At 37.2% G+C, this 144,179-nt stretch overlaps 1 protein-coding gene and 1 non-coding gene across 7 annotated transcripts; both read left to right on the top strand.

Moving 5' to 3' along the window:
• The first annotated feature begins 49,022 nt into the window (after positions 1 to 49,022).
• On the top strand, positions 49,023 to 129,178 carry Lrch2 (leucine rich repeats and calponin homology domain containing 2). Of its 6 annotated transcripts, XM_034486317.2 has the most exons (22): positions 49,025 to 49,415; positions 77,413 to 77,557; positions 80,228 to 80,354; positions 84,107 to 84,212; positions 84,297 to 84,433; positions 93,269 to 93,402; positions 95,999 to 96,086; positions 96,389 to 96,500; positions 96,693 to 96,790; positions 96,892 to 96,950; positions 99,288 to 99,395; positions 104,383 to 104,460; positions 106,161 to 106,226; positions 110,860 to 110,908; positions 110,990 to 111,106; positions 114,722 to 114,766; positions 118,054 to 118,104; positions 120,608 to 120,665; positions 121,409 to 121,521; positions 121,685 to 121,822; positions 121,980 to 122,057; positions 126,490 to 129,178. In XM_034486317.2, the coding sequence occupies exons 1-22, from the start codon at positions 49,040 to 49,042 to the stop codon at positions 126,607 to 126,609; spliced, it is 2,403 nt and encodes an 800-aa protein (XP_034342208.1). In that variant the 5' UTR covers positions 49,025 to 49,039; the 3' UTR covers positions 126,610 to 129,178. The 6 variants fall into 6 exon arrangements, with proteins under 6 accessions (XP_076775195.1, XP_076775198.1, XP_034342208.1 ...); XM_076919080.1 differs by lacking the exon at positions 118,054 to 118,104 and having other exon boundaries at positions 49,023 to 49,415; XM_034486318.2 differs by lacking the exon at positions 104,383 to 104,460.
• Positions 118,456 to 118,584, top strand: LOC117695657 (small nucleolar RNA SNORA35). Its single transcript, XR_004604691.1, has one exon. It is a non-coding gene; the product is annotated as a small nucleolar RNA SNORA35 (small nucleolar RNA).
• Positions 129,179 to 144,179: the final 15,001 nt, after the last annotated feature.

The following is a 144,179-nucleotide window of genomic DNA, read 5'->3' as shown; positions in this document are numbered from 1 at the left end:
GGCAGAGAGGCAGAGAGGCAGAGAGGCAGAGAGGCAGAGAGAGAGGCAGAGGCAGGCAGATTTCTGAGTTCGAGGCCAGCCTGGTCTACAGAGTGAGTTCCAGGACAGCCAGGACTACACAGAGAAACCCTGTCTCGAGGAAAAGAAAAAGAAAAAAAGAAAAAAAGAAAAAGTCTCAAACAACAGCCCAAACTTGCCTAAAGTGGTGAAATTCCCTGAGTCCTGGGAGCACAGATATGTGCTCATTTGAAGCCTGTGGAAAAATTTCTGAATCTTAGGGATCAGATCCAATCTCGAAACAATAATAGCAAACATATTGTAAGGCAGATGGCTTTTAATTAACACTAGCACCGTGCAATACAAGAACTATTAGATTATATACAATAAATATGGAAAATAAGTTATGTTAGCACCCTAATCCAAAATCAACAAACATTTCATATCAATACATTTTTAAAAATCTATGTTTATTTTTATCTGAGTCAATGTGTTTTGTGTATTCATGTTTGGTTCACAGAGGCCAGAAAAGGACTTCTGAAATCAAGGAGCTAAAGGTACAGGCATGTAGGGGTGATATTTAGAAAATGGCACCTGGTTTGGCTTGTTCCCGGGCAGCCACCATGTTTCCACTGCTCCTCAGTTCTGACCAAGGCTCTGGCTAGCTAGATGTGCAGGCCCTGGCACCCACGAGATGCCAGCATGGGGAATGGCTCTACCAATCCCCCATGCTACATCCACAAAGCTCGGCTGTACCCCAATCAATATCTGCCATCCTCACAGTACCAGGTAGAAATGAGACTTTAAAGCTTAATGATTATCTAAAGGATGTTTATATTTAGAAATGCTCAATCAAAAAGATGCCCACACAGAGTTGATACCCAATATCTAACCTTTTGATAGAAGTTGTTACCCAGGACAGCTTTCGACCCATCTGTGGTTCTCCAGGGCTGCTCCTTATCTCCTCCCCTTCCTATCTTTCTCCCCTCCCCTTCATCTTTTTCTCCCCTTCCCTTCCTCTCTTCTCTCAGCTCTACCTCCTCTTCTACTGCCTAATCATGGAGATCCACTGCAAATACAATGTAGCAGAATAAGTATCCTGCTACACAGGCAAATATGAACAGCCTTATATGGTTGCTTGGAATTGAACTGAAGTCCTCTTGAATAGCAACAAGAACTCTTGATCATTCAGCCACCTCTCTAGTCCCAGAGTACCTAAGGCAATGGCTGTGTAGATACAGAAATGTAGAGAATATATGTAGAACTTTGTCTTAGTTAGGATTTCCATGGCTGTGAAGAGACACCATGACCAAGACAACTCTTATAAATGCTAACATTTAATTGGGCCTGGCTAACAGTTTCAGAGGTTTAGTCTCTTATCATCATGGTGGGAAGTATGGCAGCTTTGGGGCAGACATGGTGCTTGAGGAGCTGAGAGTTCTACATAGTGATCAAAGGCATTCAGGAGGTGCCTAAAATTCCACACTGGGTGGAGCTTATGCATAGTGACCTCAAAGCCCACCCTTCTGGTGATACATTTTCTCTAAGAAGGCCACACTTACTCAAACAAGGCCACAACTTGTAGTATTGCCAGTCCCCCTGTGGGCCAAGCAATTAAAGATATGATTCTATGGGAGCCAAACTATTCAAACTACCAGAAACTTCCAAAAGAAAATCAGTTTTTAAAATCTTGAATAATTAGAAGCAGTTGAAGATGTTGAAAATATTTCTCAGCCAAGTAAACAACATCACTAATGTAATCTGCAATATTCTAGTAATTCTGTGTTAACATATTTCTAAAAGTATCTGAAGAGATCACAGATTACAGTGTGGAATAACTTTCATATTCTATATTGTGAATCCTAATCAATTAGAGGAATAACTAAAATAACACTCGCCTAGGTTGCATGGCCCAAGTTTGTAATCCCAAGTAGAAAGATCAAGAGCTTGAAGCTAACCTGGTCAATAATAACTTCAAGATAAGTTTGAAAAACTCAAAGGCCATAATTTATTATTGTAATTTATGATTATGTGGTCATATTAGTTAACTGAAGAACCTAGAGAAGTAAAAAAATGTTTCCATTGCCAGGGTGGGAGGGTAGAAAATCTAAGAGAGAAGACTACCAGGATAATCTAAGAAAGGAAATTGAAAAGGGACCTCTAATTACTGGGAAGCAAGTAGAATAAATACCAAAAAAGAAGGGTAAAGTAACAGTAAGGATGCTTGTGAAATGGATGAGAAACCACTAATAACTATCTACATAAAAAACACAACACACACAATACTTTGTATACATGTTGTAATTTAAACAACAACTTTCCCATCTAAAAAATCTTTATGTAAGAACCAAAGGCAATCTAACAAATGGACCAACATCTACTAAGAAATCATTTTTGAGTTCTTTGTCAGGGTTGTTCAGGAGACTCCTAACACATTACAAGCCATTTTTATTGCACCTGGCTGCCACTTGGAGTGAAAGGTAAGTCCATATTGGTAAAGAGATCATGCACATCAGATGCTGGGCCCAGAGACCTCTGAGCTGGAACTGACCTAGAAGCCTATTCCCTGAGGCCTAACACTCATGGTACCATAAGGACATGCAAGTTTCCAATAGATGGAAGCAACCAACAGTCCTACCCACTTATGATACCTAAAATGCACACCAATCAGCATCTCATAGTAACCCTGAGGGTATAGTTTTAGCACCTATACCATGAGAATAACAGACAATTCTCTAATAGGACTTAAGACCCACTCAACAAGTGGGAAATTATGGTTGGTACTTTAATCCTAGCCAACTACCCAGGTGTAACGAAGCCATGGATTGTGAAGAAGAACCCACAAATTACTTACCAAAATTAATCCCTAATTTCATTTTAAATGTTTCTTTTTATATCCTCAGATAAAAGAAGACTCAAGTTCTCATCTAGAAAACTCCTTGTTAGACATGGAGACAATTAAAAACATCACAACCAATCAAAATGTATATTATTTAATCTGTGCTGGCTACTTTTACATAAAGTTGACACAAGCTATAGTTATCTGAAAGAAGGAACCTCATCTGAAAAAAAATAATTCCTCAGATCCAGTTTCAAGGCATTTTCTTAGTTATTTATAGAGGAGGGTCCAGTGCATTGTTGGTAGTGCACTCCCTGGTCTGATGGTCCTGGCTTTTTATAAGAAATTAGACTGACCAAGCCATAGGAAACAATCCAGTAAGCAGTGCCCCTCCATAGCCTCTGCATCAGCTCCTGCCTCCAAATTTCTGTCCTGTCCAAGTTTCCATCCTGACTTCCTTCAATGATGACCAGTGATATAAAAGTGTAAGGCAAATAAACACTTTTCTCTCCAATTTGCTATTAATCATGATATATTGTCACAACAATAGAAACTTTAACTAAGACAAACTAATACCAGGAGTTGGGTATTGCTGTGGCAGACCTGGCCAAGTTTTTGAGAGGATTCTGGAAAGACTTAGGGATTTGGGGCTAGAAAAGCCAGTGAGTATTGGGAGCTTAATGAGATGTTCTCTGGGAGGTTAGAAGATAAGAGGGTTTCAAGCAATGAAGAAGATATAGGCCTAGCTTGTGAAGTTTTAGAGGGAAGTTTAAAGACTCTACCAGTCTGGTTGTGTGAAGAAACTGTAGTCCTGGGTAGCTGGGGTTGAAGAATCAGTTGTGCTGCTAAAGTAAATCCTTGCTTAGCTAGGACATTGATGCTGGTCAATTGAATCTGAGAAATTAATGCTGAGTAAAGAGAGACCAGCACTGTTGAGAGCAAATCTACTGGTGTTTCCTGAGAGTTATCACACAGATGATTTGCTGTAGAAGTGGCCAAGATTGTGCCTCATTCTGGCAGCTAAAGTTGGTAGTGTAAGTGGCACCCAAGTGGTACTGGTATTGAAGGCATGAAAGGGTTATGGAGAACAGCTGAAGCTTGGTATAGGGAGAGGCCATGGAAGGCTATTGGTGAAGGTGAAGCCTCAGTAGGAGTTGACTCAAGATTGAAGGGGTCATACAAAGAAGCTGAGGCTTGGCACCATGAAGAAATCTTATGGCACGCTATTGATAAATGGGCAGGCCAGATGCAGCAAGGGACCCTAGCAGTTTTGGAGGTGCCAGTATTATTGGGTGACCACCAAGAACAGCAGCAGCAGTAGCATTGTAGTGGAGCCAGCAGGAGCCTAGAGGACAGGCTGTTTGTACTGCAGAGGGTGAAGTCAGAGCCATGACCCAAACACTTTAAGGAACCAGAGGATTGTGAGTGGACTCCAGACGTTGGATATTCCATTATTCATACTGTTGGGAGCTTGGTTTTGCTTTGTTCAGATTGTGACTGTGCCCTGGTTCTTCCCTCCTGAAATTAGAGAGTATTTAGTTTGCTTTTGAATTACTGGAGTCCACAGTTGAGTGACTTGAAATTTAAAAAAAAAAAAAAAAACTTTGAATTTTAAAAGAGATTGGCTATTTGAAAGGCCCTGAAGTTTAAATGTGTTTGAGTTTGTAAAGATTCTTTGTCTCTGAAAGTTATTTGTGTTTTTAATGTGAGATATTTGGGACAAATAAGAAGTGGTAAGGATTAATAGTGATGTATTTGTGTGTCAAGTTGACAAGGGGTCAGTTGTATTGGCTAGTCTTATGTCAACTTGACGCAAGCTAGACTTATCTGAAAGAAGGAAACTTCAATTGAGAAAATGCCTGTATAAGATCCAGCTTAAAGACAATTTCTTAATTAGTGCTTGATGGGGAGGGCCCAGCCCATTGTGAGAGGTGCCATCCCTGGGCTGGTGGTCACACATTCTATAAAATGTAGACTGTGTACACTGCTTCATCCAGGTTCCTGCCCTGACTTCCTTAGATGATGACAGCAATATGGATGTATAAGGCAAATAAACTCTTTCCTCCAAAATTTGTTTTTGGTCATGGTGTTTTGCTGTAGTAATAGAAACCCTAACTAAGACAGGATCTCAGTCCCAATGAATAATACATCAAGTAACCAACTCCCACATCTAAATTTCAGGGAACATTAGGGAAGAAGGGTATAAAAGATTTTAAGAACCAGAGGAATGGAGAATTTGTTGTGAGATTGTGTTTCCCTGTAATTTTAGAAGCTAAACCCATAAAGTTTCACCAACCTGATTGCTTATAAGAGATGTGAACAAAGAAGTCAACAATGGACATGCTTATGTAGACAGTGAACACTTAAGTGGCCTCAACTCTTCCCAGAGAATAACAGTCAACAGAAGAAAACTGAGAGAGGGCAAAATTCTCTTCCCCAGGGAAGAGCACACCATTTGTTTATGACAAAGCAAATGGTCACCCCTGAAAATGTATACCAAGAAGTAGCAATACACAGACAGATCAGATTCTATTCATATTTTTATATCTATAAAGCCTCACTAACCTGAGTGGCTAAAGGAATTCTGAACAAGGAAGTAGGTGTATGTGTGTGTGTGTGTCTGCATTCGTGTGTTTGTGCATGTGAGAGGGTAAGAGGGTAGGGAGTGAAATACATATATGTACATGTACATATATGTACGCAAAAACATACATGGATATTACAACTTTCCAGGGGAAAGAGCACAATATTTCTGAAAAGAAGGAGTAGAGGTGTGGGTAAAAAATGGTTGGGGAACCTCAGGGTTCCTCACGCCAGGCTGTGTGTAGTTGGCTGGGAATGCTCTGGGTTCCTCCAGCTGGAAGTTAGGCCCAGCTGCTCACTAAAGGCCTCTCCATGTCTCCTCATGGCACGGCCCCAACACATGAGAAAGTCCTTGGGTTTCTAAAACCCAAGGCATGATGGATGGTGGATGGATCTGGATGCACTCCCCATAAAACCCAGGGGGGACCTGAGTTAAATAGGGAGGGGAAGAAGGGGGAGGGGCTGGGGAGGAATGCTTAATTGGCTCCACCCTCTGGCCTTCAGGTACCTTATTAGTATGTAAATCTCTCTAGGGCCTGGGGCCTGTTTATCACACCCACCTGTGTAAGTGACTGAAGGGTTCAGGTTGAATGGAGATCAGACCTCATGCCCACAGCCCTACATAGAGGTATATGTCAGGTTTTGGATAAAGAAAAAGGAAAGGAGAAATGATATGATTATTTTATAACTTCAAAAGTTAAAACAACAGACTTGGAAGAATTACAAATCCAAAACAAATTTTAAAAGTAAATTTATGAGTGAATCTGACTTCATGGTTTATCTGTACAATTTCAGCACTCAGAAATGTAAGACAGGTGGGCTGCCCTTTGAGGCAGGTATGGGCTGAGACCTAATGTGTCTCAGGTGAGTCTCATTTACACAATGTAAGACATGGCCTAGGTATTCTGTAATTTTTCGGCTAAAATCCACTTATCAGTGAGTACACACCATGCATGTCCTTTTGGGTCTGAGTTACCTCGATCAGGATGATATTTTCTAGTTCCATCCATTTGCCTGAAAAATCCATGATGTCCGTGTTCTTAATAGCTGAATAGCATTTCATTGTGTAAATGAACCACATTTTCTGTACCCATTCTTCTGTTGTGGGACATCTGGATTGTTTCCAGCTTCTGGCTAGAATATGCATTTTTAAAATATCTGATGTGCTTATAGATGGTAGCCTAACAAGGCTGTCCTCTGAGAGGCCCTACCAGCAGCTGACTGAGACAGAGGCAGATACTTACACCCAACCATTGGACTCAAGTCAGCGACCCCCTAAGGTTGAATTAGGGGGTGGGTTGAAGAAGATGAAAGATAGAGCGACCTCATAGGAAGGCCAGCAGACTCAACCAACCCAGACCTCAGGGAGCTCCCAGAGACTGAGCCACAAACCAGGAGCATACAGGAGCTGCTCTGATGCCCCTGGCACATATGTAGCAGAGGACTGCTTGGTTTGGCCACAGTGGAAGAAGATGTGCCTAATGCTCTTGAGGCCCCAGGGAAGGGGGAGACCTGGTGGGGGGAGAGAGCATTCTCTGGGAGGCAAGGGCAAGGAGGAATGAAATGAGGAACTGTGGGGGGGGGACCGAGGTGGGGCAGGGACTGGAATGTAAATAAATAAAATAACATGAAAAGAGAGAAAGAAAAGAGACATTTCCAAAAGACCAAAGAAAAATAAAATAAATGAATAAATAACCCCCTGAATGTTAAAATTAATAAAGGAATTCTATACTCTCAAATTAGAAATATACCATGAAACTAAAGGAAAAATATCAAATTTATTCCTTGACAATATCAACCATATTAACCGTGATGTTTCTGTAATTTTAAAATGCTTCCTCAAGTCTCTGTATGACAAGGAACATTATAACATACAATACTATAACTCTTTGAATATTAGAAATTTGAAGGACAATATTTCTGTTTGTTAGACACTCTGTTAGGACTGCTGGAGAAACATCTTATTAGGTGAAGCACTTACCAGGCAAGCTTTAGGGTCTGGACTGGATGCCCAGAATCTAAGCAACAATCTCTTATGCGAGGAACAGTCGGATGGATCATTGGATAAATGTACTTGTCCAGCCACCTAAGCTGGATCTCCAGCACATCCATCCTGAAAGGAGAGGACCAACTACTCCATGTTGTTCTCTGATTTCTACATGTGCACTATACCAGGTCACACAATCCCTGAACTCACACAAAGTAAATAAATAGTAAATAAAAAATGATCATGCATAGGGGTATATACATGGAAATCCATTGATGAAAATGGGGGGAAAAAGACAGGAGAGTCCCTGAGACTCACTGAACAGCCAACCTAGACTAATAGGTAAAACCCAGGTGCCAGGGAGAGACTTCCTTCAAAAAACATGTAGATTCTCCTGAGGAATAACACACAAGGTTGTATGTGTACAAACATGTACAAGAATGCCTACATGTATAAATGCTATTGTGTATAGATAAACATGCTCACCCACCTTTACAGACAGACCTGTACACATACTTATATACCCAAATTCTGTTAGGAAAAAGCAAAGGGAAAATTCTCAGTTACACAGTGAGTATTTGATTAATAAATTAAATGGAATTTGTATGTTGTAACTTTAATTTTTTAATCTTATTTTTAATGATGGTTCTTAAATGCTTTAACCTCCCTTTTAGCCCACCACCCACCAGAGGTAGTAGAGAAGAAAGGATATGGGGGAAGTGGAGCTGTTTAGAAATGGTTCTTTGGAGCAACTCCCATCTGTGTTGTCTGGAAATCGGCAGTTCAGTTCACAGGTTAGCGGTGGCAACTCGATCCACTCACAAACACTTCATGGATATACCAACAGTCCTGTTTGGTAGAGTCTCATTAGCAACAGTGGTGACATGACCTACCAGGAACAGCCAGGCCTCAGCCTTGAGTCAGAAGGAGTGACCCAGAGGGACACCAGAGTTCTAGGCTGTGTCTCTCTCAGGGAAGTGTAGATCAGTGAAGACAGGAGACCCACAAGCATTGCACAGCTAGCTCTATAAACAAGCCTAGCTCAGCCTCAGTCACTCTGTGGAGTCCTATTTATATGCTCCAAACACCACATGTCCTCCATGTGCCTTGCCTCAGCACAGGCCTTGCTGAAGTACATGCATCCATTTAGCCCAAGTCCTTGAAAATGGCAACAAACTGCAGCACACCACCAGAAGTCTTTTGGTGCACCTCTCTCTATGGAGACCCAACAAGTGCAGCTCAACTATGCAATGTAAGGCAGAACAATATATGTGTGTTCTTAGCAAAGAATGCTCATCATGTGTACTTTCACATGCTTGCTTTAGCAGAGCATCCTCTCTCCTGTCTGCTTCAGTGAAATGTTCCTTCACAAGTCGGCCTTAGCCTAGCTCATCTGTGTCCAGTTTAACAAAATGGTCCTTCATGTGTTTGCCCCAGCAAAACGTCATCCAACCAACTTTCCAAAAACCGCTTAAGTTTTTACTTCAGTATGCAATAATTTTTCACAGTAATAGGCTTTCTCAAGTGTCTCCATGTATCCTGTCAAAACTACTAGATATTATTTGTGCCCCAGGAACAGCACACAACCCATTTCATAGCAGAAAAAACACCAACCAATCCTGCCTGGTTTGGTGGCGTCCTGTAATAAATTCCGACACTAGAGGGCAGCAAAGACAATAGGAAAATAAGGAACAGCCTGTGCTACACAGCCAGATCCTGTCTGTCTAAACACAGAACAGTCAAAGACCTGTATTTGTAAACTGTACTTGTTCAGAAGTGGGGAGCAGCTTAGTTGGCAGAGTGCTTGACCAGCATGCACAAAGTACCAAGTTTGATCCTCAGAACAGCAGCAGCAGGCCACCAGGAAAGGCAGCACCCTGCTTGTATCCCAGTCATCTTGGCCACATCACCCAAAGGAGAACAGATTTGGGTTGGCAAGATGCTGCTTCACAAACCATACCATGGTCATTAAACTTTATTCTTTGCACGTCACTGAGACCAGGTATCACTTTGCAGCTCAGATTTCACTCAAAATCATAAAAACCTGCTTTATCTGCCCCACTCCTCTGGCTACAGGGTGAGCCACCATGTCCAGTCTTCCATGAAGAGCCTGGAAAAAGTCTGTCTGTGAAACTGGTGTATCAAACCGAGGGTCATATGAATGCAAAATTCAGGTATACACCTACTATGCTCCATTATTGGAGGGAGGGGATGATAGGCATGTACCACTGAATTGAATGCAGGGCTTTATCTGTGTTAGGCATGTAAAGTACCAACTGAACTACATTTCCAGGTCTGTTCTCTCCATTGTTAGATGGTAATGATCCCATACAAAATTTATTAAAATCCCAAGCATGGAAACCATAGACTGAGGAATCTGATTTACATATAAATACTGTTAACATTTTTGTCTTAAAGCATTAATTTTGTGAATAAAGCATTATTTTATAATTACAAAACCTTAAAACAGACAAGTTTTCTACACACTGAATCACAGCTGAGAAAGTATTTCATATAGTGGACACTCCAAAGAATGTGACAAAGGAGATGGGGGGATAATTCATGAGTCTCTGTTCCTATGTGTGGGAGACCCTGGGTGCCATCACCTGCAGTGGGGGGAGGGAGGTTAAGTGATAGGTTCTTTTCACTTTCTGAGAGACTGAAGCTATAAACACTTCCAGAAGCCATAAAACAATGGGGATTGTACATATTTGCTTCTTAGGTAGATTATTGGATATTTAAGAAGAAATCATTGCTTATATATTAGAGTCCCAAGTGTTGAATTCATAGTGTATACTCCACAACCTTTTGTGTGACTGTGGTTGAGCGTATTTGTCAGGCCTTTTAGAAAAGTCAATGGTGTTAAGTAAGGTTTCTGTTACTGGGATGAATCACCATGACCAAAATACATCGGAAGGGAAGGGTTTTATCTGGCTTGCATTCCATATTACTGTTCACCACTGAAGGAAGCCAGGGAAGGAACTCAGAGTCAGAACCTGGAGGCTGGAGCCGATTCAAAAGCCAGGAAAGAGTGCTGCTTATTTAGCTTGCTTATCCTGGCCTGCCCAACTTGTTTTCTTATTGAACCCAGGTCCACCAGCCAAGGTGGCACCACCTACCATGGTCTGGGCCCTTCCCCATCAATCACTAATTAAGAAAATGCCCTACACCAGAGCTCTCAGGGTCTAAACCACCAGCCTGGGAGCACATAGGGAGGGACCCATGGCTCCAGCTGTATATGTAGGGGAGGATGGTCCTGTCAGGCATAGGTGGGAGAGGAGATCCTTGGTCCCATGAAGGCTGGACTCAGAGTGTGGGGGAATTCGAGGATGGGGAGGTGGGAGTGGAGTGGGTGGGGGCATATCCTCATAGAAGCAGGAGGAAGGGGGAATAGGATAGGGGTTCCTGGGGGTGGGGTGGGGAAAAGGGATAACCTGAAATGTAAATAAAATATCCAATTTTAAAGAAATTCTAAAAAAAAAAAAAAGAAAAGAAAAGAAAATGTCCTACGAATGGATCTTAGGGAGGTGTCTTCTCAACTGGAGATTCCTCCTGTCTGATGAGGGATCCCCAATTTTGAGGCAAATTGACATAAAGATTAGCCAATACCACTCATTCCCATAATCCTGAGCCTACAGCTGCTTCTTTAGGCCCCCTACAGTGCCAAACCTCAGCTGCTCTCCATGATTTCTTTATGCCTTCAAAACCAATATCACCTGAATTACTTACATATCATCAAGCTGGGCTGGCAGCATAAGATGCGATTTTATATCAAGTTGACTAGGGGTGGACTTGTGACAGCTATTCTTCATTGCTAAGTTCATCTGGAATCAAGTAAAATCCCCAAATGGAGGACACAGTTGTAATGGATTTTTGCTTAATTTAATATAGGTAGATTTACTTCTAACTGGGATCTTTTAGATAGGAAGACACCTTAAAGATTAAGATGCATTTAATCCAGATCTTGAAGGGAGAAGACACACCATTAATCTGGGCCACACCTTCTGCTGGAAACTTATATAAGAACATAGAAGAAGGAAGCTCTTGTCCTTTGGCTGCTTGACTTTGGCTTGCTGGTTAGTCTACTCCCTTGCTGACATTAGAGTCTATTTCTTTGGGATTCTAGCATAAACTGAAGACCACATGAGACATCCAGGCTTGTGGAGTGGACAGATCCTAGATTTTGACAGGTCACAGCCAGTAAGTCATTCTAACAAATCTCCAAATAGAGAGCTAGAGCTAGAGACAGAGAGAGAGACAGAGACAGAGACAGAGACAGAGACAGAGATATGCATTCTATAGCTCTGTTACTCTAGAGGAGGAATTTTCTACCTGTGGCTTGAAATACCTTTGGGAGTTGAATGACCTTTTCCCAGGGTCCCGTATCAGATATTCTGAATATTAGGTATTTACATGACTATTCCTAACAGTATCAAAATTATAGTTATGAGGTAACAATGAAAATAATTTTATAATTAGGGGTTACCACAACATGATGAAGGGTCACTACATTAGTAAGGGTGAGAACCACTGCCCTAGAGAACCCTGACCAATACAGCAACACAATGCAATACAGCTTTTAATTGCTATGCTTTCATTTAATTCTCCTACAGATACATATGATGAATAGAGAAGTACAGTATCAAGTTCTTTTTGTAGGTTATTCCAAATGTGATACATCTAATACCATTTATCTCTAATAAAATTTGTAATACATTTGGTGTATTGTTTTTAAGAACAAGAACAAAATAATTTTGTATAGCTTTTAAAATAAAATTTTATTTTTATTTACATATGTGTGTTTGTGTGTGTCCATGTATCTGCATGTGCCCCTGGAGGCCAGAAAGGGGTCTTGGTTTCCACGAACCAGTTCTTCTTAGATCTCTTGCCCTAGGTTCCCAGTTCCCAGAAAGAAATGGGAATCTGGGATGGTTCATCATTTAAGTTAAAATAGATAAAACATGAAAATGATGGGACATTCTTTAAGGGGATATTTTGGATCTGTTAGATTATGATACCAAAGCATCAAGAACAAAAAAGAAAAATCAGTAAACTAAATTATCATAATTCAAAGCTTCTTTGATTCCCTGGGAAGCCACACATCAAGATGACCAGTGAAGCAACATGCAACTCCAGCAGTCATTCACTGAGAATAAGGCAGCCAAGGCTGCCAGAGAAGCAAACAGGTCAGCAAAGCAGTGACCACACCTGGCAGTATCCCCAAAAAATTCCCTACCAGGAACCACATAGCCATCACACCCTCCTAAGGACCAAAAAGCAACAGAAATCAAAACCCAAAACACACACCCAACCTGATATCACAGTGCCTATAATCACAACAGGCCAAGCTCAAATGCCCAGATGGTCAGTGTAAAAGCAGTCACTACCAGCCAGCACAGAATGTCTTTATTAGAGCCCAGTAACCCTACCACAGCAGGCACAGAGAAATACAACATAACGAAAGCATAAGAGAAGAGCCTTATAATAGACTGTGAAGGGGGACAGCATTTGAAATGGAAATAAATAAAATAACCAAGAAAAAATTCTATGAAACACAAACATTGGAAGGAAATGGATAAAACCATCTAAGACATGAAAGTAGAAAGAGAATCAATTATAAAATAAAACAGGTTCATATCCAGGTCTTCTTTTCTGCTGGACTCTGTATCTGTTGATTCTTTCTCCATATGTTTCTCCTGGCCTATGTTCTTTTTGTAATTTCTGCTGCTTTTTTCTCTTTGTTACCCTTACTCATCTTAGTGACTACATTATGTGGAAGCAGCTTCTAAGCTGACATTTCACCCTGAAACCCTTAGAGACCATACTTACTTTTTAACTCTGCATTCTGCTAATCACAACTTCCCACTGCCCTGGTCTTTTTGCCTCACCTTAGGTTTAAGCAATGGGGATTCAGCTCATGATAGGGATGACATCGCTGAAACAATGAAGCAAAGCAATGCTTTCTTCTCTCTCTCCCTCCCTTAGTCTTCCTCCCTCTCCTTCCCTCCCTCTCCCTCCCTCCCTCCGTGCTTCCTCCCTCTTCCTCCCTCCTTCCTTCTTCCTTTCTCTCTCTCTCTCCCTTTCTCTCTCTCTCTCTCTCTCTCTCTCTCTCTCTCTCTCTCTCTCACACACACACACTTCTGTGTGCACATGTTCAAGGATGTGAAAAATTAAGTATGTGCATGTGGAGGTCAAAGGTCAACTTTAATTGTTATATCTTGGGCTCCATCTACTTTTCAGAAATGAAAAAATATGCACGTGGTGATTTTTTCTTTTAAATCTTGTGACTTATAGACAATTGTCAGTTACCGCCCTTGTTGAATACAATGAAAAATGACCTTGGTTGAAATGGTACTTCACTTAAAGGAAGAGCCAGGTTATATTGCTTTTACCAGACACTTCATGAGATAATCTAATTGCTGTTTTACACTGCTTTTCATTATGGGTTTTGGGAATGGAGGGGCCATGTATATGCTAAGGGAATCATTATGTGGCCTCTCCAGCTCTGGTATTTGTTGGTTGGTTGGTAATTAACTAGTTCCTGATTAACTAAACATATGTAAGCTCTGTGTCTTCCTTGTAAACAGATCCTGCCTTGTAACCATCAACTTAGATTGTTAGTTTCATTCACATTTTATAGAAAACCTAAAAATACAAATAAAGAATTAAAGAGAAAAGAAAACTGATGGAAGATTATTGTAAGCATGTTGTGTGTTTCCTTCTGGACTTACTTTTCACATTTTATTACATGATAATCTTGTGTTTAGTTGATATCCTGGGAGTCCTTCTTTTAGGGAGATAAGAGATGGGGTGGGTCTGGGGAAGAGAGGAGGAGTGGGGAGACTGAGAGAACAGGAGAAAGGGAAAGCTGTGGTCTGGATGTATTGTATGAGAGAAGAATAAATAAAAAACCCTGCATGTTACATTTGCAAGTAAACCTGTTTGGGCAAAAGGGTATACTATGTGACACATCATGAATAACCACAACTTCTAGGGAGAGATTTAATTTTTTAAAATTTATTTTTTAATTTTTTTTGTTTTCTTTTGGGGGAGGCATTTGCAAAATTGGAGGGCAGATATGAAAAGATTGGGAGAAAAGACTGGGTGCATGTTGTGAAAATCACAAAGAATTAATAAAAAATGTAAAAGCTATGCAGTATACATAATTTCATTGTTTATACATATGCAGTTTTTTACTTTGTTTTCTGCCTAACATTTATAAATATTTGGCAGTACAGCTAAAAATATCTTTAATGCACAATTTTAAATAGCTGCCTAATCTTGTTGATACCTTATCCAAGAATTCTATCCTTAATTTCACAATTAAAACTACAGCCCTACCTGTTGATATTGTTTTTATGATAATTTTATGTACATATAAAAACAGTTTCAATGTATACACTGAACTCTACATAACATTTCTATTTACATGTATAAAGCATTTTGATCATTTTCAAATCCCTATCACCTTCCTGTACCCCCTTCTTCCTTCTTTTCATTTGCTTTCTGTTCCCAAACAGTGCTCTGTCTACTTTCTAGATTGTGTATATGTGAGAAAACATGCTAAATACATCTAGTTTCAATATGAGACTCCCATTTGTTTAGTGAAATTTCAAAATAATACTATATGACACAAGTCTTTCCAGAAAGCTTAAACTAAGCTAATGTTGGGGCTAGGGAGGCAGCTAAATTGGTAGATAGAGTGCTTGCCTGGCCTCCAGAGAACCCTACATTTGGTATCCACTAATGTATAATACTGACTGAGGTGACAGGCTCTTGTAATCCTAGAGCCCAGGAGTTTGATGTAGGAGGACTGAGAGGTTAAGGTCATCATTTGGCTACAAAGGATGAAGGACTAGCTGGGGATACACTGCTTCCATAAATGAACATATAAACAAGAATTTTCAGGTGGCTTCTTTTTTATTGGTTAGTTTACTTATTTACACTTCAAATGTTATCCTCCTTCTGGTTTCCACTCCACAAGCCCCCTATCCTATCCCAGCTCTCCCCACTGCTCCCCGCCACCCCAGCTTCTATGAGGGAGGTGACTTCTTTATTGAGGCAAGATCTCCTTAGCCCAGGCTGAACTCTAACTTGTTGTGGAGCTGAAGATGAGTTGGAATTTCTGATTCTCCTGCCTCTTCCTACCATTTGTCAAGTATACAGACTTACTTGCATTACCATCTCCGGCTTATACAGTGCTGGGACCAAAAGCAGGGCATTGTGCCTGCTAGGAAGGCATTCTACCAAGTGAACTTTACCTTCAGCTATAAAGGGATTTGTGAGATAAATTTCTTCTTTGTAGCTCTCTGCCTGGCTTCAAACTTGCAGCAATCTTCCTTCTATAGTCATTCCAAGTTTTGGGATTACAGGCTGCTAAACCATTATGGCCATCACAAAGTTGTGTGTGTGTGTGTGTGTGTGTGTGTGTGTGTAGAGGTGGTGGCTAGAGATGAACATCTGTGTATTTCTCATTTGCTCTGCACTTTAGGGTTTTGAGACAGGGTCTTTTCCCTGGACCTTGAAATTATGGATTCAGCTGCACTGGCTATTCAGCAAGCCCCGCCCCCATCCTCCCTGCCTTTTCAATGGGAGGATTATAATGTCATTGACCCTGGCAATGGATCAAACTCAAGTCCTCAAGCTGGCACAGCAAACACTTTACAGGCTGATCTATCTGCCAGCTCCCCCCTTCCGCCCAAAGTGACATTTATAATGGATCATAATGATAGTGAAAATATTTCCATTTTAACATTAAATACCAAAGGCTCAATAAGAAATAGTCTAGTTTAACTATGTACAATTATTTCTGAGTATCCAAATTTTCTTTGAAATGAATGTATCAAGTGGCCATATGTGCTTGAACCTCAGAGTTATGCATCTATTTTTTGGCTGTTATTTTATCACTCAACCTTTTCGCTTAATATATTATTATTTATTGTAGTTCTAGTACTTGACCCCAAAACCTCTTGAGCACTAAGAACAGATTTCTCCACTGTGTTAGGTCTATAGCTTCCTTCTTCTGGTTTAATTCCTCACATAGAAGGTATAATTAAAAAATACATTTAGAAACTAAATAGGGCCTATGAAATATCGCTCAGTGGATCAAGCTTATCACTCACATGTGAAGACCAGAGTGTGGATTCCCTCTACATCAGGATATGCACACTAGCCCATCTATTATCCCAAGTTTTTGGAGTGAAAGATTAGAGGGCAAGCCAGCTAGCTGTATTAGCCCAATCAGAGAGGTCTGCATTCAAGGAGAAGCTCTGCTAATTAATAGGGAATAATCTAGAAACATCTAATGGCAATCACTAGCCTCAATAGATGATGCACATGGATCAAGGATCAACAGAGATTTGAAAATGCTTATACACATCAAACACATAGACATGTGTCTTAGGGTTTTACTGCTGTGAACAGACACCATAACCAAGCTCTTATAAGGACAACATTTCATTGGGGCTGGCTTACAGGTTCAGAGTTTCAGTCCATTATCATCAAAGTGGGAGCATGGCAGCATCTAGGCAGGCATGATGCAGGGGGAGCTGAGAGTTCTACATCTTCATCTGAAGGCTGCTACCAGAATACTGACTTCCAGGCAGGTAGGATGAAGGTCTTAAAGCCCATGCCCACAGTGACACACCTATTCCAACAAGGCCACACCTACTTCAACAAGGCCACACCTTTTAATAGTGCTACTCCCTGGGCTGAGCATTTACAAACCATAACAACATGCAAAAACTAAAAGAAAACATATTTGTCAGTATGATAAAAAGTTCTCCCATTTGCAGGGGTGATCTGGAATGGATAAGGAATTCAATAGAACTAGCTGGATTTTACTGCTAGCCCAGTCTACTTGTAAGGTCTTGGCACATTATTTGCCTCTGATTTTCAATTTCCTCATCAATAACTGGCATTAATAGCTATCCTAAGGAATTGTTAGGATTAAAGTTAATGCATATAGAAAACTTAGCAACTACAGGTTTTCATTAAAAAAAGAACTGTTATTGTTATTGCTATTTTATTACTAACAACATCTTCATTATCCCCTTTATGAACAATCTTATTATTTTCATGACTTTGGCAGTACAAAATTATTCCTTGTGACCTTTTAAAATATAGCTTCAACAACTTGAATAATTTTCCTTGTAGATCTAGCAAATATCTCAAAATCAATTCCAGTCTTCATGATATGAGACTTTTTCCTTGTCCCAATGTATCTTGTTTTGTCCTGTTTGGCTGTCATCTCTTGGAGGCCTGCTCTTTTCTGAAGAAGAACTGAAGGGTGTGTGGATGTGGGGAAGAGGGGAGGTAGGGGTGGAGCTGGGAGGAGTTGGGGGAGGCTGAACTGTGGTTGGGGTGCATTATATGATAGAGGAATCTATTTTTTAAAAATTACATATATCCAGGAATCAGATAATCCCATTGCCATCTTCTGTAACAGGAACCATTCAAAAAGTCTTCTATGCCTCTGATTCTAGATTGTTCCCACTCTAAACCTTCGTTTACATTCCTTTCACAGTTACACTTTCAAAGTTTGTATTGAGTCACATGAAGCCACCAACTTTTAAAGTAAAAATTTACTATCAGGAATTCAATGTTGATCAACACAGGCATATATAAGTACACAAGTTATACTACTACAATTATGTGAACCTTCTGATTTGGGTATGGTGACACATTCCTGAGATCTCAGCATGCAGCTGGTGTAAGGCAGAGGCATTAGATGTTCAAAGTGTCAAAGACTTCAGCAGGTGGATTGTGAAATGCAACACAGAGAGTTCAGGATGTGGAATGTGAAACGTAACACAGGGGCCTCAAGAAAAATGTGGACAGACTTTTCTGGGTTTGCCTCCTTGGTCTATAACCTCTGTGTGATAGCATTTTCTCCCGTTGCACTTACTCTACTGTCCTTTCTTCATTTAGTCTAAATGTAAAGACTTTTTGTAGTAGCTTTGTTTCCTTCTTTCTTGACCTTTCTGTCCTTAAACCTGTCTAATTAGAGGAGTGTGGTGCTTGTGATTGAGAGGGGAGGGATTACAACTTTCTTCTTCTGTTTAACTGAGTCCTTGGCCATTTGCTGGGCCAGGCATGGCTATGCTTCCTGTCACAGGTCTCACAACTAGCATAATTGTACCTTCTTTGTCTACCTCCAGTCGAATCTGGGAATGATGGTTTCTAGAAATTTTGACAGTCTGAAATGTTAGAAGGATAAAAGTCTTTCGGAAGGTTTTAGAGAAAATGAAAACTATGTAACAAATGTCACATTCCAAATAGTTACTACTTAACAAGTTCACATATTCTCAGGCTTGTTTTTACTATAAATACACTCGTACATACACCTAAATGTCCACTTTTTATGGTTAAATATGAACTTATGTTTGGGTTTGACATAGTTGTAAAAATAGATTTTTTTTGTTGAAAATAATATATAGCATCAGGAAGATGAATGGCCGTCTTTTGAATCTGTCCCTGTGTTTTTATCTGTCTGGTCTGAATCTGTGTCTGTGTCTGTATCTGTGTCTGTGTCTCTGTGTCTGTTTCTCTTCCTGGCAAATGGCTTTGCTCTGTTTTTATTGAGCAACACAGAATGCATCACGTGGGGAAAGAATGAGGGACACTTTACAGAAACCTTTAACAGAGTTTAAAAAGGGATTAAATCACTAACTCAAATTGACCCCAACTGACCCAGATAACATATGGTATTACAAACAAAATTTATTAAGCAATATCTAAATGTTGTGTTCAACATGGATATGTTGGGTATTGTTTTCAACCTCTGTGTTTGCTTTTCTAAACAAATGATATGCATGTATAGCTCAGAGTCAGATGCATGAAAGGGTACACAACTTAAGATTACAATAATGCCTTAGCTTAAGTTGTAAAATTTGATTATGCGGGAAATCAAAGGCAAAGAAGATTAGCTGTTATAATGCTCTCTTAAAAGCAGGTTAAATAAACAGCCTGAATCCATGGTATGATATCTGTCTCAAGTCTTAAGCAACTCCAAGGCAGTACCATTAACGTTTTGAAGTACAACACAATTTCCAATCTCTTAGAGTGTAAAAAATATCATTTTTATTATTGAAACATACACACTGACACACAGACATACAGTCACACACACACATACACACACACACACATGAAATTCATTAGTAGTGAAGACAATGTTGTATCTATTGTTGAAATCAAGTGTTACATTATTTCTTTTATCTAGCTATTCCTTCCTTGCCCTGCCCCTTCCCTTTCCCTCTCCCTCTCCCCTTTTCCTTTCCTTTTTCCTTTCCTTTCCTTTCCTTTCCTTTCCTTTCCTTTCCTTTCCTTTCCTTTCCTTTCCTTTCCTTTCCTTTCCTTCTTCCTTCCTTCCTTCCTTCCTTCCTTCCTTCCTTCCTTCCTTCCTTCCTTCCTTTTTTCTTTCAACAGGGTACCATGTAGCCCAGAGAGGCCTCACATTTGTTACACAAGCAAATCTAGCTTTAAATTCCTGGCCTTCCTGCCTCTAGCTTCCAAATGCTGGCAGTAGAAATGTGAGCTACTTTATCTTGTTTATTTGGTGCTGAGGACAGAACCCAGGCTTTCAGGCATGCAATGTAGACACTCTACCAACTGAGATATACCCCTAGCCTGGCAATGAAGAACCAGCTTCTAAAATGAAGACGTTAGACAAAGGAGTGCACATCTGCAAACCCAGGATGCAGGATGCTAAGGCAGGAGGATCAGTAGCTTGAAGGTCAGTTTGGGTTATATAGCAAGTTCCAGGCCATATTCATCCCCATACTGTCACAAACAAACAAAGAAACAAACAAAACTTGAAAGAAACAAAGCTAAACTATAAACAAGCACAGCAATAAAGTTGGATAATTTAAAACCTCAACTCGGCTTTAGATATCATCACGGATTTAAGCTTCATAATTATAATACATACAACTCTAGGTCTGCGAGACATTGGAAATGGCCTTGTGCTAGAGAGTCTAAGCAGGAATTGTACCAAATAAGGCTACAAATAAACATTCAGTTTGTCTTCAATGCCTTTGACTGTGCTTCTCTTTGGATGCTAGGGAGCTTAAGGTCCCCTGACTACAAAATGCTTTACCCAAAGTAACATCTCCACTTCCCAAGTATATTGGGATGGTAGTTTATACTTTTAAAAGAAATGGTCATTTAGGAAAATATTTTAATTTAAATCTCTTCCAAATGGAATTGTACTGAAAGTTGTTTTTAATGACATTACAAAAATGATATAATTACACACTACAATGTGAATCTTAAGAAACCATATCTTTTAATTTATGTGCATTTGGGTAATTCAAGCCTACAAATTTATATTGTTCACTAAAAATAATTTTGTTTTCTAAAGCTCTCTTTTGTTCAATTCTTTATTGTTCTATGTGAAATAAGCCTTACTCACAAATAAAAATAAGTATAAAATAAAGCTTCAAAACTTCATCATAGAAAAAAAAGCCCAAACACTGTTCAATTCAAGTTTTCCATTTCAGGAATATGAAACATGGCTTCAAATCTAAATTGGAATCTTTCTTGCCTGAGGCCTATCTACATATTGGTAGAAAGGTCAGGAGGGCACCTGGGTCTGTGCAGGCACATTGCTCAGAGAAGGCTTAGCTATTGAATTAAAAAAAAACCATAACTGATACAGTTTTGTTTTTTCCTTGAGCAGAATACATTCATTTCAGGCAAAAATTAACTACAATCCAAGAAATGTCTAAGAATGAAATATAGCTATTTTACCATAGTGATTACCCTTAAGTGGCAGGGAAGAGGATGTGTAAAGAGAATGTAACGGGAAAGAGACACACAGGTGCCTTCAAATGTGTTGATAACATCACATTTCGTTGGTTTTGATTTGTTTTTTCTTCCCACCACCAGCTTTTTGGTTTTTGGGGGGGGGGGGGGATCTCTCCTTCTTCTGCTCCCCTTCCTATTACTTTCTGGATAGAGTTCTGTTCCCCCAAATAGGATAGATTCGAAATTAGTATGTGGATTTAGAAATCAAATAAAAGGAGGACACGGACATTCTTAGAGTTTGGAGAAGATTTTGTTCTTTTAAGTTGTAGATACAAGGGAGAAATCAGGTCAGTGAGAAGAGTCCAGGCTGAATGTGGCTGGCTGACTAAACCAGACCGTGAGAAGAGAGACATGGAGGCAGAGCGAGAGAGGAGCCAAGGACAAAGGCCACCTGGGCCAAGAGGTCAAGAGACTAGCATAGCCAAAATGACTGAATTATATAGGGATCAGGCTAGGGAAAGGGAAGCAGAAGCATGGCCCCTGGGAAAGAGAAGTTTAGGGTAGGGGGCTGGGTGAGAAGCGCTGGGAGGAACCACAGGTACTCAGTGCTGCTGGAGAACTGGCCTGCTTCCACCTTGGTATGTTAATAGGCACTACAAGATCAGGTCTCAAACCCAGGTGCCTATTTAACAGATCAAAGTGGACCAGGGGCCAGGTTCTGCCAGCATCCCCCTCAGCCCTTCCTGTTACAGCCATACCCTATATCTAAACTTCTTCAGTCCAGAGACTGCTCTGCCCTTCCCCAAGAGCTCTTCCATATATAATTCAACCATTTTGGTTAGCTGGCCTTTTCCTCTACCCATTACCTTCTGGTCTCTTAGTCTGGCCCCCTACCCCCGCCTGTCTTTCACATGGTTCAGGGTACCTGCCCACTCTGGACTCTCCCAGATGTCTCAGTCTCTGGCTATGTTCTCACTTTTATCTACAATAAGCTTTCTCTTCCACCATATCTCGGAGCAGTCATGTCCTTTTCTTTTTTTTATTTCTGTTTTTGTTCATTCACACAGCCATTTCTCCTGGGTTTCTGAGACCTAACATTAAGTAACTCAGGCTGGCCTCGAAGTTATTATGATTTTTCTGTTTGGACATAGCCAGTGCCGTGATTACAAGCATATGCCATCATTCCCAGTTTACTCTTTTTCTCTAACATGGTGTTAGGGTGCCTGATACAATACAAAATAAATGTTCATTTTTTTCTCTTTTAAAAAAGTGAGAAAAAGAAAAAATCAAAGAAATGGTTCCAAAGAAGACAGCTGTTTGCTCTGTAGCATTCGACTAGGAATGGTTTGAACAAGACAAAAGAACTGATTTCCTGAGTTACATTCAATTGCCTTTCAAGAAATCCTCTGGGAGATAGCTGATAGGATTGACTATTTTAACTTTTTAATGCAATTAACTTTATAAAGCATATTGTGAGCATTTTAAATTTTATAAAATATCTAAGGGATTTTACTTTCTGGTAAAATATTTTGTATGATTTTGGACTAAGTACTTTCAAATAAATTAGAGTACTCATAAATAGTTAATAGGGCAAACAACCACTTATGCTCATTTTTTATATTTCTCTCATGTTGATTCTGAACATTAAAATATGCATATCTAAGATTTGGTCTAAGCCTGTCGTGAGCAACATGCTTTACATGTTCTCATCTGTTCCAGTGATTGTCTTTGAGTCTCTGCTGTTTCCACTACATTGGACATAGGACTTTGATCCTTCAGTGTCTCTGACCCCAGGCTTTTTCTTTTACTTTTTTTCTCATTAGGGTTGCCAGGTTAATGGGTTCCATTACCTAAGCTTATACAGAGAGAAGAGATGTAATTGAGGTCTTTCCTAAAGAGTGGTCCTTCATCCTTTTCATGAAACGAGGAAGAACAGTGTGTGGCAGAATCCCACTGTGTTCATATCCTCTGATATGCTGCCGGTGAATTGTTTAGCCCTCTGCTTGTAGCCTGGTCCTGCATCAACAACCAGACCTCAGGTCTACCATCCTGGTGCTATCTGTGAGTCACACAGCTTGGTGAGGAGAGTGAGAAGATTGCTAAACATACTTTAATGGGACAGAGCCTCGTTCCTTTTTAGAAATTCCTTACTAGATTACTTTCTTATTTGAAGGAAATATTACAGCTTAATTATTCACCTAACTCCAGCTGTTGTTCTGTTAATCAATTAATGAATTCAATTAATCCACTTGGAAGAGAATGTAAACTATCACAGGAAATTTATTTTTGAACTTTTTAAAAGCTTGTTGACAGTTGACAACACTATGAAACACCCACATATCCTCTCATTGTCTCCACATATGCTACTAGAGGGCAATAGCTTGTTGAACATGATAATACAAAATGCCCTACATATTCAAATGTCAAGAAAGCTTAAGTATTGTCACACATATTAATCTAAGAAAGCAAAATAATGGTTTTAGAATATTTTTACTTAATACAACTTGAACAAAATTAATTTATCGCAGACTAAATCTCATCAGAAAATCATTTAGGTTAAGAGATCTTATTCCCTGAGTATTTTGCAATATATTATTTATCCCCAAAGTCCCATTAAACACGGTATCTAAATAACTTCATTTCTATTCATTTGAAGAAACATTTTTATAATAGTAAGATAATGGTTCCATCATATTTGTCTATTGTGATATCAAACATCCTGTGTTTAGTGGGTTAACAATAAGCACACATTCAGCCTCCAACTGAATGAGTCCTGTGACCTCTCCATTATCTGGGCTGAATCTTGTTCATTGCTGTCTTATAGACAAATATTCAGGTAAATTCTCTACTTTTCCTCAATGGGGCCTTAACATCTGTATATTTAGGTATATTTAGCAACTGATATTTTCTTAAGAATATATGAGTTCTAACCATGTTAGGACCCTTCTGCAAAAATTCAAGAGTGAACACTTTGTGGTTTCCCTGCTATTATATAAAGTAGCACATGATACGAATACCAATTATCTTCCTCCCTTAATTAAACATCCCACTGAAACGCCATTCATGCATAAGTGCTTTTGTTAAGTAACAATCACCATTTGTTCTGATATTTGGGTTTTGCCATAATTACAGTCTTATACTGAGCTGATATATTCAAATAGTTGCAGCATCTGGCGATTTTAGTATTTCAGACAAACAGAAAGAGGTAAAAATAAGAGAACAAAACTAGTTTAAAATATAGCAAAGACATCTCTTTTTTGTTTGTTTGTTTGTTTGTTTTTGTTTTTGAGACAGGGTTTCTCTGTATCGCCCTGGCTGTCCTGGAACTCACTCTGTAGACCAGGCTGGCCTCGAACTCAGAAATCCACCTTCCTCTGCCTCCCAAGTGCTAAAGGCATGAGCCACCACTGTCCTGAAAAGACATGTCTTTACCTTTAGCTTTTGAATGTAATTTTCAGGTCCTTTGGTTTTATTCTTTCCTTTTGAATCAACTGGTGCTTGCTCTCCCTATCCCCCATAATATCATGTCTTCAGGTTTCTGAGTCAATAGTGTTAGTTGTTTTAAGAAGTCCGACCGCAGCTCAGAACAGACCACTCCAGACCACGCGGTTCCAAGGGGGAGGAGGTTTATTCAGGGGATAGGCCAAAGGTGGGGAGAGGAAGGTGGAAGAGATAAGAGAGAAGAGAGTGGGGGAGGGGGTAGCTAGGGTAAGAGGGGGGGTAAGAGAGTAAGAGGGTAAGAGTAAGAGAGGAAGACTAAGAGGAAGAGTAAGAGGATAAGAGTAAGAGAGTGAGGAGGGGGCAAGCAGCCCCTTTTATAGTGGATCAGGCCTACCTGGCGGTTGCCAGGTAACTGTGGGGAGGAGCATACCTGGCTGTTGCCAGGTAACTGGGGAGGTGGAGTTTAGACAAAATACTAACAAATAGCACTGCAGTAGCATGGTTATTGCTTTCTGCATATGGACTTTAGTAATGTTACTTGGATACAGAAAACTAACTCCCTTTCCCTGGAAATTTTCATGCAAGCTTCCCTTCCCCATAAAAACTGATAAAGTGTTTATATAGCTATCTCAGTTGACTTTGTGCTGAATATGGAGGTATTTTTAACTCTTTATGAGTTTGACCTCTCTATGAATCATATACTCAATTTCAAATTGAGTGTTCCTTTTGTGTTCAAATAAAAAAAATCCCTGCTGTGTATACACACACACAAGCTCTATATGTATCAATTCTTTTAGTGAAAAAAAGTCAGTGATAGAACTGTATACCCCATGAAAATAAGTTGGGCTTTGCATTGGTTAGATTTTTATAACAATGCTAAAATACCCAATGTCAAAACCTTCAGAGGATTGAATCCATGAACCCCTAGTCCATGAGCTTTGAAAAAAAAATCATGTTGTTGGAAATATGTAGTGGAGGATCTTCATTGATTTATGAGAAAACACCTGTTCTATGGAGCTTTTCCTTTCCTTCCTTTCCCAGATCTAGGTACCTTGTTTATGAGATGGTACTACCCACATTCATGGTAAGAACTCCACTTTGGTTGATCTCCCTTAGAAACACCCTCATAGACACAACCAGAAATACGCATCATTAGCCTCCTAACCACTTCTCAAAATAGTCACGTTGACAGTTAAGATTAAACATCAGATGCTCCCAGATTTCATATTTTCTCAAATTCCTGGAGACAACAGAGGGAGATTCTCAGGTTGTGGGTGCTTAGGGACAAGAAAGTAGTATTCTCCTGAAGGTTCAGGTGCAAGTGTATAATTATACAGTTTATTTAATCTTTTATTACAATATAAGGGTAAAATGTGAAAGTATTAGGAGATTAAAATGCACACTTCTGGTTGTGTCTATGGTGCTGTTTATAAGGGACATCAACCAAGGGGAAGGTCTCACCATATTGACATAGATAAAACATGCAGATTTCCACCAGGAGCAAATGCATGAACTGTTGTGCTCAAATTGTTGCAAATGTTTGGCTCATTTTTAGGGTTATGTTTAAGAACAATGCTTGATGCATCTCACCAGCAGGATGCATTCTCAATATGTGGGAAGCTCTGGGTTCAACCCATAGCATCAATGTGGTGGAAAAATGTAATGTAGAGTGGTAAAGAGAAAGAATAATCTAGACAATGTTAGCTTTATAATATGTAGTAAATCATTTAACCACAAATACACATATGCATGTGTGTACAGACAACCCAGCACACACACATATGGAAAAGAGGAGAGGAAGGGAGGGAAGAAGGAAAGAAGGGAGGGAGGGAGGGAGGGAGGGAGACGGGGGGGGGGAGAATATTATGTTTCCAGCCAGAAGCATCATCCCACACACCTCATTCATTCAGCCATATCCAGTCATGTTCTAGGTCATTTGGATACTACAATGAATAAAAAGCAAAAAAAATTTCTCCTGGACTGCTGCAAGCTCCTTTAATAAACTCCAACAGTGTCCCATTGGTCCTAAGAAAGCATTTTATTGTAGGTAGAGGAGACAAATTAGAAATAAAATACATAGTATATTAATAATGAATACTGTGTAGAAAATGACAATGAATGGGGAAAGGAAGACGTCTGTGGTGTAGAGAGGTTGTAGTCTTAAACTTAGAGAGGATGCTCAGAGAAGAACTTGATGAGTATATTTGCTACATGCTGAAGGAGGTAAGGGTATCAGCTGTAAAGAAATTTGGTAGAAGAGTATCACCAAGAGAACATCTAGTGATTCAGGAAGAGAATTAAAAAAGAGGGTCAAAGTAAGAATACCAGCAAAGTCCAGTATAGCAATACAATGAATTATACTGGGGCTATTTCAGGAGAGTTGGTGAAAGTTATTATCAGGAGCGCAACGGATTCCAAGACAGCTGCACTGCCCAAAAGCCTTCTCAGCATGGGTGATGGCTTACTGCATGGCATTTAGGTGACTCAACAGGGTTGGGAGTTGTAGCAGGACAGGGCCACCTGTATGTAAATACTGAGGGCTGCAAAGCCACAAAAGCATCTCCTGCAGGAAGACTTAATTGAGGACTGCCTGAGAGACCAAGGATTGCTGGTGTAGACAATGCTAGCCAATCGGGAACTGCTATTTAGAAGAGATGCTTTCTTGGGACCAATGGGACACTGTTGGAGTTTATTAAAGGAACTTGCAGCAGTGTTCGGACTTGCCTCTTGCTGCACCATTTCTCATGTGCTCTTGGAGGTTGTATAGTTGACTCCGTGCCACCTCACCTCAACCTTGAGTAGTCCAGGGCACAGGCATCAGGGAGTGCTTCTATCAAGGAGCTTAGCTAGCTGATTTGGGAGTCTTTTGGGTAACAAAGCTTATCAGATAGTATCTATGAACAGTCATTAGAGCTTATATATACTTGGGAAGTGAGGGGCCTAGTGAATCTGCTCAGTTTCAGGATCCCCATGAGTCTTTTGAATTGTTCCTTCCTGAGATTAAGATCTTCCCTGCAGGATGTAATGTCGTACCTCCCTTTAGAATACTGTATGTCTTAATAAGCATTCCTAATTGTTGTAATTTTTTATTTTAGAGGAAACTGCTATATAACAACCACATGTAATCCTTGAGGTTGGAAGAAGAAAGAAACCAGAGTCAAGTGGGAGATACAGAGAGGGGTATGAGGTCAGAGTTTTAAGTGGAAAAAATATATAGGGACTATTAAAAGGTTTTAAAAATGTTAAAAACTATTTATTTATTTAGTGTAGGGAATGAGAGTCATAGCATGCCCGTGAGGGTGAAAGGGTAACCCGTAGGAATCAGTTTTTCATTTCCAATGTGAAAGTTTTGGTGATCAAACTCAAATTGTCAATCGTGGTGGCAACACCATTATGTGCTGAATGATCATGCTAGCCCCATGCAGGTGTACAAACTGAAGAGTGACATGATTTAATTTCTTTTATTTTGTTCCTATTTTTTTTTTTTTACACAGAATCTCACTATGTCACCCAGGCTGGCAGGGACTGCTGAGCTCAAACTATGTGTAACTGGTAATAGAGATGAGTGGCACCACACTTGGCTTGGACTTGCATTTTATTTTATTATTTAACTTTATCACGCTGAGTGTAGAATCTAGGCTTTTGTGTTTACTATAAAGGCCCTCTATCACTTACCTATATACCCAGCCTTATGTTTTAAGTGAATTATCTTGACTGAAGTTTTAGATAAAAGTGAAGCAGGCAAGAGTGGACATGCATCATAGGTCACTTATATACCATTTCAATAATGCAGGCAAGAGATGAGAGTAACTTGTAAATAGTGAGGGATGGTTCTAATTGGAATAATTTGATGAAGCACAATTGGTTATAGAACTTCACCAAAAAAATCCCCACAAAAGATGATCAAATGTGATATATATATATTATATGTATAGCATATATATGATATATATATATATATATATGTTGTGTGATTACAGGTGCCTTAGGAGGTCAGAAGAAGGCATCAGATTCCTTGGAGCTGGAGGTACAGGGGACTGTAATTTGCCCAGTGAGTGGGATCTGGAAGCCAAAGTTACGTCTTTTGCAAGGACAATGCATATTCTTAACTGCTGAACCCTCTATCCAATTCAGGGGGCTTTAATTTTAAGGTTATTCTTTAAGAATTAGAAGCTTTTTAAAAAAATTACTCTTAATTGGTTTGCACTTAAAAGTTACCAAAACAATTTGTTATTTAAGAGAAACACACAGTGAACCTACCCTTACAAAGGTTTCAAAATAAGCTACCTACTTTTAAGATTTATTTATTTAATCTTTATATATGAGTGTGTTGTTGCTATATTCAGACATGCCTGAAGCCAGCATCAGATCCCATTAGAGATAGTTGTGAACCACCATGTGATTGCTGGGAATTGAACCCAGGACCTCTGGAACAGCAGCCAGTGCTCATAACCACTGAGCCATCTCTCCAGCCTCAAGCTACTGACTTTTTAATTCCTGTATTCTCTGTGTTATTTCAAAAGCAGAATATGTCTGCCTTTACATAAAATTCTTTTTATTTCTTCAATAACTTTTATAAAGCAGAAACTCTTTATTGAGAGAGACTCTCACTGTTGTTAGCTGTCTGAGATTGGCCTTGAATTCATGATCCTCCTGTTTCAGGCTCTAGAGTAGTTGGGATTATAGGTGCCAAGGTAGGAGCATTGTTGAGAATTGAATTGTAGAAGCCTATATTTGGAGGTAGTGCGGCACTTAAAATATACTTCTATTTTATATGAAATGGCATCCAAAGAGCTTGGCTGGCTGTTTATGTTGCAACTTATAGGCAGTTAGTCACAAAACATACAGGGTGTAGTTATCAGAGATTTTCATATCAATGCTCACAGTGAAAAATATCATTGACAGGAAAAGAACACTCCCTGAATATAGAGACAGGACAGTGTACTACATGATCTTAATGGGCTGGTACAATCCAACTATAATTAGATGCATCCACTGCCTCTGTTGGAGCTGCCAGGAACAGAATCCTCTCTTTTGTATGTCACTGGAGAAAATGGATATATTGTTACTGTCAGTCCCTTTAAAACATCTCATAGTCATCAAAACTATTTTTCAGTTCAATTCTCCATAATTTATGATTATAGACCATTGTTCTAGTTAAAATTGATATTTTTTAAGACAATGCTTCTGACCCAAGGAATCCATAGTTCAGTGACAGCATACTTGGAAATCATACTTTACATTGGCTACTTTCCTGGTAATATTTGGCCAGATGATTATTGTCTTTTCTTTTTTTTTTTAAACCACAGAGCCTCATGTATCACAGTCTAGCCTTCAACTTGCTTTGAAGCTAGTTGAGGATGACCATGAATTTCAGATCCTCCTGCCTTCTACCTTCCAGTGCAGGATTCATGCATGCGAGGCAAGTAGTCTACCAACAAAGCTATCACACCCTCCCAGCTCTCCATTTTTGTATAGGACTTTTCATTTTCCAGTTCAGCAGACTGTGATATGTCCTGACCTCATCTAAACGTTCTGAAGATCTGTCTGTCTGTCTGTCTGTCAGGCTATCTATCTATCTATCTATCTATCTATCTATCTATCTATCTATCTAGTTCTTTTGATTGAGTACAGCCATCTACTCTTTCATGATCTGTGTAAAATTCATTTGAAACCACTGAAAGATTAAGACTTTCACATTCTCAATTTGAGTTAAATGCATCCTGAATTTCTGTCAGGTCTCACACTCATAGGAAGTTATAGTCAGAGGCTTTTCATCTGGGATTAGTTTCATCTCACTGACTTTACTTACTGATTAACAAATGCATAAGGACCAGTGGCTTTCAGGCAACCAATCAGGTCTTTCCATATATTTAACCCATTTCTCAAATTAATCTTAAATCTGCCGAAGAAGGATCATTAACAGGAACCAATATAGATTTCCATGGTTTCAATCTACAAAATTAAATCTTGTCCTACCTCAGTCTAGCCATTTTCTTAATGCTGAAAGAATAAGCAAAAATGTATTTTAAAAATATAGTGATACTGTTACTTGAAAATATCAGTAATGCTAACCTTTTTTTCTTTATTTGTATTTTTGTTATAGTAGGAGATATACCATTTTGCAAATGCTCCTATATTCTTCCTATTATGCTATAATTACTTTGTAGTGCCGGAATAATTACAACCCCATAGATTACCTTATCCTGGCTAGTTTATATGTATAAAAGTTCTCTAACAATATGCTGCTAAAGAATAAATTGGTTTAAACTTGTTTGGCAGTTCAGAAACCTAGCATTGCCTAAGTACTGTGGCTGGTCCCCCATTATATTTTAACGTGCAAGCCTTTTAATGACAAATCTCCTAACCACTCTATGGGAGTTACCATGGACACTAAGAGGCACTCTACATCCAAATCAGGTGGAGAGAAAACCTAGTTCTTTTCATATATTTCAGGTATCTGCAGACTTTCAGAACTGGCTCTACCACTGAATAAAAGGCATTTAGCCTTAATTTATCAGAGATTTTTCTGACAGCATTCCAGCTACAGGTTTTTGTTTTGTTCTTTTCTGTTCTCAGTCACTGTCTGCATTTCATCTCTGTGAAAAGACCTTATAGTGCAGACACATGATAATTTCCTAGATGTTAGTTAGGTCTGGTTGTAAAGCCTGTATTGGACTGATTTAACTGGCAGATAAGGAGAGATTTGCTTAGAGTATCTTCCCTCTCAGCAAGATCCATTAAGTCTAGAGGAGAAAGATTTATTTCTGTCTGCATCCTTTCATTTGGTAAGTATAATCTTGCTTGTGTTTTTCTTGCATTTTGTGGTTGTTGCTAAACATACTTAAATCCAGTTCTTGGAACTATCCTCTTTTGTAGGGATTTATTATACTCCTGTTGATGGACTTTTGAGAGCTATTTTTCTATGAGAGGTTTAATGTACTGGGGCGGGGGCATGATTATGTGTTTACTATAACACATATTTTATCCTCTAAAACCTTTTAATTAAGGGGTATTGTGGGTTCAGGTTTACGGCAAGGGCAAGATTAGGGAGAGCACTTTATAATTCTATAATAATCTCATGCTTTTTAAAATTTCTCAAACATCTAAGTAAATGTATCTTCTTCATGTGTTACAAATTTGCATATTTGACAGACTTCTACAGTTACTCTGTGGCATTGACCAACTAGGATATTGTAAAAATGGAAAAAAAAACCCATGAAAACAGATCTTCTCCTAATTCTAGTTATATATTCTTACCTTTGAGCAAATTTTAAAAACATCAATAGAAGACCTATACAAATTTAATTCCCCCTCACACAACCTTCTCTATGTCTTTTTACATATTGTCATTAAATATACATAACCAGAAACATGCTGCATGATATTATCTTTGTTTTACTGTATTAATTACTTTTCGTCAAGCCTGTTGTTGAGGCCACTTGTTTATCATTCCATTTACATTAGTAAGACTGTTATTCATTTTCATCTGTAGAGCAAATGTTCAACAGATACATTAGGAAAATAAGTAGACAGGTGGTAAACAGACTGAGTGTCTGCCTCAGGGCTTGAAAAGGAGTTCCTTGAATCCATCTTTCCCTCCTTTATTTCCTACCATCCAAATCTGCAAATCTTCTGTCTTTGCTTTGGAAGGGTTTGAATGTCTCAATTGTTGAAGATGAAGCCAAATTTGCTCTTCACCAGCTTTTGAATTAGTTAACAGGATTTCTTTTACTGAGTCACGTAGCAGGAGTTATTTTTAAATTGTCAAATTGGAAAAACTGTAACTAGCCATAGTGTCAAGTTTATGGAGTACAATGTAATGATATTTTCATATATGTATATATTTTGGTGTGTCTGAACCAGGTCAAATAATATATATGTGACCTCATATTCCTACAATATTTTTGTGGTGAGATCTCTTTAAGAACACTAAGATTTGATTGCCTGCCTTTTTAAAAAATTTAATGACATCATTTTTAAAGACCACTGTGTTTGCTAGCATACTGAATTATTATTTTTAACACTTAATTTCAGTGGAAGCTTGGAATTTTGGCAATGACCATTCTGGATATTTCTCCTTTGAATCACCTCCTATTTGGGGGTGTTCATCCTCACTTTTCCATAATAAATGTATATTTATTCTGTTCAAATTGCATTTCTATTAATGCTATTATTGGTTTGGGATAAAATACAATAGTCCCAGAAACACAAGCTGTGTTCAAACTTTTTCCAAACATTGAGCAAGGGACAATTTCTTTATGCAAAGGAGAAAGCCAGAGTCAGCAGTTTTCATGCAGACTATAAGCTAGAAAGGTATTCATATTGGAAGATAAGGTGACACTCTTGAACCAAAAAATATAATGCATTATGATGACTAATATGGCTGCTATTTGTGGGCCCTCGTTGTGGTCAAAGCACTATCTAAAGGGAGTAAACAGGAGTCTAAGGCACTGCTGTAAGTTGAAGCAATTGACTGTTCTGTACACCAAGGAAATTATCAGAAAGCAACCACTTATGGTTTCTTAACCTGGGATCCTCGGCTGCATAAGGCTCTGTTCAAATTAATCTTGAAAGCCAATTTTGATTCTGACCTTTCATTGCCTGGCCTGCTACATGTTATTTTTTATTTTTTTTACTAAGTCGTATTGATGGTAGTTTTTCAATATTTTCATATAATTCATTTATTTCAATATTTAATACCCTTCCATGCATAATTTTTTACAATTTGGAAATTTAATCGTAACAATTTTTTTATAAAACTCTGTGAAAGCCAGGCATGGTTGGGCATACATGCAATCAATACCAGTACTTGGGAGTAATTGGGAAAAAGATCAGAAGTTTAAGACTGGCCTTTTTACACAGTGATTTGGAGGTCAACCTGGGGTAAACGAGACCCTGTCTGATAAAAATTTAAAAAAAAATTCAAAGACATTTGGTAGAACCAAATGTGGTGATATACACGTGTAATACCAAGTCTTGGGAGATTTAGGCAGGAAGGTAGTTCCAGAGCAGGGTGGTATAAATAACCTCTGCCTCTGTCTCTGTCTTTGTCTATCTCTTTCTTTCTGTCTCACACACAAATAAATAATTAAATGGATAAACCACAACCCATCAGTGGGTGGACATTTCCCTTGATATCAAATCCAAAGTGTTTATTTTGGTTGCTGTGGCTAAGGGAGATTATTTTTCATACTTTTTACTGTTTTGAGCTCATTTCATATCTCCCAGGTCTTTTGTTCTGGCTATTGTGAGTTTCTTTTGTTTATCTGAATGAGTGTGCTTGTCTAGAGCCTTTACTCAAGTGCCTCATTCTTTTTGTCTTGCTAGCACCTGCTCATTCTTTAGTTCTCAGTGTAGATAATTCCATTCTCAAGAGAGCTTTCTCTGATTCTAGTTAGATCTGCTTGTTGCTGTATTCCCTTATTTTCCCTCAACAATTCCTAGCATTCTGCACTTCTCCTTAGCCCATTCTCCCGACAATATAAATTCGATGACAGAAACACTGTTGTTGTGATAATTGTTTCTCACTCAAATTTTACAGAGTGCAGCACACTGTAGTTGCTTACAAATGTACGGTAATTAAAGGAAAGATCAAAGAAAGAATTATTAGGCTTTGTAAATTATAGAGTGAGTTATCAATGTGAAGTTCAGGAGATAAATTCTTCAAATATTAATGTTAGAAGGAATTCAAGAAGCCAGTTGGATTTACCTCCTGCATCATGTTAGAATCCCTACTGCATCCCTTCTCATGAAGCTCTCTATGTTCTCTTTATGAAAAATTTTAGGGCACATTCTTTTAGACCTTTTTATGTGATATTTCAACATACTAATTTGTTTATTGTGCTGTGGTTAAATACTGGGCTTTATGATAGTTAAATCTGTGTTCAACAAGTGGGGTGTATCTCAACCTTATATATATTATATATATAATATATTTGATATATATATTTGTGTATGTATATATGTATGTATATGCATACATATGTCAGTCATATTTTCTTTTTTTCTTTTTTTAATTGGATATTATATTTACATTTCAGATTTTATCCCCTAACCCCCCTTACCTCCACCACCCAGGAGCCTCCTATTCCATCTCCCCTCCTCATGCTTCTATGAGGATGTGCCCCCACCTACCCCCCGACTCCCACCTCCCCACCCTCGAATCCCCCCCCCCCACTTGGTGTTCATCCTTCATGGGACCAAGAATCTCCTCTCCCACTAATGCCCGACAAAGCCATCCTCCCCTTCATGTACAGATGGAGTCATGGGTCTCTCCCTATGTGCTCCCAGGCTGGTGGTTTAGACTTTGGGGAGCTCTGGTTGGTTGGTATTGTTGCTTTCCTCCTGGGGTCACAAACACTTTCTGCTTCTTCAGTCTTCTCTCTAACTTCTCCATTGGGAAATCCTTGATCAGATCAGTGGTTAGCTGTGAGCATCGGCCTCTGAATGTGTCAGCCTCTGGCAGACCTCTAAGGAGATAGCTATATCAGGCTCCTGTCCGCATGCACTTCCTGCCATCCACATCAGTGTCTACCTTTGGTGACTGTACCTGGGATGGAGACCCAGGTGGAATGGTCTCCAGATTGCTCCTCCTTCAGTTTCTGTCCCACACTTTGTTTCGATATTTTCTCCCTTGAGTATTTTTGTTACTCCTTCTCAGTAGGACTGAGGCATCCACACTTGGTCCTTCTTCATGAGCTTCATGTGGTCTGTGTGTTGAGTCTTGGCTATTCTAAGCTTTTGGGATAACATCTGCTTATCAGTGAGTAAATACCATGTGTGTTCTTTTGTGATTGGGTTAACTCACTCAGGATGATAATTTCTAGTTCCATCCATTTACCTAAGAATTTCTCGAATTCATTATTTTTAATAGCTGAGTAATACTCCATTGTGTAAATGTACCACATTTTTTGTATCCATTCCTCTGTTGAAGGACATCTGGGTTCTTTCTAGCTTCTGGTTATTATAAATAAGCCTGTTATGAACATTGAGGAGCATATGTCCTTGTTATATGTTGGAGCATCTTTTGATTATATGCCCAGGAGTGGTATAGCTGGATCTTCAGGTAATGGTATGTCCAATTTTCGAAGGAACCGCCAGACTGACTTCCAGAGTGGTTGTACCAGCTTGCAATCCCACCAACAATGGAGGAATGTTCCTCTTTCTCCACATCCTCGCCAGCATCTACTATCACCTGAGTTTTTGATCTTAGCCATTCTGACTGGTGTGAGGTGGTATCTCAGTGTTGTTTTGATTTGTATTTCCCTGATGACTAAGGATGTTGAGCATTTCTTAAGATGCTTCTTGGCCATTTGGCTTTCCTCAGTTGAGAATTTTTTGTTTAGCTCTGTACCCCATTTTTAATAGGGTTATTTGGCTGTCTGGAGTATAATTTCTTGAGTTCCTTGTATATATTGGATATTAGCCCTCTATCAGATGTAGGATTGGTAAAGATCGTTTCCCAAACTGTTGGTTGCCGGTTTTTTTTTATTGACAATGTCCTTTGCCTTACAGAAGCTTTGCAATTTTATGAGGTCCCATTTGTCAATTCTTGATCTTAGAGCAAAAGCCATTAGTGTTCTGTTCAGGAACTTTTCCCTTGTGCGTAAGTATTTGAGGGTCTTCCCCACCTTCTCTTCTATTAGTTTCAGTGTATCTGGTTTTAAGTGAAGGTCTTTTATCCACTTGGACTTGAGCTTTGTACAGGGAGATAAGAATGGATTGATTTGCATCCTTCTACATGCTGACCTCCAGTTGAACCAGCACCATTTGCTGAAAATGCTGTCCTTTTTCCACTGGGTGGTTTTAGCTCCTTTGTATAAAGTGAGCCTATGTTATGTCATTTTGACTTCTTACATTTCATTGACATTTTGCACAATTATTTCTCCAGTTTTTAGGAGACATCAAACATTATTGACTCTCTCTCTCTCTCTCTCTCTCTCTCTCTCTCTCTCTCTCTCTCTCTCTCTGTGTGTGTGTGTGTGTGTGTGTTGACATTCAGGATTTAATCCAATATTCAAACAGCTGCAACCTCTGCAGTTGTGATTGTGTTGTTAAGTAAAACCTGGTAGAACAAGAATGTATGCTTTGAAAGGCATCACCCTGAGCTTACAGATAAGCAAGTAAGAATAAATGGGATGAAATAACACTTCCTGAAGGCATATCCTCAAAAGGAACAGTGATGTGTCCCAGGCCTACCACACATCCTTTTCAATATCTCACTTTTATTCATTTGTGAGAACTGCTGGTTACTGTCACCTATTGATGATGTCTCGGAAGTAGAAAAATAAGTCACTTCATCACTTATTAGGAATGTGGTCGACTTGTTGCCTTGTCCCTTAATCCACAATAAGAACCAGTGTTCCTGGGTTAGAGAGATGGCTCAGTGGTTAGGAGCCCTGGGTACTCTTTCTAAAGGACTTGGGTTCAGTTCCTGACACAGACATGACAGCTCACAATTGTTTTTAAGTACCGGTTCTAGGGGACTTGACACCCTCACATAGACTTAAATGCAGACAAAACACTAATGCACATAAAATAAATAAAAAAGAACCAAAATTCTGTAATCAGCCTTTCCCTACTTCAGCTGCTGTCAGGAGTTAGGACCTTAGCATTCTTTGAAAATGCTTTTGTTCTTTAACAGATGATCGAGGATAATCTCAAAGTCTGAAAATTGTTACTGGTACAATTCTTCCACATGCATATAATTTGAATAGGTCTGGCAAGATGCATTTAAGCTCATAAAAGTGTCACTGAATGTTATGAATTGGCTTTACATGCTTCAGTACAGCCAGTGTACAGATTAGCACTTTCTATTATAACACCCGGACTCTGTCCTTGACTACAAACAGCAGGAAAAATTTATGAGCCAGAAAACCTTTCTTGGATTTTGCCTTGGGGAAGGAAAGAATGAAATTAATTTGTTCATAGGATGGGCGTATGAATCTCTGAGGAATTGGGGGTAGAGGATAGGGCAGTCGCACTGAGTGAAAATACTGTTGATGAATTTAGTTCTTAGAATCTTTACATGGAATTACCAGTCTTGAGAAGAGAGTCAAGGTTGCAAATAAAACTTTGAAACATATCACCTTTATATTCAATTACAGGAAGGCAGGGTAGTCTCAGCTATGACATGGACAGGAGTGAGGTTAGAATGTGGTGATATTATAGAATTAACTGAGTACAGTTCTTACATACATACATGACTCAAACATGGTCTGTAGGAACAAAATATAGAATAAAGCAACTCTGGAGCTTTGACAGTACCTTTTCATTTCTATTTAAGAAAACTATATTTTCAGTATCACATATATACCAGAACATAGAAATAAATTTGATGCTGTCTCTTCCTTCTATGGTTCCCATTCAAGGGAGAACACACAAGACAAAAGGAAGGTGAAAATGGCAGGGTATGGTGGCACTCATTTGAAAACTTAGCACTTGGGAGGCAGAAGCAAGGGAATCACAAATTTATGCACAGCTGTGCTACACAGGGCAACCATGTCTCAACAAAACAAAAAAGATAATGATAGAATCTGGTAGAGATAAACACAGGGTATTTTTAAAGAACACACTGATTTTGAGGGGAGCCAACTGATGAGAATTTCATGAAAGGCTTTTTGGAGGTAATGGCACATCTCTTAAATCCTGAAAGATCCTGCAGAATGAGGAATTCCATAATGGAAAGACTCTGTGGAGGTCATTTGGAAGAACAGTAGGATGTGTAATTAATGTGGTATGTATGATGCTACCTGGCAGAGGGAACAAGGCAGATGTATGGTAGATGAGAATGGATAAAACGGGCCTCAGCAACATCATGAAAGGCCTATGTGCCATGCTAATGTAGCCATACTCTCTAAGCAGTAGGAGAAAAGAAGCCACCATTTGTGGTAAGTCAGTTGGCAGCAGCATGATATCCGGTACTGCCAGAAGAAGGGAGACTAGTTAAAAGCTCCTTAATAACGAGACACATACAAACACACACACACACAGACACACAGACACACAGACACACAGACACACAGACACAGACACAGAGAGAGAGAGAGAGGGAGAGAGAGAGAGAGAGAGAGAGAGAGAGAGAGAGAGAGTTAAAAGTTCTTAGCAAAGGTAATAAAAGGATTGTAACAGTGGATGAATTTGAGAATTCTAAGAAACATTGTTCTTTTTGTCATTATTTTGTTTTACCTTAACCCAAATTTTAACCAGTATCTCTAAATGTTTGATAAGACAGCATCTGAAATTGTGGAATGGAAAAAGCTTGAAATGGTTGTGAGTGTCCCTAATCTCAGCTCTTGGGAGGCTAAAGAAGAAAATTTACCATAATTCTCCCTCCCTCCCTCCCTCCCTCCCTCCCTCCCTCCCTCCCTCCCTCCCTCCCTCCCTCCCTCCCTTCTTTCTTTCTTTCTTTCTTTCTTTCTTTCTTTCTTTCTTTCTTTCTTTCTTTCTTTTCCAATGTGAAGTAAGCTTTATTAAATACTTACCAAGATGGACTTGGATGAGGATGAGACATGTTTTGCAGGTGCTTATAAGAATAAACCCACAAGACACCCTACTTTCCTGTGTGGCTTTATTTTTTCCTCCTCCTCTTCCTCCCTTCTCCTCCTCCTTCTTAATTATTTTTATTTACATCCTAAATGTTACTCCTTTTCTGGTCACCCCTTGCAGTGTTCTACCCCTCATGCCACCTCCCCATTGCCTCTGAGAGGATGTCTCCTCCCTGCCCATATCTCCCTCCTGGGGACATCAAGTTTCTACAGGATTAGGTGCATCCTCTCCTACTGAGGTCAGACAAAGCAATCCTCTGCTACATGTGTATGGGGATGCCTAGATCCAGTCCCTGTATGTCCCTTGGTTTGTATTCTCTGAGAGCCCCCAAGGGTCCAGGTTAGTTGACTTTGTTGGTTTTCCTGTGGAGTTCCTATCCCCTTCAGGGTCTCAATCCATCTCCTAGCTCTTCCATAAGAGTCCCCAAGCTCCATCCACTGCTTGTCTGTGGGTATCTGCGTCTGTCTCAGTCATCTGCTGGTAGAGACTCTCAGAGAACAGCCATGCTAGACTGCTGTCTGCAAGCACAACATAGCATCAGTAATAATTTACCATAATTCTGAAGCTAATTTGGGCTACATAGAGAATATGAAGCAAGACAGAGCTACATTGTGAGATTTTTTCTTTAAAAAAGAAAGCATACACACTGGAATTCTATCCAGTCATAAGAAACAATGAAATTTGAATGCAATAGATGGATCTAGGAATTATAATCTAACATAAGGTTATATTATAGAGTTAGAAGATTAAACTAAGTTAGAAGGATTAAACTGTATATTCTCATTGATATGCAGATCCTAATGTGTATGTGTGTGTTTGTGTGTGTGTATATATGTCTGTGTGAGAGATGAGGGGGAGAAGGAGAGAGAAGATACGCATGAATTTGTACTAGATATTATTTCAGATATTGTTCTTATATTCACTAATTTGGATATTCTCAATACTCTTCCTAGAAGTAGTATTGATTATTTATTTATCCATGTATATGAATGTGTATGTGAGGAGTGTCTGTGAGTGCAGAGAATAGAGGAGGTCATGGAGGATCTTCCTCTGTCACATATTAATTAACCATTTGAAGCCAAATCTCTCACTGATCCCGGGGTTCCTGTTTTGTTTTCTTTGTTATATTAGAAGCCAGCAATGTTCCCTTGTGTGGTGGTTTGACTACGTCTGGCTCCCATAGATTCGTGTGTTTGCATGCTTGGCCATAGGGAATGTCACTATTAGGAGGTGTGGCTTTATTGGAGGAAGTGTGCCCTTGTTAGATTAAGTGTGCCATTGTGGAGACTGGGGTTTGATGTCTTAAATGCTTAAGCTATGCCCAATGTGAAACACTTCCAGTCCTCTTCTATTGTCTTTGGATCAGGAGATAGAATTCTTGGCTCCTCCAACACCATGCTTTCTGCACAGTGTCATGTTTCTCTCCATGATAATAGTGGAATTAACCTCTGAGACTGTAAGCCAGATCAAATTAAATGTTCAATTAAATTTTGTTGTTTACAACAATTATTTGTTGGTCATGGTGTCTCTTCACAGCAATGGAAACCCCACTAAGACAGAAGTTGGGGTATTGCTGTGATAGGTCTGGCCATGCTTTTGTTTGGGTGAATGTGAGTTTTGGTTAGCATGTGAGTTAGAATGTGAGTTTTGGTTAGAATGTGATGTTGTTAGCAAAGCAGTAGAATGCTTTATGTGGGGCTTAATGGGCCAAACTAGCAGAAGTATAGAAGACAGTGGTGCTGAGTATGATTTGTACTGTGGGGGTCTGACTCAAGAGGTTTCAGAGGAGAAAAATATTAGTATGTGGCCTAGGGATCATTCTTGTGATATTTTGGTGAAGACTGTGACTGCTTTTTGCCCTTGAATGAGGATTCTGCCTGAGGCTAAGGTGAAGATATTTAGATTAAGTCTATTGGCAAAGGAAGTCTCAATACTGCCTAGTATAGTCTCTCCTGTAGTTCACTTTTATGAAGAACATTTTGAGCAAACATAGCAAACTGAGAAGGAAAAATGTAAAATGTATGGTTATAGGATTAAAGGCACCGGGAAGTAGAATGGAGTGAAATCCTGTGTTCAAGGAAATAAACAGATTAGAGGTACTAAATGGAGTTAAGGGGCAGTATAAAGATTAAAGATTTAAGATATTAAATAGATCTTGGGGCAAGATCCCACCCCTCTAAGCTTCCATATTTTGAAAAGAATGGTCCCCAAGGGACATTGCCACCTATTCTAAATTTACAATGTATTTGTGGTTGTACAAGGCATAGTTATATCATGTTCGATGTTATTATGACCTGGTTATTGTTTTCATTTATACATAAGGAAAGCTGATTGTGTAGATTTTAAGCTGATTGTGTAGATTCAAGTTGATGTAGATTTTAGTGGTCAATTGGAGTTTCAACATTTATTTTATATACTAATTTTGTTTCAAATCTTTTTTAATCTTGTTTTACTTAATAAAATATAGATTTCATACCCTTCTGGAACAAGTATTTCTCCTATGATTTTTATGTAGCTTGATATTATAATTCCTTTAATATACTTTACTGAAATTTGACTAATGTCTCTTTTCAGTTTCACAGATACAACTTGCTTAGAGGTAACATATAGTTTTCATGGTCATCATAGAAAATTTTGGTTTAAAAAGCCTTTCCCCCTCAATCAGTCTCATAATATAAAAGAGGAAAAAAATATAAAATAAGCTTATCCTAAAGGCATAGTATAAAGATAAAACATTCTAAAAGAATCATAAAGAACACTAGAAATCTTCCTTAGTCTTCATTACCTGATCCAACCATGCAGGTTTAAAATGTGTGTGTGTTTCCCCACAATGTCTTACTTAGGTTTGTTTGTTTGTTTTAGCAAGGCTAAATTGACAAAGTCAGTGTGAGCAATGTGGGTATTGCCCAGCATATTCAAAGCCATGGCCTAGATCCCCACCACTTGTTATACACAGTACAATAAAGTAAACTTCCAGCAGTTGCTATATCTTCCCCTTTTCATTCTTTTGACATGGTGTCATATATTTCAGGTTGACCTCAAAGTCACCGTTGACTACCAGATTACCTTGATTTCCTGACCCTTCAGCCTCTCCTTCCAGAGAACTAGGGTTACAGGCAAGTATTCGTGTGCCCAGTTTAGTAATAAGCATGTTTTACTTACTACTTTGCTAAGAAATTTCTTCAGAATCTGTAACAGCCCCATGTTACTCACAGAAAAACCAGACATATCAGATATAGACTATTAAGTATTTTGCATGTCATTCTCTATATAGTTATGTAGACACACTTGTGTGTGAGAGATGTACTGGAAATCATACCTAGGGTTTAGAGCAAGTACTAGAAATGTGCTCTAGCACTCAACTGCATCTATAGCCCTCCTAAATATATGCATACATTCATATCTATAGCTGTAGTTTTCAAGTTTCTGATGTGTTATGACTGGGTTGAATGTAATAGTCTTTTGTTCTAAATAAAGAACTCATAACTATTTTTTAAATAAGTGCTTATGGAACTATTTTAAAACATGGACCTAGAGTCCAACTAACATGTATCTATGCTGATTTTCTTAAAGGTGAATTTGAAACAGAGTTTTAAAAACCGTTTCTTGATATCAGATATCAGATTGACATACTAGAAAGTTGACAGATCAACATTTGGCACTGCACTGGAGGCAGAGGCCAGATATCTGAAATAAAAAGACATGGGCTGTGACAACAAATTTGTGAAGTTTGAGAGCAGCATGGAGACAGGTGCCATGAGTACTGCGGACATAATATTCCAAAAGAATGTAAGGTTTATTGGCCACACAGGTGATTCCGCTGTCTCAGCTCAGTGTTCTGTTTGGCAAAGTGAACCTAGTACAAATGAGACAAATAATTTTAACAAATTAAACATGTAGTTTCATTTCATTATCCTGGTTGCCATGCTATGCAGTATCTATGAATATTATGGTCTCCAATTTATAGGTGAGGAGTGTAACATTTTTTTTGAGAGTTTAAAAAAAATTCATGGAAGTTCTTACCTTTGGTAAGTGGCACAATACAGATGTTATCCCTGATAGAATGAGATTGTGCTGACAGATAGCCACAATAAAGATGAGGCATGTAAAAGCTTCCTTCTGGTGATCACTATTGATTTATTTCTCCAAATCTCATTTGAGTCCATCAATGTTTACTTCAGAATTAATGACTTGTTCAAAGCAGGGTAAAGGGATTTTTGCAAAGACAGAGCCAAAGGAGTGAAGGACAATCATGGAATAAGAAATATGTGTATAAGAAATATACTGTCAATAAATTAAATCTATTAAAACAGACCTGGGACAAGATCTCTCTGTCTCTCTCTCTCCTCCTCCTGCTCCCCCTCCTCCTCCTCTTTTTTCTCTCTTCCTCCCTCCCTCTTGCTCTCCTTCCCTCTGTCTCTCTCCCTCCCTTCTCTGTCTCTCTGTCTCTCTCTGTCTCTCTTTCTCTTTCTCTCATCTTTGCTTCTTCCCCTCCTCCTCCTCCCTCCTTCTTGTGTTTTTGAGGCAGGGTTTCTTTCTGTAGCCTTGACTGTTGGAACTCACTATGTAGACAAGTCTGACTAAACTTAAAGTGCTGCTTGCCTCTGCCTTCTGAGTGGTGGGATTAAAGGTGTGTGCTACCACCATCCAGCACCTTTTAAGTTTTCATTTGTAAATATTTTGCTTTGCATATGTATTAGCCTAAAGAATGTGGAAGGGCCGGAAATAAACTACAGCAATAGAGTGGCTGCTTAACATTATGTAAGGCCCAGTTTTCAAGCCCTAGCCCTGCAAGAAATAACAATCCCAGCTTCAAATTCACCCTTTACATCAGCCTGATGACTCATGTCTATAGTCCTTGAAGGCAGAAGGCAGAAGCAGGAACACCATCCCAAGTTTACAGTCAATTCCTGGTACATAGTGAGATCCTACCTCAAAACCAAGCAGCACACACATGCATGCCTGCGTGTGCACATGCACACTCTCCATCCCCCCAAATCTATAGAATCTGCAGCGACAATAATAAGCTAGAGCTGGTTGTCCATGACTGTAATCTTAGTATTTTGGAAAGTGAAGCAGTTGGATTATGAATTTGAGACTAACTCTTCCTCAGCTGGCCCTTTTTCCCCAAACTAAAGGAAACCAAGGGCTGGCAAGATGACACAGGGAATAAGGCTCTTGCAATGCAAGCATGATAAGTTGTGTTCAATCCCTGGAGCTCAAGTGACAGTGAAAGACTTCACAAAGTTGTCCCTTGACCTCCACATACATGCCATGTAGCACACATGTCTATGTACACCATCTGTTCTCTCACATGCTCAAGGATTTAACTAAACCAGAGAGAACAAGAATGACAAAGAGTGAAACAACAAAAATAAAACCAAATCACCCCTCAAAACATGTAGTCCTATTATTAACACATGAAAAATTAACAATATTCAATCCAATGTTCATAGTTTCTTAATTGTCTTAATTTCTGGACCTGATCAAATCCCATGAGTTAAAATATCTAGGACAGAAGCTTTAAATATTATATTTCATACTGTTATGTTAAAGTACACTACTATCAATGTATACTCTCAGACCCTTCCATTGACATCGTTAGTTAACACTTTTAAAGTATTCTATAACTTCTTGGTCATTTCTTTAGGGAAGGGGCTCCTTGGAGGAGACTGATATTCAGGTTACCATATGTAAGTCAACCATCGGAGTTTCTTCCTTCCCCCAAGTCTCTAATCATTAGGCACGCAGTTAGACATATGTCTAATTCTGGCTTGGTGCTGAGACTAGAATGATCACAAGTGTTCATAATGCTTTAGTTGCAGGTGCAAAATATTTCAGTATAGGTTAATTAATATGTTCTTTTAGGTTCCTGATACACATCCTAATGAGACTCAACAATTTATTGGCTTAAACCCAGGGTCTCATACATGTCAGGCAAGTGTTCTCCCACTGACCCACATCCCTAGCTTTTTCCTCTGAGTTTCAAATTTGAGCTGACCCTTTTGAGAAATGAAATAGCAAGTCCTTTCCAGAAATCTAATTAGTGTTTTTTAAAATATTCATATTACGTTTTGAACTTTTATTTAATTGCTTTGTTCTAGATTCTAAATCAAAACTTACCTTATGTTATTTACCCATTAAGAAGAACATTCTGTATTTTGGCTCACTTATCTTAATCTTTAACAGATATTTAATAGAAAAATTTGTGGCTGTGGAAGAAAAACTGTTCTTTCTCTACTTGGTATTATTTATAACTGTTGTGTAACGACTAATTAGGAAGAGGGGTGACGATAAAGCAGACTAGTATTTCAAATGTGTTTTGAACAGAAATTGCATTTGTATCATTCCAGTGCTTAAAGAGTATATGTTTTGTTTAAAATTCCTCTCATTGTCTTCCTTGTATAATCTTTAAAACTAGCCATTTAGTCTTAGTGTTTTATTAGCATTCATTTCATAAGTCTGGCTTGAATTATTTCGCATATTGGTCTTAATTATCCAGTTATCAGTGTGTCATTTCAGGGATAAAAATTAAAATGTTAAACATTATACTATATCCTGTTCCAGACTTGAAAGAAAAGATTGCAATGTGTAGACATTTCTTTACTCATGATTATTTATGAGTAAGCTAACATTACACTTAGATTCCTGCATTTTTATATTGTTGGTTATTTACTCTCTTTTGACAATCCAGGTTGTAGTAAAGACAGTAACTTTTGGTATACATAGTATATATGGAGAATAGTTTTCACAAAGAATAATTGCTCAATATGCACTTATTGCATGAATGAGTGAATGCTTGCTCTTGTTCTTGTACCTTTTACATATGCAACCTTATTTATTCTGATAACAAAAGAAAGCAAAGCATGAACTATTTTCTGTAACCTGTAAAATATGTGTTATATTACTGGATTGCGGGATTGATAGGAAGATCAAATGATAGCTTCAACAGTTCCTGGCTTTTGTCTGAGGTTTTCCCTTGGAAGAATGTAAACCATGTAAACCAGCATCTTCTCTTAGAGATGGCACCAATGACAATCCAAAGTAAGATTTCTATCCAAGTATCTCTTGGTGAACGAAGAAGTTTATTGGACTTCCTCACACGGCATGAGTGCAGTTACTTGCAGGGGTGTGGGGTGTACCCCCAAATAGCCACATTGCTGAATGTTTCACCACAGCACATTTGATACTGTTGTCAAACTGTGCTGCTGCTGTTCTTCACTTCAGTTAACCTTCAACTTTCTTTACATAGTTGGCTAGTCCCTCCCTGAGACCATGTGCAGTTTGGGAGACAATTACAAATAACTAGGACTGGGACACAAGAAAGAACAGTAGGAAGCTCAGGTGAGGATCTGATGACTCTTCCTATTCCTTCCTTATATGAGGGAGTATAACAGACTGGGGTCTTGTGGGTAACTATAGATACTCTCATTAAGATGGAAATGGTCCGTATGTCAGTATTTCACAACTGTAGCAATGCTATTGAATTATCATTATTGAGTACTATTATCATCTAATGTTATATAGGGACACTGAAGCATACAGATTTCTTTTTTTCCAAGTATTATACAGGAAGTTAACGAATTGGAGCAATTTTCTGAACCTTATAGCCTCTGTTCTAAATCTAACCTACTTTTGAACTTGCCATTCTTGTCAGAAAGTTTTACGGGCATTGGTGTGTGTGTATACACAGCCCATTTATGTTCCATATGTTTTTTACGTAGACTGTCTTCTAATTCTTTGGAAGATTATTTTCTTTCTTGAATTTGTTTGCACATTTACTTTTACACTTAAGAATTTTTATCTTCAGGCTGTCTTTATACTGGAGCATAAACACTGTTTTCTTTTTCTTTTTGTTTTGTTTTGTTTTGTTTTGTTTTGTTTTGTTTTTCAAGACAGGGTTTCTCTGTGTAGTCCTGGCTGTCCTGGAACTCACTCTGTAGACCAGGCTGGCCTCGAACTCAGAAATCCAATTGCCTCTGCCTCCCAAGTGCTGGGATTAAAGGCCACTGTTTTGTAAAATAAATTCAAATTTTCTTATTTTGTGTCAGTTATGCACTTATGTTATAGTGATAGAAATGAAACCTGGGCTCTCCCATATACCAGAGAAGCACTCTACCACTGAACCAGCCCCTGGGTAATCCTTAAAATATTTCCTTTCCTAATTTTTTCTTACTAATGAGTTAAGTTTCATTCTTCATCCTTCTTAATTATGCAATGTCTCAATTAGTACACTGTTTGGCTTGAAATATAAGGGATGGGAAGTATAAGATACAATATTTCTTTATGATAGGAGTGGTATTTAGTTACTTATTCGAGTGAAAATAGGCTTACTGAGTACTGAATGGCAGTCTGTGTAGTGACAAGATACAATCCAATTTTAAAAGATGGCCACGTTGTTTGATTTTTTTTTTTGTGCAGTACTTGTGAGCAAATTGAGGGCCTTGCCCTGTATTTAAGTACACTAGCAGTATACTTAATAAATCATTTCACTTGCTAATTACTGGTATAATGTTCAGTTTAAGTCCTATTCTTTCTGTGATTCTTGTCCAAGGTGAGTGCAATTTTCTCTTATCATATTCATTTAAATTAACCATCTATGGCCACAAAGCCATTCAGCCAAATTGCTTTTCTTTCCTATATTGTTTTTCAAAGTAAATAGCTTATGGCAGATCAATTTTCTTGGTGCAGTCTTCTCTTAGACTGTGGCAAGTGGTTCAAATTCACAAAGATATGAGTAATGTGCACAAGTTTTTGGAATTAACGATAAAGGGACGTGCTGAAGCATTCTGAAGGTTTTCCCCAATAACTTCAGTGAGTCTTAGGGAATGGAGTTGAAGACTCATTGGGAGAGGAATAGATAGAAATCAGAGCAGCGGTTGAGAGGGCTCACTACCTATCTGCCTACAAAGATTGTGGTCAGATTATGGAGGCGCCATGATGTCTTATAAACTACTTTCAACTTTGTTTGGCCTCTACATTAACATCTCTTTAAGTGGCAAGAGAACTCCTAAATCCCAAGATTGATTGGCTTCAAATTCCCAGCGTCAAATCGTCAGAATTCCATTTAAACCAAAACCTGAATCTCAAAAATACTTTCTAAGGTTGTTTGATGATCAAAGCGATTTTATCATCCAATGCTGACGTGATGAGAAGAAACTGGAGATATTTTGGAGTTCTTGGAACAACTTCAAAGAGTAATAGAACTGAATGTGGAGACCTCTTTTTCCAAGTTTGGAAGGCAGCAGTTTGGCTGAGACTCACTGTAAGGACATGCTTCCTTGAAAACATCTTAGGTCTTTTCCTACTTTGGGCTTCTAAAGGCTAGCAGAATGCAAGTTATGCCTCATTCTCAATACGGTTCTCATTTGCCTCCCCAACACTTCTTTTAGTATATTTGCACTGAAAAAAGATGATTCTTGACGTATTTGTAGGAAGTATCTCAATCAGTTGCCTCCTAATCCTCCCAAGAGCTGTTTCTATACATTTTGAAAGGAGTCCTTTTATCCTCACGTCACACTTTTTTGTTTTGTTTTTGTTTTGCAGAACGAAAAGGTGAAACACTCTGAGAGACTTGGGGGCAGGGGAAGGAGGCACAGAGCCCAAGCGACCTCCAATCAACCTGGTACCTCTTCGCTAAGACTTTGGTACCCAAAGCAGTGGACTCTGGATTTAGCATCCTTCCTTGGATCCTAGGTTTTCTTTTAACAAACGTTGAGCACGTTCCAACGTCCTCTGTGTGCGCGACACCTCCTAGCCACTGGCCCGGGGTTCCTTCCCACCCTCTCCTTCGCCCCCCCCCCACCCCCAGCCTGCGCATGCGTCCTAAGAACCCCCTCCACTCGCGGCCCAGGCACCGAGTATTGTCGGGGGCTATTCTCTCTCCCAGGAACATGGCGGCGAGTCAGGGAGTCGGTGGGAACAGTGGGGGCGGCGGCTGCGGTGGAGGTGGAAGTGGCGGTGGCGGTGGCGCGGCTGGAGGAGGAGGAGGTGGTGGTGGAGGAGGAGGAGGTGGCGGGGCCGGGGCGGGAGGAGGTGGCAACTGTGGCGGGACCGTGGCTGTGCCCATCCCGGTACCGACTCTTTTCGGTCAGCCGTTCCCCAATGGGCCGCAGTGGCACCCGGGGAGCTTGCAGCCTCAGCACACGGTGAGGAGCCTGGACCGGGCCCTGGAGGAGGCGGGGAACTCTGGCATCCTGAGCCTCAGTGGCAGGAAACTCCGAGAGTTCCCGGGCAGCGGTTACGACCTGACGGACACCACCCAAGCAGGTGACAGGCTGGGGGGAGGGGAAACGGGGCCTGGGAGGAGAATGGGGAGTGGGTGGCTGCGTGGCTGCCTTGTTGGAGTCTGCTGGGCCGGCGCACAGAGGCGGCGGGAGTCCCGGAATCCTAGCAGCCTCCTGTGACTGCAAAGGGGCAATGCAGGCAGCGGGGAAAGAGGGGCGCCAGTAGCCCAGGGATGAAGGAGAAGCTGGCTGCGATGTTAGGGGCATTATTGTTAAAGAGAGTTGCATGTATACAGGCAGAGCGGATTTATTGACACCTTCCTTAATGCACTTCTTTCAACTCTTGGTCTTACCTTTCCCCACCTCAACGGTGAGTAGGTGGGAGGCTGTGAGGGGAGTTGAGAACAGACAATGCAGAATATCATAATCTCTAAATATTCCTTGAAGGCATCCATGCCCGAATGAATGGCACACTCCTTTTCAGAGTAACGCTTGCTGTTTGTCTGTGGTCTTATGGTGGATTTGTTTAATCATCTTAGGATATTTTTGGCTTCTTTCTTCTCACGTATGCCTTATAGCCTGGGTTCTATTTTCTCTTAATTTTATTTTATTTTTTTCATTTCCCTGCTGTTGAGAGGTGATGTGGTTAGATTGATATTTGTTGTACTAGCAAAATAAATCATCAATCACTTAAGTGTTTGGTTATTGGGTGAAAGGTGGTCTAGATTTGAATGATATTATTTTTAATTTTTATAGCAGAAAGCAAAAAAAATGGGCATTTTTGAGAAAAAAAATTATCCCATTTCTTATGGAGTTGATGGTTAATGCATTACTCTGAGTTAGTCTTTGTTGTGGCTGGTATTTTTGCTGTTGTTATGAATTTGCTCTCCTTCTAAACCCATGCAGCTTATCATTTTAGCTTTGTTTAGGTTTGCTGAAGTTGTTTTTCTTCTTCTCACAATCTTTAATCCTTTATGTATCCCATATATTCTGCCGAAGCAAATTATGCACCAAAATATTTGAACTGATGTAGTGATTTTGAAGCAACATAGCGAGTAAACTCATGCAGAGTGGGAAATAGTAAACAACCTTATTTACAAACCAGACAATTTGGGTGCATTCAGTTTCTAGACATCAAATCAAGATGCCTGCACTGGCAGAGGATGGAAGAGGAAGAAAATTTCAAATTGAAGCTTCCTATTCCATAATCCTCTTAGGCATTAGCCTAAGGAATGCACAATCAAGACCTGATTTTGTATTTTGGAAAGCAGGTTTGGATGTTTGCACCGTTACCAAGAACAGATTGCCCAAACAACTCTGTTCACACACTTATGGCTAGGTATTGGCAATATATGCTCTTGGTGTGGTTTTTACAAAAGCTTCAAGAAAAATGTCTCCACGATACGTTATTGTAGGGATCATTTTCCTTACTTCTTTATAACCTGTAAAGCTTCCTTCTGCATGTAGGACAAAGTTTAAGCATCTTAGCGGTCACTGGGTCACTGTCTGGCCCCAGGTTAATTATTGCAACCTTATCTCCACAAATGTTCCTGCCTTCTGTTCCAACTAGGTCAGCTTCCTGCCGCTCAAATGTATTTGTGTGATTTTGCCTCATCTTCACTCAAGGTTCTTGGAATGCATGAGGTTTTCCAAGAAGCTGGTTCCATAATCCATAGCAGGCTCCTGTTTCTTTGAATTCCTGGATACTTATTGTAGTTGCTACTTATTTGACAGTGCTGGCTTTGTTTTCTCTTTATGTTTGTGCCTTGTTCTCCCTGAGGATATGAAGAGCCACTTTAAAGGTATATACACCTTTCGGGTTCCCATTCTATATTGCTTCTTCTTTCTCCTCTTCCTCCTCTTCTTCCTCCTCCTCCTCCACTTCTTCTTTGTATAGTGATGCTTCTCAGAATCATGAGCATCATTTTATTCAGTTACAACCATTTGCTTTTAAACCTTTGGTTGGTTTTCTGGGGCAAACTTCAGCAGAACCCAGAACCATAATTGTTCTTGGTAAACAGTTACCTCCCCACCGCCCCCATATCTTTTTGTTGGTGCTGGTGCTGAAGACTCAGGATTTTGCACAAGCTATTCAAGCACTCTGAATACCCAGATTCCTCCCATCTTAATTTTTACTAGTGTCTATACGCTATACTTTTTGGCGTGTGTACTTGTGTGTGCCAGTAGAAACATGTGTTAGGGTGCATATGAAAATGTGGGCATGAGCATGAAGGCCAGAGGTCAAACTAAGGTGCAGTGCATTTTATTTTCTTTGAGAGGATGCTCTCTCTGCTCTGAAGTTGTCAAGTAGGCTAGGCTGTCTGGTTTGAGAACACCAAGGACTCATCTGTCTTCCCTTCTCCAGCTCTGGGGTTTCAAATAAAAAGAAAAGTGATCAGCATTTTGTCTTTTTAATGTAGATTCTGGAGATTCAATTTAGATACTCATGCTTGCCTGACAAACACTTTACCTGCTGAGTAAGGTGTTTTCATTTGTGTGTTTTCTTCCTTTTCTTTTTCACTCTCTTCCTGCTTCCTCCTGTGTGTGTGATACTCTTGTGTGTAAACATTCAGTTATGGATTAAGGTACATGGGTGCCATGGCCAGCATTCGGTCATCAAAGGAGTTCCTTGTGTATCTGTTCTTACCTTCTACCTAAAGATAGGATTCTCCTGGACTCTTGAGTATTCTAGGCTAGCTGACCCATGATCTCCAAGGGGTTCTGCTGCCTTTCCTCATCTCTTCCTAAAGGGGTGCTGGGATTCCAAATAGCTGAGCTACTGTGCCAGTCCTTTAAATGGGTTCTGGGGATTTGGCTCCAATTGTCAATCTGTTGACAGGACTTTACCCATTTTTATTTCCCCAGCCCCCTTAAAACCCACCCTTTTGAGACACAGTCTGTATTTCCAGCTAGTACTGAATTCACTTTGTATCCTAGGTTGGCCTTGAACCTGACATAATCTGCCTGACTCAGTCTAACTACAGGCATGAGCAACTATCTAATAGGTCTTTTCAAAATAACTCAACTTTATCATAAGCTATGATGCCTATGTGAGGGAGAATACGCAGAATTTCTCTTTCTGACTTTGGGCTATCTTTGCTTAATATTATACTTTCTAAACTCACCCATTTGCCTGCTAATTTCATTTTTATGAACAGCTGAATAACATTCTGTTTTGTATGTGTACTACATTTTCATTATCTACTCATTTGGAATTGGATACCTATGTTCATTCCATTTCATTGTTATTGTAAATGCAGGAGCAATAAATACCGATGGATGTGTAGTTCTACCTGGTGTGGGGTCCTTTGAGGAGTCTAGCTGGATCATATGGTTGGGATTCTTTTGTTGTATTTTTTGAGGAAGTTCCAAACTAATATCCCTACCTCCTGTATTAGTTTGAATTCTACCAGCAGTGAGTAAGGATTACTTCCCCCATCCTCCCCTCCCCCAACCCTGTTTTTTCCAACATTTGCTGTTAGATTTCTTGATGATAGCCATTCTGACCAGGGAACAGTGAAGTCTCAAAGTAGCTTTAATGTGCATTTATCCGATGACTGCTGATGTTAAGCACTTTAAAAAATGCATGCCATTTGTGTTTCTCCTTTTGAAAAGTGTCTGTAGATTTAATTAGCCCATTTGTTGATTAGTAGATTTATTTCCTAGCCTATAATGTCTATGTATATATGTATAAACTGCTGTTAATGTGGGTGTATTTCTGACATTTAAAAGGCACCAGAGAGGATACTATTAAGTGATAAGAAAGGATGGGATATAAGTAAAAGGACATGTAAATCATCAACAGGACATAAAAATACTTTTCTTCTCTCATAGTTTTGTAAATTTTTTTGTGGTAGACATGTGAAGAAAAATGTAATTGAAAGTAAAAGCACAAAACCCTAAGCGAAGCTCTGTCTCTTCAGAATGACCATTCTGACTGTATTACAAAGAGTTCACTGAGATGGACAGTTTGGGACTGGGCAAGTGTTTGTACCTGCTGTGTATATAAAAAATGTAAATGTTTTTATTTGTGAGTTAATTAGAAGAAAGTGATTTTATTTAAAAATCAATAATGTGATTTTTATTTTTTAAAAAATCAATAGAACAACAAATTAAAAGAAAAGAAATGCCAGACATTTAATTTTTTTGCGTGTCTTTCAAATGTATGGTCTTTGTGAGACCATATCAAAATCGGGTAGAGTAAAATAGATCTTGTGGTATTCTCTTTTTAATTTAAATGAGATATCAGTATGTGAATCACTTGTCATCTGTTTTGACAAAATTTATCCATGCAGTATTTAGGAGCAATATTTGTGAATACAGATATCATGTTCATTTTGTGTAAATCAAAGTAGGTACCTCAGAATTGAAGACAAATTGAGCATATGTGAGATATACATGTACAAGAACACAAACATACATACAGATACATATTGTCTTTTTAAAGATGATACTGTTTGATGACATTTTTACAGTGTATTTACAATGACTATTAGTTGGTTAATGTTTCAGAACAAAACTGATTATTTAGACAAACATGAGGTGGTTTATTGGATGGAGAAAGGACTGGAAGAAATGAAAGTAGCCAAGATACGATTCTGCTAATTAAACAGTGGTTGGAAAACGAGTTAAAAATAGCAGAGATGCTATTCTAATTAAGTGGTCGTTGGAAAATGAGCTAAAGCAATATTGACTTAAGGGAAAATCAACAAATTTCCAAAGAAGAAGGAAGGGAAGGCTTTCTGTGTTCTTTTACTCTGCCTCATACATGCATAAGGTGGACTATACCAGTGTTTCCTGCTTTGGCTAGACATTAAAATCACAAGGGATATTTTTTAATGTCAAGGCCTTACTCCTAGACCAATTAAATTAGGGTCTCAATGGCCAAGATACTTAAACAAAATCTTCCCAGGTGAATTCGGTGTAGAGTCAAGGTTGTATAAACGTAAACACTTTCAGTCTGAGTGAATGAAAATCCAGACAGAAGTTTAGTGGTTAACCTAAGGTTACTACTTGTCCAGAGGTTCAAAACCGAAACTAGGAAGTGTTCAAGTTCTAGTGCAGTGTTATTTGTATCTATATACTCTAAATGAGCTTACTAGGCACCTTTCTTTTTGTTTTGTTTTGTTTTGTTTTTTTTTTCTTGGCTATCCCTGCCTTATAGCTCATCCTGTTTGCAAACTTTACAGTGTCCTCAAATGATGTAGCCATGAAGCCTTGTTGCCTCTAAAACCTTGGTAAGATGGAACATGGTGAGAAGACAGCTGTTGGCAGAGCATATCTTTGGTGTCTTTTTCAACTTTTTTTCTGCATTTATGGTGTCTGCTATTCATGTATCCCAGCCAGCTCTTTTGTCCCTCCTGTCAGTTCTCATTTCTACTTAAGGCTCACTTTTCTCCTTTACTAGGATGGAGCTCAAAGCTACATGATTATGACAGCCTCTTGAGAAGATTAATATTTAAGAGGAGTTTGCACCTTTACTAGAGAAATCAATTGATGGTTTGTCCTCATGACCCTTTTGAGTATATCCACTTTCTCAACTCTCCTTAACACTAATATTAACACTAACATGAACACTAATACTAACACTAACACTAACACTAACACTGATACTAATAAACCATCTCACCTCAAAAAAGGACATAAAAAGAAGGACCCAAAAGTCATTTTTTTTTTTATTTTGGGAAATCCACTTATTTTCTTTGTAATCTCTTCTTTCATGTGGCCTGCTTATAGACTTGATATGAACTTTCTGGATGTCGTGATAATTTGTTGCCTTAAAATGAATTTATTGCACTGGGCAGAGGTGGTACATACCTTCAATCTCAGCCTTTGGAAAGCAGAGGCATGCATATATCAGAGTTTGAGGTTAGCTTGGTCTACAGAGTGAGTTCTTGGACAGCCAGGGCTACACAGAGAAACCCTGTCTTGAAAAACCAAAAGCCAAAAACCAAAAACCAACCAACCAAACAAACAAAAACAACAAAAAGCAAGAAGAATTTGTTGGTTACCCAAATATATTGATCATTTTCAGAATTTTCTCTTCCCCGGCTTGATACACTAAGTGAATGTGTTTGAGCCTACTTGCAGCTACTCCCTCTGATGCATTTTACAGTAACTTTTCTGTTGGTGAGCAGTATGTCTGTAAAACAGATTTAGGAATTCTTTTGCCAGATTGTGCTGTGTCCTGGATAATCACATGTTTTCCTGTAAACCAGGAATTGACTCTAGGATTTCCTACATGTGTTGGCTCACCTCTTCAACTGTAGGATATGGTACATTGTATTCAATTGTAAAATGGAGCCAGATAAAAAACAACATCTGACTTGGTCTCATAGTTGAAGTTTTTGCTAGTGCATTCACTGGAACAAATTTGTGATTTAATTTTTTGACCTGAATTAAGTATCTGCCTTTCTTTATGGAGTGTCTTCCTAAAGATGGAATGTGAAACACATTTTTCAGAGTTGACTCATATTTTAATAGCTGTAGATTATATCTGAGTTGCTAAACCTTGAACAGATTTACTCTGGAACGAATCCTATAGCAATCCCTTAATTTCTTTTACTTTTTTTTCAAGTTTGCAAAGTAAAATAACATTTTAGCTTGAATTGAAAGGTATAGTTATTATTAAATTAATTTTATCTGTACCTTTTCAAATTTAATTCATATATTCTATTTTATTCTATTAAATAATGCTTTGATATTGGTAGAATTCATAGTGCATCTTTTGTCTGAGGGAGTTTCTGTGATTGCTGGGGAGTATATAGCAGAATATTGGTTTGTAATAGTGCAGAACTGTATCCACTGGAAATATTTTCTCCTTATTATAGAATTGTTAATGTAATATATAGAAGTTACTTCTTGTGAAGTTACATACGTATTCAAGTTCATGGCTATCATCATTTTGCATGTTATGCCATGTTTTATTTACTTGCATAGCCCTTCATACCTTTATGTTTGAAAACTTTAGAATAAAATAATTATTTTTAGAAGTCTAACTTTGGAAACATGTTCAATAGCCTAGAAAGAAAGGAACCTAGAATGTAAGTAGATATACATCTGTAATACCAGTCATCTGAATGCTAAGAGAGTAATATCTTCTTTCTTCTTTTTGGGGGGTTATAATATAATTACATCTCTTCCTTCCGTATCCTCCCTCCAAATCCTGTGTATGACTCCCTGCTGTCCTTTAAATTCATGGCTTTCTTTTTTTCCACTGTTACTATTGTATGAATGAATGTGTATATATATGCATATATATGATATGTATGCATACATATATATACATATATATATGTATGTATACCTAAGTATATGTGCACACACACGTGTGTGTATAAGCTGTTTAGTCCATGTAATAATGTTGCATGTTTGTGTGGGTGTCTGTTTGTGGGTATGTGAATGTGTGAGTGAAGGTGTACTAATGTCCATAAGAAGATGATGGACTCCCTCAGGCTGGAGGTATAGACAGTTGTGAAGTACCAAAATCATGTTCTGGGAAACAGAACCTTTGTCTTTTTCTAAAAGGGCAGTCATCATTCTTAACTATGTATCCATCTTTCTGGCCCCTAGGCAGTAATGTTTTGAGCTTAAGGCTAACTAAAAGTACATTAAAAAGTTTTAAACCAAAAAAAGGCTCCAGAGAGATATGTAGCTCAGTATTAGAATCCTTGCCTAGCACACATGAAGGAAGCCCTGTGTTTGATTCTGTTGCAAGAAAACAAAGGTAGGCTACATATTGAAGCACTGCATAAATATACACAGAAATGTATAGTTGAGATACCCTATATTTGGATGGAATGTGTTGCTTTAAGGTTTAAATTTTTAGGTTTTAATTTAAATTAGTTATAGTTAGTTAGGGTTCTCTAGAGGAATAGAACTTATGGGATAAATAGTTATATCTTCATGGATTATATATAATATATAGATATTATAACTATGTAATTATAATTATAACTATATTTATTTCTCTGTGTATATGTGTATGTATATGATGTATGTGTATGTATATGTGTATGTATATGTATATTGCAGGCTGTGTATGGTCCAGCTAGTCCAACAATGGCTGCCTACCAACAGAAAGTCCAAGAATCCAGTAGTTTTTTTTAGTCCATGAGGCTGGATATCTCAGCTGATATTCAGTATATGCCAGAATCCCAAAGAATTGGGTTCTAATGCCAGTAAAGGAAAGAACTTGCAAATGAAAGTGAGGGCGAGAAGGCAAAGAGCAAGCACTTTCTTTTTCTATGTCCTTCACATAGACTGCCACCAGAAGGTGTGGCCCAGATTTAATGTGAATCTCCCCTCCTCAAAAGATCCAGATGTAGCTTGGGTTTGTTTCCCACATAAACTAATTCAGTCGAGAAAACTTTCTCACACATATGCCTAGCCACTCAGGCTTTAGTCCATACCAGATGTAGTCAGGTGAATAAACATCACACTTGGGATAATTTATATGGCATTAGAAATAGATGACCAAGACCAGTGACAACAAAAATAATGTTAAGGATACTTTTCACAAGTACCAAGTATTGAAAATTATACTGACTTTCTGGGGCATAGTATTCAAACTCTAGTGAATTCAGTGAAAATGGACATTTTTCCCACTCAAACCAGTAGCTCACTCTGAATGATGCTTAAACTGAGTGATGACTAACCTTGTGCCTTGAAGATTCATTATCAGCATGGCACAGCAGATGAAATCCTGGGCTTGGGATGTAAGTCAGTTGATACAGTGGCTGCTTAGCACTCCTAAAGCCCTAGGTTCATTTCTCAGCACCACAAAAACCAGTTACTGTAGCGCATGCTTGTAACCCCATCATTCAGAGAGGAAACGGGAGGGTCTGAATTTCAAACTTCGTAACTGGCTAGATAGGGAATTGGAGGCCAGCCTCTGTTACATGAGAGCCAGTTTCAAAATGGAAACAAGCAAGCAAAACGAAACAAGCAGTGCCACGAAGAGAGTCAAATTGGACCGCTTTCTCTTTTTTCCCCACGCTTGGGTATGTTCAGATAATTAATGAAGCAATGTAATATTCTTGTCTCTGAAAATTTTAAAGATTTCTCTACATCTCCTTTCTAGGACAAAAATCCATGCCTTACGCTCTAGAGTACCATTTACTGTTTTGAAAGAAAATGGTATGGTGTAATTTTATAATGATTCAACTTTAAGTGTCACTTTTAGCTCATGCACTCAATCTAGTAAAGGTTAAGTTTTAACTGCTTTTGGTTTGGTGTACTATGGATTGAACTCGGGGTTTGTACCATTGTCTTTTACTCCCAATCCCAAACATTAAGTCTTTGTTTAACCTGTTTCAATGAGATTTAAATTTATAGAATTTCACTTACATCAAACTAGTGTATGGACTATAATAGATAAAAGTTCCATGTTTTCTAATGTTATTTGAGATTATGTGAAAGGGAAGTTTTCATATGGGAATTTAAAAATAATTCTTTTTCCTAAACAAGAGTTACAGACTGAGAGGTTATATTTAGGTGTGTGTGTGAATGCATACTTGTGTGTGTGTGTGTGTGTGTGTGTGTGTGTGTGTACTAAAAACAAAAACCCAGATGAATCTCAGAAACTTAATATTGAGCAAGAAAATATAAAAGTTACTACAGTTAAAGAAAACATAGTGTAATGTTGGGTTTCATTTTTAAAGCTTTGAGACAAAAAATAAGAGAATGGGACTCTGAAATGTTTTGTTAAGATAGCTCACTGGTTTGAATGTGTTTCAGCAACCACTGACAATCATAGTTACACAATGCAAAGCATAGTCGAACAAGGACTGGCAACACTTTTGATTGTAACAGTTTGGGGGCGGTGCTGACAATGACATTTAGTAATCAGAGATGAGGGATGCTGCCAAGTATCTTTCAGTGAAAAGAACAATCCCCACAATGAAGAAAACGATTTTTTTTCTTTTCCAAAACATTAATGGTAACCATCCTTTTAGAACCTTAACTTCGAAGAAGGTTAAGTGTTGTAAGTAAAAACAGTGTCTGTTGCCTGATTAGAGGTTGGGATGACATTTGATTGGACTATAGGAACATCCCAGGGAGCTTTAGAAAGAATAGTTTGGCTTAGAAGGAGGATCACATAGAACCTTACTGAATAAGGACATCCCAAGATTTTCTCAAACTCAGCTCATCAGATAATGAGCTCTTGTCTCTGACTCTTGGCTATCTTGTCACTCAGATCAGGAATGTGGGGCTTGGTCCAACTTCTTTTCTTTCTTTTAACTTCTGTATCAGTTTGAAATTAGTGCCTGTTCACCAGAGATTTCTGAATAACTTTCCTTCCTGTGTGTCCTCACTGCCACTGTTATTCTGGTTCCTCTCCTCCTTGCCTTAAACTGGACCTGTCATCAGTGTCTTATGGTTTCTGATCTGTCTACCTCATGTTTGCTTCAATGTCAATTTTTTTTCTCCACACTTCTTTGACTATGCTTTGCATTGTGCATTTGTGATTGTCAGTGGTTGCTACGACATATTCGAGCCAGTTAGCTGTGTCTTAACAAAACATTTCAGAGTCCCATTCTCTTTATTTCAAAGCTTAAAAGAATAAACCCTAATATTACACTATGTTTTCGTTAACTAGTAACTTTTATATTTTCTTTAATTACGTTTCTAAGATTCATCTTTTTTGGTTTATCTTTTGGTGAGAAGTGTAATTCATTGTTTTGGGTTGCTAAACTATCATTTACTTTCTCTCTGACTTTTTATGCTACCCCCCCTTCTCTCCTGCAGACAATTGACCTGTAAACATTTTATATGTGGCACCCATATATATATATATATATACTTTGAAATGGAATATCAAATGGTATATCAGTCTTCAAATTGGTCTACAGTTTATATTTTCATGGAAATCTTGTGTGTGTGTGTGTGTGTGGTGCTTCCTCTACACAGACTAGACTTAGGCTTGGATTACGTGTCATGCTGGATGAGATGTCCCCTGATGCTCCTCCATAACATTTTTGAGAGTGTTTACGAACACCAGTCCCTATATTTTTAATATTTTCTAATTTAAAACAGTATTTTTTGAAGTCTTTTTGAAAAAAAAGTTTTGTAAATTTCACATCATGTACCCAATCCCACCCATTGCCCCATCCATTCATATCCACCCTTGCAACCTTCCCCTCAAAAGAAAACAAAACAAACAAAAATCCCACATGGACGCTGCAGTGTGTCAGTGTCACGGCATACCACACACTAAACCCTTTTGCTCAGATAATTTACTTGCAAATGCTCACGGAAATGAGTCATTGGTCTGGTTCAAGGCCTCTGGCTTCTGCTATGCTATCAATACAGGATCCTCACCAGGACTCCTCTCGAATATCCGGCTTTTGCCCTGTGTCTTGGAGATTCTGCAACTTTGGATCTCTGGGACCAGCCCCTTCATGCACTGTAGCAGTTCATAGATGGGGTAGATGTTGGGCTGGACCACGTTGGGCATGGGTGGTAGCCCACCAGCTCTCCTGCACCCACGCCACCAGGGTCAGCTTTTCAGCAAGGCCTCATTAGCTTACCCAAGGGGCGGGGCCAGCTCTCCTGCTCTCCAGCTCTTGGGCTGGCTCACCCTACCCCCTAACACCAGGGTAAGCTCTATTGTGCTGCCTTAGTGGTGCAGGGTCCTCTAACTTGAATGCCATAGCCAGCGGGGTTGTGGGTCTTGCTCTCATGACCTTGGGGCCAGCTCTCTCATCTGCTACCGGTGACTAGGGTGACAGGTTGAGGGAGGACATTTCTCCTGAGCCCAGACCACCTCATGGCAGAAGAGGGCTCATGTTCTCAGGGCAGCTCACACCCCCACACCTCATCCCTCAACCCCGCACCCTCTCCCATCGCCAGCTCTACTGTGCTGCCTAGGTGAAGTGTGTGTGGGGGCAGGGCATTCTCCAGAGTACTGCAGCTGGTGAAGGGCGGGGCCATCTCTCCCCAGTGCCACTACCAGTGAGGGGCAGGGCCAACTTTGTATTGTCCTTGGATATCAACATGGTCCCAGGCAGCAGCCCGCACAAGGGACATCAGCATGATGCTTGCTGGTAACATGGGATCATGGATACACAGACCTTTGCTGCTGCATTTCCACCAGCCTAGTCATGACCTCTAGTGGCAGGATGGGCTGGGATTTCACCGTCGCTTCAGGTAGCAGTGCTGGGCTGCTAACATCAGGCTGTTCCTCACAACTTTGAGTTTCCGGTTCCACCTCTCTTCATTGTGCTCAAACCATTCTGCTTGTCTTTCTCTCTCATCTCTCCACCACATGCTTGCACATTTAGTAGAGCTCACAGCAAGCAGGCCAAGCAGTACACAGTGTTACACTGTTTGAGAACATCATAAATGCATAGAATGTGTTTTGATCAAATCCATATCCCTCATTCCTTCCCACTGAAATCATCTTTTATCTCCTCCTACCACCTTTATCTCCCAACTTCATGCACTTCGTTTGTTTTAGTCCAGAATCCATTTAGTGCTGTCTGGATATACTTGGGTGTAGGACCATCTACTGGAGCATGGGTGCCCTCTCAGAGTCCGAATCCCTAAAGAAACTCACTCTTATGTTTGAATTCTGATGCCTTTCATTTCTGTTTCTTACATAGTTGTCGTGAATATAAATTATGGCACAATATTTACTAGATATAGTGAGAAAGGGCCTTTCTTGTCTGTGTTTCGGAGCGTAACACTTTCAGTATTTTCCCAATAGATATGTTAATTTTGGTATTTGAGCATAGCATTTATTACTTATTTTACTTAAAGTTTCCATTGCTGTGAAGAGACACCAAGATCAAGGCAACTCTTATAAAAGAAATCATTTAATTGAGGCTGGCTTACAGTTTTAGAGGTTCAATCCATTGTAGCATAATGGCATCAAGGATGGTGGCTTGCAGGCACATGTGGTGCTGGAGAAGCTGAGAGTTCTACATCTAGATCTGCAGGCAGCAGGAAGAGAGAAATATACTGGACCAGGCTTGGGCTCTTGAAATCTCAAAGGCCACTCTCAGTGACACACTTCCTCCAACAAGACTGCACTTATTCCACAAAGGCCATTTGTCTTCTTTCTTCTAAGTAGTTCCATTCCTTGATAACGTAAGCATTCTCACACACGAGCCTATGGGGGCCATTCTTATTCAAACCCCCACATCAGGTTGAAGAAATTTCTTTTTATAACTAGTTTTATAATATTTTAATTACTAAAAGGCATTGGAGTTTGTAAAATGCTTTTTCAATGCATTGAGATAATTGTATTTTTGCTCTTCATTGCATTCATGTGGGATATTACACAGATCTTGTTTTACTGAACTCCCATTCTTTTATTTAGACTCAGAGTACCAAACTATGGTTTGCTTTTCAAAAGTGTCCAACCGAACATCTTTGTGTGTTTCTTGTTCTGTAGTCGCCCCCTGCTCATTCTTCTGTCAGCCACCCTGCCTTTTGGTGATCCTCCTTTCATTTCGGCCTTCACTTGCAGCAGTGATTATGATTATTTCAGACCCCCTTTAGAGTGGCTGTGATATTTTGTTGCAATTGGTAGCTTTCCTCCATTGCACCATTTAATAACTGTGTTATCTTTCGAGGCAGGGTCTTTTTTATATAACTCAGCCTGATCTAGTACGCACTGTGCTGTCCAAGTTGGCATTAACCTTCCAAGGATTCTGCTTTGTGAGTGCTAGAATTACAAGGGTGTGCTACCACACTGAGCTATATATAATTTGTTCTTTTTATTTAATCTCTCATACAATACATCCTGGGCTTTGTCTCTCCTCCCTCCACAATTCCCAGAGTCCCCCAATTCCTGTAGATCTATTGCTCCCTTTACTTGCCTTCAGAAAAGAGCAGGCCTCCCAGTGATATCAACCTAACATGACCTAACAAGATGCAATAAGAGTAGGCACAAACCCTCATGTCAAGGCTGGATGTGGCAGCCCAGTTGGAAGAAAAGTGTCCTGAAGCATAGGTAAAAGAGTCAGAGACACCCTCACTTCCACAAACAGCACAAGCTAAACAAGCCCAGCAGGTATGCTGAGGACATAGGCCAGGCCCCATTCAGTGTCTGTGATTGCTGCTTCAGTCTCTGTGAGCCCCTATGAGCCGTGTTTAGTTGATAATGTAAGTCATGTTCTCTGGTGTCTTCTGGCTGCTACATTGCCCCACTTTCCACAGGGTTCCCTGAACTTCACACAAGTTTGGTTGTATGTTTCTGTACCTGTTCCCATTGGCTGTTGGAGGAATCCACTCTGATGGGAATTGGGCTAGGCACCAATTTATGAGTATAGCACAATATCGCTAAGAATTATTTCATTGACTTTTTTTTTTTTTTTTTTTTTTTTTTTTTTTGGTTAGTGGTGTTTGATTCTACCCCAGATCTTTGAGCCATTTTATTTCTAGTTCTTGGTCATGTAGGCAGTGTCAGGCATAATCTCCTCTTGGCTTGGGCCTCAACTTAGACCAGTCATTGGTTGGCCACTCCCATAAATTCTGAGCCACAATTGCCCCAGCACATCTTGCAGGCAAGACAGAGGTCCTGAAGGTTTTGTGGCTAGGTTGGTGTCCCAGTCCCACCACTGGGAGCCTTGCCTGGTTATAAAAAATGGCCAGTTCAGGGTCAGTATCCTCCATTCCTGGAGTCCTCGCTGGAGTCACCCTCAAAGATTCCAGGAAAATATATTTTTTAACTGAAAAAGAAAAGTAACAGGAAGATTTCTCTGGCGATAGCAAAGCGCTTGCCCTGAAATCATGAGGACCTGAGTTTGGGTCCCCAGGACTCATGTAAACCTGAATGGAGTTTACTGCATATCTGCAGTTCTGAAACTCTCAGGTGAGACTGGAGGCAGAGACAAGAGAATTCTTAGGAGCTTGTAGGCCAGATACCCTATGGTAAGCCATAGGGACTACAAGTGACTGTGTCTCAAATAAGGGGAAAAGTATGCCACAACACTTGAGATTGTCCTGTGACCTGCTCAGACATGCACTCTGATGCATTTGTGCCTGAACTCAAATGGGGACACACACAGACACACACACATACACATACAGACACACACATACCACATACTTGCAATATAAAAACAAAACAAAAACAAAAACATAAAAAAGTGCTAGAAAGAAAAAACATATTATTGTTTCATAAGCATAAATATCAAATTTTATGAATTTAGAGATATGTTATTGTTTTTACATGTTATATTTTTTGTTTTTTTTTAAAACATATTCCTATATTGCACAATAGATTTTTTTTTAAAAAAAGAATTTAGGCAACTTAAAGTATTTAGGTTAATTATTCAGTATAATCATTTAAATTTATATATTAGAGATAGTAGATTTTAACTGTACTCATAGCAAAGGGGACAGTAATCCAAAGCAAGAACAGACAATTAAAGCACATTAATCAACTATTTAAATTGCCTAATTTCTTTTTAAAAACATCCCATTGTACAATATAAAAATATGTAAAAACCAAAAATAAAACATGTAAAAACAATAACTTACTTCTAAACTGTTAAAATACTTTGTCATGATATTTTCATTATTCATGATATTTTATTAAATAGAAAGGATGGCATTAAAAATACTAAAGCATAGAATGTTTTTAATATTAATATATTCTTTTAAGAAATTCAGTCTTTTTTATGTTATGAGTCAGGGTCTTATGGTATAGCCTGGACTGCCCTGCAACTCATTCTGTGGCATAGGCTGTCCTCAAATGCACAACCATCCTCCTGCCTCAGCCTCACAAATGCGAGGATTATAATTATGAGCCGCCAAGACTGGCGGGGTCACAGACTCAGTTTTCAAAGTCATAATTACATAGAGATGATGACCAGGAAAACCGGAGACAAATGGGCACTTGTGATTTGCTTTAGAATTATTTTCTGTTTTCTTGTTAGTGTGCTGGTGCTGCTACTTTTCTCTTCCTGCTTTGACCTGCTGTCCTCCCTTGCTGAGTGCAGTTACGATCTACAATCACTAAGCTACAGAGTTATCATCTGTAGGCATATCGAGAGTAGAGGTGCTCCCAAACAACAGTTCTTCTTGTTCATTGCTCTCCTCTTCTAGCTTCATCAAAACTTAATGGCTGAGGTTTGCTCACCTTTCTTTATGTAATTCTGCTGTCACAGATTTCATGTTTTGTTTATTCTATAAACATAGGAATCATGGCAGAAGCAACAGAGAAGATTCCTTAATATTCGTAGCCATGAGTACAGAGTCTTATAGCCTGGGCTTTCAAAGACTACCAGTCTCATTTAGCTCCTAGAACAGAGAACTAGAGCTTATGGCTTCAAAGTGTCAGAGCTTGATGTTTATTGCTCTAGATGTTGGATGCATAGGCTTATTGTCCAGGGTGTAGAGACTCAAAACCAGTGGCTAAAGTTATAGATTATGAGGATGGGTATCAGAAATTTTGGGGGCTTAATTACTCAGTGGCTTTTTCAAGCTCTCTCTCTCTCTCTCTCTCTCTCTCTCTCTCTCTCTCTTTAGCAACCAGAGCTTTCAGTTCTTGAAGTTCAGCTCCTGTCTTTGGCCCTCCACAGCATTTTGTCTTCTGTATGCTCAAATTTTCTGCCTCTGCATCTTGGCCATCCCTCACTTTCTCAATACATCCATTATTCTTAGCTTCTTGCAAGTTCAGCCATTGGTTTCTCTCTGGAACTCTTCAACTGTCGCCTAATGCTACATCTCCGAACTTTGAAGCATCAAGCTCAGACTGCTTTGCCCATGTTAAGGACCATTTATGGAAAACACCCAGCATTTTTTATGATCTTAACTGAGGTTTTAATGGAGTATATCATAAGAAAAGCCTTGGGCCTAACCCCACAAGATTGAAAAACTGCTTGCTTATATAGCTAGAACATGGATGTGGTATACTTGTGGTCCAACTGTAATTCCATAAGCCACAGCATGGTTTCCCAGTCACAGTACTTAAGCTCACATAAAGGCCAATCAGAAGCCTTATATAGGAAGTAATGAGAAGCTTTTAGCTGATTCATTGCATAGGCATTCCTGGTAGGTTCTGAGTGAGAATAACAGCAGTATGAGCAGGGTCATTTAGAGTGTAACCAGGGTTGTCCTGTGTGGAGTCTGTTTTCAATCATCAGATGACTTGCCCACTCCCATCAGCTTCTGCCCTTTTGAATTAACTAAGTAACAGATTATTGGCTGAGTTGGGCCTTAGCTGAGGTGCCTCTGCAGCCCTTTTTGCTTAGAAAATTTAGGAGGGAGATGGTGCCATGGAGTGATGTTTGCTGGGAAAGACTACAAATGAATACGTTATCCTTACATTGGAGTTAGATATTAACACAAGGAAAAAAGAAAGTTCCTAAGCAAGGGCTTGCACAAATAAGTTTAGGCTGTTTTAGAATCCACAGAGAAGAAATAGTAAGTGAGTTCTTGATAATATTGGGTGTCAGGTTTAGTTTAGGTGAAAGTAAAATGTTTTTGAGATACAGGTGGCAGTGGAGTATTGAATAAAACATTGTTAATATCTAAAATAGCAAAATGTTGTTTTATGAATAATACTATCAAAGAGAGTGTTTGAGTTGGTGATAGGATGTAGGGGAACAGAAAACTCATCAATAACCCCCTAAGATCTTAAATTATATCTTAAGAACCATCTGGCCTTGAGACAGGGAGAATGGGAAGTTTATATGGAAATTCAGAAAATAACATTTAGGAATCTGTAGTAATGTGTTAGAGTGTTTTCAAGGCTTTGAAACTTATATGGGAAATAAGATAGGTCTTTAAAGTTGATGAAAATGGAAGGAATATGTGAGACTCTGCCTGAGTTTGATTTGTTCCAAGTGGACAGGAAATGCTGACTAGTTATGAAATGGGATATATTGGGGAGCAGAAACGATGCATGGTCCTGGTGAACTTCTGTTGTTTAGGGAACCATGTTTGAGGTTTAATAGGGTGCAAAAGTAGTTTGGTCCCCAGTTTGTATATAACATTTCTTCCTAATAAAAGAATTGGTCAAGAGGGCCAGATTAGGAAGTCAAGGCTAAAGTACTAATCTCCAAAACAAAAACAAAAACAAAAACAAAAAAGAAAACAGAACAAAAGAGGAATGACCATTGTTGAAAAATGGCATTGACTTCTACTATAAAGATAGAAACCAGAATGAAAATTCAGGGTCTGCAACTAAGAGAAAATGATACCCTTATTTGGCTGGTGAACACCACACTGGGCTTAGGCAATTTGGTAATCTAAGATAGGGTCTGTTTTGACCCTGGTTTATTTCAGTCAGTCTGCTTCAGGAAGCCCAGAAAATCCCTCATTATAGAAACATCAGCCCCTTTGAGCCTTAGATCAGACTTTGGTAAGTTTGACATCCTCTTCTATTCTGTGTGTTTGTGTGTGTGTGCATGTGCGTGTGTGTGTGTGTGTGTGTGTGTGTGGTGTGTATGAGGGGGAGGAAGATTGTTCTTCCTGTGTCTGTTCTGTTTAAAAGTTTTTTTTAGATAGACTAGGTAGGATCCTCTTTTGGGAGGCAAATTTTACTGCAATGGCCAGGCTGACTATACCTAAAACAGAAACTAAGGGACACCCCTAAAATGCCCCACTAATAGTAAGGCACGGGGTTGACAGGCTTGTTCTTTCATCTTGGATCCTAGGGACTTAATCTTTTGCCTTCTCTCTCATGTGCTTGCTGATTGTTAAATCCCCCAAAGACTGTCTAGGAATCTATTCTGTGCAGACCTTTCTAGTATTATTTAATGTATTTCTAATACCCCATACTGACTGAGGGATGGAGTGCGTTACCAAGATTAATATCCCTTCAGGAGAGTCTGGATGAAGACTAGAGTGTTTTTGAAGAGTTTCTAAAGGGTAGGTAAGAAGAAGGGCAAGCTTTTCATTTGGCTGATGCAGGACTTCTCTAATTTGATCATTATTAATTGATCAGGATAAATCCTGTCTTTTTTCAGGCAAGGGGGCATATAGTCCCCCTTAGCATTATTTGGGAAAGTGGGATAGTATTTCCACTTCAGGTCATACTTTTCAATTGCAGTGTCTCCAGTAACATAGTGGCCTAGCTCTCTGAAGCTTACATTATTAGCATATTCTGTTGCTTTAGCCCAAATTTGATATTAACCTTTTGTAGTAACACAGGTTGCAATAATATATATATATATATACACACATATATGTATATATAATATGTTAATTCTAGTTCTAGCATAAGATATTAAGAACTCATTTTTTTTTGTAACTTGTGAAAGAATTGTAGAACTTGGCTCTTAATTTGCTTTCTGTTTAGGAAAGAACATAAAGGCACACAGATGTGGACAATGCCTTTGCCTCCAGATACTTCCTAGAGCAGCAGGTGATTCCAAAACCAGTAGCCTGAAAGCAGTGACCAGAGTGGGTATGGAGCTAGAAGGGTGGAATGGTCCTTAGCGAGGGGTTAGAAGGGGGTTAGGCTTAAAATTCAGTGGATACACCTGATCAGCATAGTCATAGTGAGAGTTGGGGTCAGTAGGAGTTGAAGGGGGAAGGGAGATGACTTGAGGAGAAAAAGAGGCATGCCTGCAAGTAGGGCACTTACTAACATAAGTGAGCAAGTTTGAAGAAGTCCTGAATAAGAGAACACAAGACCAACACCCAAGTGGTAGTAACGATGGAATTGGAAGAAGACACTGTGATTAAGAGAACCATTTTCAGGCCAGACTTCCTAACCATCCAGGTTGAATAAAGGCCAGGTCATACTGCAAGAGAATACCTATGTCCTTGATTCTTGGAGCCTCCAGAATGGCATACCCAGTCTTTGAGAGTCCATGTTAGGGTGTGTGAAGATTCCTTCTAAGAACATTAAGCCAGTGTTTCTGGTAGTTAATTAATTCATTGAAAGATTGGGCAAAACTAGTGCTAGGACTTTTGCTAAATGAGAAAGGAAAGGGGACTGCCCATCTGAGATAGTAGGAAATCTTTTCTTTCTTGCCAGAAGTGTCTGAGTCATCACTCCATCATTTCTTCTCAATACTTACACTGTTTATGAATCTCTGCATTAACTGTTGATAACTGCAAATACAAGCTTCTCTGAACAATATTGAGAGTAGCACTAATCTAGTGATATAAACATAGATATTTCCATGGCAACTTCACACAGTGTCCATTCAGCTAAACAACAATAGAAAGTTCCCCTCTAGACCCTATGACATTTGCCATCTATGGGCTCTTGAGCAGGTTTAGAGTACCAGGTATGGATTCTGCTCTTGTGGATCGGTCCTCAAATCCAATCCGAAAGCAATTGGTCTCCCAATAACAAACTTGTCATTGTACAAGTTAATATATTTTGCTTGGTATGTTGGTATTGTGGCTTGCAGGGCTTCCAGCTGACTAACATTTTCCTTCCCCAGCAGCCTACATAGAACCTTCCAGTACTGTGAAATCTAACTCACATGGAGGAAAGTTCCAGCTCAGATCTAGCCCCATTTCTCTATGTTCTGCAAACAAAGTGTATAGTATCTTTAGCAATAGGGTCTTATCATGTAGTTATGGTAGGTTACCAAACAGCAATTGGAACATTGGAACAGTTTGAGTTGTTTTTTTTGGGGGGGGGAGAAGGAGCAACTTTTGGGGCCTCCTTGTCCAATGACTCTTAAGGGAAGAACTTGGTTTTTTTAATTTAATAAGTTATGACTTCTGGTACCTCAGTTTAAATTCTTTAAAAATTTGTTTCGATATGTTGTGTGAATGTTAGTTATTGATAATTGTTTTGAATTTGTTACATAATCAATGGAGTTGTGGTGCTATTTTTATTAGTGTACGTTAATTATTGCTTCTCAATAGACTCATACTGTTCTTCAGATGGGTCTAAGCCAGGAAACCATTTGTTAGTGATTTATTTCTTCATGTGATACTTTGAAAATCTTTTCCCATTCTAAAATTCCACAATGTTTTTTTTTTCATGTTCATCTTCTCTTTTCATGTTTATCTTACTTTAGAAGTTTGTGATGAAATTATATGGTTTGTCTTTAAAAGTAAAACATTAAGTCAACAGTCACTTCATAAATAACACGACACTGGTTCAAACTGCCAGATTCACGGTCTGTACAATTTATATGGGTTGAAGGGTAGTGTCATTCTTAAACATCACTTTGATGTTGATGCCATTATCTGATTCATTAGGCATTAATTCTTGGTGAAACTTAAAAATGTTGCTGAAATTCTTAGAGACAGCTCTGCCTGTAGCCCCTCTCCCCACTTTTAAGAAAGTCTTGGCCTTCCACGTGGCTTAACTGATGCATGACTCACAGTCTTTTCCTCATAGAGCACGGATGTAATCTGCCTCTCTGGTTAGCAGCTGTGGTTTCTTCTTGCAGCATCTGCCTTTGTTGGCACCGTTGCTTTGCAACGTGCCTGTGACAGCAGGAGTCTTCCATCACTGTTTCTTGTCCAGTGAAATCTTGATGCTTCATATTGATTCTACTAAATGTTGGCTTTAAAGCATTTTTTTCTGCGTTTTCATCAAATATCTAAAAACTGCTCCTGTCCCTCCACTATACTATGGTTCACATTTTATTTACTCATGGAATAGATTAGAAGTTCTCTGACTCGTGCATCTTGTTGTTTCAACAAGGCATAGACCATATAAACTGTTATCTCCTCTCGAATGGCAGCCCAGCACCCTTCTAGAGAATACTGAATCAAGAAATCAACTGTCTTTGGAGAGGGCATGTGTTGAAAAACAGATGCCAGAGCCATGGGATTCTTATTTCCCATCAGACTCCAGCATTAGAATCTCTCATACTTCAAAGACACTTTCCATTCTTGCATCCATAGACAGCTGTGCTGCCTCCTGTTTTCTTCTTGGGTGTTGTTTCTAGTTCGGACTGCTCTTTTAAATGGAAAAATAGATAAGGAAGTATTAAAATGTGACAGCATATTAACCAGATTTATTCCATGTAACTTGAATTGAGTATTGGCACTCTCTGAAAAGTTGTAAAGGATGTATTTTTAACTTTCTTGTTAGAAAATAAAACAACTTGTTCATTTTTATGTACTCTCCAATAGTATAATTTTGTTATATATAGTCCACGTCGTAATAACAAACATAATGGTCTAACTTCTATTATTTTTGTTTGTATCTATATTAACCTTATTTTTCATTTATCAGACTGGCTTGCATCCTTAGACAAAGAATTCTGTTGTATCTCTAGGGCAATGTACAACCACACTGTCTAGTAAAATAAGGATATATTCCTTAAGACACAGGGGGCATGCTTAGTGCTAAAAATGATGTGAATACTCTCCTGTCACATTCCTCTTATAATAAGATGTACCAGAATACAAACACCTACCTTGGCTCAGTAGGATTTTAAGGGCAGGGGGAACAAATACGAATATTCTGTTCATTCCACGTTATTGGCTGTGTGTTCTAAAGTGTTTTACTGTTCATATAGGAGTCTCATGCTTTATTCTAGCATTCATACACAGCTTTAAGCTAACATATACTCATGCAAATTGCATAACATTTCAGACCCTTTGTGGTCCCTTCAATAAGCTCAGTGGTTTTGCCTATTGTGCTATAGTCCTTTAGAATAAATTGGTTTACTTAGTTGTCTTTAATCCTAATTTAATGAATTAATTAAAAATATTGAAACACTAATAAGGGCCTATTCATTTTGAGGAGCTAACAAGGCTGCATCTTATCTCCGAGCAAACAATTGTGTATTGATAAAATTAGGAACAGCTGAGCTGAAGGCTTTATAATACTGTTGATTACTTTCTGGGCCTGAATTTGGGACTTAACTAATATTTGTGTTCGGTTTCCTGTTACAGGAATCAGTCTTTGGTGTGTATATGTTTAAAAGAGTTATCGTTTCTCTGACCCTGGTTTGTGGTTGGGATCTGAATATTTGAAGTGTGAGACAGGAGGACGTATTCGTGGAGGAGAGGAAAATTATATAGAGAGCATGAGCTTTGAAGTTGATTTGAGTTCAGTACCCCAGTGCTGTCAGGTTTTTTTTTTTCCTGTATTGGACATGTCATTCAATCTGTCTTTGCTTCATGTGGATAATAAGGAATGGTTGCTACTGCATAAAATTAGCATATGGATTAGAGACAATCTATGACAAGTGCATGGATTCTGATGTAATGTATGGTGTGTGTGGCTCAGTCCTACTGATACGAATTTTGAATTCTGACTTCGATAATTTATACATTAATCTATGTTCCTTTAAGCAGAAAATTCTTTTCTTCTTTCTTCTTCCTACCTTCCTTTCTGTCTGTCTCATGTCATTGTGGTGTTTGAGTTTGTCTCTAAACCCTATGAGGTGAAAATCTATGATGCTATGATGTTATCTTATACTGATGAAGATATGTTCCAACAATGTACAGAAATATTAGAAATGTTATTAGAGAGAAATATGATCTGGGCTTTATATATTAATATATATATATATATATATATATACTGTGGTGATCTGTATCACTAGATAGCAGTAGTCTAAAAATTACTCATTTCTCTTAGAGTTTGACAATTTGTACATTTCCGCTAAAAATATCAGACTATAAGTAGCATAATTAGTGTGATATTGGGATAATTTCTAAAAATCTTTTTTTGTACTTTGGCAAAACTGCTGCTGCTGGGCCAGGCATTACATTGGGCAGCAGATGGACCCATCTGTGATGCTTATGGTTGCAGCTTGGAAGACGCCTAACAGACTTCCACTCCATCTGACTTCCTCCTCCTTTCCTCAATTTTCTTGGTCTTTGAAGCAAACAGTGATACAGAACACCATTTCGATTAGATTATTTCAGAGGCTCGATTAGCATCTCTAAAAGGCTGTCAGCGTTTTGTAAAGAGTGTCTTGTAGGAAGGCAGGAAACAGTACACTGCAATCTGTCTGCTGCTGACTTCCAGCCAGTAATGCTTGATGTGATTTATGTTTAGAAAGGAGACAAAGGAAAAACTGTGTAGTTGTTATAATGTGATTATGCATAAGGATATTAATTAAATGAAGTGTCACCTTGAGGCACACGAAAAAATACATAGCTATGTGTTGTTTATTATATGTGCTGCCAAATACTACAGTTCATAGCTATTAAATTTTTTAAAGGCATTTACCCAATAATTATAGTAAATGATGAATGTGAGATCTGTTAATTTCCTGTGGTTTCTATAAAAATTATCATCAACTTAGCGTTCACAGGACTAGAACCTGAGTCTGCTTTAGGTATGGAGATCAAAGGTCTGAAGTGATTTTTATGAGATGAAAATCGAAGTTTCAGCGAGGCCCTCTAGGGGACAGGAGGGGACATTCCATGTCTTGTCTTCTACCTTCAGGTGGCTTCTGAAACTATCTGCACTCATTACTCCAATGCTGATTTCTCTCCTTGTGTGGCTTTCCCTTCAATGTATCTGTCTAGTTTCATTCTGCTTTTCCCCTTTTCCATTTCTGTGAGAAGTAATGTCAATATGTAGTTCAGGCTGCTCTCAGCTGTGTGCCATTGGTCTCTGCTTGCTCAGCCTTTTCCTTTACAAAGACACATGTAGTCAGATATAGGGCCCACCTAGATGATCCAAGATATGTCAGTATGGCAAGATTCTTAATTATATTTGCAAAATACTTACCTTTTAACGTAACACAGGTTCTAATTAGACCTGATTAGATGTGAGGGCCACCATTCAGTCCACAATAGAAAGATGAGTTTTAATCATGAAAAGATGAACATCTTTTAAATTGTCTTTTCCCAAGTCCTTACTACTCCCTGAAGAGGTACCCTTTGAAACTGTTTTGAAGTGAATCCCAACAAGGAATATATTAACAGTTTATATTCTTGTCTTGATGAAAAATTTATTTTTCTGTTTATGTATTTATTTTTTTACTGGAACTATGTTGAAACACCAACTTTATGGATATTTTTTGAAAATAATATGTGGATGATTATTGTGTTTTTCCAGTTTCCTGAGTATAAACGGTGATTAAATAATTTTTACTGTTCTAAAACTCCTTTATTAAGTATATATCACAAGGTAAAATTTTAAAATCAGTTTAGTTTTATGTATTACATCTCTGTAAGTTAATCTTTACTCTTTTTAGGTTAAAGATGACATGTGGTTAAATGTGAAATAGTTTACAAAATTAAGACCCTTAATTATTTTGTGTTACTTCTGTGTTTCCTTTGTGGTGTAGTATTGTTTTGGCAGTGTTATTTTCTCACCCAGTGCTTAGAAAGGATGTTTATACTAATTTACAATAGGAAACATCCTAGAACTAGATTTCCTTAATTAGAGACTATGCCATAGATGGGGTTTTAATTTTGACTTCGTTATGCTTTGTTATAATTCCATTCAGTTAGAATAATCCTGTAATTTTAACTGTCTTCTAGTAAATAAACAGGAATTCATTCAGATAATAATTTATGAATATAAATGTAATTAAAATCCAGAGGGTCTTATACTATTACTTTGTAATTTGACATCTTTTGAATGATAACAAACAAAATACATCATGTAAAATATTATTAAAATATGTAAAATAAAACAATATGTTTATATCATTTAAATTATCTTAACAAAATTGTTTTATTAGTAATATTTGCATTGTTACATCTAAGATCTTTTCTCATGAGAATAATTTTTCTTTATTCTTTGCTTTTTTTGTTATTCATTCATTCATTTACTGTGTTTTGAGAAAATTTTCTCTGTGTAGTCCTGGTTGTCTTAAAACTTGCTCTGTAGATCAGGGTGGCCTGGTACTCACAGAGATTTATTTCGAATCAGTGCATGTACCACAACCCAACTGAAGACCATTCTTGATGTCTCTTAGTACTCAGAGGTTAAGTGACATTTTCCATTTCTATGATTTATTGCATTAATGTTATTCCAATTATTTCTAATTTTATTTATCCATCCTAGACATCACACTTGAGATTGATAATCATCTGATAAAGTAAATTACATCTTTTCTTCAAAAAGAAAAAGATCCCACCTATAGCAGCACAGCAATAGAAATCTGGTAGCAATTCCAATCCTTTATTGGGCAGCATCAACCAAATGCGAGGCTAGAATACTCTGGTAGTCTTTGATTCTTAATTCTTACTTATTCCACACAGCTCCTCCCTTCCCTTCCTAAGCTATTTTGTGCCAATGCTAAATACATTTAAAAGTCTATCTATTTTCTCTTTTCTAATGTTTTTCTACCTTATTTAAAAATACCAGCATTTATCTCTGGGATTATTGAATTATTTATAAGTAATTCGTGTAAGATGCTGTATAGAAGACTGTGGTGGAAATAATTCTATCATTCGAATTTCAAAGTAATTGTAAAGACTAATTTGATTCCTAACATTTTGAAGTTATAAAAGTAAGAGGGAAAACTGTAATGTAGAAGAAAAATTACTTCATCTCCCCCGACCCCTTTGCTTCACACTTTGGGAATCTGGGTAGTGTTCAGATTTTGGTTTCTAGTGGTTCTATAATTTCATTGTTACTAAGAATCTTATGGTGAAGTTAATCTAAATTAATATTCATATTATAGGGTTACAAAATTCTTGTTCAAGCCTTCTTTAGCCAATCATAAACTTTTACACTAGATGGGGATGACTGTCAGCTCTTGGCCTGTGCCTTGACTTTCAGTGTCTGTGTGTAGTAATGCATACATATTAATGTTCTGAAGAAGGAATTGACTCCGTTGAGAAATAAGTAGCCTTTTCCCCTTGCAGTGAGGCTTTTGAACAGCACTGATAAGAAAAGTGTTTTTCTCCTGAGGACAGAACAGATGCTAGGCCAAGTTGGATTTTAAATGTTCTCCCTGATGAAAATAATCTTTTTTCTAATGATTCATGTGTTTTAGGCCAATTCAGTATAATAAACGAGTCCAAACAATGATATTTCCATGATAAAATAAGTAATTTGATAATTGTTTTGATATTTGAGACTCACTCATATTTTACATGTTTTTGCTGGTTTCTTTGGCCGTTAAGGCTAGAGAGTAGATAGATACTGTTGTAGTGTTCAACGTGCTTTCCAACATCAGCTGTCTAGCAAAAATGGTATACTGTTATTGAGGGGAAGAAACAAAATCCTTTTGGGTAAATTTTTTAGTCCATTGTGTATTGTTCTGATTTTATTCAAAATTTTACTTAACAATTAAAAATCTAATAAGAGAATAATGGTTAAGTGATACTACTATAATTTTATTTTTATGAAAACTTGATTAGAGAACATATGTATATGCTTACAGAAACTTAAGGCAAGAAGGAATAAATTATGAATATGAGTGTTCTTGCTTGAATAACTTACAAAGATGATGGTGACAGTGTGTGAGCATAAAGAAGTAGGGGCTTATAGAAAAACATCTTCAGTTTAGCCTTTTACAATTGTAGAATTAGAGGTGCTTGGAAGATATTAAAAGGGAATTCTCACCATGAAAACAAACCTGATGGTCCATACCTATAATCCTGAACTGGGGGAAAGATGAAGGTGGTCATAATTTCAAGGATAGGGTGAACTACATAGTGAGGCCCAGTTCAGACAGAGTTCCATGCAAAGACCTCATTTTTTAAAACACAGCACAGCAAAATAAACAAGCAAAGATGCTATTAAGACATTCTTAATTTGTAATTTGTCAATATATAAATGTAATTTGCCCATGGAGTAGGATTAACTCTCAGGAAGATTCTTATTTTAAGAAGGCAAGACTACTTCATATGAGAGTCCTCAGGAAGACCAACATTCATTTTTTAGGTAAAGGAAATAGAGTCAAAGAAACTGAGAGTTGATTGACATTAGTAGACATTCAGAAAGGTACTCATCTATGTCAAAGAGTGAAAATGTTCCCAGATAGATGGAGAGGTTAATTATGTGGAGGCTGTTGGTAACCTTGTAGGATGTGAGACTGTATAGAAACCTAGGTGTGGGTTGAAAAATCCATAGTAAATTTAGTTGTATAGTGGATTTATGTAAATTTGGTCATGAAGGAGGAGAAAGACTGAAAGTAATGAGGACTCAGGGGATAGTGACGGAGGCTTTCTTATTGTTACTATATATCTATGTGTTTACTAGTTACTCAAACATTGTTTTTATTTTTCAGACCTTTCCAGAAATCGTTTTACAGAAATTCCTTCAGATGTGTGGTTATTTGCACCACTTGAAACATTAAACTTATATCATAATTGCATCAAAACCATTCCTGAAGCCATTAAGAATTTGCAGATGTTAACATACCTTAACATCAGGTAAGAAAACTTTTAAAAATGAATCTTGTAGGTGATGAAAATGTAGCTCAGCAGTTAAGAGAATAGCCTTCTTGTTTCAGAGGACCAGGGTGTGTTCCCAGAACCCATATGTTGGCTCATAACCATCTTTAAGTCCAGTTTGGAGGATCCAATGACTTCTGATCTCATCAGGCACCAGGAATACACATGATGCACATATAAAACAAATTTGGAATATTATAAGGCTTTATCATTTTTAATAGTAAAGGAAAGTATTTTGTTTATGCTTACATTATTTTGTAAGCTTTTGGTATTGTTATTTAAGGCAATGTTTCTCAAAGTTTCACACACAGGAATTGTCTGGGGATCTTGTTAAAGATTCTGTCCTGTTAGACCTGCTGTGGGAACTGCATTTTCAATAAGGTCCCATGCTAATTTCTTTGCCAGCATGTGTGTTCGTAATTAGATCTCACTTTGAGAGGAAGGTTTTAGAATATGAGTAGTTTTATCATTTGTCCAGTCATCTGAATTGGCTTATAGAGTACTCTAGTTAGAGTAGAGTTAGAAACGTTTGAGGTAAGGTTGTATTACTTATGATGCTGCCAATTCAAGAGTAGTTAGGGTGGGATGGTGTGGTTGGAATATGAGATGACAGAGCACTTTTATGATTAACATGTTTTGTTTTTCAGTGATGGGGATCAATCCTGGGTATTGAGGATGCTAGGCAAATATTTTACCACTGAGTGACATTTCTAGTCATTTCATGCTTAATATGTATTTACCATGTACCAGGCAATATCCCAAGTATTTGATTCATATTACTTCATTTAATACTCCAACATTATGTTGATATGTCTTATATTATCCCTATATTACAAATGAGAAAACTGTTTTGTTTACAAAAAGCCATACAGTTGTTCTTTGGTTTCTGTGGGACAATGACATTCACCCCAAACACTAATGTCAATCAATATTCAGTTTCCTTACCTAAAATTCCATAGTGCATGGAGGATTATGAATGAGACCTAGGACATTACACATTTTAGAAATCCATCCATGATTACTAAGTAAAGAACATTATCCTTCCCTTTTGTTACAGTCAGAGACAGACAGACAGACAAACAGACAGACACACACACACACACACACACACACACACACACACACACAAAACCTCTATTTTGAAGCCAGTCTAGTATTTCTAGATACACTCTGCAGAGATAAGATGTAGTGAAGGGTCTTCCCTCCTCATTCTTGCTTGAATAGCATGGAGATTTTGTCAATATATATATATTACACACACACACACACACACACACACACACAAAACATTAAGTACAGATCTCTAAATGCTAACTTGAAAAATAGGAAAAATGATAATTATTGCTTGTCAGTGCTTGCTAGTATATAATTGGAATGTTGACTTCTCTATATTTTGTGAGTTACATTGGGTCAATCTATCTGAATTTGACTTTTGACTGTAGCACATAAAGGCTTAAGATACCAGAGCCAGATTGACCTGGTTTCAACCCTGACTCTACTGCTTATCAACTGTGTAAATTAAGAATGGTTTAGTTGCCCTCTTTGTAGTTTATTTTTCTTTTCAAAATGGGGCTCATCATGAGTATCTTCCTAAAGTAGATTGTTGTGACAGACCCTTGCATTATTTCATATGAATTATTCTAAACATTTACTGGCACATAGTAAGTACTCAATAAAATGTTGTTAGCCAGGTGGTGGCAGCAGTAGTGCATGCCTTTAATCCCAGTACCCAGGAAACAGAGGGAGCCAGATCTTTGTGATGTGATATGATGCTAAGAATATGGCAAAGTACAGATTGGGTTCCAGGATAGCCAAAGCTACAGAAAAAGCCTATCTAGACAACTTCAAGAGTTCGTTGTTATTGTATTTAAATGTATTCTAAGGAATTTTTATTAATGTTAAACTGATTAATCATGTTATTAGGCTGTTCTGCTATAATTATATAAAAGCTACTAGTATATTTTAACTATTTATTTTATTTTTCAATGTGCATGTGTGTGTATGTATGCATGCGTGGTGACATTTATGTGTGTGTGTGTGTGTGTGTGTGTGTGTGTGTGTGTTTATATGTGTGCAATGCCTTTGCAGGGCAGTAAATGGTATGAGATTCCCTGGAGCTGGAGTTACAGGAGATGGTGAATTGCTCCCAGCAGGTGCTGGAAACCAGATTTGGATATGCTTCAAAAGCAGTCCACATCCCTAACTGTTCGCCCATCTCTCCACTTTCCTAACTACCAATCTTTTAAAAGACGCCTTTTTTCAGTGCAAGCAAATTTCCCTGAGAGACTGTCTATGTTTAGGGTTATGGAGGCATTGAGCGTGCTAAAAATTATGCTCCAGAAGAAGGTTCTGGCATTCTCTCACTTGTGTTTGAATCCTTGCTATAAACTAGGCAAGTTACTTAGTGCATTTTTGCCTTCAGTTTTCACTTTTGTATCTTGAATCTAATACTACATATTTTGTTGAGTTAATGAACAGATTAGACAAAATGTGAAAGGAATTTGCATGCTATTGTTTTAAAAGAAATACTCAATAGATGTTTATAGCCAAAAGCTTATGATTTACTCTTAACTTGCTTTTGTATTTTGTTAGATAATATTGAGAATAAGACACATTTTTTCAATAATGACATTTTCTTTTTTTTCTCAGTCGAAATCTTCTGTCAACATTGCCAAAATACCTGTTTGACCTTCCTCTTAAAGTTTTGGTTGTCAGCAATAATAAACTCGTATCCATTCCAGAAGAAATTGGAAAATTAAAAGATTTGATGGAGTTGGTGAGTTAAATATTGTATTAAATTACACACACACACACACACACACATATGCATGTATGCGTGTATACATATTATATATGTATACATATTATATATGACACACACACATATATACACATATATGCACATCACATATAATATGTACCTTTTTCTTTTAGAATTGTATGCATTCCTTTGTGGAATTTCACTGTGTTTTTTTTTTTTAAACAGCATAACTTAGTATATGCCTAAATTCAGTAGGATATCAATCTCAGCTACATTTATTTAGGTCTGATTTTAGCTCCCAGCCAACAATAACAGCAATGGAAGTTTAGTGATTCCTCAGTATAGAGACTCTAGGAAGCTTGGTTATATGTTTTCAGACATATGTTTCAGTTGAATCACTATTTTTTCATTCACTTTGTGGGCAGAGACGTTCTTAAGGAAAAGAGATTTTTTTCCCCCCTAAGGTTTTATGGAGCTGATGAGGAGGCTTAGAGAAGAGTGGTAAAGGTAGAGAATACAGCTGCGTGTATGGTGCTGCATGCCTTGGAGTCTCGGCTCCTAGCTACTCCAGGGGGAAGGCAGCACGGTCATTTGAGCTTATTCATTTGTACATCAAGCCAGGCAACCTACTGGGTTTTCATGAAAACAGACAAACAAATGAACAAATAACCGATTCTAAAAAGGCAAAGACTATAATGCTTACAAACAGAAGTAGTTGTAATAAGATAACTTTCTTTAAGATGTTCATATGGCTTTATAACACTTTTATGACCAAAGTAAATAGAAAGAGGCAATTATATGCAATTAATTGTAGAAGTTGATATAGCATCTCTACATAATAACATTTTGCATTGTAAAGGATATTGAACCTCCAGAGCAAAACATAACTGAGTGCCAAGTATTGAGCTCCTTCCATGTATTTGTCTTCCTTCACTCTTATGCTGTGCTGTGTATTTCTATTTTCTGTGCTGTAGTCAGGCAAAGGTTTCTCAATAAAATGAAGAGAGGACTTCATTATCTGTCAAGGAGCAGAAGTTTTCTTGTCAAATGTATTTACAATATGATGGAAACATATTGTTATAGTGTAATAATCAGAAATATCAGGATTGCGTGTATTTATTAAGGCACAACTTCGCGTCCAATTTCACTTTATGCTTTAGAGCCATAGAATTTCTGGGTTATAAAAGATCCTAGAAATGATCAGATATAATTGCTTCCCAGTGGAGGAAGCTCTGATACATCTACTTATATATATATATCCAAGATGGATAGTTCTCTGGGTGTATTTGAACCATCACTAGTTCTCTTTAGAACTCTATTAATATTTTTAACCAAAATACATGCTTCTGTCAGCTTTCTCTATTGACCTTGGCCACCATGTGAAGAAATGTACAACTTTTCTTCCCTTAAAAACTTGTAATCTTCATGCGTGTATTGTCTAGTACTGAAAATTTATCACCATTTCTGTTTTAGCTTAAACATCCTGGTTACCTTTGTTACAATGACTTCCTTTTTTGAGTGATTCAGTCATTTAAATTGAACTATGAGGATTTATTAATGTGATTAGATATTGTTAGAAATTTTGAGAACCAAATATTAAGTAACAAATTCTATAGCTTTCATAACTTTTTTCTCATATTTATTAGTTCTTTGAGAATTACATGCAATATATTTTAATAACATTCACAGTTTCTTACAACTGTCCTTTCCCTTCCAGATTCAGCCAGTTTGCCTACCCACCCAACTTTGTGTCCTCTTTTTAACAATATTAAAAGTCCATCGAGTTCAGTTTGTGTTGCCTACATATTCTTGGATGAGTGGCCATCAACAGCAGGAGTGGCCTTATACTGAATCATAGTTGACCACAATTTTAAAACAAACAATTAATAAATTTACTCAAATAAGGAAGTTTCAATGTAATAGAAATGAAAAAACTTAGGAATCTAAATACAATGAAAAGTGAACGTAATTAGCCAAGTCTATGTATATTTTTAGTTAAACATTAATATAATACATATTCATGTTTTTAGTTTATGTAAGAATAGCACAGAATACATAGCATAATGAGTCTGGAAAAATAAGAGATGCTAAAAATTTCTCAAGTTTAACAGATTGTGTGGAATATATTTCAACAACAACATTCTACATGAATGTATACCCCTGATTTAGTTCCATGATTTTTTTTTCGTGCCAGAAGTATGGTTTCTCTTAATTCATTACATTGGCTTATAAATATTTAAGGCATTTTATATACAGTAACAGTTTGGAAAAATTTAATATTGATTGTATAAAATGGTGCTTTAAACATTCAGGCTTTCTAGTATAAGAAAACAACTGTATACATTTAAATGGTTCTTTATAAAACAAAATAAAAACTAATTACAACTGGCATTTGTAGTTCCTAGTAATAAATTCTCTCTCAATTGTTGCACAATACAAATTATGTTATTATGTAGAATTACATTAATACCCAGTAGTTTATAAACAGTGTTACAAAACAGCCATATAAATTCTTCATCAACATTGTTTATGAACTACTGGGTATTCACAGACTAGCAGTAGTAGGTTCTATCCTAGGGCCTATGACTTGCCTAGCCACAAGTTACTGGTCTGATAATGGTGCCAGGTATCGGTTTCATCTTGTGAACCACATATTAAATTCTTTCAGATAGTCACTGTTTACCTTCACAGTATTCATGCCACTATTGTACCAATGGCCTTGGTACCAGGCCACAGGATACATATCTGGGTAATACTGATGCTTAATTTTCTCTTCTGGTCTTATGTATAATACCTTTTAGAAATATATAAGTTTCCCAGTAGAGATGAAGCTTCAAGGTGAGTTCTAGCTTGATTTTTCCATGTCTCAGGTCTCAAGTAGGTGGTATATTAAAAAAGGGGGTCTCACTGTCAGTGTTTGGAGGATAACCAACAGCAATAGCAAGAGCCTGTAATATTTAATATTTTGGGGTCTGCAGAGCCTCAATTGGCCAAATTCTCTCAAAGAAGTAACCCATTCTGGACATGGGACTTTATTTAATAATATATATTGTCTAATACTGGTATTGTTGCACTATTATTGGGTGACTTCATTTTTAAACTTTTCATATATGCATGTGTATTTCTTTATATCTATATTTAAAGAAGCTTCTACAGTTATAGATTTCCATATGTTTATTTTTCCCCAGAAGGTCTTTAGGTGAATTCCTGTTTATTCAGGGTTACATTTGTATAACCTTGAGAGACTTTAGACTCTGCTTGTTTTGAGTATCTCTGAGTGGGATTTAGATTACACATATATGTGCATGTAACTTTCATATTTATATCTCTTTTGGAGTGTAAACTTACCTTGACTATCGTGTCTGGTTCTCTAGCTCACATCTTTGAATCCTTGACTTTTTGAGGTTTTTATTCTCCTAAATAGTCTAAAATGAACTATAATAATTGACAGAATATTTTAGTTGGTTGATAGTTATTGTATTCTATCTCACCTTGAACATCTGGCTCATTGTAATTTCAGTGGTGAAATTTAATCTTTAATTGAGTGTTTTACTCATGCACTTACTAAATTTAATCTCAGATTTTGCACAGAACAGTTTTTATTGACAGTGGTATATTAACTTATGATCCAATACAAATAAAAATCTGCCAGAGAAGGAAATTAGAAGCAACTTTGCAAGTAATTTGGCTATGTGCTTAAAGTTTAAAATTGAAAGTATGTTTGTACTTCTCAATTTTGTTACACTTTCTTTTCTTGTTTTTCTTAGGACATTAGCTGCAATGAGATTCAGGTCCTTCCTCAACAAATGGGAAAATTACATTCACTTAAAGAGCTAAATATAAGAAGAAATAATCTTCATGTTTTGCCAGATGGTAAGATATTCACTGTTTCCACTCATTTGAGTAATAGAGTAACCATACAACATTTAACTTATTTTTTTTTTCATTTCTGAACAGAATTAGGAGATCTCCCTTTAGTCAAGTTGGATTTCTCCTGTAATAAAGTGACTGAAATTCCTGTTTGCTATAGGAAGCTGCATCATTTACAAGTAATAATTTTGGATAACAATCCATTGCAAGTACCACCAGCACAGGTTCGTAATAAGTATATGATACTTATTTTTCTCAGATGCTTATGCTTTTATCTGTTTATTAAATTTGAAAGTAGTATCTTATGAGTCAAGTTTGTCTTTTACATAGCATTATCTAGAGTTTTTATACAAACTGAAATTTTACATCTTGTATTGTTTTGTTTTGAGACATGATCTCATGTATCTTTACACTGGACTCAAACTCTCTAAATGGTGGATGCGTATGAATTTTGATCCTCCTGCTTCTTCCTGTCAAATGATGATGGACTTGAAGGCTTATGCCACCCTAACCTGTTAGATGTGACCTTTTATTTTAATTTGGTAGTAATTTTAGTGTAGATTACAGACAAGCGTTTGGAAGGACTAGAATCACCCTCTGTCTGAATTTGTAGTTCTGAATGTAAAATGTTTTTTTTAAGAAGAAAGATTTTGACTGAATACTCTCAAGTGTACATTTGCTTGATATTTGTTGTTGAGGTGATGTCATAATAGGTATTGAGATGTGGGTTGAAATTTGAGTTCCTCTGGGAAAATTCCATGCTGGGAGTTAAGATGGGCTGCCCGCTAGACCAAGAGTACTTTGCCTGAGGTAAGACATGTCTCATAAGGAAGACTAGTCACATATAGCTTCTAGCATATTCTTGTAACCTAGATAGAATTTATACAGATAGAAAAATACAAATGGAAAGTATTAAATTTAGCTTTTAATATAATGAGTAATAAAGCCACAAGGAATCCATTAAAACAATAAAGAATAGCTAAGATATACACCCAAAAGGGAAAGAAAATTCATGAGAAGCAGACAGCAGAAATTTGAAAATGTAAAATAGGTGAACTAGTGGTAACTCATGCCCCTACTTAGAAGGCAGAGATTTGCCTGAGGAGCACAGCAGTTCCTCCTCCCTCAAAGCCTGGGCCCCTGGTGTATGAAGAACTGTCCTCATTGGTTTGTTCATGTTTAATCTTTCAATAACGGTTTATTGCATTCATTATAAATGGGGTATTTTTAAATATATTTATTAGTTTTTAGAGAACTTCATACAATGTGTTTTGATATTTGCTTTGTCCCCCACTCCTCCCTCTCCCTCTTCCTCCCTCTTCCTCTGCTCTTCGTCATGGCTGCTGCTGCTTCTTTTGTTGCTTCTCCTGCTCTTCCTCCTCTTTCACCCCTTCTTCCTCCTCCTTTTTCTGCTTGCTTTTTTATTAGAAGAGACTATCTCCTGGCTCAGGTCTGGGTCCTCTGCCTCTTGCAGTCTTTTAGTCCACTCTTCTATGATGTTCCTGTGCCTTAAGAATAAGAACTATGCTGCAGATGGACCTGTTAAGGATGGGCTCCCAATAGTCACATGACTTCTGCATTTTGACTAGTTGTGGTTTTCCTCCCCCTCTCTCATTATTTCATTTTTTCTGAAAACAGACTTATTTTTTACCTTTTAAAATTGGATATTTTATTTACATTTCAGATTTTATCCCCTTCCCCCCCACCCATCAACCCCCTATCCCATCCCTCCTCCTGTTTCTATGAGGATGTGCCCTCATCCACCCACCCACTCCCACCTCCCGCCGCCCTCAAATTCCCCCACACTGGGGCATCCAAGTGTGATCCTTCACTAAACCAGGAATCTCCTCCCCCACCTATGCCAACAAGGCCACCCTCCCCTACATATACAGCTGGAGCCTTGGATCCCTCCCTATGTGCTCCCAGGCTAGTAGTTTAGACCCTGGGAGCTCTGGTTGGTTGGTATTGTTGCTCTCCCCATGGGGCTGCAAACCCCTTCTGCTCCTTTAGTCTTCTCTCTAACTTCTCCATGGGGAACCCCATGATCAGCTCAATGGTTAGCTGTGAGCTTAAGCCTCTGTATATTTCAGGCTCTGGCAGACCTCTAAGGAGACAGCTATATCAGGCTTCTGTCAGCATGAACTTCCTGGTATCCACATCAGTGTCTACCTTTGGTGAATGCAGAAGGGATAGGTACCCAGGTGGAACAGTTTCTGGATGGCCCCTCCTTCAGTTTCTGTCCCACACTTTGTCTCCATATTTGTTCCCATGAGTATTTTGTTACTCCTTCTAAGAAGGGCCAAAGCACCCACACTTTGGTTTTCCTTGTTCATGAGCTTCATGTGGTCTGTGAGTTGTGTCTTGGATATTGCGAGCTTTGGGGCTAATATCCAATTATCAGTTGCGGGGGGGGGGGGCAGCCCTGGCGTGGGTGAGAGGAGAAGCAGCTTCTTCTTTCTTCTCCTCATCTGTTTCTTCTTGAGGCAGCCCTGAGGGAGGGGGATGGAAGTGGAAGTGTGTTGGCGAGGGGTAAGAATGCTCCTCCACTAGGTGTTCAGCCTTCTTGGGACCAAGGACCTCCTCTCCCACCTAGGCCATCCTCCCCTACATATACAGCTGGAGCTGTGGGTCCTTCCCTGTATGCTTCCAGGCTGGTGGTTTAGACCGTGGGAGCTCTGGTTGGTTGGTATTGTTGCTCTTCCCATGGGGCCCGCAAACCCTTTCAGCTCCTTCAGCTCCTTCTCTCTAACTCCTCCATTGGGAACCCCATGATTTTAACACAACATATTGTGATTATGGTTCTTCCCTTAACTTCTCCCATTCCTTCTCTCCTCTCCACCCACTGAAATCCACATTCTTATTGCTCTCATTAGAAAACAAAGAGGCATCTAAAATGCTAATATGCTATGGCCAATGCCCTTAGTGCTGTCCAGAAAAAGAAAGTAAAGATTCCATTGCTGAAGACATCACACACACCACACACTGGATTTGGAGGAATCCATATGAAAGTGAACGGGAAGCCTCAGTGAGGACTTGCAATCATAGTTTCAGAAGGAACCATACATGCAAACTGTCAGTAGATGAAAACAATATCTTGTTTTCATCAATGAATCATAACATGGCAAGGTATTCTTAAAGGTGCCACAATGGCACTAATATCTTGGGGCACTAACACTAACAATAAATGGGGCTTCATGAAATAAAAATTTTTCTGTGCAGCAAAGGACACCATCACTTGAGTAAAGAGCCACCGTATAGAATGGGAAAAAAATGTTCATAAGCTTTACCTCTGTGAAAAGGTCAGCCTCTAGAATATTAAAAAAAAATTAAACAAGGATCCAAACATCATGGAAACAAGTGAACAATTAAAATTGGGGCATGAAACTAAACACATACATTTCAAAGAAGAGACTCAAATAGCTGAGAAATATTCAAGAATGTTCACCATCCTCAATTATCAGGAAAATAAACGTTTGAATTAGTTTGATAGTTCATCCTACTGAAGTTAGAATGGCTATTAAAACCAATCAAAACAAAACAAACCCCCTAAACCCTCAACATCAATGACCACAAATGATTGCAAAGATGTGTTGGAAGGAAACACATAGGAACTCTGAGTGTGAGTACAAAATGATGCAACCTCTACGGGAACTGGTGTCTTGACTCCTCCAAAAGCTGGAAATAGATCTGCCACACAACTCAGCTGTATCACTCCTGGGCAGATTCCTGAAGGATTCTATATCCTTCCACACAGACACTGGCCTCCCATGTTCACTGGAAAGGAAAACAGCCGAGATGTCCATCAACTGAAAAATAGATAATGAGAAGATGTCACACGTACTCATAGAAAGTTCACTTAAAAAGAAAAATGAAATTCTCAGATAAATGGTTGGAACTGGAAATAATTATCCCTGCTGAGGTAGTCCAGACACAGACAAAGAATTGCCATGTGTTTTCGCTCACATGTAGATGACTCTTTAGATGTGTATGTTCTAATTGGAGTGCCCATAGAAGTCAGGAAACCAGTAAGGACTGCTAAGGGACTATTAAGGGGCCATAGGAAGACAGTTTCAAAGAATAAGAATAGAAGACAGGTGGGAAGAAACGAGAAGAAAAATGGACTAAGAGTTAAATGAAGTGGGTGGTAGAAGGGCAGCAGGCTGACTTTTCTCCAATGTATACTGTTAGATTATTTGTAAAAAATATAAAATCTGCTGTGTACATTCACGTCTATATTGGTCTGGCTCTGCACAGCCTCTCAGGGGACAGTCATACTCGGCTCCTGTCAGTAAGCAATAGTGTCTGCCTTTGGTGTCAGCAGATGGGATGAATCCCTAGGTGGGATAGTCTCTGGATGGCATTTCCTTCAGTCTCTGCTCCACTCCTAGTCCCTGCATTTCCTTTCAACAGGAGGAATTCTAGATTAATATTTTTGAGCACAGGGACCCCAGTGGGGAAGTTAGGACAAGGACTGAAGGAGCTGAAGGGGTCTGCAACCTCATAGGAAGAACAACAATATCAAACAACTAATACCCAAGAGCTCCCAGGGACAAAAACACCAACCAGAGTACACATGGAGGGACCCATGGTTCCAGTTGTATATGTAGCAGAGGATGGCCTTATCTGGTATCAATGGGAGGAGAGGCCCTTGGTCCTTTGAAGGCTTGATAACCCAGATTAGGGTAACACTAGGTCTAGGCCACTGAGGCAGAAATGGGTGGGTGGGAGAGGGAGCAACATCATAGAGCAGGGGGAGGGAGGAGGTGATAGGGGACTTGTGGAAAAGAAAGTGGGAAGGGGACAACATTTGAAATGTAAATAAATAAAATAGTCAATAAAAATGTGAAGAAAAAAATCTGGTAACTATAGGAGCTTGCGTCTGTATGTATCACCTATTCTATTGATAAACATGTTTCTCTGAGTGGTCAGAGGACAACCTCATGTACTCAGGTGTGGGTCCTTATTTTTCAGTTTGTTTGAAGAAGGATCTCTTATTTTTTCTCTGCATATGCAAGGCTAACTCGTGGCCAGTTTTAAGGTAATTTCCTCCCTCCACATTCTAGCTTGCCATAAGAGTGTTAAGATTACACTCTTATGTTTTTGTTGGTGTTGTTTTACAATGTGGATTTAAGGAATCAAACAGAGGTGGCCATGCCTTTGTGACAAGTGCTTTGCTGAGTGAGTCAGATCTTCAGCCAGCTTACTGTCTTCTGTTTAGTTTTTCCCTCTTAACATTAGTTTTCTGTATGAGCAATGGACATATTTTCTCCGAGCATGCTCCTAGTTGAACTTTATTCCAACTGCATTGCTATTATTATTTTTTGTTTGTTTATCGCTTTTGTTCTTCTGATTTTGAGACAAGTTTTTGTGTGTGTGTTTAGTCCTGGATGCCCTAGAACTTGCTCTGTACTGAGTGCTGAAAATAAAGGTATATGCCACTACTGCCTAGCACTTTACATTTTAAAATTAATTTATTACCTATTTATGCAGTCTTTTTGATATCCTCTTGATTTCCATTTCAAATGTTATTCCCTTTTCTGGTCCCTACCCCCTGCAGAAACCCCCTATCTCATACCCCCTCCCCCTGCTTTTATGAGGGTATCCCCCATCTACCCACTCACTTCCACCTCCTCACCCTCGAATTCCTCTACAATGGGGCATTGAGCCTTCACAGGACCAAGGGCCTCTCTGCTTATTGATGCCCTACAAGACCATCCTCATATGCAGCTGGAGCCATAGGTCCTTCCATGTCTACTTATTGGTTGGTGGTTTACTCCCTGGGAGCTCTGGGGGGTCTGGTTGGTTGATATTGTTGTTCTTTCTATGGGGCTGTAAACCCCCTCAACTCCTTCAGTTCTTTCTCTAACTCCTCCATTGGGGACCCCATGTTCAGGCCAATGGTTGGCTGTGAGCATCGACCTCTGTATATGTCAGGCTCTGGCAGAGACTCTCAGGAGACAGCTATATCAGGCTCCTGTCAGCAAGCACTTTTTGGCATCCACAATAGTGTTTGGGTTTGGTGACTGTATATGGGATGGATCCCCAGATGGGGCAGTCTCTGGATAGCCTTTCCTTCAGTCTCTGCTCCACAATTTGTCTCTGTATGTCCTCCCGTGAGTATTTTGTTCCCCTTTCTAAGAAGGACCAAAGCACCCACACTTTGGTCTTTCTTCTTGAGCTTCATGTGGTCTGAATTGTATCTTGGGTATTGCGGAACTTTTGGGCTAATATCCACTCATCAGTGAGTGCATACCATGTGTGTTCTTTTCTGATTGGGTTGCTTCACTCAGGATTGTATTTTCTAGTTCCATCCATTTGCCTAAGAATTTCATGAATTCATTGTTTTTAATAGCTGAGTAGTACTCCATTGTGTAAATGTACCACATTTTCTGTATCCATTCCTCTGTTGAAGGACATCTGGGTTCTTTTCAGCTTTTGGCTGTTATAAGTAAGGCTATAAATATAGTTGGAGCATGTTTCCTTGTTATATGTTGGAACATCTTTTGGTTATATGCCCAGGAGTGGTATAGCTGGATCCTCAGGTAGTACTATGTCCAATTTTCTGAGAAAACACCAGACTGATTTCCAGAGTGGTTGTATCAGTTTGCAATCCCACCAACAGTGGAGGAGTGTTCCTCTTTCTCCACATCCTTTGCCAGCATTTGCTGTCACGTGAGTTTTTGATCTTAGCCATTTTTACTGATGTGAGGTGGGATCTCAGGGTTGTTTGATTTGCGTTTCCCTGATGACTAAGGATGTTGAACATTTCTTTAGATGCTTCTTGCCCATTTGAGTTTCCTCAGTTGAGAATTCTCTATTTAGCTCTATTCACAATTTTTAATAGGGTTATTTGGCTCTCTGGAGTCTAACTTCATGAGTTCTTTGTATATATTGGATATTAGCCCTCTATTGGATGTAGGATTGGTACAGATCTTTTCCCAGTCTGTTGGTTGTTGTTTTGTCTGGGGGAATATCCATCCCTGACCTCAATCTGTACTACAGAGCAATAGTGATAAAAACTGCATGGTATTGGTACAGAGACAGGCAGGAAAATCAATGGAATAGAATTGAAGACCCAGAAATGAACCCACATACCTATGGTCAGTTGATCTTTGACAAAGGAGGTACAGCAATCGAGTGCAAAAAAAGACAGCATTTTCAACAAATGGTGCTTGTTCAACTGGAGGTCAGCATGTAGAAGAATGCAAATCGATCCATTCTTATCACCTTGTACAAAGCTCAAGTCCAAGTAGATCAAGGACCTCTACATAAAACCAGATACACTGAAACTAACAAGGGAGAAAGTGGGGAAGAGCCTGGAACACATGTGCACAGGGGAAAAGTTCCTGAACAGAACACCAGTGGCTTATGCGCTAAGATCAAGAATTGACAAATGGGACCTCATACAATTATACACTCTTTATTAGTCTTTTTTTCACATTTTATACATTTTTTTTGTTTTGTATGAGATTATATATGTATTTTTTTCCTGTTCTCACTAATCCAGTAAATAGTGTATTTCTAATTTTCTAATAAAGTCATTGTTTCTGATATAGATCTTTTAGTGTTCAGTAGTTTGTGCATTTCACTTTTAAGAAGAAAATGTGAGTGACATATAGGAAAAATGGGCTAGAGATATAGATCAGCAGTTAAGAACAAGTTTTGCTTTTTCAGAGGTCCCAGATTCAGTTTCCAACACATGAAAAAAAAAAACAAAAAAAAACTACTCCAGTTCCAGCATCTCCCACATTCTCTTCTGGCTTCCATAGTCTTCAGCTATACGTGTCATACATTTACATACATTCAGGCAGACATGCATATATATAAAGTGATATTAAATAAATCTTTATAAAAGGAAACCGTTTATTTTAAAAAGAAACATACACGAGGATTGCACAGGTCTAAGCAAGATGGGACCTGCCGAGAGAGGATCTAGATGGAAGCCCCATCCTTAACTCAGAAGCTGTTTCCAACTGACAACCACTTTCAAAGGAGGATTTACTTTTTTTTTTGGATAAAATATCCAAAAATATAAATGTAATCCAAATTGTAAATAAAATATTTACATTTCAGATGTTATCCCCTTCCACCCCCCCAGGTACCCACTATCCCATTCTCCCTCCTTCTGCTTCTATGAGGATGTACCCCCATCCATCCCCCCACTTCCACCTCCTCACCCTCGAATTCCCCCACACTAGGCATCCAGCCTTCATGGGACCAGGATCTCCTCTCCCACCTGTGCCTGACAAGGCCATCCTCCCCTACATATACAGCTAGAGCCATGGGTCCTTCCCTTTGTGCTCCCAGGCTGGTGGTTTAGACCCTGGGAGCTCTGGTTGGTTGGTATTATTGCTCTCCTCATGGGGTTGCAAACCCTTTAAGTTCCTTCAGCTTCTCTCTAACCCTTCCATTGGGAACTCCTTGATCAGTTTCAGTGGATAGCTATGAGCATCCTCCTCTGAATATGTCAGACTCTGGCAGACCTCTAAGGAGACAGCTTTAACAGGCTCCTGTCAGCATGCACTTTCTGATATCCACATCAGCGTCTACCTTTGGTGACTGCATATGGGATAGATACCCAGGTGGAATGGTCTCCAGAGAGCCCCTCCTTCAGTATCTGTCCCACACTTTGTCTCCATATTTACACTTTTTGATAAGATGATAGTAGATTTTTATTGTTACAGTATTGTCATATTTTCCTATCTTTCTCTACACTCATAATTCATTAACATACTGGTTTTGATATCTTGGCATTATTTAAGATTATTTAATAAATAAATCTCTTGATAGTTCTCCATTGTATTTGCAATTGTGGGACAGAGAGATTGCTCAGCAGTTAAGTGCACTTCTTCTTTTTGAAAAGTACCTGAATTTGATTTCCAGCACCCACATGGTAGCTCATAACCATCTCTAATTCCAAGGATCCTGTGTCCTCTTCTGGACTCTGCCATATGGCACACACATGGTGTATATTCTTACAGACAAAGCACTCATACACATAAAAATAAATAAATATTTGAATTTAAACTTGTTACTAAATACTTCATTTTTGTTTACAGATATGCTTAAAGGGTAAAGTACACATATTTAAGTACTTAAATATACAAGCTTGTTGTAGAATGGATAAGAAACCAGACTCCCTGGATCTCCCATCTCTGAATAAAAGAATGCCTTCTCAGCCTCTTACAGACAGGTAATGTAAACAGTCTTACAGCTTCAGACAATGATTGTCCTCAGTTGTTATAAAGGATATTTATCATTTGTTAGTATACTGAATGTATTTAGCATGATTAAACCAGTGTTTAAAAGACTTTATTGAATTTTTTTTCATTGAGTAGCCTCTGTGATTCTGAACTAAATGTGAGATTTTTCTTTTGGTAGTTATTATTTTAGCAAAGAAAATGTAAATAGTTTACAGTATAAGCTACACAATTGTCATCTTCTCTGACAACTGGTAACCTCCTTTTGATCACCATATTTATACTTGTAATGGCTAGTTGAATTTGATGTTTGAATGACTTAGAGGGAAGAAGAAGATATTTTAGAGGTGCCTTTCATCTTTATGCTAATGTTTTTCTTTTTCCAATGTTGAATTTTCAGTCTAAGCAAGTGCTCTGTCGCTGAACCCCTCCAGAGCCCTGTTGCTTGTGTGTGTGTGTGTGTGTGTGTGTGTGTGTGTGTGTGTGTGTGTGTGAATTCTTTTTCTGGAGTACTGGGAGTTCAGTGCAGAGCCTGTTTTATATAGACAAGTGCCCTACTATTCAGCTATACCTCTTTATCTCCTGGTCAAAAATCATATATTATTGGTCTTTGATTGTGGTGTCTTCTTTATGACATTTTAATATGGTAGATATGTTGTTCTTTTAAATTCACACTCAAGATGTATATTGGTCTGGAAGACTTTTCCAAAACACAATTCTATTCAGAAATATGGAAAATAACTTGGAGTGGGGTAAGACTACAGAAAGAGTGACTGTGACCACCTAAAATATTTAAAGGTTTATCATTGATTTATATGATAAATTTGATGTTTTTGATGGCATGTAGTAAGTACTACTGTTAACAGTAAAGACCTTGACTTCCCAAATAACACTTTCCCATGAATCTTTCTTTTATCTGCATGAAATACTTAAGTATTATATTGATTTCTAAATTGTATTTTGGTTAATATTAGTAGGACAGCAACGTTAATAGTCTATTGAAATTAAGGTTAATATCTATACTAATCTCTATTAATATGCTTATTATTTTTGCAAGTGAGATACTTTATTATTAATTGTGTTCATTTTTTCTCAGTCCTTTCTGATATACATAGTGGTTGAATGCCTACTGTTAGACTCAGGGTGTATTGTGTTGGAAGCTGTACATGTTGGTCTTGGCATCTCGTAGAACTCACAGTCTAGGTGGAAGAATCATTGAACAAACAAAACAAAGAAACAAATAAGAGTTCAGTTCATTTTGTACTGCTATGATTTTAAGTAGTAGACATTTTTGCAGGTCATAGTTTTGGAGAATGATTAAGTCCAAGATAGGGGAGGAATAATCAGTGACATGTCAGAAGGTAACAGATAAGGAAAAGAACTTGAGATATGTGAACATGGTGTCAAATTTACTCCCATGGCAAAACTATTTCGAGGACAAGAAAATAACTACTACATTAGAAAGGTTAATCTTCTCAAAGAGTCCACACTTTTGGACAAAACCCCTACCAGACCCCAGAAGCAGATGTCTTTTCATTAGGAATTAAGTTTACAACACATTTAGACAATAGCATGCCTATTTTCTCCTTCTTACTCTCCCCCTCACCTTCACCCTCTCCTTCCCCTCCTTTCCCCCTCTCACACACACAGTCACAAGTGATGCCTGGCATATGATGGTTCATGTTACCATTTTTCAAGTATTCCATGATAATTAAGTTACATGCATTCAGCAGAAACCATTTTTGAATTCTGAATTTTCATCTTTTCTGGGGATGCCAATGTACAGTATAAGTATACCCTTGTGCTGCTGGGCAGTGACAGTGAGCTGTTGCTGGATCCCAAGGGTAAACAAGCCCTACAGGGGACTGAGTGTTGCTAAAGTATGTTGTTTAAGATGCATGGTGAATGCATTTTAATATGAAATATCTTTTCAACTTATGATGAATTTATTGGAACCTTTTACGTATATGCAAAATTTGAAATTGTGACAGACTTTGAAAGAAATATCTCTAGTCAGATTTCAAGGCTTTGGTTAAGGAATATTGCTTTGAGGTGTTGAATAATAATAATAAATAACCAATCATTATTATTATTGTTATAATCATCATCATTATCTTTTTTTGGGTTCTTTAAGACAGGGTTTCTCTGTGTAGCCTTTGGCTGTGCTGGAACTCACTCTGTAGATCAGATTCCAAATCACAGACATCCTTCTGCCTCTGCCTCCTGAGTGCTGGGATTAAAGGCATGTGCTACCACCACCTGGTGAAGTTGAAGATTTTTAGTGTGCTTTGTTTTGTTCTGTTGAGACAAGGTCTCACTGTCTGGCCTGGATGTAAACCAGTCTGGTCTGTTACTCTGAGGTTCCTCCAGCTATGTCTTTCAAGCTATGGGCTGGTGTATCCAGGCCTGCAATCACACTTAAATGACATGAATAAAATATTTTATAGTAAAGTTTCTGGTATTTCCTCTTCTAAGTATATTTGACATCAAAAGTATGCACTTTGAATTATCTAGGGACGCTTTAGCCCAACTTGCATTGTGTATTTAAGAAAAAAATTCTAGCTGCTCAAAGGATTTCTCTCTCTGCAGCATGGAAGATTTTTATCCAAATAAAAATCATGGCCCTGACTCTGGAATTGGAAGTGATAATGGCGAGAAGCGATTGTCTACAACGGAAGTGAGCTTTTTCTCTTGCTGGCCTGTGTTGTTTTGCTATTTCTTAGAGCTTTGAAAAAGAGACACCTGAATGCATGGGAGCCTACTTTTATAGACAGATATAATTTTTATTATATTTTATGACTTCAAAAGAAGGAGTACCTACTGATTTCTAAAAGCAGAACATTCATTGTGACATGGATTTTTGGGTGAAAATCTGGAGATGTAAAGCCAAAGTTTCGTAATTCTTATTTAATCAAAGAAGCTAAAGTGTCCTTGTGATTTTCAAATGGCTAATTTGTACTGTCTGCTGGTTCCTTTCAGCCATCAGATGATGACACAATCAGTCTTCACTCTCAAGTCTCAGAATCGAATAGAGAGCAAACATCAAGAAATGACAGTCATATAACAGGAAGCAAGCCTGATTCTCAGAAAGGTAATTCATTTGGTGTCTCTTAGGTTGAATTCATTTACCCAGCTCATATTAAAAATGATATTTTTATTTAAAATAGACTTCAAAAGTTTTAAGATTTTAAGATATATCTTATATTGAAAAAGTGAACCTTTATCTTGAGCACTAAAATAATTAGAATATCTATTATGTTTCATAATATTAATCTGTACCTAGACCAGGAGGTGTATGATTTTATTGACCCCAACACGGAAGACGTAGCAGTTCCTGAACAAGGCGATACACATATTGGATCATTTGTTTCTTTCCTTAAGGTAAGTAAGCCAAACTCGGCGAACATTGTTAACATTCACTTCATCCTGATCATAGAAAAGTATACCTTGCAATTGAAAATGATAATTTTGCTTTTTATAAGGGGAAAGAAAAGTGCTCTGAAAAATCTCAGAAAAATGAAGAACCAGCAAATGAAAAAAAGTAAGTATGCTTTCATTTTCAAAATACAGTGTGAATTATGAATACTTTATTTATTATGTGTTCCTACTTGAGGGCACTTGAGAAGTTTTTCATATGTCATTGGGTTTCCCCACGCCATGTTTAAATAGTTAACTTTCAAGTACTTCAAAGTAATAATTATAATAGACATTTGCTTTTTCCCTTGAAGTTGAATAATAATCATGCCTACTATTTTGCTACCTAGAAGGACTATGTTGTTATAAATCCTGCTTCATTTGAGTTCCTCATAGAAATGCCATCAGCATCATTTTGTCAGTAAGGAAGCTGAGGCCCGGAGTTCAGAATTTCTCGAACTTGAGCTTTCTGTTTCTTGATTTACCATGTTATATTATCTAATAAAAGAATATATGCTGTATATTAAAAGCTCTTCCCTAATACCCAGTGTCAGAATTGAGTTTTCTCCCAGCTTTCCTAGTTTTCTCTGCACAATGTGTTTTCTTCAAGTGACTTTATTGGTAGTCTTGTTGATTGCTTGGGATTGAGCTCCAGGCCTCATGCCTGATAAACTCATATTCTCTAAACTACATACCTAGTAACTACATATCTAGTAAACTAAACTACATACCTACTAACTAGTGTTAATTTTCTAAGCACTTGTTAATAACCATCTCTCCTACTCAGTAGGGAAGCTTTGTTTTGTAATCTTTTTTTCTTTTGTAATACTGAGGATTGACTGTTCAGTCTTCAGCATGCAACTAGACAAGTGCACTCTACCACAGAGGTATAGACTCAGTTCTACTTTATTAATGAGTTTTTAGACAATTTTACAGATGCAACAAGGTGAAGTAGTCATTGTCATCCCCCATGTCACTACTATGCCTATTATCTCCACTCTCCACTGACATTTCTAGCACATTGTTAATGTCTATTCATTTTATTCTGTGGACCACTGAGATTAATTGCCTGTGCCAATTATGGGCTTGAACTATCTGTTGGAACGGGGTGACCCAGTAATGGATATACAACTAAACACAGTGGTTCACACTCTCCAAAACTCTACCAATTGCCAGTAGTTCAGAAGTGATGTTAGGGCACCATGAATTTCCTGTTTCCTTGACCTTTTGTTGATAGGTCTTGTATGGGCCCAAAGGAAGCTAACTATGGTGTGTGTTTGTTTGTTTGTTTGTTTGTTTTTGTGGGTTTTTATTTGGTGAAGTAACTGTTTGCAGCTCTTCACCATACCTTTTGGCTTTTACTTTCCTCTGTATCTTCTATAATGTTCTCAGAGTCTTAGAAAGAGTGATAGAAATGCCTTTCTTATGGACTCAGCCCTCTTTTTATTTTGTATTAATTGTATTTTTGACAGGGTTTTACTATACTGTCAAGGCTAAACTTGGCCTCATTCGGTAGTTCTGAGCTGCCTTGAAATTGGGATCTTCCTGCCTTAGGCTCCCCAGGATACAATCCTGTGGCACCATTTTGTTGTATTCTTTAGATTTCATTCTATTAATTTCTTTCATCATAAAATGATGAGAGTGCCATAAGTTTGAGTGGCACCAGTGACTGTAAGGTGTCATGACATACAATACTGTTGTTGAAATTATTGTTATTTATGGTTATTGTTATTAAATGAAGTGCTTTTGTCATAAAATGATGAGAATTTTGAGAACAACTCATTTTTAGTTTAGTTTTTCATGTTAAAATGATATTTCTGGAAAATATGAATATTTTTATTATTTCTTAATAAATCTGTAAACCTTGATCTGGTGAGGGTAGTGGACTCTGGAGCTCAATAGTCAGTACCTGTAGCCAGTCAGGATATGGCCATCTCTGGATTTTTATGTGAGTGCTGAAAATCTGAATGCAAATTACTTAATAAAAGAAATTTTATTAATATTTGAATATATTTTAATAATTTCTGGAAATGAAAATGTCATTTGAACCAATTTTACATTCCTCTTATTTAAACGATTCTCTTTGTTTTCCATAGAGCCCTTTAAAATCCAAAAGAGTAAACTTCTCGATATACTGTGGCAAAATAAAACATTGTGATAGTAGTTTTTCTTTATTTTTAAGAACAGGACATGTAGAGCTTTTCAGTCCTTTTTATAACTGAGCAATGTGTATTGTTAGCTTATGGTGGCTATTATACATTTTAATTCAGGACTACTTGATAGTAGTTCCATTGAGTGGAGAATGAAGATGCATTTTCCTAAAATTCCTTATATCCCATTTTAGTATTTTAAATAAAGTCATATGGATTAGCTTTCACATGGCATTTAAAAATAACAGGTTTGATATCTAGATGTTGACAAAGTACAGTTGGCTTTACTTTGTGAATAACTGTGTTTGTTTCAGACTTGACAAAGAACAGTTACTTCCAGAGGAAGAAGATGATGATTTGAAAGAAGTAACTGATTTGAGGAAGATAGCGGCTCAGTTACTGAAGCAAGAGCAGAAGAACAGGTATTCTTTTCAGTAATGAGATTTGAGTAGTCAGACCTTATCTGTAAAAGATGATCAACTTAAGGGAATCAAGTTTCAAGTAAACAATAGGAGCCTTTAAGTATTTGTTTTCAAGTGATTAAAAAGACAAAAGGAAATCTGTAGAAGATAAATTATATATGTAACTAAAAGAGTGTGTTCAGTTTGGCACGTATTTATTTTGGGGGTGCTGGTGATGAAACTCAGGGTTTTATCTGTTGTGGGCAACACATCTGCTCTGTAGCTATACCCCAGCCCTTAGTTAAGGTTCCTCACATTTTACTTCTGTGTTAATCCTAGTAACTGATTTATCTGCCTATAGTGATCATAGCTCACAGTAACATTATTTACACTATAAGCATTTCTTTCTGAGTATGTACTATACTGGTAAGGTTTATTTATTAGATTTTTATATCAGATTCTTAATTATTTGGGATATACTGTTTCCAAAGAAGAGAGGTGACTTATTTAATTGTTGCTTAAATCAGTTCAGGATTTGAGTATCCCAAGTTCACACTTCTCTGTTTCCTGGGTGAACAGTGTTTTTGCCCTGTAGTTCAGGTTTCTTTAAATACATATCTTTGCCAACAAGCAAGGCATTTCATTCATGAGTCTAGAATCAAGTTAAGTTTATTTAGATATTTTGTGTGTGGTGTGTATGAATGTGTGTGTGCACACGTGGAGGTCAGAGGTCCAAATCAGGTGTCTTCTTTAGTTGCTCTTTACATTATATTTTGAGACACAGTCTCCCACTAAAACTCATGCTCACTTTTTAGCTAGAAATACTTACTCCTGAGTCTCCAGGGTCCACTTCTGGACTTTTATGTGAGTGCAGAAAATCGGAATGGAAGTCCTCATGCTTGCATAGCCCAGGCCAAAGCCCAGGTTTTGCATAAGAAATGGACTATGTGCTATTCTTACTACTATCTATATTTACTGAGAATTTTACTTTGATAATTTTGGCTGAAGTTTCTGTTTCTTTTTTATAAGGAAATTAATAAAATAATTTTGCTATGTTTAGGATGAATTAGTAGTATTTCTTTACACTTATTCAAAATACATGTTCATAATTAACATGATGACCAGGTCTTGAGAAGTTTCATATTTAAATATATTGGAATTTGTTTTAAATATATCATTAAATCTTAGCATCTGGCAGCTGGAATGATGGATAGTTTAGGGGTTAAGGAAACTTTTTGCTTTTCTAGAATACTGGAATTTTTTCCATCACCCAAGTTTGGTGGTCTCATGGAGAGACCAAGGGATCCAATTTTCTGACCTCCAAAGGAATCCACACACGTGATGCAAAGTCACATATACATATATACATACTTAAAAGAATACTTAGCATCTGGGTATAGTGATGCATGCCTCTAATCCCAAACTTAATGAGGCTGAGGGTGACCAGTTGATAGCCAGCCTCGGCTATATAAAGCTATGTCTCATAATTCAAAACCAACCTTGAAAAGATGTAGCAAATGAGTGTCCTGGGTGTCTAACTCAGTGGTGAATCTGTTGCCCATCATGTACAGGGGCCTAATTTGAATTTCCAGTACCACGAAACAAGCAAACACTACAGTGCTGGTGAGATGGCTCAGTGAATAAAGGTACTTGCGGACACATCTGACAACTTGAGTTTGATCCCTGGAGCCTATTGTAGAAGTAGAGAACCCATTCCCACAGGTTGTCTTCTGAGTTTCCCACAAATGCTGATGCATGCAAGTATGCAAAACTGACATGCACACACAAAATAAATGTGTATGTCAAACCAGAAGGACAAAATAAGCAAATGTACCAAGTGAGAAGTATTGAATTTACTTTTAGGTAAAGAAGCAGACAATGAGTAATACGATAAGTAGTCATCTACTATCATTTTTTGACCAGCAACTATGTTTTCTTTTTAAATTGTCCTACCAGAAAATATCACTTACCTCTCTTTATTATTTTTTAACGAATTCTCATTCTCCATTTACATTTCTTGTATCACTGCTTTATGTAAATGTTTTTGTGTGGTTTACTGTTTAATCTTTTCTAACAATTCATTTCTTATGTGCCTCCTAAAAATAGCTTTTGAGATTATCATGTGATTATCTAATTTCTGCTTTCTCTTTTCTCCCTCCAATCTCCTACATAACCCTCCAGTTTACTCTTTTTCAAATTCATGGACTTTTCCCCTTAATTGTTGTTATATGTCTATATGTGTGGATATATGTACATGTCTTACATATATATTTATTTTACACACACACACGCACACACACACACACACACACACACACACACACTCCTAAATACAACCTGCTCAGTCTGTATAACTTGTTTGTATGTTTTCAGGGTTGATCATTTGGGTTTGGATAAGCAAATAGCATGCTCTGATCTGCCTTTTACCAACTTGTCACAGTAAGGTTTTGTGGAGCCTGTGTCTTGATCACCTGGGTGGTTTGACTTAATGAAACATACTACCACCAGCTCTTGGGACATAAAAGTTACTTGAGTTCATGTTTCCTTTAGCTTGCAGATTTGTATTTATTTTTTATTACAAAGAGTATAGTGATAATTTTAAGAATTTACGGTAATATCCATTTTCCATTTGAGAATTTGTTTTAGATTCAAACTTGCCATTCATAGTAATTTCTATATTTTCATCTTTACTTCTTATATTTAGTTTTTTTGTTACTTAATTATTCCCTGTAGTTTAGATTAGGGGTCATCTGAGTAGGCCAACTTTTGTAGGGATTGCCTTGGTGTTGCCTTTGTAATTAGTACAAATTGACACCTAGCATTGGGCCTTCTGCCTAGTAACACCGAAGACACAGAGTTATAATATTTGTTGATTGGATTCTTGAAAATTGTAATATTTAAAGTTAATAGAATTCATTTGTTTAGCCAAAATTTATATATTCTCTGTAAACACTTTAATTCAAGACACATATAAAGCTAATTTTGTCTTTATCTGATTTTCTTCCATCTTTTTATGTGTTACCAGATAATAATATAAGAACTATTTACATTAAGCATTGCTAGTTTTCACTATGTGAAAAATAAAAAGGATTGTAGAGTCTTTAAAAAATTGTAATCTTTTTCCATAAGGCTAAATGTAACTCTCACTTAGTAGGTAAAGGAGAAGCAAATCTACTTTTTAAAAGTTCTACAGAGCAGATGTACAATTTATTTGTTAGGTTTTAATAAAATTATTATATAGATTGTTGGTCTTTTGTTTATTGCTATTCCTGTTTAGAAATTATTTGTATAATATAAGAGTAACCACATGTACCAGAACATGTTACCCCCAACCACCCAGGACTCCTGCCTTGACTACATACTGAGCTGTTCTTTTGCTTACCATTGCTTGAAACCAAATATAATTTTAGGTCTAGGCTAAAAGGAATCATGTTTATAGTCTCAGACTAAGCTTGATTGGAACAACGCCCGTGTTGAGTTCCATGATGATTTTGTCATAGCTCCTTTGCTAATTGTTTAGCCTATACTAGTTAGTTAAAACCTTTTATGTGCTGAGGACGTTTTTGCTTTTATTTTATGAATTATGCTGTCCTAGGAGATTAACAAAAAATTTAAAAAGACAAAATTATTAACCAAAAACTGTAGGGCAAGTGGTCAGGGACTAGAGTGCCATGGAGGTGACTCATGAGGCTTCAGATGATTATAAAGTGGTCTCTTATTTCTCTGCTTACAGGTTAAGATTCTGTGAAGCTAACGCAGTGGTGTGTGTCTGTTTTCTATCTACTGAGGGGCTGGGGGTTAAAGGATTTTTGACCCCAGGATTTGGGCTCAAATTGTAGAACATATTCCTAAGAAAAATGTGGCTTAAATAAAGTATAGGAAACTAGCATTTCCCAGTGAAAAATTCAAACAAAAATATCTTTAAAAGTTTATATCTTAAAAATAATTTTATGAGACAAATAGATTGTATATGTCTGCTCATAACACTATACCTATAGTTAACAGTGCACTTCACACTTAAAAATGAGTCCTTAATAGATTCTCATGTCAATTTAAAATGTTTTATGTTATTGGGGATCAAACTCATGCCTTTATGTATATGAGATAACTAAACATTTTCACCACAATTAAATGAAACTTATATAAAAATCATGCTTTTCAGAATTGAGAAGAAAATTGAGAAAAAAGAGCTGAGAACAAAAATGCTAATATTAGAGTATTTTTTCTAGTGTGTGTGATTTATGATAAACAGGAATATTCTTAATATTGACTAGAGAATAAAAGGAGGAAATTCTCTTAAAATACTGTCATGATACTCTATAAATTATTTATCCATGTGCTTACATTTTAATCAGCCCTACTTATTTATGTAAGCATTAGAAAAATGATTATTATGCTTTACCTGATTATTATACTGATATTATTGTAGAGTCAGCTAGCTTTTTAATATTTGGTTATTATCCTAAAGGAAAGATTATTTTATATGTGGATATTACAATAGCTTCAGTTAACTGACTCCTATTTTATAATTACTCTGCTAACTTATTTTTATATTATTTTGATATGTGTTACATTTTCCTAAGTATTTTATTTGCTTTAAGGTATGACCTGAGAGCTTTTCTTTACTGAGGAATGATGTGCTTCTGAAATACTTTATGACATAGCTAGATAACATAAAAGCAATTATTAAAGGTCAAATAACTGAAGTAAAACCAAAATGGTGAAAGAAATCAAAGGTGGCTTTTGAGAAGTTTATTGCTTGTATTTAGAATTATAAACGCATTATGATATGTTTCTTGTAATTTTGTATCTGATTATATCAACATTTCAGTTTGAGGAGCTATTTATGTTAACTTTTAATTTGTTATAACTACTTGTATACTTACCCTTGAAACCTAGCCATTCTTTCTTTTCTGTTTCCTTTACTAATGACTTCCTTGTCTTCTCCAAAACCATCTTCCTTCTCCCATCTTTTGGTTTGGTTGATATATGTGAAATGTGAATATAGATGGAGGCCTTTAAGTTATAGAACATCATTCAGTGACAAACTCTTCCAGAGGACCAGAGCAGCAGGACGGAAATCAAGGTATCTAGAGTTGGTGGAAGCCATAAGCATTTAAGGGGCCAGATTTATGTGGCTGAACTGTCTTAACATTGTGCTTTAAATAAGTACTGGGAACTGTGTTAGGGAAGTATCTTAATAATTTTGATTAGACTTTTAGGTAAAATAGATATTTAGTTTTTATTTATCACATAGGAAAACACAAAATTTCTGTGTATATCCCAGAATTCTACATAGGTCAAATTTTAAATACATTATGCATTTTTTAAAATTTATGCTGGCTTCAACTACTTTTTTTTCTATTCCATCATATCAGTAAGTGGTGTGGAGAGCTATCACTTTTATCATGGTGAAGATCATAATAGCTTGACCAGTTCCCCATAACAATAATTCTTTTTTGGTTTTTGGGGTTTTTTTGTTTTTGTTTTTTGTTTTTTGGTGGTTTTTTTTGTTTTTGTTTTGTTTTTTTGTTTTTTGTGACAGGGTTTCTCTGTGTAGTCCTGGCTGTCCTGGAACTCACTCTGTAGACCAGGCTGGCCTCGAACTCAGAAATCCACCTGCCTCTGCCTCCCAAGTGCTGGGATTAAAGGGCGTGCGCCACCACCGCCCGGCAACAATAATTCTGACTTTCCTTCCTGAATAGTATTTATTGGCATTTCTCTTTCTTTTCTTTTTTTAAAAATCTCTATTTAAAGCCTATTTTCCTTTGTTATTTCTGTAATTATGCATTTGGGGATCTAATGAAATTTTAGCACATGTACATAAATTTTTTTTTTAAAAAATGTGCTTAATTCTGTGATTGTTTGGCTCAGAAATACAGTTCTTTGGGTCTAATCCTTGACCTTTCTCACATCACTGCATTCTTTTAGTGAGGTTGTGGTCAGAGCCAAGCTAGTGAAGATGTGAGCCTGGCACCACCAGACTGCTCTATAGTCCCCATAGAGCCATCATTAGCAGTGTGTGCTTAGTTCATATGCAGTGAATTCAGTTTTTTAAAATATTCTTTAGATTGTTGATGTCTAAAGAATTCTTTTAAAAAGTAGATACTTGGTTAATTGCAGCACTAATTTTAAAATTAATTTACATTTCTATATAATAATGATTGAATATGTTCATTTATTCATTTTAATTAAAGATAATTACTAATTTACCATATTTGACATTGAGATTAATACTTGGAATTAGGTAAAGCCATGGACAAATAGTTCTCTTTTATGAGTATTCATTATTTTTTATTTTTTAATACTGTTTCCTATTGAAGTTTTAAGAGTTTTTTGAAATTTTTAAAGAGGGTTGTCCTTTAACACTGATTTTTGCTTTTAAAATTAATGTTTATTATTTGGCTTTGTCAATATGATTGTGAACTACAAATATAATTCATGTTATTTTCTGTGCTGATAAAAAAGAAATGACTCAAAAGGGCACCTAAATTATCTCTTTCTATTCTGTGTCAGACTTAGATATACACAGAGTATTCATGCTATGACTAGATAGCATCCAGACTTATAGAGAAAAGGTTTCTAAAACAAGATGCAAGACACATTTAGTAAACGTAATTCATTAAAGAATGTGTTAATGGGCATCTAAATCTAAATAGCATTGAAGTATTATTTTCTAGTAATGATCTTCATGACCTAGATGCAGTTTATTTGGGACAAATATGTCATATGTGTGCAATGTTCTCTTCAGTATAGTTTGTAATCACTGTGTTGATTTACTTCTAGGATTCTTAATCATTCAACTTCTGTCATGAGAAATAAGCTGAAACAAACTGTGGAATGTGAAAAGAGGTATAAACATGTCATAGTCCTTGTATTTGGTGTATTAAAATGAGACTTGCTACTCTAACCGTGGTTTTCTTTAAAAGGTCTTTTTACTGGCTATATGATGTAGATTTAACATAAGTAGATAACTTAGAGATCAAACATGTCACAGCATGAGCTCAATTTAGCTTTCTATAAGCAAACCCCTAGATTCTGATTCTTTTTGCTTATACTTACCATTTGTCTCGATTCATTCACAAATATTTATCATACGGATGTTACCACCAGGTATAATTATTTCTTCATCATTGACTGTCGATTGTCTTGTTACTGTTTGCATTTTCTTTTCTTCCCACTGGGTTTTACTAAACTCTTCATTTTGTTTAATGACTTAGGTTTATAGATCTGATGTTAAGAGAATTAGAAATTCTGAAATTTTCTGTTTATTGTTGTTTGTGGTATCAAATTTATGTTTCATCTAACTCCTGGCTCAATACTCGCATAGTGTAAAATTTCAAAGCTAGGCACGCAGAGGCACATACCAAGTTGCTGACTGTTAGATGTTAGGGTATATGTGCACTGTTCTTATCTCTTTAAATGGATTGCCTTATTCAATCATCACAATACAATTATGAAAATTACTGTGGAAATCTTCATTTTACACATGAGCAAACTGAAACTCAGAAATTATCGTAATTTTCTCAAGATCACATAGTAAGTGAGAGAGCCAGGACGCAAACTCTGATTTGTCTTATTGTAGAACCTGAAGTCTATTATTTATTTATCTGTTTATTTATCGATCTGTTTATTTATTTATTTATTTATTTATTTAATGTACATTGAGGTTTTTGCTCACCCACATGTATGTCTATGAAGGTGTCCGATGACTTGTAACTGGAATTACAGATATTTGTGAGTGGACATATGGGTGCTGAGAACTGAACTCGGGTCCTCTGGACTGAATCCTCTGAAGTTCAGTCCCAGAATCTGCAGTCTTAATGTACAGTAACAGTATTGACAACAATACGTTTACTTCAGATCTATGCATCTTACTGAATTATTTCCATTGATAGTGCACAGTTCCATGTTGATTTCTATTGGCAACTTAATTTTTTCTAGTATGGTCCATCTACCTATCCTAGTGAATATGAAACTTCTTATGTAGTCACCCAATTCAGCAAATTGGCAAATACCTCACTATTATGTCTTTTTCCTCATATAGTCAGCTATGCAAAATCACCATCGCACTAGCCGTCTTTCTATCCTCTCACTATTTTTGCACTTATGTTGGTTTAGCTTTCATTGTTTTCCATTCGAGTCATTGTGCCAGTCTCCATCTATAACTCCTCTTTTCACGTTTGCGTAGTTTTAAATTGTTTTCTGTATTATTATAGAAATTACTAGAGGTTGTAGAATACAAATCTGACAATACAACACCCATTTATTACCTTCTAACGGGTACTCACATCTTTTATGGTACAGGTTAGAATGTTGAGGTTAATTATAAACTTAAAATGAGCTTCTGCTTATATTCAACCTCAGATCAGAGCCTCATCTGCCGCACTCTCTTGTGTGGCACCCTTTTGAGTTTAGGATCATAATTCTTTGATTTATTGAGTTTCTATTTCTATATCCTGGTCTGACTTTCATGTTGCCTACATTTCTTCCTGCCTTTGCGTGATCTCTTAGAAGTCAGCTCACTTTTGAATGGTTGTAGTGAGGGCTTCATAGTAGCCAACCTCACTGTGGTGGGAGTATTTTTAAAAGAGTTCACACAGTAAGACTGAAAGGCAGAGAGATTTAGTAATAAAGTTAACTTGTAGGTTTTTTTTTTTTAATGCAACGCAACTTATTCTCATGGGAAGTAACTGTAGCTCCTCTAAAACTACATTAATCCCTTCCAAAGACAGGCTCTCCATTGACCATATAATAGTGTTCTAAGTTCCACTAGTAAGACTTCACCACAGTGCTACACCACAATGCTGAAATTCAAGCTCTCAGCAAATGTGAGCCTCATGGAGAACACACTATATTCAAGACATAGCATACCCTTCTTGAAAATGTACATATGCATATTTTCATTTGTTTATATATGTGTGTGCATCAGTATATACAACATTGTTTATATACAGGAATGTGCATTGATGATACCACAGTATGTCTATACATATGTGCACCAAAATACATTCCAGTGTTTACATGTAAGCTGTGCATTGATATATACCACAGCATGGTGAATTTTGTTGTTTCCTTGTTATTACCATTTAAGATGTACAGTATGACTTTTCCATATTGTACTTACACTTACTCTTGTTGTGCACTTAAATGTGCTTCTTCTGGATATTACCCCACTTCAGAAAGTGCTAACTCCATTCTTACTGTGAAGCAGCTGAAAACCCCTTCATTCAGTTTGTCATTTGCTCTCAAACTGCATAGTTAATACTTTACCAAATCATTTTGACTTTTGAGAATGTTTCTAGAATCTGATCACATTTAATTGACTCCACTTCTGCCAACCTTGCTCTATTCATCCTTAACAGTACCTCCCTGGGGAATACACTTTTGCTTTACTGTACAGGTACTCAAGAGTCATTTCAGGTCAGATCAGGCCCGAAGAACTTTGTTCCTGAAAAAATAAATGGCAATATATTTGAAAAAATTGTTCTCGTTTTGATATTACTAGGAGAGTAGAACAATATTCCATTATTCAGAGGTGTGTGTGTGTATGTGTGTGTGCGCACGCATGTATGCATGTGTGTGAGTGTGTGTGCATGTGTGTGTGTGCGTGCGTGTTGACCAATGCGAGTAGGATTATAGATTGTTAGGTGCATAGTTCAGACAGGTATGTGTGCATTGTATGACATGTGAAGATGAAAGAGGGAGCCTGACAAAGGTATGCATGCATGTCTAGTGTGAGTGTGTGTGTGTGTGTGTGTGTGTGTGTGCGCGCGCGCGTGTGTGCACTATTCTATGTCCTTGCTTGCCTCATTATTATATTGTCCTTTGGGCTATATGTGTCCCTTTATTTTTGACTCCTAAATGTAGGGACTGTCTGGAATCTACCTTGCTTCTTTCTCCCTGCTTCGTGGAGTTAAAATTCTCTTTGTGTAGCACCTGGGCCAAGCAGGACATTCATCTTTCTTTATCCATTTCTAGGATTCTTTATTTACACTTAAAATAAATTTGTTTAGTTTCTAGATTTCTGTATTTGATAATAGGTAAAGGAATCTAGGGTTTTTGTCTCTCCACCCTTTCTCCTTTTTCTTACCTATCCTCTGCTGCTGTTTCTTTCTGTATTTTACAAATAGTCATCCAGTTGTTTACATATTATTTTTTACACATTCTACAATTTCTATAAATTTAAACCTCATTTGTACATAAAGGTCCTGTACTTAAAATTTTGTACTTTTATCTCCTACTGGAAAAAAAATCTATAAATCCTGGAATTATTGTATTTTCATAATTGTTTATATTTTATTACTCCCTAGGGATAGAGATGTCCCTTGTACTATTACGAAAAATTTTATTATCTTCTATCTTCTTACTCTTCCTTCATCCATTCCTTTTTCTCTTCTCTCTCTCTCTCTCTCTCTCTCTCTCTGTTTAAAACAAATTCTTCCTCTGTGGCCCAGCCAGGTATCCAACTCATGGTGATACGTCAGCCTCGTGAGTGCTGAGCTGACCACTGTGAACCATCATGCACAGCTTTACCCCATGTTCTTTAGATTGTCAGACCTTTTGAGTGGGTTTGTGTGTGTATATATGTCTGTATCTGTCTGTCTCTGTGTCTGTGTGAGTGCATGCCACATGTGTGTATGTGTGTGGATGGAGGCCAGAAGAGGATGTTGGATTCCTTGAAGCTGGAACAGGTCCTCCATAGCCCCTGTTAAGTCATAGATGAAGCTCCTAATCAGTGATTCAGTAGACAATCAAGTACTTGTCTTCTCAATTCTTTGGCATTTATGAAAGGATTTATTCATGTATTTATTTAACATGTGTGTGCATGTGTATATATGTGCATGTGTGCTATGGCACAGGTGTGGAGGTCAGAGGACAACTTTCAAGGATTCAAGGAGTTACTTCTCCCCGTCCACTATCTGGAACCCAGGGTTCTATCTAACTCAGGTTGTCAGGCTTGATGGTAAGCTAGTACCTTTATTTGCCCACTCACCTCACTGATCCTATAACTTGATTTTACAAAATGTAATTTGTTTTTAGTAATATTCTGTGTACTTACTGTATGTTTGTACATATTAATCTATAAAGTTGATATACAATAAACCCATGTTGATGTTTCTCTTGGAACAAAGTTAGTAGGCATTTACAATTTGTTGGTTTCATCAACTTCAATTTATATAATATTACTAACTCATGTGGTGGTTACTACCTCTCATTGCAGCCCTTAGAAGGCTGAGGCAGGAAAATTGCCATGACATCTCGGCTAGCCCAGGCTACATATTGAGTACCAGGCCATCCAGTGCCTCAAAATAAAACACAATCTCACTATAACACAAAACAACACAACAAAATGAAATATAGGTATGGATAGTGTTTATGTTGCTGCATTAAAGGAACGAGAAGACAAATTTGTTGTTTATAAAGTGTGTGAAATGATTTTAAAAATACCTTAAGAAACATTAAAGCATTTTTAATTTTTTAGTGTCTCAGCAGATGAAGGAAATTCACCGTTATCACCTCTTGCATGGCAGGTAAGGGGAAATAAAGTTTATAACACATGTATTATTTTGTTGTCATTTGTTGAGTTAAAAAAAAGACCTTTCTCATTATAGCCATTAGAAAATCAGAAGGATCAAATAGTTGATCAACAATGGCCAGAATCTCAGCCTATAATCTGGCAAAATGAAGAGAGGAGACGGAGCAAGCAGCTCAGAAAAGAATATTTCAAGGTAAATTAATAAATTAAAATTTTTTTTGTTTCATACTTACTACCTTTTACTTTTGACACTTTTGTTTTAAATTAATAGCATTTAACTCTCCAGTTAAATGTCACAACTGTGTTTATCCTGATTGCCCTTGTGTGTAGGGTAGAGATATGCTAAAAATACAACCACCAAATTTCAGTAATTCAGATTATCGATATACACTGTGAATATTTTCAAATAGTTAAAAAAGATGAATGTTTGTGTGTTACACTGCTCATTGTGGCAATTAATTTTATGTTTCTTTTTTCTTTTGAAGTAATTTTTACAATGTAGCCCAGGTTAGCCTCAAATCAGTATCTTCCCCCCCTGTCTCTTTTATGCTGTTATTCTAGAGGTGAACCACTAAGCATGGCTCAGAAAAAGACTTTCAGTGATTTAGTCTCAATAAGTAGTTCAGAAGTATTTTCAGATAGTATTTAAACCATGTCTGTATCAATAAGTAGTTGGAGACTTTCGTGTTGTATTAGTAGATTTGCTTTGAGATAGGGTCTTTCTGTCTTGGATGTGAAACATCTGGTCCTGATTGTCCTGAACCTCTCTCTGTAGACCATGCAGACTTCAAACTCACAGAGATCCACATGCCTCTGCATCCCAAGTGAAAGATTAAAGATGTGCATCACTACACTTGATGCAGTATATTTCTTGTGATGGTCTTTTAGTACAGATAAATTAAAATACTAGAGCATATGAATTATCCCAACTTATCATTGCATTATTATTTATTTGTATTTTAGGTCTTCTATATTTGCAGGTGTGAGTCATCAGGATTTAGAATAATTTTTAATATTAGTGAGCGTTTACTCTTGGAATTGACTCATATAAGCAGTACAAACTTGGTCCTGCACCCCAAATAGCAAACTGTGTTATCCTCTACCTCCCTAAACCCTCTTCTCACCAAATAATGATTGTTTTATCCAAGCATATAGTACTCTGCTAAGTTACACATTATTTCAAGTTCAAGCCACTAATAAATTCGATTTATTTGTATTTTTATGTTTGGTAGAATTTGGTACTTCTGTTTATATTAATGTTTTTTCATATATTGGAAAGCAACATATGTTTGAAATTAGCATATTATCAAAATAAAAATGTATATTTTAGCAAATACCTTAAATACATTAAACTAACTTTGAAAAATAATTATTGTTTGATTACTTTTAAGCCTTGGTTTTTGGTTAGTTGAACAATATGAGGGATAATCACATATGGAAAAGACATAGGAAGGAAATGGGTAGGTCATCCCAATGAGAACACTTATATCAGAACCATTTGCAGCTTGTAGCTTGGCATTTATCTTAGTTTCCCTTTTTAATTCATGAAAACTTAAAGCAAAGCACTGAATAAAAATATGTTTATAGGTGACCTTTGACGAATTATTTTTGATGTTGTATTTCTGAGCAATATTTGACATTTCTTTGATTTCCTTTATCCTAGTATAACAAAATCATACTGATTACATTTTTATCCAAACACTTGTATTGAAATTATCATATGCCAGGTACTGTCATGAACATTTACACATATTAGCCAGTTTATGCTTTAGAAAATTTCAGTAACATAAATGAAGTTATCATTTCTAGTTTGCATACAGGGATATTAGGGCCCAGAAAGTCAAGTAGTTTGTTAATCCTACAATTGAAATTAGAGTTCGAAGCCTTTACAATAGTGTTTCACTTGTGTTGTGGAGCACTTGATAGAAAAATAACAAACACTAATATTTAAACGGTTTCATTGTTTTAAAAATATTTTTTGCTAATTAAAGTTAATTGAGGGGTTAGTGAGCCTTTATCACAGACAAGTGTTTCTTGCTTTAAAATCATCTTTTATTTGTTTATTAAATATTTTAGTTTTAATGGCTAACACATTTCTTCTACTGTATCAATTATATTATAAAGTTGCTAAAAGATAAAATAGGATAATATCTGAAATGGTGGCTATAGAGCTGTCACTCAGTAAATGCCCATTTCTTTCATGTTTTTCATATGCAATAAAGTAGGTGTAAGTAAACATAATCTTCAGTCACCGAGAAATGCTTTAAGGGCACGTGTAGTTCTTCTCAATTGTCAGAAGATGTCAGTGTTAGGACATTGCATAAAAAATTAACTATCAAATTATTCCTGTGTTGTCAGGAAAATAAAAAAATTATATAGGGCTGTGGGTATAACTCACTGATAACTTGCCTAGTATGCTTAGATTATAGGTTTCACCTTCAGCATCAAAACAGAAAGAAACATATAACGTGGAGCTCATGGTCCATTATTAAATCATGTCTATAAAATGCATTAGAGGAACATGTCTCCTGTCTGTAATTCCTAATACACCTCAGTTTGGGACTGAGATACTAGGTATGTCAAATATTTTTTCCAAGGGACATCAAAGACAGAGTTACATAAGAGGGACAATTAAATAGAACATTGAATATCAGGTAAAAAGTTTTGGAACATGATCTGAGAGTTAATAGTTTTGAAGATGGAACTTCTATGAGCTCCTGTTTCTACCACTGACTTGCAGAAGAATTCGATGTATTTTGGTAAGGAATCAGAAAATAAGAATTCTAGTGATTGACACACTGTATTATTTGACAATGTATCACTTTGTTACATCGTCAGATACTTTACATTGAACAATCTATACATTTCACAATAAATTGGGGGTAATAGTACGCATAGCTTATGCAGCTGTTATAAAGATTAAGCTTCCCAATACAAATAATGTATACTGATATTTAGTAATGTATACTGATATATAGTAATGTATACTGATATATAGTAATGTATACTGATATATAGTAATGTATACTGATATTTAGTAAGCAATAGTTCTAAATGTTAGCTTTCAGTACTATTACTATCATTGGAAAGTGGGCATATGCATTTAATGTAGTTTCTTTAACCATGAAATCAGTAGATTACTTCTTTTGTTGTGCTAAGGATTGAAGTTTAAGAGATAGTAGGAACCTTATTTAGCCCAGCTTCTTAAAACAATTGCTCATGTTTTAGTATAGTGAAATTACAAACCATGTAAGAGATTCTAAGAATCTTTGATAGGATAGTAGTTTTAAGAATTCAGAAGTGGTTAGCCAAAATAGTTGACTTGATTACTTGTTGAACACAGTGAGGTTAGAAAAAGCAGACTCTACAACCTCCTAATGCTGCGACACTTTAATACAGTTCCTCATGCTGTGGTGACCTCAACCATAAAATTATTTTGTTGCTATTTCATAACTGTTAATTTGCTACTGTTATTAATTAAAGTGTAAATATGTGATATGCAGGATATCTTATATGTGACCTCCAAGCTGTTCACAAGCCACAGGTTGCCACAGCTGCTTTTCTAAGTTAGCCCTGAGAGACTGGGAAATGGGTCTGGCTTAGGAAGGAAAATTTGAGGACTTGGAACAGTGTTACTCACTGCATTGAAGGTGTGAATAGGAAGACTGTTTAAACTGACTGCGTCTGTAAGTTTAACTGCAGATAAGTTATTAAAAGTACCAATAGAGAAATAAGCCTATGTGTCATTATAAACATAAATTTCGCATGTTCAAGGAAAAATAATCCATGCATTTGAATTGTTTTTCAGTACAAATCGACAAGGAAGAATTCAAGCAGCAATGAGAATGAGGAGGTGAGACAAAGGGTGTTGCTGATTTGAAAGATTTTCTTTCGTATTTAGTAGGCTCAGCGATAGTTATTGGAGCCCAGCTGTCAGCTTCTTTGATATTGATTTAAAGCATGTGTTCCCTTCTATAATGAAAATTTCTGAGCATTTTTATATGGTTACTAATTTAATCATTTTGTTTCTGGTGTATTCTGGAACACGATTTCTAAAATAGTTTTAAAGCTTTATGGTTTGCTGTGACCTTGTCACCCTTCTGTTTGTGTTTATTATCATTTCCCACCTTTACTTTCTTAAAGGCATGTTAATTAAGACTTTATTTCAGAAGTGGGCATTTGTGTGTATGATGCGTGGGCGCAAGTGTGGGTGTGCGTTCCAGAACATGCATGTGGACTTCAGAGAACAACTGTTAGGAGTCTCTGCTTTCCTTTCCTCTTGGATTCTAGATATTAAACTTGAAGTCATGTTGTCAGTTTTTGGAAGAAAGCCCTTTTACCTGTTGACAGATTACATCTGTCTAAGATTTTAAAATAACTTTCTTCACAAATTCTGTTCAGATGTTTTAAATTTCAAGTTTTTACGCATTTCACACTATTACACAGTTTCTGCTGCACTACTACAGAAACAGTATTTCACAACCCAAATCCCCAAGTTTTGTGTATATTTGGTTGGGAAAATTGGTAGCCAATTTGATGTTTAGTACTTGGCAGGGCATGTGAAATTAAATTACACAGGGCAAAAAGATTTGTGTGAATTACCTTTGCCTAACTCAAAACCTGTTTTCCTTCCATGTCCTACCAAATAGTATTTATGGAGACAGGGGAAAAAAAGCAGTTGTTCCCAAAGCTTCCCACTACCTATCTCAGAATGAGCATTTGTGGCACATCTGAAGGCAAGTTTTGTGTAGGTGTATTTCCTAATATGTTGCTGCTCATGACCTCTGTCAGTTCCTATATACCTGATGCTGGCTTTCCACTGAACTTTACAATCCCTTTGACATCTTATTCCTCCCCATGTCATAACCCACTGTGTGTACTCTAAAGTGCTGTTACCAGTGCTCAGAATTTTGGTGACTAACGCCAGAGTACCTGATGATCACACCTAGTTTATGTCACTAGTCCATACTTACCATTGAGCCTTAGGCTTTTGTGATAATGTGTCCTCCTTTGTAGTTACTGCTTGAAATCTAAGTTTCTCACCTAAGGGTCCAATACATTCCTCTTTTTTTCCCACATTTGTTTCAAACAAGCTTGTTTTTTAAATTGATGCACTCACTTTAAACCTTGGTTGCACATTGAAAGCCATGATGAGTTTTTAAATAATACTGATAGCTGGATCTTACTCTTAGATGTTCAGATTTAATTGGTGTGTGTGTGTGTGTGTGTGTGTGTGTGTGTGTGTGTGTGATATGATATGATATGTTTAAGAGTTTTCCATTTAAATTCACTGCAGGCTGAGTTGATAACTACTTTATAAAAGCAGTATCTTCCTTTTAGACAAAGCAGAAGTTGGCAACGTGGCCCAGAGTCAAACCTAGCCCACTTGCTATGCTTGTAATTGAAATGTAAATACAAAAGGTCTGCAACCATTTACCTATAGATGTTCTTCCATCCTAATGGCAGTTAGGCAGTTTTGACCATATGTCTAAAATGTTTACTATCTAGTCTTCTACAGAAAACATTCTGTGAACTCCAAGCTAAAGGTTCACTGTGGCTGTCCTCCACGCCTTCTCACTGTCGCTGTTCCCCCACTTGTGTCGATATCTAATCCATTATTGAAATCCACTCTTTCTCTTACTTAGTTTTAGGCACTGAAATATTTTATCTACACACCCCACCTTCCTTTTCATCTTTGCTTCCTTGGTCGTTTTTGCTTGTTTCCTACAGTTGCTTTCTTGCCTTTCTGTCTTTATATTATCTATCTATCTATCTATCTATCTATCTATCTATCTATCTATCTATCTAGTCTGTGTGTGTGTCCTTTGTCACCTTCCAGTATCTTCCTTCATCCTTTTCAACCTCCCTTTTTGAGACAGTGTCTGTTACTGAATCGGAATCTCCCTGATTCAGATAGGCTTGCTGCTCTGTGAGATCAAAGATTCCCCCTCTCTGTCTTCTCATTGCTGGGATCACAAGACATGCCATCATGTTCCCCATTGTAGGTAGGGACTGAGTATCCCAACTCCTGTCCCTATGGTTATACTACAAACACTTTATCAATTGAAACGTCTCTCCTTCCACTCTTCTCTCTTTAGTCCATTCTTCTGCTGCTTTCAGACTGTGAACACACGAAAATAAAAGAAGCCCATTCCTTTATTTACAAACCTTCAGTTTCACTCATGCCCTAAAAGTAAATTCATTGTCATTTTAAAATAAAGTCCTTGGTAGCCATAGCAGCAGAAACTCACAGCTTGCCCTTCCTCCTTTCACCTTTGTCATCCACAGGAACATTTGCAGTCTTCTTTTTTTTTTAAGTTATTGCCCTGTGTCTTTGTTCTTATCTTTTTTGTTTTACCTAGCTTTTTACTGACTTGTTACTTTCTCAAAAAATTTACCTTTTTTTCAGCATCCCTTCCTTTCCTCCAGTTTCTTTGTGATTCCCTACTAGGCTGTACATAGACTGGGAATGGTCTAATAACTATTCACATTAATCTTTCTTCTCTCTAGACTGAGACATTCACTAAGGATGATATTTTACCAAATCTTCTTATTCTCGGTGTCTAGAACATTATTTGACATAGTAGGTGACCAGTTATCATTTGTCAAATGAATATTTGTTTTATGTGGTATTCATCTTCCAGGTTAAATATCAAGATTTTCCCATTAGTTTAGCATTAGAATATTTATTTAAAAACCACAAGCCCTTTATTGTCTTTATTCAATTAAGTTCCTTGTAAATCGTTTTCTACTTAAACTAATATATCTTCCAGACAGTTTCTTATTAAGTATGATGATCTCTTGCCAGCTTTCATTGATGGGTCTCAGATGGTTATACATCTTATCTACTGGGTCTGGATTGTAGTTCTGATTCTATAAAATACTTATAAATAATTAGGGTTTCTTATATAGAATCTGATTCATTATTAGTTAGAACCAGAGATCATTCATGTATAACAAATTTTCCGAGAATACTTGTAGTTCACCAACCACCTTTAAGTAGGCAAGGTTCTAGATTGTACGTTGTCAATTCCTCCTTTGACATTTTACAGGAACAATCTTCCATTGTCCTTTTGTATGTTAAAAATCACCATTGTGTATTTTAATTTCATCTTTCATGTTTTTATTTTTATATTTTAGCAAGAGAGTGATAACGCTCATATGTCACCACAGTCTCCGGTATCATCTGAGGTACAAGTTGTTTTAATGATTTGTATCTTTTCTGTGTTTTCCAAAGACTTTTTCCTTGCTTCATTTCTCAAAACACATCTTATTTTTAATTTTATAAAGAAATTTATTCACTTTAAAAAATCTGTAGTTGATTATTTTGTACAAGTCTTGTCTGTAAAAAATTATGAATATCATTCCTTTGTATGAATATTCCTAGTAAATTGCACTCATTTGTGGTTTCTGTGGAACATAAGTCTACATCACAGAATGTAAGTCACTTTATGAGATGTATGCTTTCTCATTTTTCTACGCTTTAAAATAAGTGGTAGATCTTAACAATGGCCTTGGAATTTTAATGTGAAAATTTCCTGTAAGCATTGTGCAATGGCCTTTGGTTTTCCTTGTAACCAATTAGGTCTGAAAACAATGCAAGAGAAATGTCCTTTTTCCACGAGAAACAATCCTGCAGTGGATTGTTCCTATCGACAGGAGGTTACATTTTTGCTGGCATATTAAATCTGAAGAACAAGGGGAGAGCTAGTATATGAAAATCATAATTTTAAACAGTTTGTTCAAACACTGGTGGTTTGAATAACTAGTTCTTTTAACTTACTTTAATCTATTGCTTTGCAACAATAAATTTAAAGCATTTAAATAGTACCTCACTTAGTTTATTTAATATTCTATAGTTCATTTTCATTAGCAAGAAAATGACCGTTTAGTTGGTGAATTTAGGTCTTAAACTGTTCGATTGATCTGAAGTCATTCTATAAATTTGATTATGTATGTTTTATCTCATTATATGTAAGTGGATTTATTTACATTTTTAGAAAGTTAGGTTTCATTCTGTATTAGTTTGTGTGGTTTGTATTATAAAACTTTTATAGCTCTGAGCATGAATTTAATAAACACATTTCTAAATTATATGGAAAGTAAAATGATAGTCATGGTGTTAGGGAACAATTTAAATTAGGATATCCTAAAATTAGTCATAGTTGCATGATTTTATAATTTCTTTCTCTGTAAGTTATAACAAAGGTAGAGATAGACATGACTACCACTGGGTTTGTATAGTTGATTTATGATATGTTGGTCTGTGTCTACCAGGTGACGTAGTAATGTCATTTTTCCAGATAAGTTACATTTCTTTTGTAATTTTTGCTTGTGTTTGGATTAATGTAATTCTTGTTCAGGAATTTATAACAAATTAACCAAACTACTTGGGGCAGCACATAAGGCTGTAGATGGATAGGATAGGATGCTGACCATGTGCACTGTAGCTCCACTGACATTCACACCGAGCTGCCTAGTATATCTAGAAAAGATTCAGACACCTGGCAGAACCCTGACTGCTTCAATTTCATATGAAAAGAAAATGTAAAGCCTGTTTGTATATCATATTAACAAAGTCCCTATATTTCATTTGAACATAAATATAGTCCCATTTGTGTGCTTTTATCATTTTGTAGCAGAGGAGACCAGTTACTTTCTCAATTTGTCTAGTCAGTAAATGACAGAGAAGTAACTGAGGTTTTGGCCCTACCTGCTTCCCAGAGTTGGCACCCAGAGTAATAAATCACCGCCGTGCATTATAGTGATTTATTTTTATAAATTATACAATTATGAAAGCACTTTAAATCTCATTTAATTTTTACAACAATCTCATTTGACTTGTATGGATTTAATCCCATTAAAATTAAATGTTTCCACAAATACATCTTAAGCTTTTCACTCTGATTGCTGATTTGTTTACACCCATAGCTCACCACAGCTTGCAGAAGCACTTTGAAATAATGTGCATTCAGATGGAAGACATAGTTATTTGTTGAAATCCCTGTTCATATAAATATGATGATTGGCTTCAATCTTTCCCCTGCTAAGTGTCAAGTTAGTAGGAGATACAGAGTCCATGTTGATAAATCTTTTCATTGAAGTGTGCTTCATTACTTTACAGACTAACTGGATTCTTCTTTTTAAAAAAAATCTATGACACCTTGTTAGTGGTCTTCCTTTTCATTTTGTTGTTGTTGTTGTTTTTTCTTTCTATAAAATTCTAGGCTGGTGAGTCATTTCACCTGGTAAGGGCTTTTGCCACCAAGCTGGACCAACTCAGTTTGGTTACAAGGACCTACATGGATGAAGTATAGAAGTGACTCCCGCTCAGTTGTCTTCTGACTTCCTCTGTCCCTCTCCTTGTCCCCCAACACTCTCTCTCTCTCTCTCTCTCTCTCTCTCTCTCTCTCTCTCTCACACACACACACACACACACACACACACACACACACACACACAACTTATTTTCTTTTAAAAAATTAAAGGAAAATTAAAAATTCATACCCAGGTAATTTAGCAATAGTTATTGACTTTTTAAAAAGTTAACATATCAACTTGAATTGAAATCGAGGTTGACTTTATTCATGGAAACATTGGAAATAAATCTCAAAATTGAAGCGGGTATGAATAAGTACCTTGATGGCTTTGAAACCTCAAAGGTTTTCTTCTTTTTGTTTTTTTTCCCCCTTAGGAATATGACAGATCTGATGGTTTTTCACATGGTCCCTTTGGCTTGAAGCCTAGATCAGGTAAATATATAGTATAGTTTTTAAATAAAATTTGTTGTCTATGTTGAATCTAGATTTTCACAGCTTGAATGCATTAGAATCTGTAATCTTGTGTACTCAAAGCTTCTTTTCCCTCTTCTTCTGATCTTCTTTGCCTTTACAATCCCCATCATCACTTCTTTCCCATTTTATTCGAGCTCCTGTAACCTCATTCCTGCCTTAGGTATCCTGCAGACTTATTTCTTCTCTGCTGTGACTGCTGTTAGAATGAACCCTTTGCCAGCAGACAAAACACTCGGGAATTATAGCACTCCATTAGATTGTGGTTTAAAAATGGGATCTTTTGCATTTTGCATGCCCAAAAGAAAATGGATCCATCTTACTTGGCAAGGTATTGAATGATGGTTTTATTCCCAAATAACCATCTTGACCTTTCCAGAATAATTTCCTTTTTTTTTTCTTTTGGGGTAGAAGGCTGTCATATGTTCAATCATCCTTTTTAACCTGGGTCATAAGTTTCCCATGACATATGGTCAAATAAGAACATATGTAAGAGGTAGAAGAAGTCATTGCACTTTTGTCGCCTGTTGATTTTGTATTATGTCACTAAAGATCATTTACATATAATTAAAATATTTAAATGCATTATTAATTACATCTTTTGTAATTCTGTACTCTTGCTTTTGATTACGCCTCTTTCTCCATGGGTGGTTGGTCTTTGTGTTATCTTTATAAAATGTTAGGGAATTTCTGTTTGTGTACAGCCTTCAGCCGTGCATCTCGTCAAGAATATGGGGCAGCCGATCCAGGTTTTACAATGAGAAGAAAGATGGAGCATTTAAGGGAAGAGCGGGAACAGATACGGCAGCTTCGCAATGTGAGTCACATTGGCCTGGCAGAAATGGGTTTAATTCAGCAAATTCATGAAGTATATTGATTTTATTCTTAATGACCTTTAAATTTTTGATCATATAAATAATAATATGAAAGCATTCCATGTTTACCTAAGATATCTGCAATTTATCCTCATTTCTTTATAGAATCTTGAATCCAGATTAAAAGTCATTTTGCCTGATGACATAGGAGCCGCACTAATGGACGGAGTTGTTCTTTGCCATTTGGCCAATCACATAAGGCCACGCTCTGTAGCTAGCATTCATGTACCGTCACCTGCAGTGGTAAGTAGTGTCAATAGATTATGGGTTTTCCAAAGGAAAATACAAAGTTTTAATACTGTCTTTAAATAATGCCCATAAACAAATACAGTTTTCAATATCAACTAAGTTCTTTTAGAAGAATACTTATGATATGGGTCTGTCTTCTCTTACTTCACAGCCCAAGCTGAGCATGGCAAAATGTCGAAGAAACGTAGAAAATTTTCTTGATGCCTGCAAAAAGTTGGGTGTTTCGCAGGTAATTATCTGACAAAGTTGTCGTTTAACTCTTACTCTATTACAAGGAAAGTAGAATCATCCTCATAGTGAGGGATGAATAACATTTTGTGAATAAAAATTTGAGTATTTTCTCTTTGTCTCTCTATTACACACACACACACACACACACACACACACACACACACACACCCAGTGTTTTTAAATCTTTTAAAGAAGGCCTTTATCAGGCATCTACCTATATGTAAACTGTTTGCTAATTGTAGATATCACTGAGTACACAGAATGTAGTTGTGAGAACTGAAGCTTAGTTGTGACAGCATTGTTGTTGTTATTTAATTGGCGGTGTTCTGCTGAAGGACATTTAGACCCCGTGTTGTTCTTTAGTGTTATGTTGGTGATTGAACCCAAGGCCTCCTACCTGCAAAGCACACATTCTACCACTGAACTGTACTCCAGCGCTTCTTTCTAACTTCATGAGTGGATTCTGAATTGCATCTAATACAGTATAACTATATTAAAAACAGTGAAAATAACAAATGAAAAATTTTGGTATAGGGCTGTATTGATAGCTCATTACTCAAGAGCACTGGTTGCTCTTCCTGGAGACCCAGATTCAGTTCCCAGCACCTATATGGCAGCTCACATCTGTCTGTAACTACAGTTCCAGGGCATATGACACCATCACACAGACATACATGAAAGCAAAATACCAATGCACATAAAACTTTAAAAAATAGGTAAATATATAGGTATAAAATAAAATATGATAATACTTGTAATGGAGAAACTTTAAAATGAGTATGAATTGGCTTGTATTTTACAAAAATAATTGCAGTACTACAAAATCAAATCAGTATTGTTAATATATTAAAATGTATAATCAAAATGTTGCCAATCTCGAGGACTTCATAAACCTAATGTTAACATGACTATGGAGGAGAGTGACCCTCTGAAATCTTGGTTACTTTGTGTTCAGCTCTTTTTAAAATGGTGACATCATTAACTTGTCATCAGATCGAATTTTACCTCAACTGAATAGACACAATTTATTTTTTAAAAAGAAACAATGACTACATGTGTACTTTGCTAATTGTATGCTTTCTGTTTTCTTACTATTTGTGTTATCTGTATGATGCCTTAAAAAGTTTACCTTTGAAGTTTTCCCTAGCTGTTATTATTACATGATATTACATGATTTTATGCGGGCTGCGGACAGCCTCCTGGAAACAGGGTGGGTTGGAGGTATGGGATGTGGAACAGTTGGAAGATGGATGGAGGGGAACAAAATCTGGAGTGTAAAAAAGTAAATAAAAAATTTGTTTTAGGAATTTAAGAGTTTTATATTTAGTTTCCATTTACTTTTTTCCTGAACTTGGAAGACATAATAATGTGTAATTATTTTACTATTTCTTTGATCTAGGACATTTTCTGATTTTTCAACTTTATTGGGGTGATATCAATACATAATAAGCATCACATGGACATTTTCTGATTTTTAACAACTTTATTGAAGTGATATCAATGTATAATAAGCTATACATAAATAAAAACATGAAATTTGATACTTTCATGCCTTTTTAAAAATTCTGAAATTCTAACTTCATGCTCCATTTCTGGTAGCCAAACATTTTCCCACTAGTATACATCTCCAGCCCTAAAAATTATTGATCTAACCATGCATTGTTGAAACCATCAGCACAATTTAGATCCCCAACTTTTCTCATGTTTTTCTGGGAACCATGATTCCTGAGATAACCACTAATGTGCTTTCTATCAGTATGAACTACTTCACATTTCCTAGAGTTTCATGTAAATGGAATGAGACAGTATGGTTGATCCTTTCATTTCCAGTTTTCACTTAGTATAGACATTTTTCTTCCATTAATTAATTAATTAATTTACTTTATATCTCGATCACAGCACTCCCTGTCATCTGAGTACCCACTAACATCTATAGCTTGTTCCCTAACCCTTCCCAGAAGAGGGACCACCCCCCCCCCCCCAGGTATCATTCTACCCTGATACATCAAGTTACTACAGGATTAGGCACATGCTCTTCCATTGAGGCCAGACAAGGCAGCCTAGTTAGGGGAACAGGGCCTACAGGTAGACATCAGAGACAGGGGCAACCCCTGCTATAGTTGTTGGGGGCCTACATGAAGACCATGCTGCACATCTGCTACATATTTGTGTGTGGGGGTGGGGGTGGGGAGTGATGCTATCATTTGGTCAAGCCCATGCTCAGACTTTGGTGATGCTATCATTTCAAGTATAGCTCCCCACCCCACTTTTCCCCTTTTGTCTCATTTCTTGGTCATTTTCTTCTTGTTTGGCATTGATTATTGTCTTAGTTAGGGTTTTACTGCTGTGAAGAGACACCATGACCAAGGCAACTCTTATAAGGACAACATTTAATTGGGCTTGGCCTACAGGTTTAGAGGTTGAGTCTATTATCATCAAGGTGGGAGCATGGTAGCTTCCAGGCAGGCATGTGCAGGAGGAGCTGAGAGTCCTACATCTTCATCTGAACCCTGCTAGAAGACTGACTTTCATGCATGAAAGGTCTTAAGCCTTCATGAAGGTCTTAAGCCCATTCTCACGGTTACACACCTACTCTAACAAGGTCACACCTCCTAATGGTGTCACACCTCCAAATAGTGTCACACTCTGGGCCAAGAATATGCAAACCATTACAATTATGATTTGTTCTTTTTGTAGTTTCTGATGGAGAGAAGTGTTGTCCTTACTTTGAAACTTACTTCTTTTTATAATACCAACTTAATTGATTAGTTAAAGATTTGATTAAAATCCTTCAGTAGTACCAAATGTAGCAATGGATACTGAGATGCAAAAGTCATTTTTAAAGGTGATTTGAGATATATTTAGTATTATTCAGTGAATACTAATTTTGTTACAGAAGTAAAGAAGGTGAAGGCTATTAGACTTCCTATTTTTGTATCAATGTGGTTTGAAAAACGACTGAAATACAAGATCCAAAAATTCAAGTTTACTTATAAAGGACGTTCTGTCATGGACACGTTGATTTTGATGTATCCATACCACTTACATTTGGTCGTGGCTCACTGGAATTTATCTGATGTGCTGTTAGTGGAAATAAAGACTAAGGATTTGGGGTGGAACTGAGAGTTAAAATGATCAGAGAATACTAAGGAGCACTGTAGTAACAAAGAGAAAACTGAGTGTAGCATGCTTGGAAATATTTAGGACATTAGAAGAGGCTTGGGACAGATAACTGTAGGTTAAGTTGATGAACTAAACAGATTTGTATCATAGAAAACAAAACAGGGAGAAGGTTTCAAGTAAAGCACTGTTTAAAGATAGAGCCAACAGAGTAGTCAAATGTATGTATACCATTTGACCAGAGCAACTTCAGTGGGAAGATACATGAGAGGCACTTGTAGGACAGTAGAGACTGGATAATGGTGACCTATTCCGTAACTCTGAATAGAGAAAGATGTTTGCGTGTAAAATGATGGCATTAGTAACCAAGCTAATCTCTATAATCCCTTTCTTCCTATAAGATATGAATCTAACTAATGGAAGGTATTAGAAAAGACATGCCCGGCTGGCTCCCAGCTTAGTCACCATGTTCCTGCACTAATGCAGGAACCTCTGGCTGGCTGCCTGGCCCCAGCCAGGTGTCCTTATCTAGGCAAGCTCTCCAGCAGGGCTGGAGCTGCTGAGCTGGTTCTGCTGAGCTACTCTCTCTATAGCTTGTTCCAGTTCTCTCTTCTCTCTCTTCTCTCTCTTCTCTCTCTTCTCTCTCTCTCTCTCTCTCTCTCTCTCTCTCTCTTTCTCTCTCTCTCTCTGCTACCCTTAGCTCTGCCTCCCTTTTGCCTATACAATCATATGCCTCCCACTGCAAATAGATTGGATAGGAAAATTTCTGCCACATCTAACCATATTTTATATTGTAATATTTAAAAGGAAAAATGTGAAATGAATGTATTATTTACCTGAATTTTAAGAGAAAGCATATTTAAAAGATCTGGCTCTTGGGTCTACAAGATGGCTCAGCAGTTAAGAACACTGACTATTTTTCCAGAGGTCCTGAGTTCAATTTCCAGCACTCCCATGGCAGCTCACAATCATCTGTAACTGTAGTCCCATGGGATCTGATGCCCTCTTTTGCTATGCCGATGTACACACAGACAAAACATCTATATACATAAAATACATACATAAATAAATCATTTTTAAAATTTATTTATTTAAGAAATCATTTTTATTACTGTGATTCTTAGTGTTTGGTCGAAGAGAGGGGTATATGAGAGGTTTCAAAGGAGGAATGAGAACAGGGAAACATTGCAGTAATTTCAAAAAATAAATAATTTTAAAACTAAATAATCTTAAAATCTCTGTTTTTGACTCAACATTTTATTCAACTACTAAAAATGTGAACATTCAGATATCTTTTTCTCTTTCCCCAGGAGAGACTCTGCTTGCCTCACCATATTTTGGAAGAGCGAGGTCTTGTGAAAGTTGGTGTCACAGTTCAGGCCCTCCTTGAATTACCTACTACAAAGGCATCTCAGCTTTCTATGGCTTGATGTAACATTAAAAACATTATACGTGTATAATTTCATGTATTTGAAATGCTTTCAGATATCTCAAAATCCTGAAGAAGAATGTCCAGTAAAAGCAGTTTGCCTTAGGTTTCTTTTGTTTTTTAAATTTCAATAAGATGTCAGATATAAATTCTGCGTTGTCCAAGCAATTTTTGGAGAAAAATTGGATTAATTTAATAAGAGTTTTTGATAAATTAAAATTCTTTTATTTTGTGACTCAGTAACCTTGATGAATTTTCAGAATGCAAATTGATACAAAATTGAAAACAAACTTTCAATTTAACAATTACATTAAGTTGAATATTTTTTTTACATCACTGTATACTAGTAAACATCTAGGTAAAGTAATCATATTTTAGGAAAACAATTCTATATTTGAGTTATTTCATACACTTCTAGCTTAGACACAACCTCTTCAATATTTTGTCTTTGTTTCCTAGCAAAAATGAGTAGAAAAATCAAAACCCTGGCATTATTCAATTCTTTTAGTATTATCAGTTGGTGCCAAAATATTTTCAGTTATACTGTAGGTTGTTTACATGTGAAGTGCCTGTGTAATGAATCTTGAATAGTCTTAAGCATTTTTGCAATTTCTTTTTATGTATTAATAGAATCAATGGAATTTTTAAATATTTTGGTAGGTTTGTATGGTCAGTCATATGTGAGGATTTAAATGTGCCTCACATTGGTGGTTTCTTAGTTAATCCATTGCAGTTTCCCTTGAATTGGTTATTTCATGTTGTCAAAAATGTTAATATGCTTAATTTATGCTATTTAATTTTGCAAAACCATAATCATTGTTTAAATCACTTTATCTGAAGAGTATTTTATTTCTATGTTGAGAACGTTACACAAAACAGTAAGGCTTTGGAAAGCAAGGGAAGTAGTAATTGTCAAGGACGTTTGATGCATCTGTTATGGGTTCATAGCTCAACTTAGCGGAACATTCAGTCCATCAGTGCTGCCTTCCATATTCAGAAAGTGGCCATTAAGAAACAGGTTTTGATTTAAAAGCTGGCCCTTTCTGGAGCATGTATACCTTATGGTCCTCAAGTAACTTGATGTTGAATTAACACAGTCAGGTTCATAGCATAGTACGTTCAATAAAGTCCTTGCTTGATTTGGAGATGGATAAACTTATGGTGATACTAGTGCAGGAATTTTTCCAAAACATTACTGTGATGACAAACTCAGTTTCCTCTAGAAGAGCCTTTGTAGTCACTTTTGTAGTAGCCAAGCAAATATCATTTCTTAACTGTGTGATTATTTGCACTTATTACCTCTTAATATGGATGCAACTTAGTAAAAATGTTGGTCTAGGATATTTCGAAGGACATTTATAACATGTAAAATGTCATGTGCCAAATACTATGGTAAAGATTGGTTTTAGAACTAAATCTACTTTTTTTTTGGTCAGGCATTCTGAAGCCATACATTTCGATCTTGGCTTCGGAGTACAGATGTGTTTTTACATTCCCCACAAGTCAAATTGGAACTAATAAAGAGTCAAAGCTTTTTATACTGTAACTTTTAAGAATTAAATTATTAATAATTTATTATTTAAATATTTGATCAAATTAGTTATAACTAAATAGTTGGATCTGAAAATATCCCCAATGACATAATGAAACTCATTAGTGAAAATTTGGATAACATAGGTAATTTAGTAAGTACCTTAGTCGATGAATTTTTAACCTTGACAGTTGACATCATTACAAATTTAAAAACTTTTAACAACCAAAACAATCATTCTTACTTCTCTTATGGTTATTGTGTTATAGAATTGCTCTTATTACTTAATCTTGTATTACTTTCCAAGTAGTTTCGTGCTTTCTTATTATTGAAATAGTTGTGAATTTTTAAACAATTCTTTTACTACATTTCACTTGTCAGTTAACTATTACCTTAAAGAGAAAACACACCAGAACTTTGGTGCTCCTTCTTTATAACAAATACGAATTGTTTTCAAAATGGGTCTCCTTGAGGTCCTTAGCACAGCAGTTCAACTATTAGTGTGCCAAAAGGCGATAAGAACATCACTTCTAAGGCAGTTTTTCAGCATAGTCCACAACAACAAATTTATACCAAGACCCTGACATATTTGTTAGTAGTTGTTAAGTGTAAATTTTATGCTAAATGTTTTTATGACATATATTTACTTCATCAATTATTGATTTAAGAATCATTAACATTATTTGGATGGTTTTGTGATTTGAGGAGGATTGAATAATCAAAGAATATTTTATTGGCCCAAAATATCATTAGATAGCTACTTCTGTTAAACTTTATGACCATATGGCACAAGAAAGAAGTGATGTTGGATATGTTTGAATTGAAATGAGTAAAAATGCATAACCATTTGTTTAATAATTATCTTTATAGAATGCTAGTTTAATGACTTTTCTAACTGAATTTTTGAAGAATTCAGAAATGTTTGTATTAGTCACAGATTTATCATAATTGATTTTCTGATGCATTTAAAAATAAATGGAACACTAAATGTATATTACCGATGCAAACTGTGGATAAAATTGAACGAAAACAAATCTAAGCCTGGACCTCATTTTCTTGTTTCTTTCATCTCTCTTACTATTGCTGTTACCCTCTGATAGTTTGTGTCTGTGGTCTGACAGTATTGCTCAGTGAGTAAAGGTGCTTGCTGTGGAGCCTGGCAAACATTTCCAAGACTCACATGGTAGCAGATGAGAAGCGATTCTTGCAAATGGTCCTTTGATTTGTGGATACTCATGTAGTTCAGCTCCACACGTGCACCTTGGCACATCATTGCCACACACAAATTAAATGAGCTAAAAAAGAAAACATTTGATAAGATATTCATAGTAGTGGTTTTAGATGGGCATTTTAGGTGTGCCACCATGCCCATCTAAAGGGAGTCTGAAGTGAGAACATCTCTTGAACCTGGCAGTTTAAGTATAGCCTGTCAATGAGATTACATCTGAAAAATTAAAGGACAACAGAAACAAACTCAGCAAACTGATGTAGATTGTTGTAAGAGTCCTGATTTCCTTTATACTATGTTATTTTCAATTTTTTGAAAGTATTAAATTTTGTTTAAAAGGTATTATACTAAGTTGCCATTACAAATTAATGTTACCAATGTATGATGTCAGCTCTCTGTATGACAAATATAAGAGAAAACTTCATTTAAAACTATATATAGAATAGGCCAATATGTGATAATTTCATTGTACTTTTTAGTGCTTTCATTTATGACCAAATTGCCTTTGGCCTGTGTGATAGCAAATTTATTCTTTCACATTCAGTTGTAAGTTTTCTAAAAACACTCATATTTAACTGGGCATTTTTCTCATTGATATAATTCACTCATACATTTATGTATTGCCAAATGCTGTTGAAAACAAAATTGCTATAGTTACCTTAAACTTGCATATTTCAATGAGTACGTAAGTAAATAGCTATTTGATAACAAGGTTTTTAAAAAGATATTCCAAGTTTATCACAGAATTTCAAATGAGCTTTAGCAGGTACTAGGCCTACTTCGTCTATTGTTTTGATATTCTGTATTGAATGGTCCTAGAATAAATACTCAAGCATGTATATCACTGTCTGGAGAACTCCAAGGGACATGTGTTATTGTGCATAGATTATTGTTGTAGATAAAACTGATGTGTAAATACCCACAATAGCTGCTATAGTTGATAAAATGAGATATATCAAAGCCATATGTTTTAAGGTATATCTTTCTTTTTTGTATTTTAAACATAAAAGTTACCCTTATACTTATGATTTTAGATAGCTTAGTCTTTGCACAATAGAGTGTATATTGTATACCTAGGTGTATATTGTAAGGATCAGGGTTAAAGTTTTGTAGCATAATGAAATCTTGCTGTTTTGGAAAAATCTACAGTTTAGAATGAGAATTCCATAATGAACAGTTTATAAGCTATGGCAATTCTAACAAAAGTAGTTAAGGATAGAAATTTGATCAATAAGTCATTTGAAAATTACTAAAATGAAAAGTGATTGAAAAGTGCATAATATTTGTCTCTCAAATATATAAATCTGATTACTCTGCCACTTCCTGGCAGGAAAATTAATTTATTTTCATTGCTATGATACACATTAGTTACATGTCTACAAAAGTAGTTGGTAAATATATTTTATATATGCAAATAAAGTTATATTTTCAACATCAAAGGGAATTTGCTTAAAGTCCTTACTCAGATCATGCCTAAATTTTAAATGTAAACAAATACAATGAAATTCATTATAATTTAAACCTTACAACAGTGTTCCATAGGCCTGAATTTGTGTTTGGAGTTTTTATTTTCTGGCCTGTGTTGTCTAGTAGGGGTAATGCCACCCTGTTGTAGGGTAATTTCTCTTCTACCCTGCTGAGCATGCTCTACTCTGACTTATCCCCTTCCTGATCCATTATTCTAACTTAACCCTTTACCATTTGTGTTCTACCACTATCAATTTAAAGTGACTCATGTGGTGCTTTACTAACCCGTTAACCTCTATGGGTATTCTAAATGAAACTTAGGTAAGGATTAATAGCAGACATTTACAACAAATGAGAGAAATCATGTGACATTTGTGTGTTTCTGAGTCAGGGTTTCTTCCCTCAAATGGTTGCTCCATCCGTTTAGCTTCAGTATCATAACTAAGCCAACACTTTAACAGCCACATGATTATTGACGAAGAGGCACACAGTACATTTTTGGAGAAAAGACAATTATCTTCAATGAGGGAGTGGTGCTAGCCAAACTTGTAGCTACGTGCAGAATATAACCAAATCTTCAACACTGCACAAAGCACAACTCCAAATGGATCAAGGATATTTACAGAAGATACAATAATGTGAAACTGATCAAGGAGAAAATAGAGAAAACACTTGATGGAACTCATTGGCACAGGAAAAGACTTGTCTAAATAGGACAAGAGTAGTGCAGCCACCCTGGGTGCTCCCAGAGACTAAGCCACCAACCAAATAGCATAAGCATGGGCTGGTCTGTGCCCCCTCTCCCCCCCCCCCAGAACATATGAAGCAGAGGTCTCCCTTGTATGGCCTCATTGGGAAAGGATGTGCCTAATCTTTTGGGGGAAAACTTGATGCCTCAGAAAAGGAGGATGGGGTGAGGTGGGGGAGCACCCTCTCAGAGGGGAGGATGGTAAGGTGAAGAACTTTTGGAGGGAGGATCAGGAAAGAGCAATAGTTGGAACCTCCTACCTCCCTAGGTTGCCTGTTTTCATTCTTTCTGCTGGTCCTCAGGGCTTCAGTTCTTTTCCCTCACCCAATACCATATTAGGTTCCCCTCTCTCCCCTAACCCCCATCCACTTTCCCTCCCAGGTCCCTCCCTCCAACCCTCTCCACTTGTGATTGCTTTCATCTCCCTCCCCTCCCCAGTGGGACTGAGGGGTCCTCACTTGGGCCCTTCAGCTTGTTGACCTTTTGAGTTCTGTGGACTGAATCTTGAGTATTCTGTAATTCTTTTTTTTTTTTTTTTTTGGCTAATATCCACTTATTAGTTGGTACATACCATTGATATCCTTTTGGGTCTGAGTTGTCTCACTCAAGATGATATTTTCTAGTTCCATCCATTTGCCTGCAAAACCCAGAATGATGTTCTTGATAGCTGAGTAGTAATACTCCACTGTGTAAATGAACCACATTTTCTCTATCCATTCTTCTGTTGTGGGACATCTGGGTTGTTTCCAGCTTCTGGCTATTACAAATAAGGCCGCTATGAACATATAGTGGAACACGTGTCTCTGTGGTATGATGGGGCATCTTTGGGGTGCTTTCCCAAGAGTGATATTGCTAGGTCTTCAGGTAGATCTATTTGCAATTTTCTGAGGAACCTTCAGATTGATTTCCAGAGTGGTTGTACCAGTTTGTAATCCCACCAGCAATGGAGGAGTGTTTCTCTTTCTCCACATCCTGGCCAGCATGTGTTGTCACCTGAGGTTTTGATCTTAGCCATTCTGATTGGTGTAAGGTGGAATCTCAGGGTTGTTTTGATTTGCATTTCTCCGATCAATAAGGACTTTGAACATTTCTTTAGGTGCTTCTCAGCTATTTGAGATTCCTCTGTTGTGGAATCTCAGTTTAGTTCTATATCCCATTCTTTGATTAGGTTGTTTGGATTTTTGATGGTTAGCTTCTTGATTTCTGTATATACTTTGGATATTAACCCTCTATCCGATGTGGGGTTAGTGAAGATATTTCCCCAATCTCTAAGTTGCCAATTTGTCTAACTATGTCCTTTGCCTTACAAACAATTTTCAGCTTCTTGATGTCCCATTTATCAATTCTTGATCTTAGAGCATGAGCCATTGGAGTTCTGTTTAGGAAATCCACCCCCCCCCCCCCCCCCCGGTGCCAATGAGTTAACAGCTCTTTCCCAGTTCTCTTAGATTTTTCTATTAGATTCACTGTATCTGGTTTTATGTTGTGGTCCTTGATCCACTTGGACTTGAGATTTGTGCAAGGTGACAAATATGGATCTATTTTCATGTTTTTACATACAGCCAGCCAGTGAGACTGGCACCATTTATTGAAGATGCTTTCTTTTTTCCTTTTTTTTTTTTTTTTTTTTTTTTTTTTTTTTTGCTGTCTTTGCTAAAGATCAAGTGCCTGTAAGTGTGTGGGTCCATTTCTGGGTCTTTAATTCTATTCTATTGATCAATGTGCCTGTTTCTGTACCAATACCATGCAGTTTTTATCATTATTGCTCTGTGGTAAAGCTTGAGGTCAGGGATGGTGATTCCCCAGCCATTCTTTTATTGGTAAGAATTGTTTTCTCAATTCTGGTTTTTTTGCCTTTCCAGATGAGTTTGTGAATTGCTCTTTCCATGTCTTTGAAGAACTATGTTGGGATTTTGATGGGGATTGCATTGAATCTGTAGATTGCCTTTGGTAGGATGGCCATTTTTACTATATTAATTTTGCCAATCTATAAGCATGAGAGATCTCTCCATTTTCTGAGATCTTGGATTTCTTTCTTGAGACACTTGAAGTTATTATCACACAGGTCTTTCATGTGTTTGGTTAGTGTTACAAGACATTTTATATCATTTGTGGCTATTGTGAAGTTAGTTGTTTCCCTAAATTTTTTCTCAGCCTATTTATTATTTGTATAAAGGAAAGCTACTGATTTATTTGAGTTAATTTATATCTGGCCACTTTGCTGAAGCTGTTTATCAGCTGGAGAAGTTCTCTGGTAGAATTTTTGTGGTCACTTATTTATACTATCATATCATCTTCAAGTAGTGATACCTTTATTTTTTCTTTGCCAATTTGTATTCCCTTGATGGTTTTTTTGTTGTTGTTGTTGTCTTATTGTTCTAGCTAGCACTTCGAGTGCTATATTGAATAGATATGGAGAGAGTGGGCATCTTTGTCTTGTCCCTGATTTTAGTGTGATTGCTTCAAGTATGTCTCCATTTGATTTGATATTGGCTGTTGGTGTGCAGTAAATTGATTTTATTATGTTTAGGTATGGGCCTTGAATTCCTGATATCTTCAATATTTTTAACATAAAGGGATGTTATATTTTGTGAAATGCTTTTTCTACATCTAATGAGATTATCATGTGATTTTTTTCTTTCAGTTTGTTTGTATAGTGGATTACATCAATGGATTTTCTATATTGAACCAATATATGAAAACCAATATGTGAACCCTGGGATGAAGTCTACTTGATCATGGTGAATGATGGTTTTGATGTGTTGTTGGATTCGGTTTGCAAGAATTTTATTGAGTATTTTTGCACTGATATTCATAAACAAGATTGGTCTGAAGTTCCCTTTTTTGGTTGGGTCCTTGTGTGGTTTAGGTATCAGAATAATCGTGGCTTCATAGACGGAATTAGGTACTGTTCCTTCTGTTTCTATTTTGTAGAATAGTTTGAGGAATATTGGTATCAGGTTTTCTTTGAAGATCTGGCAGAATTCTGCACTATGTCCATATGGACCTGAGCTTTTTTGGTTGGGAGATTTTTAATGACTTCTTTTATTTCCTTATGGGATATGGGCCTGTTTAAATTGTTTACCTGCACTTGATTTAACTTTTGTATGTGGTATGTGTCTAGAAAAGTATCCATTTCATCTAGATTGTCCCGTTTTGCTGAGTATAGGATGTTGTAGTAGGTTCTGATGTTTTTTAAATTTCTTTAGTATCTGTTATTATGTCTCCCTTTTCATTTCTTATTTTGTTAATTTGGATACTGCCTCTGGGCGCTTTAGTTAGTTGGCTAGGGGTTTATCTATCTTGTTGATTCTCTCAAAGAATCAGCTTTTGGTTTATTGATTCTTTGTATTGTTCTCTTTGTTTCTATTTGGTTGATTTTGGACAAGAATTTCACCATTTCTTTCCTTCTACTCCTCTTGGGTATGTTTGCTTCTTTTTGTTCCAGAGCTCTCAGGTGTGCTGTTAAATTGCTAGTGTAAGATCTCTCCAGTTTCTTCACCAGGACGCTTAATGCTATGAATTTTCCTCTTAGCACTGCTTTCATTGTGTTTGGGTATGATGTGTCAACATTTTCTTTAAATTCTAGGAAGTGTTTAATTTCTTAGTGCAAAATTCTACCAAAATTTCAAAGAACAGTTAATGCCAACACTACCCAAATTATTCTACACAATAGAAATAGAAGGAACATTACCCAATTTGTTTTCTGAGTCCAAAGTTACCCTGATACCCAGACCACAAAAGGACTCAAAAAGAAAGAAAATTCAGACCAATGTCACTTATGATGAAAAATTTTTTATTAAAATACTCAGGAGCCAAATCCAAGAAAACATCAAAAACATCATGATCAAGTAGACTTCATCCCAGAGGTGCTAGAATGGTGCAACATACATCAATCTGAACATAATTCATCATATAAACAAACTGAAAAAAAACATACATGATCCTCTCATTACAATCAGAAAATACATTTGGCAAAATACAACATGTCTTCATATTAATATCCTTGGAGATATTAGGAACAGAAGGCACATAGCTCTACATAATAAAGGCAGTTTACAGCAAACGCTTAGCCAACATCAACTTAAGTGGAAAGAATCCCAAAGCAATTTCACTAAAATCAAGAACAAGAGAAGGTTGTCTACTCTCCCTTCCATATTTTATATAGTAATTGAAGTTTTAGCTAGAGCAAAAAAGGAACCAATGAAGATCAAGGGGATGTAAATTGAAAAGGAAGAAGTCAATGTTTCTTTCATTGCAAATGATAATAGTATACATAATTGACCATAAGTATTCCAACAGGAATCTCCTTTAGCTACTAGACAGTTTCAGCACAGCAGCTGGACACAAACTCACAAAAATGAATAACTTTCCTTTATACAAATGATAAAGCAAAAGAAATCAGAGAAACAACATTTTTCATAATAATCTCAAAAAATAAAAAAAATTCTAGCAATAACTCTAACCAAGCTAATAGAAGACATATGATTAAAACTTTAAAGCATTGAAGAAATAGATTGAAGAATACATCAGAAGACGGATTAACATAATAAAAATAGCCATCTTACCCAAAGCAATCTACAGATTCAGTGCAACCCTCATCAAAATTCCACCACAATTCTTTATAGATCTTGAAAGAAAAAATTTCAGCATCATATGGAAACACACACATACACAATGAGAAAGTCAGAGAGTCAGAGTTGGGGGGCAGACGAGAAAACAGAATAGTTAAAACAATCTTGAATAGCAAAAGAACTGCTGTAGGTATCACTATCTCCAACCTCAAGTTTTATCATAAAGCTACATAGTAATATAGCAATGTATTGGTACAGAAAATACACATGTTGATCAATGGAATCAAATTGAACTCCCAGTCATAAATCCACACAATAGAAGCTTCCTAAAATGTATACATATATGGAGGAGATCTAAATGTAATTGACAAATAATGAACTCTCTTGTCACCAAATGATGCTTTCAGTATTAGGATTGGGCTACATCTAATTGAGTTGTCAGCCAAAGACATCCCATGGGACTCCCTAAATAACCCAGGCTATTGCCCTCATCCCTAACTCAGAAGCTATCTCTGACGGAGTATCAGGAAACTACTTTCAAGTGTTGGCTTCATGTCTAGGAGTAGATGGGCAACAGAAGATAAACCCAACTTGGAGGTTTCTTTTTTCATAAAGTTGTGTCAGGGCTTTTGTTTTTGTCATTTAAATCTATAACACACATATTTGTATATATATTTGTATATATGTGTGTATATATACATATATATATATTTACATATATATATGATGACTTCCAGTTTTGTGTTTTTCGGGGATTAATAAGTGTGTGACAGAGTGGAGGTCTCCAAAGTATATATCTTCTGCATTTTCTGAGTACTTTTCCTTCTTTATATTTGTATTCTCCTATTCTGATGTGTTGGTTCTTGTCTCATTATATTATATTTCATTTTATTATTATGCCTTAAAAGGCTATTTGTTTTTTAATGAGAGACAGAAAGTGTTTGGTTGAATCCAGGTGTGAGGGGATACATGGAGAAACTGGAAAGAAGAGATGGAGAAGAAACTATAATCAGGATCTACTATATGAGAAAAAAGTTTTCAGTAAAAGGGAATATATTCTGTCTTTGAACTGCATTAAAGGTGATGCCGATTAGTAACTAAAGGAAATGCCTCTTGTACCATTTTCTTGAGTAGTGTCTCTTGGATCAAAGATAGTAAAGTAGAATGATATGAGCAAGCCACCAACTCCAAATGATGCTGAGAGAAAAATATTGTAACCTAACAGTTACCAATAAGCAGTCCTTTCCAGGACTGCAGTTTTACAGTCTGTCTTTGAAATATCTGAGCAAAATTGTGTGATAATTCGATGGAAGATCTGTTTCAGTTCAACTTGTCTATGCATTCTTTTATATATATTAGGAGCTGACTTGACCTACTTAATTTCTCAATAAAAGAAATATAGTTTACTACTGGTTACCTTCACAACTGTAAATATTTACAAGGGCTAATTAGGTAGGATGTTTGTCTTTCTGTAGAAACCAACATTTTCATATAGTAGTTCCAATAACGACAAAACAAGGATTTTATTTTTTTAATTTCTTTGTTTCCATGTCAAAGCTGTTTATATTTATTATATCCAATTCCACTGAACTCTCTAATTTCAATAGATTCTAAAAATAAATCCGGTAACAGAGAAAAACATAATAAGGGACAAAGAGAGAAAATAGCCAACAATATGACATGGAGCAGCATGTACAGCTGGCTGCACACTAGTAAACAACACCCAAGGAAACTCCGGGTTCCGAGGAACATTTCCTCAATTATGGTCACGATCTGTGCCTTCCAAGAATAATACAATCTGTGCAGTATTTTAAGAAGCCTAGAGAAGATATCAGTAAGAAGATCTGTATTTTCACCAGGCCTCTTTATGTCACAACACATAAAAGAAGCTGTCTATCTTGCCTGTTACTAGGAAAGTTGGCAAAGTTTTAAGCCACAAAGTGTTGATCATTTTGATTATTTTTTTAATTTACAGATGTGAGGTTCATGACACTTTAAAACTTCAAGAGTTCTAGGATATTAAGGAGTTTGAAGTTACACTCCCTTTTAATACAAATAAATTTCATTTTTTTTATAAGAGTTTGCATGGTCTAGTTCCATTGTGTAGATTGTGGCTAGGCCAGAGCCAAACTTCCTTGATACTATCATTTTTTGTGTTTTCCCTTAGACTCCCTCCTTGTTTCCCCCTGTTCTACAGAACCTCTAATGTAATTTGGATTTTGAACATCTATTTTAGTTATAAAACAAGCATAAAACCAAGAAGAGACATAATGGCTCTTTAACCGTACATTCCTTGCTTTCAATTTGCCTTTCCACGCTTGTATATGTCTTTTATTTATGTCCAGAGATATCGTGCTGATTCCATATCTTAGAGTCAGCTAGCTTTTTAAATTTGGATCTGGATCAGAGTCCAAGGAAATTTAAGCTGTGCAGCAAGTGTAATATGAGGAAGCTGAAAAAAAGTAAACAAGCAAGCAAGAAAAAAGAAAGGAAGAGAGGGAGGAGGAGAAACAAAGAAACAAAAAGAAAAAGAAACAAAGGTAGAAACCCAGACTTGGGTATTGAGCCCATTAAATTCAAGGTGATACCAATTGTAATCTCTTAAAAACGTCAAACAAACCACAAAAGTAACAAAAACAAAGAGAATCTTCCAAAATTGTCCAGACTAGTATTTAATTTGCAATCCTTCTGAGCAGTCTTCCCAAGAGTTAGGAAGACAGGCACATCTTACTCAAGATCTCAGCCTTTGACCGTGTGTGTGTGTGTGTGTGTGTGTGTGTGTGTGTGTGTGTGTGTGTAGAACAGTGGCAGAACACTGACTTTTCTTTCTTCCTTTTTTTTTTTTTTTTTTGCTTTTATACCATTTAAATTACATGCAAGTATTAACGTCAGTTTGAGATTGAGGAACTAACAATACAACAGATTCAAATAGTCAAAGAACAAGCAAGGCAATAAACAAAATTCTGTGAACACTCCCGTGATCACTATTTCTAAGGGCTTATTTGAACAAAGAAGTAATTTCAGTCAGGAATCTAACTCTCAGGCTAGGACAAGGAAGTAGGCTTCAGGCATAAAAATGACTTTGGGCTAGGACCGGGAAGTGGGCTCAGATATTTTGGTCTTCCTGCCTTGACCTTTTGTTCTTCAGTCTGTGCCATCCCACTGAGTATCTTTTCTTAGCCTCATGCTGAGCCTGTTCTTTTTCCCCCTGAAATGATGGATCTGCTTTATGGTCTTATTTTCTCTAACAGAGTAAATAAAGAACTCATCTAAACTTTTCGTCCTCCCCAAAGGGCATCTGAAGTCTTCTGGAAGTCTATTACAGACTAAGCTAATTTTTAACTGACAAGTGAATTCCTAATGGTTTCATGGAGTGTGCTTCCCCAAGTTCATAAGGGTGATCTGTGTGCCTACCCCTCTACTTCCTTCATTGCTGCTTCTCTCTCACACTTTATTCTGCCAAAGGCCCCAGGGTTAATCAGGCCTTGTTTTTGGTGATCACTTTACAGAAGATGCCAGGTTTTTTTCACCAGAACAGCAACGTAATGAGTGGGTTGATAGATCCAGGAAGGTGTATGTCCAAAATACATAGATACACATGCTTTCAAGTGAAGGTGGAAAGACCAGAGTGCCATGACTCCTGTGTTAGTGGGATGTAGACTCTTTTAGTTGATATAAACAACAAAAATCCCCCTCAGGGGGAAATGTGCTTTTAAGGGAAGAGGTTTTTTTTTCTTTTTTCCTGTTTGTGGAAATTCTCGTATCTGTCATCCTCTGATTGATAGCACACCTTCAAATGCTTTTCAGGGAAATATGATTATGAGATATATGGAACAAAATCTGGAAAAAAGGATTACTTTTCCATAAAAGTGTTTTACCAAATCTTTAGCAAATCAATGCCCCTCCCCCATGTATGATTAAGTGCGAAAGTGTTCGAGCACATGCATGATGAGTGCCTGCCTTCATGCTTGCTTGCCTGTGCGTGTGCATGTGCTTGTGTGTGTGTGCATGTGTGTGTGTGTGTGTTTGTGTGTGTTGTTTCTCCATCTCCGCTGCAACTGGGCAGTTTTCCTCCATTCTTAGTAAGGCTTTCCAATGTAGCCAGTTAGGGGGAGGAGTGTCCATGCTTCTGTAAATAACCTGTCACCTACATTCTGTAAAAACAAACAAACAAACAAACAAACAACCCCAATAAACTCCTTGATTGTCCAGAAAGAACATTGGTGGGAACTTTGATGCCTGTTTATTGTTATGACCTTAGAAGGGGTAGGTGTTACAAAAATTCCACTGCTAGGCACCAGAAACCTCTGTTTAGGTTGTTCCTTAGAGGAATCCAAGAGGCTTCCAAAATAATATAGGCTATTGCTGTTGCCCTTGATTGCCTACCAGAAGTTAATACTGTTACTGATGTCACTGCATACTTTTGGCACAGGACTTCAAAGAATCAATCTGGTACCAATCTGGAAACTTCTTCCACAAAGACTGGAACACAGTTTTAAGGTGCTATGCAATCAAGCAGTGGAGGCGAAGCAGTCAATAGTTTGCCACATCTATAAAGTCCGAGAACAATAATGACCACTTTGGTAAGGTATTCACAAGAGTGCAATGGTAGCACTTATTTCTTGGGAGTAACTACCACCCATCTAATTGTATTTAAGGCTCAGTCAATAGGAAGGAATCAATTTCTGGTACTGTAAACCCAGTCAACTACCTGTGGCTATTGAGGCCATGAATTCTAAATGACAAGGTATTACTGCCAGTTTAGTACATCAGTATGATTAAAAGACTATTTTCAATACTTCAGTACCTTACCACAGACAAATATATCTCGTATCCTTCTTCCAAGAAGCATCCTTTTGTTGCAGCATTCAGAGAGCACCACAGAGATGCACAACAGGTCAAAAACAGAGAACTGACCATGATATACCCAGCCTCAACTGGTACATCTATAACACAACCCCTATACCCTAGACTCTTAGGGCAGAAAGATTTTAAGAGCAAGAACATTGAGTTATCTGCTGTGAGAAGGTTGCTCACATGTAAGACAGGTAACACTACCTATGAAATCTCACCGATATGATTGCCTAAATGAGACCTAAAAGATGACAATTGACAGACCAACATGGTTTGGCAAATCTCCCAGATCTCTTTTGTGAAGTGCTATAGGCAATTAGTGACTGCCCAAAGAGGGATACTCTAAAGAGAAGCCCCTCGATAGATTATCCAGTATCAAGTGATCAGCCCTAAATGTATACATATATGAACACTAACTGGAATGAATAGCATGTATTTATATATACCTCACATGTATTCATGTATATTTGTGTATGTGGGGGTGGATATGAGTGTGTAAATTTAATGAAGAGGTTATGAATTTGCGAGGGCATGTGGAAGACAAGGGAGGAGTTGGCTAAGAAAGAGATGGGTTAATTTATGTAAATAAATTACTCATGTATGGTATTTTCACAAAAATTAAATTAAACTGTTTCCTTTAATATGTCATGTTTGTTGTTTGGATTTCTAAGCTTGAGGTTATGAATCAGAGCAAAGATCAGTCACTTGAAACTGAGTAAATCCCTCAATGAAGTTACCACGAGTTGTGTAATCTTAGTCAACTTGGAACCATGTCCTCTGGCCGGCAACTCATGAACTCCCCTTATATTTTTTTCAATGAGATATTTTAAAATATAAAGGAAACATGGTCAAGCTCAGCTAGACAGCTTGGTGAGTCAATTTGAATTGCCATGTATACACGTGTTTCTGGTTAAGAAGCAGAAAGTAATGGAAACCAATGTTGTAATCTTATTTAACTGTGTGTGTGTGTGTGTGTGTGTGTGTGTGTGTGTGTGTGCAGGCGCACACACACGCCCACATGTAAAGGCTTTTTTTACTCTACCTCATTTTCTGAAATGGGATTTCTTAGTGAATCTGGATTAAACTGATTTGATTAAGCTTTCAGGCCATTCATCCTCAGGGATTTGAATCTGTCTGACTCTCTAGTGCTGGAGTTAGAATTATGTGCTCCTATACCTTGTCTCTTACGCGGGTGCTGAGAATCTCAACTTATGACCTCACATTGTGGTGGCAGCTGTGGTGTTGGTGGTAGAACCCAGGTTTTTACATATGCTAAACAAGAAATTTAAAACTTCACTCGACTTCCAATCCAGTTGTTATTTTTTTGAGAAAAATCATTTAAAATTCATAAAATTTTATTCTGATCATTGGGTAGACTGGTGCAATGGTATCCAAATTCAGATACTGTGCTGCTCTAAAAGTTGTAGATAGGCATTGACCCTTTAAATAATATAAAGGAATTCCTGATTGTATCATATATACAAGGTTACTAGAATTTGGTCTATTAGGTTCCAGAAGAGCACAGAGGATATCATTCAACATGGGTGGAGGAATACCTTAGAACAAATGTGAGGAAGTTTGGACACAAACATCATTATTAGTTTGGTTTCAATATAATGGAGTATCTTGTAGTTTATATATTTTAGTTTGATTTCTCAGTGTCATTATTTACTTTGAAATAAACCCTCACAGAATTGTTTCAAAAATACAAAGAATATTGACAGTTTCATCAATATGTCATAAGAATAGTTTTATCAATAATATAAGCACAAATGTACAACCAATTGACAGTATTCTTGGTCAGCCACGTTATTAAGCTTGTGTCATGAAGAGTTGGTGAACCCCAAAAGACTATCAAGGAATCATTTCTGATATAATCACATTAGGGTCTCTTTATTACAAAGTTGAGTTTGGGTTTACTCACTGCTGGCCCAAAGGACGGTTTGGTGAAGTAGCCCAGAACTCTCATTAGGACAAGATTTTATAGGAAACAGAAGTACGTGTGGAGGGGGAGGGTCTAGGCTGGCTAGTATCTAAATGAATGTCTATTGTAAGCCAACAGGTGGGTGCTCTGATGCAAGACCTTATACAATCAAGAACAGTCAGAAACTACATCTGAAACAATCAGACTAAGCTTTGATTCACTATTGCTAGGAAGTAGCTAGAGAGTAACTCTGGCCAAGGACAGGTCATGAGGGTCCTTCCTGGTACTTGAATGTAGCTTGTGTTTCAATTATGGGTCAAGTTCTCAGACTTCTTCCTTTTCTTTTCCTTTTAAGATGCAGGTCATTTCTAAGATGGAATAGTTTTGGCCTCTCAGGTAAATAGAAATCATACCCCTCACTGATTGAATCATGCCTGCTAAAGTTTTCTACAAATTAAAAGGTTTCTAGGAATAGTTTAATGTTTATATTCTATATCTTAGGGTTTCTATTGCTGTGATGAAGCACTGTGAATGAAAAGCAAATTGGGAAGGCAAGGGTTTATTTGGCTTATACTTCTTTATTGCTGTTCATCATCAAAGGAAGTCAGGACAGAAACTAAACCAGGGCAGAAACCTAGAGGCAGGAACTGTATGTTGCTTACTGGCTTGCTCTCCATGGCTTGGTTAGCCTGCTTTCCGATAGAACCTAGGACCACCAGCCCAGGGCTGGAACTACCCACAATGATATGGGTCCTTTCCCATCCATTACTAATTAAGAAAATGCCTTTACAGGTCTACCTACAACCCAGTCTTATGGAGGAATTTTCTTTCTTGAGGTTCCAGTGCCTCAGATGACTTTAGCTTGTGTCAGCTTAATATAAATCTAGCTAAAACACTGTGTATAACAACAGTAGGATTAACCATAAGTTTTTGTGACTAAAGATATTAATAATCATTATGAAGTAATGTATATATATGTATATATATATATATATATATATATATATATATATATATATATTATATAAACTAACATGGATCTCCTACAAGAATATGTTTAAAATAACAAACATGTTGTGATGTATTATTGAAAACCTTTGGATGCCATTGTCTAAACAAAGCCCTTTGTAGTGATATAATCCATACTCACATTTCTCTTCTGCATTGTAAACACACACACACACACACACACACACACACACACACACACACACCTGGTCAAAGAAACTGTCTTACCTTGTTTTT

Source organism: Arvicanthis niloticus, chromosome X (assembly GCF_011762505.2).
Source record: "Arvicanthis niloticus isolate mArvNil1 chromosome X, mArvNil1.pat.X, whole genome shotgun sequence".
Taxonomy (NCBI): Eukaryota; Metazoa; Chordata; class Mammalia; order Rodentia; family Muridae; genus Arvicanthis; species Arvicanthis niloticus.
Note: the sequence above shows the minus strand (reverse complement) of the source record. Positions and strands in the feature narration are given on the sequence as shown.

Bases quoted from the DNA above. Each gene is read 5' to 3' on its own strand.
- Lrch2 (XM_034486317.2), top strand. From the start codon at position 49,040: ATGGCGGCGAGTCAGGGAGTCGGTGGGAACAGTGGGGGCGGCGGCTGC. The intron at 96,951-99,287 runs GTAAGTATGCTT...TGTTTGTTTCAG, and splicing joins GAACCAGCAAATGAAAAAAA to ACTTGACAAAGAACAGTTAC. The intron at 99,396-104,382 runs GTATTCTTTTCA...ATGTGAATATAG, and splicing joins AAGCAAGAGCAGAAGAACAG to ATGGAGGCCTTTAAGTTATA.